Source organism: Petromyzon marinus, unplaced genomic scaffold (assembly GCF_048934315.1).
Source record: "Petromyzon marinus isolate PM22_M1 ecotype Great Lakes invasive population unplaced genomic scaffold, UKy_Petmar_22M1.pri1.0 PM_G_Scaffold_47, whole genome shotgun sequence".
NCBI lineage: Eukaryota > Metazoa > Chordata > Hyperoartia > Petromyzontiformes > Petromyzontidae > Petromyzon > Petromyzon marinus.
Window position 1 is genome coordinate 139,438 of NW_027422999.1, and position 144,179 is coordinate 283,616.

Below are 144,179 nucleotides of genomic sequence, written 5' to 3' on the forward strand. Positions count from 1 at the left end.
ACACGGCCACCACTGTGTCTACACAAAGCGTGGTGACTCTACCACACAGAGGCCTGGCGGTGTTGCTGAATGGCGGTGAGTAATGTCTACCGCTTACAACAACAACTACCACACCAGTTGTTGTTGTTGTGATACTCACAGGGTAGCAGTAGTGATAATAAGAGTAGTAATACTCACAAGGTAGCAGCAGTAGATATATAAGTAGTTGTTGTTGTGATACTCACAAGGTAGCAGTAGTGATAATAACAGTAATACTCACAAGGTAGCAGCAGTAGATATATAAGTAGTTGTTGTTGTGATACTCACAGGGTAGCAGCAGTGATAATAAGAGTAGTCATACTCACAAGGTAGCAGCAGTAGATATATAAGTTGTTGTTGTTGTGATACTCACAGGGTAGCAGTAGTGATAATAACAGTAGTAATACTCACAAGGTAGCAGCAGCAGATATATAAGTAGTTGTTGTGATACTCACAAGGTAGCAGCAGTGATAATAACAGTAGTAATACTCACAAGGTAGCAGCAGTAGATATATAAGTAGTTGCGGTTGTTGTGATACTCACAGGGTAGCAGTAGTGATAATAACAGTAGTAATACTCACAAGGTAGCAGCAGTAGATATATAAGTAGTATTAGTTGTGATTGTGATACTCACAGGGTAGCAGTAGTGATAATAACAGTAGTAATACTCACAAGGTAGCAGCAGTAGATATATAAGTAGTATTAGTTGTGATTGTGATACTCACAGGGTAGCAGTAGTGATAATAACAGTAGTAATACTCACAAGGTAGCAGCAGTAGATATATAAGTAGTAGTTGTTGTTGTTGTGGTGATACTCACAGGGTAGCAGTAGTGATAATAACAGTAGTAATACTCACAAGGTAGCAGCAGTAGATATATAAGTAGTATTAGTTGTGATTGTGATACTCACAGGGTAGCAGAAGTGATAATAACAGTAGTAATACTCACAAGGTAGCAGCAGTAGATATATAAGTAGTAGTTGTTGTTGCTTGACGATGTCCGAGCGTCTCTCAACACCACGGCGACCTCAGACGCCCCCTGCTGTCGCGAGGCGCTCCACCGATTGGCTGCCGGCGTTGCCGCGTCACCCCCCCCCCCAACCCCTCTTTTGATTGGTGGAATGAAAACCCATCACGGAAGATGGCTTCCCGTTACAGAAGGTGACTGCCCCGTGCCAGGCTAGGTGCACGAGGAGGTCACGTGGGCAGACCCAGTTGTCACGTGTTGACCTCCCTGTGCCAGGCTAGGTGCACGGGGGCTGACCTCCCCCTCCCCACTGTGTGTGTGACTGTGTGTGTGTGACTGTGTGTGTGACTGTGTGTGTGAGACTGTGTGTGTGTGACTGTGTGTGTGTGTGACTGCGGGGCCTTACCATCAGCCCCACCAAAACTAAGCACCTGCCTGGGTATTTTGTACCATCGGACACTCCGCCCCCACAACTCCCAATCGGTGATGGGGCAGTTGTGGAGAGAGTGGAGAGTTTCCCATACCTGGGCAGTGTGCTTATGACTGGCTCCAGTTTAACAGCAGAGGTCTCACTCCGAATCAGTCGAGCGGCAATATCTTTTCATCGGTTGCGTAACGCTGTGTGGAAGCTACCTGGTCTGTCGCTCCGCACTAAGCTTCAGGTCTTCTCGGCCACGGTCATTCCCTCCCTTCTCTACGCTTGCGAAACGTGGACCCCCCTAATGGAACATCTTCGCCGGTTAGAAACATTTAGGCTGACCTGCCTACGATCCATCCTGGGTTTAACCAGACTGGATTGTGTGAGGAGCTCACAAATCCTTGAAAGATCTGGACAGGGTCCCATCGGTGAGCTCCTCCGGCAGGCAAGGCTGCGATGGCTGGGTCATGTAGCCCGCATGCCCAGCCACCGCATGCCGAAACAGCTTTTGTTTGGCCGGATTGAGGGGGCTAAGCGGGCGCGGCACGGGCTAGAGAAGAGATGGAGTGATGTGGTACAGGAGGACGTGGAGCTGAGTGGACTTGCCGATGACTGGTACCAGCGGTGTCAAGATCGGCCTCTGTGGAGGAGGCTCGTGAAGGATGCTACTGGGCAGTTGGAGGCAGTCGCCCTCCAACAACAACGGAGGGCGGAGGAGCGACGCTCACAACAGCGAGCGGAGCGCCGGGTGGCTAAAGCACAGCAGGTTGGCACAGTAGGGGGCACAGGTGGTGCATCAGCCAGTCATCTCAGTCAGTCGACCCGTGGCACCTGGGTCTGCCCCGTGACCTCCTGCCAGCGGGCGTTCGACACTTCACGTGGCCTCAGGGTGCACATAGCCTGGCACAAGCGTCGTGGTGACGTCACCGCCACTTAGTGGCGAATGGCGGTTGTTGTTGTTGTTGTTGTTGTGTGACTGCGTGTGTGTGACTGTGTGTGTGTGACTGTGTGACTGTGTTTGTGACTGTGTGTGACTGTGTGTGTGTATGACTGTGTGTGTGAGACTGTGTGTGTGTGTGAAAGTGATTGACTGTGTGTGTGTGACTGTGTGTGTGACTGTGTGTGTGACTGTGTGTGTGTGTGACTGTGTGTGTGTGAAAGTGACTGACTGTGTGTGTGTGACTGTGTGTGTGTGACAGTGTGTGTGTATGTGTGTGACTGTGTGTGTGACTGTGTGTGTGACTGTGTGTGTGTGACTGTGTGTGTGTGACTGTGTGTGTGTGTGTGTGACTGTGTGTGTGTGACTGAGTGACTGTGTGTGTGTGACTGTGTGTGTGTGACTGTGTGTGACTGTGTGTGTGACTGTGTGTTTGTGAGAGACTGTGTGTGTGTGACTGTGTGTGTGTGACTGTGTGTGTGTGTGACTGTGTGTGTGTGTGAAAGTGATTGACTGTGTGTGTGTGTGTGTGACTGTGTGTGTGTGTGTGAAAGTGACTGACTGTGTGTGTGTGTGACTGTGTGTGACTGTGTGTTTGTGACTGTGTGTGTGTGACTGTGTGTGTGACTGTGTGTGTGTGACTGTGTGTGTGACTGTGTGTGTGTGACTGTGTGTGTGACTGTGTGTGACTGTGTGTGTGTGACTGTGTGTGTGTGACTGAGTGACTGTGTGTGTGTGACTGTGTGTGTGTGACTGTGTGTGACTGTGTGTGTGACTGTGTGTTTGTGAGAGACTGTGTGTGTGTGACTGTGTGTGTGTGTGTGTGACTGTGTGTGACTGTGTGTGTGACTGTGTGTGTGTGTGTGTGACTGTGTGTGTGTGACTGTGTGTGTGTGACTGTGTGTGTGACTGTGTGTGTGTGACTGTGTGTGTGACTGTGTGTGTGTGACTGTGTGTGACTGTGTGTGTGTGACTGTGTGTGTGACTGTGTGTGTGTGACTGTGTGTGTGACTGTGTGTGTGTGACTGTGTGTGTGACTGTGTGTGTGTGACTGTAATAGCTGCTCAGTCAGAGGAGGAGTTGGAGACGCTGCTGCTGAGACTGGAGCGTGCCACTAAGAGGTGGGGCCTTACCATCAGCCCCACCAAAACTAAGCACCTGCCTGGGTATTTTGTACCATCGGACACTCCACCCCCACAACTCCCAATCGGTGATGGGGCAGTTGTGGAGAGAGTGGAGAGTTTCCCATACCTGGGCAGTGTGCTTATGACTGGCTCCAGTTTAACAGCAGAGGTCTCACTCCGAATCAGTCGAGCGGCAATATCTTTTCATCGGTTGCGTAACGCTGTGTGGAAGCTACCTGGTCTGTCGCTCGGCACTAAGCTTCAGGTCTTCTCGGCCACGGTCATTCCCTCCCTTCTCTACGCTTGCGAAACGTGGACCCCCCTAATGGAACATCTTCGCCGGTTAGAAACATTTAGGCTGGCCTGCCTACGATCCATCCTGGGTTTAACCAGACTGGATTGTGTGAGGAGCTCACAAATCCTTGAAAGATCTGGGCAGGGTCCCATCGGTGAGCTCCTCCGGCAGGCAAGGCTGCGATGGCTGGGTCATGTAGCCCGCATGCCCAGCCACCGCATGCCGAAACAGCTTTTGTTTGGCCAGATTGAGGGGGCTAAACGGGCGCGGCACGGGCTAGAGAAGAGATGGAGTGATGTGGTACAGGAGGACGTGGAGCTGAGTGGACTTGCCGATGACTGGTACCAGCGGTGTCAAGATCGGCCTCTGTGGAGGAGGCTCGTGAAGGATGCTACTGGGCAGTTGGAGGCAGTCGCCCTCCAACAACAACGGAGGGCGGAGGAGCGACGCTCACAACAGCGAGCGGAGCCCCGGGTGGCTAAAGCACAGCAGGTTGGCACAGTAGGGGGCACAGGTGGTGCATCAGCCAGTCATCTCAGTCAGTCGACCCGTGGCACCTGGGTCTGCCCCGTGACCACCTGCCAGCGGGCGTACGACACTTCACGTGGCCTCAGGGTGCACATAGCCTGGCACAAGCGTCGTGGTGACGTCACCGCCACTTAGTGGCGAATGGCGGTTGTTGTTGTTGTTGTGTGACTGTGTGTGTGTGTGTGACTGTGTGTGTGTGTGACTGTGCGTGACTGTGTGTGTGTGACTGTGTGTGTATGTGTGAGACTGTGTGTGTGTGTGACTGTGTGTGTGTGTGTGACTGTGTGTGTGACTGTGTGTGTGACTGTGTGTGTGTGACTGTGTGTGTGACTGTGTGTGTGTGACTGTGTGTGACTGTGTGTGTGTGACTGTGTGTGTGACTGTGTGTGTGTGACTGTGTGTGTGACTGTGTGTGTGTGACTGTGTGTGTGACTGTGTGTGTGTGACTGTAATAGCTGCTCAGTCAGAGGAGGAGTTGGAGACGCTGCTGCTGAGACTGGAGCGTGCCACTAAGAGGTGGGGCCTTACCATCAGCCCCACCAAAACTAAGCACCTGCCTGGGTATTTTGTACCATCGGACACTCCACCCCCACAACTCCCAATCGGTGATGGGGCAGTTGTGGAGAGAGTGGAGAGTTTCCCATACCTGGGCAGTGTGCTTATGACTGGCTCCAGTTTAACAGCAGAGGTCTCACTCCGAATCAGTCGAGCGGCAATATCTTTTCATCGGTTGCGTAACGCTGTGTGGAAGCTACCTGGTCTGTCGCTCCGCACTAAGCTTCAGGTCTTCTCGGCCACGGTCATTCCCTCCCTTCTCTACGCTTGCGAAACGTGGACCCCCCTAATGGAACATCTTCGCCGGTTAGAAACATTTAGGCTGGCCTGCCTACGATCCATCCTGGGTTTAACCAGACTGGATTGTGTGAGGAGCTCACAAATCCTTGAAAGATCTGGGCAGGGTCCCATCGGTGAGCTCCTCCGGCAGGCAAGGCTGCGATGGCTGGGTCATGTAGCCCGCATGCCCAGCCACCGCATGCCGAAACAGCTTTTGTTTGGCCAGATTGAGGGGGCTAAACGGGCGCGGCACGGGCTAGAGAAGAGATGGAGTGATGTGGTACAGGAGGACGTGGAGCTGAGTGGACTTGCCGATGACTGGTACCAGCGGTGTCAAGATCGGCCTCTGTGGAGGAGGCTCGTGAAGGATGCTACTGGGCAGTTGGAGGCAGTCGCCCTCCAACAACAACGGAGGGCGGAGGAGCGACGCTCACAACAGCGAGCGGAGCCCCGGGTGGCTAAAGCACAGCAGGTTGGCACAGTAGGGGGCACAGGTGGTGCATCAGCCAGTCATCTCAGTCAGTCGACCCGTGGCACCTGGGTCTGCCCCGTGACCACCTGCCAGCGGGCGTACGACACTTCACGTGGCCTCAGGGTGCACATAGCCTGGCACAAGCGTCGTGGTGACGTCACCGCCACTTAGTGGCGAATGGCGGTTGTTGTTGTTGTTGTGTGTGTGTCACTGTGTGTGTGTCTCTGTGTGACTGTGTGTGTGTGACTGTGTGTGACTGTGTATGTGTATGACTGTGTGTGTGACTGTGTGTGTGTGACTGTGTGTGTGTGACTGTGTCTGTGTGTGACTGTGTGTGTGTGTGACTGTGTGTGTGTGACTGTGTGTGTGACTGTGTGTGTGTGACTGTGTGTGTGTGTGTGACTGTGTGTGACTGTGTGTGTGACTGTGTGTGTGACTGTGTGTGTGTGTTACTGTGTGTGTGAGACTGTGTGTGTGACTGTGTGTGAAAGTGACCGCCTGTGTGTGTGACTGTGTGTGTATGACTGTGTGTGTGTCACTGTGTGTGTGACTGTGTGTGTGTGACTGTGTGTGTGTGAGTGTGTGTGTGTGACTGTGTGTGACTGTGTGTGTGTGACTGTGTGTGTGACTGTGTGTGTGTGTGACTGTGTGTGACTGTGTGTGTGACTGTGTGTGTGACTGTGTGTGTGTTACTGTGTGTGTGTGTGACTGTGTGTGTGTGACTGTGTGTGTGACTGTGTGTGTGTATGACTGTGTGTGTGTCACTGTGTTTGTGACTGTGTGTGTGTGTGACTGTGTGTGTGACTGTGTGTGTGACTGTGTGTGTGTGTGACTGTGTGTGTGACTGTGTGTGTGACTGTGTGTGTGTGTGACTGTGTGTGTGACTGTGTGTGTGTCACTGTGTTTGTGACTGTGTGTGTGTGTGACTGTGTGTGTGACTGTGTGTGTGACTGTGTGTGTGTGACTGTGTGTGTGACTGTGTGTGTGACTGTGTGTGTGTGACTGTGTGTGTGAATGTGTGTGTGACTGTGTGTTTGTGACTGTGTGTGTGTGAAAGTGACTGACTGTGTGTGTGTGACTGTGTGTGTGTGTGCCTGTGTGTGTGACTGTGTGTGTGTGACTGTGTGTGTGACTGTGTGTGTGTGACTGTGTGTGTGTGACTGTGTGTGTGACTGTGTGTGTGTGTGTGTCACTGTGTGTGTGTCTCTGTGTGACTGTGTGTGTGTGACTGTGTGTGACTGTGTATGTGTATGACTGTGTGTGTTACTGTGTGTGTGTGACTGTGTGTGTGTGACTGTGTGTGTGACTGTGTCTGTGTGTGACTGTGTGTGTGTGACTGTGTGTGTGTGTGACTGTGTGTGTGACTGTGTGTGTGTGACTGTGTGTGTGACTGTGTGTGTGTGACTGTGTGTGTGTGTGACTGTGTGTGACTGTGTGTGTGACTGTGTGTGTGACTGTGTGTGTGTGTTACTGTGTGTGTGTGAGACTGTGTGTGTGACTGTGTGTGAAAGTGACCGCCTGTGTGTGTGACTGTGTGTGTATGACTGTGTGTGTGTCACTGTGTGTGTGACTGTGTGTGTGTGACTGTGTGTGTGTGACTGTGTGTGTGTGTGTGACTGTGTGTGTGTGTGAAAGTGACTGACTGTGTGTGTGTGTGACTGTGTGTGTGACTGTGTGTGTGTGACTGTGTGACTGTGTGTGTGACTGTGTGACTGTGTGTGTGTGTGTGCGTGTGAAAGTGACTGACTGTGTGTGTGACTGTGTGTGTGTGACTGTGTGTGTGTGACTGTGTGTGTGTGACTGTGTGTGTGACTGTTTATGTGTGTGTGACTGTGTGTGTGTGTGTGACTGTGTGTGTGACTGTGTGTGTGTGTGACTGTGTGTGTGTGGGGAGCGGTGGTGTAGCGGTTAGCGCGCTGCGCTATGAACCTGGCGACCCGGGTTCGATTCCCGCTCACGGCCAACACCAGTGACGATTATCTGAACCGGTCCCGGGCCTCCCCTAGGTCGACTCAGCCTCAAATGAGTACCTGGTGCGGTGTGTAAACATTGCCACTAGGGAGACAAAGGCGGTCGGGCGTGGTGCTGGCCACCCACCCCCTCGTGTACCGTTCCGGCCTTCATAGGTGCTCGCTAACAGCACTTGCCCCTACAGTCTGTTAAGGCTATATGGGGGATCTTTGTTTTGTCTTTGTGTGACTGTGTGTGTGACTGTGTGTGTGACTGTGTGTAACTGTGTGTGTGACTGTGTGTGTGACTGTGTGTGTGTTACTGTGTGTGTGTGTGACTGTGTGTGTGTGACTGTGTGTGTGACTGTGTGTGTGTGTGACTGTGTGTGTGTCACTGTGTTTGTGACTGTGTGTGTGTGTGACTGTGTGTGTGACTGTGTGTGTGTGTGACTGTGTGTGTGACTGTGTGTGTGACTGTGTGTGTGTGTGACTGTGTGTGTGACTGTGTGTGTGTCACTGTGTTTGTGACTGTGTGTGTGTGTGACTGTGTGTGTGACTGTGTGTGTGACTGTGTGTGTGACTGTGTGTGTGACTGTGTGTGTGTGTGACTGTGTGTGTGAATGTGTGTGTGTGACTGTGTGTGTGTGACTGTGTGTGTGTGAAAGTGACTGACTGTGTGTGTGTGACTGTGTGTGTGTGCCTGTGTGTGTGACTGTGTGTGTGTGTGACTGTGTGTGTGACTGTGTGTGTGTGACTGTGTGTGTGTGACTGTGTGTGTGTGTGTGTCACTGTGTGTGTGTCTCTGTGTGACTGTGTGTGTGTGACTGTGTGTGACTGTGTATGTGTATGACTGTGTGTGTTACTGTGTGTGTGTGACTGTGTGTGTGTGACTGTGTGTGTGTGACTGTGTCTGTGTGTGACTGTGTGTGTGTGTGACTGTGTGTGTGTGTGACTGTGTGTGTGACTGTGTGTGTGTGACTGTGTGTGTGTGACTGTGTGTGTGTGACTGTGTGTGTGTGTGACTGTGTGTGACTGTGTGTGTGACTGTGTGTGTGTGTTACTGTGTGTGTGTGAGACTGTGTGTGTGACTGTGTGTGAAAGTGACCGCCTGTGTGTGTGACTGTGTGTGTATTACTGTGTGTGTGTCACTGTGTGTGTGACTGTGTGTGTGTGACTGTGTGTGTGTGACTGTGTGTGTGTGAGTGTGTGTGTGTGACTGTGTGTGACTGTGTGTGTGTGACTGTGTGTGTGACTGTGTGTGTGTGACTGTGTGTGACTGTGTGTGTGACTGTGTGTGTGACTGTGTGTGTGTTACTGTGTGTGTGTGTGACTGTGTGTGTGTGACTGTGTGTGTGACTGTGTGTGTGTGTGACTGTGTGTGTGTCACTGTGTTTGTGACTGTGTGTGTGTGACTGTGTGTGTGACTGTGTGTGTGTGTGACTGTGTGTGTGACTGTGTGTGTGACTGTGTGTGTGTGTGACTGTGTGTGTGACTGTGTGTGTGTCACTGTGTTTGTGACTGTGTGTGTGTGTGACTGTGTGTGTGACTGTGTGTGTGACTGTGTGTGTGTGTGACTGTGTGTGTGACTGTGTGTGTGACTGTGTGTGTGTGACTGTGTGTGTGAATGTGTGTGTGTGACTGTGTGTGTGTGACTGTGTGTGTGTGTGTGAAAGTGACTGACTGTGTGTGTGTGACTGTGTGTGTGTGCCTGTGTGTGTGACTGTGTGTGTGTGTGACTGTGTGTGTGACTGTGTGTGTGTGTGTGTCACTGTGTGTGTGTCTCTGTGTGACTGTGTGTGTGTGACTGTGTGTGACTGTGTATGTGTATGACTGTGTGTGTTACTGTGTGTGTGTGACTGTGTGTGTGTGACTGTGTGTGTGTGACTGTGTCTGTGTGTGACTGTGTGTGTGTGTGACTGTGTGTGTGTGTGACTGTGTGTGTGACTGTGTGTGTGTGACTGTGTGTGTGACTGTGTGTGTGTGACTGTGTGTGTGTGTGACTGTGTGTGACTGTGTGTGTGACTGTGTGTGTGACTGTGTGTGTGTTACTGTGTGTGTGTGTGAGACTGTGTGTGTGACTGTGTGTGAAAGTGACCGCCTGTGTGTGTGACTGTGTGTGTATGACTGTGTGTGTGTCACTGTGTGTGTGACTGTGTGTGTGTGACTGTGTGTGTGTGACTGTGTGTGTGTGTGTGACTGTGTGTGTGTGTGAAAGTGACTGACTGTGTGTGTGACTGTGTGTGTGACTGTGTGTGTGTGACTGTGTGACTGTGTGTGTGACTGTGTGACTGTGTGTGTGTGCGTGTGAAAGTGACTGACTGTGTGTGTGACTGTGTGTGTGTGACTGTGTGTGTGTGACTGTGTGTGTGTGACTGTGTGTGTGACTGTTTATGTGTGTGTGACTGTGTGTGTGTGTGTGACTGTGTGTGTGACTGTGTGTGTGTGTGACTGTGTGTGTGAAAGTGACTGGCTGTGTGTGTGACTGTGTGTGAGTGTGACTGTGTGTGTGACTGTGTGTGTGTGACTGTGTGTGTGTGACTGTGTGTGTGTGAAAGTGACTGACTGTGTGTGTGTGACTGTGTGTGTGACTGTGTGTGTGTGTGACTGTGTGTGTGACTGTGTGTGTGTGTGACTGTGTGTGTTTGTGACTGTGTGTGTGTGACTGTGTGTGTTTGTGACTGTGTGTGTGACTGTGTGTGTGTGTGACTGTGTGTGTGTGTGACTGTGTGAGTGACTGTGTGTGTGTGTGACTGTGTGTGTGTGTGATAGTGACTGTGTGTGTGACTGTGTGTGTGACTGTGTGTGTGACTGTGTGACTGTGTGTGTGTGTGACTGTGTGTGTGTGACTGTGTGTGTTTGTGAAAGTGACTGTGTGGCTGGCTCACCACCCACTCACCACCCACTCACTCACTCACCACCCACTCACCAATCACTCACTCGCCACTCACCACCCACTCACTCACTCACCACCCACTCACCACTCACTCACCACCCACTCACCACTCACTCACCACCCACTCACTCACCACTCACTCACTCACCACCCACTCACCACCCACTCACCCACTCACCACCCACTCACTCACTCACCACCCACTCACCACCCACTGACCACTCCCTCGCCACTCACCACCCACTCACTCACCACCCACTCACCACCCACTCACCACTCACTCACCATCCACTCACCCACTCACCACCCACTCACCACCCACTCACTCACCACCCACTCACCACCCACTCACTCACTCACCACCCACTTACCACTCACTCACTAACCACTCACCACCCACTCACCACCCACTCACTCACTCACCACCCACTCACCACCCACTGACCACTCCCTCGCCACTCACCACCCACTCACTCACCACCCACTCACCACCCACTCACCACTCACTCACCATCCACTCACCCACTCACCACCCACTCACCACCCACTCACTCACCACCCACTCACCACCCACTCACTCACTCACCACCCACTTACCACTCACCACCCACTCACCACCCACTCACCACCCACTCACTCACTCACCACCCACTCACCACTCACTCACCACCCACTCACCACTCACTCACCACCCACTCACTCACCACTCACTCACCACTCACTCACTCGCCACCCACTCATTCACCACTCAATCACCACCCACTCACCACTCACCACCCACTCACCACTCACTCACCACCCACTCACCACCCACTCACTCACTCACCACCCACTCACCACTCACTCACCACCCACTCACCCACTCACCACCCACTCACCACTCACTCACCCCCCACTCACCACTCACTCACCACCCACTCACCACGCACGCACTCACTCACCACCCACTCACCACTCACTCACCACCCACTCACCACGCACTCACTCACCACCCACTCACCACTCACTCACTCACTCACCACCCACTCACCACCCACTCACTCACCACCCACTCACCACTCACTCACTCACGCACCACTCACTCACCACTCACTCACTCACTCACCACCCACTCACTCACCACCCACTCACCACTCACTCGCCACTCACCACGCACTCTCCCACTCACCACCCACTCACCACTCGCTCACCACCTACTCACCACTCACTCACCACCCACTCACCACCCACTCACTCACTCACCACCCACTCACCACTCACTCATTCACCACCCACTCACCCACTCACCCACTCACTCACCCACTCACCCACTCACCACCCACTCACTGTGTGTGTGTGTGACTGTGTGTGTGTGTGATAGTGACTGTGTGTGTGACTGTGTGTGTGACTGTGTGTGTTACTGTGTGACTGTGTGTGTGTGACTGTGTGTGTGTGTGACTGTGTGTGTGTGACTGTGTGTGTTTGTGAAAGTGACTGTGTGGCTGGCTCACCACCCACTCACCACCCACTCACTCACTCACCACCCACTCACCAATCACTCACTCGCCACTCACCACCCACTCACTCACTCACCACCCACTCATCACTCACTCACCACCCACTCACCACTCACTCACCACCCACTCACTCACTCACCACCCACTCACCACCCATTCACCCACTCACCACCCACTTACTCACCACCCACTCACCACCCACTGACCACTCCCTCGCCACTCACCACCCACTCACTCACCACCCACTCACCACCCACTCACCACTCACTCACCATCCATTCACCCACTCACCACCCACTCACTCACTCACCACCCACTCACCACCCACTCACTCACTCACCTCCCACTTACCACTCACTCACTCACCACTCACCACCCACTCACCACCCACTCACTCACTCACCACCCACTCACCACTCACTCACCACCCACTCACCACTCACTCACCACCCACTCACTCACTCACCACTCACTCACCACTCACTCACTCGCCACGCACTCACTCACCACCCACTCACCACCCACTCACCACCCACTCACCACTCACTCACCCCCCACTCACCACGCACTCACTCACCACCCACTCACCACTCACTCACTCACTCACCACCCACTCACCACCCACTCACTCACCACTCACTCACCACTCACTCACTCACGCACCACTCACTCACCACTCACTCACTCACTCACCACCCACTCACCACCCACTCACTCAACACCCACTCACTCAACACCCACTCACTCACCACCCACTCACCACTCACTCGCCACTCACCACCCACTCACCCACTCACCACCCACTCACCACTCACTCACCACCTACTCACCACTCACTCACCACCCACTCACCACCCACTCACTCACTCACCACCCACTCACCACTCACTCATTCACCACCCACTCACCCACTCACCCACTCACCACCCACTCACCACGCACTCACTCACGCACCACTCACTCACTCACCACTCACTCACTCACTCACCACCCACTCACCACTCACCCACTCACCCACTCACTCACCCACTCACCCACTCACCACCCACTCACTCACCACCCACTCACTCACCACCCACTCACCACTCACTCGCCACTCACCACCCACTCACCCACTCACCACCCACTCACCACTCCCTCACCACCTACTCACCACTCACTCACCACCCACTCACCACCCACTCACTCACCACCCACTCACCACCCACTCACTCAACACCCACTCACTCAACACCCACTCACTCACCACCCACTCACCACTCACTCGCCACTCACCACCCACTCACCCACTCACCACCCACTCACCACTCACTCACCACCTACTCACCACTCACTCACCACCCACTCACCACCCACTCACTCACTCACCACCCACTCACCACTCACTCATTCACCACCCACTCACCCACTCACCACCCACTCACCATGCACTCACTCACGCACCACTCACTCACTCACTCACCACTCACTCACTCACTCACCACCCACTCACCACTCACCCACTCACCCACTCACTCACCCACTCACCTACTCACCACCCACTCACTCACCACCCACTCACTCACCACCCACTCACCACTCACTCGCCACTCACCACCCACTCACCCACTCACCACCCACTCACCACTCCCTCACCACCTACTCACCACTCACTCATTCACCACTCACCACCCACTCACCACGCACTCACTCACGCACCACTCACTCACTCACTCACCACTCACTCACTCACTCACCACCCACTCACCACTCACCCACTCACCCACTCACTCACCCACTCACCTACTCACCACCCACTCACTCACCACCCACTCACTCACCACCCACTCACCACTCACTCGCCACTCACCACCCACTCACCCACTCACCACCCACTCACCACTCCCTCACCACCTACTCACCACTCACTCACCACCCACTCACCACCCACTCACTCACTCACCACCCACTCACCACTCACTCATTCACCACCCACTCACCACCCACTCACCACCCACTCACTCACCACCCACTCACCACTCACTCACTCACTCACCACCCACTCACCACTCACCACCTACTCACCCACTCACCACCCACTCACTCACTCACCACCCACTCACCACTCACTCATTCACCACCCACTCACTCACTCACCACCCACTCACTCACTCACTCACCACCTACTCACCACTCACTCACCACCCACTCACCACCCACTCACGCACTCACCACCCACTCACCACTCACTCATTCACTACCCACTCACCCACTCACCACCCACTCACCACCCACTCACTCACTCACCACCCACTCACCACTCACTCACCACTCACTCACCACCCACTCACCACTCACCACCCACTCACCACTCACTCACCACCTACTCACTACTCACTCACCACCCACTCACCACCCACTCACCCACTCACCACACACTCACCACCCGCTCACTCACTCACCACCCACTCACCACCCACTCACTCACCCACTCACCACCCACTCACCACTCACTCAACGTGACTTTTACCGAAAGAGCTAAGAATAAGATGGTTGATGGTGTTAACGATTTGCGATGATGATGATGATGCCGACGACGACGATGATGATCGTGGTCTTTAATGGGGACGCTTAATTGCAGGTCAGACATCATCATCGTGAGTTTTGTTTACCTCGGAGGCATTTCTGCGTCGTGTTAATCCCCAGTAGTCGAAGGTAAAACAACAACAACAACCATTTGCGGAAATTCGTTACGACCAGATCGTCCGGCAACATTCTGAGGATAATTATTTTATATTTATTGAAATAAATTGTTCAATTGTCTTGACACTCCCCTCCCCCCCCCCTTTAAGAGTTGTGCTCCTAATCTCAGCTCGTTACCTGTATAAAAGACACCTGCTGAGATTAGGAGCACTCCCTTTAAGAGTTGTGCTCCTAATCTCAGCTCGTTACCTGTATAAAAGACACCTGCTGAGATTAGGAGCACTCCCTTTAAGAGTTGTGCTCCTAATCTCAGCTCGTTACCAGGTGTCTTTTATACAGGTAACAAGCTGAGATTAGGAGCACTCCCTTTAAGAGTTGTGCTCCTAATCTCAGCTCGTTACCTGTATAAAAGACACCTGCTGAGGTTAGGAGCACTCCCTTGAGTTGTGCTCCTAATCTCAGCTCGTTACCTGTATAAAAGACACCTGGGAGCCAGAAATCTTTCTGATTGAGAGGGGGTCAAATACCTATTTCCCTCATTAAAATGCAAATCAATTTATAACATTTTTGACGTGCGTTTTTCTGGATTATTTTGCTGTTATTATGTCTCTCACTGTTCAAATAAACCTACCGTTAAAATTATAGACTGATAATTTCTTTGTCAGTGGGCAAACGTACAAAATCAGCAGGGGATCAAATACTTTTTTTCCCTCACTGTACGTAGAAATTTATCGGTTAATCTCGACATACCCGAAACAAAATTCCACTGACGTCGAGTTGGGGAGTTTTGCACAAATTTTACGGCAAAAAAAGCGTCGCTTTTCGATGACATTTCGTGGGCCTGTTGCCGTACAGGTTTTGATGCTAAGTCCGCCAATTGTTCAAGTAGTGGTACCACAAACTTTCGCAGCACATGCGTGTGCATGTGCACCCGCATGTTCACCCTCTCTACACCTTTCATCATGCTAAATCCGCCAATTAAATGCTAATTTTTTTATGCTGATTCCTTTGTTGAGGCACCTTATATCCCTCTCACGCAGCTTAAAGGTCCGCGGTCTGAGCGTGGCCGTGTTTCACTCCAGCGCTGTCCTCCAGACAGCCCGGGCCCTTCACCCGATGAAGGCCGCTTGTGTTGTGGCCGAAACGTCGTGATTTTTGTTGTTTATTTTTTTACCTACGTGGTGACTTTACCGAATAGAACCAATGCTAAATTCTATGCTAATTCCTTTGTCAAGGGGTGCCTCTGCGGATGTGTATACTTTAACTTAGCTATTTCAATGCTAAATTCTATGCTAATTCCTTTGTCAAGGGGTGCCTCTGCGGATGTGTATTCTTTAACTCAGCTATTTCAATGCTAAATTCTATGCTAATTCCTTTGTCAAGGGGTGCCTCTGCAGATGTGTATACTTTAACTCAGCTATTTGAATGCTAAATGCTATGCTAATTCCTTTGTCAAGGGGTGCCTCTGCGGATGTGTATACTTTAACTCAGCTATTTCAATGCTAAATTCTTTGCTAATTCCTTTGTCAAGGGGTGCCTCTGCGGATGTGTATGCTTTAACTTTTAACATAGCCATTTCTGTGACCAGTCACAAGCTAATAACTCAGCCATTTCAATGCTAAATTATATGCTAATTCCTTTGTCAAGGCGCTTTGTTTCCTCTCACACAGCTTAAAGGTCGTGATCTGAGCGTGGCTTTCTCACTCCAGCGCTGTCCTCCAGACAGTCTCGTCCCTTCACCTGATGAACGTCGTGATTTTTATAATCTTAGTTCTTTCGGTAAAGTCACGTTGAAGGGAAACAATAAAATATATATAAAACAATACAAAAATTCTCACGACCGTTTGTGTTGTGGTCGAAACGTCGTGAGAATTTTTATTGTTTTATATATATTTTATTATTTTATTGTTTCCCTTCAATGTGGTGACTTTAGCGAAAGAACTAACAATATGAATTACTGCAGTCACGAAAACTTTAAATCAAAAAGTTGTGATTTTTGTTGTTTTATTTTTTTACCTACGTGGTGACTTTACCGAACAAAGAGTGCAGGTTTTGATGGCTCGTGCTGCAAAGCAAGGAGCTTGCGTGCTTTTTTTGCGAAATTTTATCTACGTAAAAAAATATTTTTTAAGCGCATTTCTGAAATTTGACGCGGCATTCCCCCCCTCGTCTCTCCTCACCCTTTGAAGAAAAAAAATAAAAACGCAAAAAATTTTGCCGGTCTCGATTTCCCCATCGTCTGGAACATTCCAGAATTTTTGTCGAGCGCACAATGACCACGGAAAGGAAAATGTTCGATTCAAAGTGGAGTTGGCTCCGCCTCTGACCGATTCGCCATCTAGCTGTTTAATTTTGATGTGTTCCCACCACCACCACCCACTACCACCACCACAATCACCCCCACCACCGTCACCACCGTCACCACCACCCCCACCACCACCCACACCACCACCACCACTACCACCGTCACCACCATCACCACCACCACCACCCCCACCACCACCCCACCCCCCACCACCACCCCACCCCCCCCAACTCTCCTGTCCGCTCAATGCTTCCTGTGTGTGCTGCTTGCCAGCGAAAAGCTGCGGCTGCATTCAGCTGTCAGCAGCAGCAGCAGCCTGAACATCCATCGCAGGGAGTTTCCTCCTCCGAGTGGAAAACGCGGCCTGCCTCGATTTCACAGAAGGCTGCTGAGCACCGTTACACCGATGGCGAGCGAGTGCCTCGCAACACGAGCGTGGACTTCCTGCACGGCGGCGTGTTAATCGTGCTCCATCGTAACAACAACGGGAGGTGGTGGTGGAGGAGGAGGGGGGCCAATGTATCCAGCCGCTCGCATCGTTCCACTCCACCCCACCACGTCAGTAGCCCCCTACCCCCTCCCGCCGGGAGGCTCGTGAAGCTAAACCCACGAGGTGAATTCCGCGAGCCCCCCCACGACTCCAGGGGGGGGGAGTCTCGGGCCCTCAACCCGCGCGACGGATCAACGGGGGGCGCTCGCGTGACGTCGCTCGCGTGACGTCGCTCACCGAGCGACGTCGGCCACGACGTTCAAGGACGGAACCCTGGGGCGCGCCGAGTTCAACGGCGCGGCCGCAGCCGGCCACCGCACGGCCACCCTGCACAACTCCGCTGAATGTCGTTTGCGAAATTCGCGATCGCAACGCTCTCGGGCACGCACTTGTCAATATTTCGGCGAGCGATAGAATGTCTCACAGGGCTATACCAAATAAATGAACTATGAACTATGAACTCTCTCTGTGTCTCTGTGTTGTTGCTGTGTTTCTCTCTCTCTGTGTTTCTCTCTGTGTTGTTGCTGTGTCTCTCTCTCTTTGTGTCTGTCTCTGTGTTCTCTCTCTGTGTCTCTGTGTTGTCTCTCTCTCTGTCTGTCTGTGTGTCTATGTTGTGTGTCTCTGTGTGTCTCTGTGTTAGCAGTGGTGTAGGCAATTCCAACAAGACCTACATCTCTGCTTTATTGACCTGGTCAAGGCCTATGATACCATCAGTAAGCCTGGGCTCTGGGTTGTTCTTCGTGCTTTTGGAGTACCTGACCCTCTGCTCACGATCATTAAGGACCTTCATGATGGTGAGCGGACCCGGGTAAAACTACGTGGCTGGGAGTCAGAGCCATTCCCTGTACACCTTGGGGTGCGACAGGGATGTCCTCTGGCTCCCACATGATTTAACATCTATTTTGACCACGTAGTTCGTGAAACCTTCAGTAGCTGTACCAGAGGAATTTCCATCTGGTACAGATACAATCGGAGGCTGATCGATGCCCGGGTGCAGTCAAGGGATGGCTCCCTATTGGTCAACCACGTTATGTATGCCGACGACCTGGTAATTGGGGTTCACTCAGAGGAGGCGTTGGAGGTGCTGCTGCTGAAACTGGAGTGTGCCACTAAGAGGTGGGGCCTTACCATCAGCCCCACCAAAACTAAGCACCTGCCTGGGTATTTTGTACCATCGGCCACTCCACCCCCGAAACTCACAATCGGTGATGGGACAGTTGTGGAGAGAGTGGAGAGTTTCCCATACCTGGGCAGTGTGCTCATGGCCGGCTCCAGTTTAACAGCAGAGGTCTCACTCCGAATCAGTCGAGCGGCATTATCTTTTCATCGGTTGCGTAACGCTGTGTGGAAGCTACATGGTCTGTCGCTCCGCATCTCTACGCTTGCGAAACATGGACCCCCCTAATGGAATATCTTCGCCGGTTAAAAACATTTAGGCTGGCCTGCCTACGATCAATCCTGGGTTTAACCAGGCTGGATTGTGTGAGCAGCTCACAAATCCTCGAAAGATCTGGACAAAGTCCCATCGGTGAGCTCCTCCAGGCAGGCAAGGCTGCGTTAGCTGGGTCATGTAGCCCACATGCCCAGCCACCGCATGTCTAAACAGCTTTTGTTCGGACGGATTGAGGGGGCTAAACGGGCGCGGCACGGGCTGGAGAAGAGATGGAGTGATGTGGTACAGAAAGACGTGGAGCTGAGTGGACTTGCCGATGACCGGTACCAGCGGTGTCAAGATCGGCCTCTGTGGAGGAGGCTCGTGAAGGACGCTACTGGGCAGTTGGAGGTAGTCGCCCTCCAACAACAATGGAGGGCGGAGGAGCGATGCTCACAACAACGAGCGGAGCGCCGGGTGGCTAAAGCACAGCAGGTTGGCACAGTAGGGGGCACAGGTGGTGCATCAGCCAGTCATCTCAGTCAGTCAACCCGTGGCACCTGCTGGGTCTGCCCCGTGACCCCCTGCCAGCGGGCGTTCGACACTTCACGTGGCCTCAGGGTGCACATGGCCTGGCACAAGCGTCGTGGTGATGTCACCGCCACTTAGTGGCGAACGGCGGTTGTTGTTGTTGTTGTTGTCTCTGTGTTATCTCTCTGTGTCTGTGGCGAGGGGTGATGCAGCGGGCCGTGAGCGGTGTGCTCCCTCTCCACGCCCCCGCGCTACGTCCTGATGACACCCAAACGGGCAGAATCATTCTTCGTTACATTTTCGGAAAAGGCAAACAGCGATGCTGCTGCTGCTGATGATGATGCTGCTTGTTACTGCATGATGATGGGTGATGATGATGCTGCTGCTGCTGATGATGATGCTGCTTGTTACTGCATGATGATGGGTGATGATGGATGCTGCTGATGATGATGCTGCTTGTTACTGCATGATGATGGGTGATGATGGTGCTGCTGCTGCTGCTGATGATGATGCTGCTTGTTGCTGCGTGATGATGGGTGATGATGCTGCTGATGATGATGCTTGTTACTGAATGATGATGGGTGATGATGGATGCTGATGATGATGATGCTTGTTACTGAATGATGATGGGTGATGATGGATGCTGCTGATGATGATGATGCTGCTTGTTACTGCATGATGATGATGGATGCTGCTGCTGATGATGATGCTTGTTACTGCATGATGATGGGTGATGATGGATGCTGCTGCTGATGATGATGCTGCTTGTTACTGCATGATGATGATGAATAGGGGAGTGTATTGCCTAGAGCTCCTGCGTTATCTCCCGCAGCTGCAGCAGCAGCTGGAGCTGCAGCAGCAGCAGCTGGAATTCCAGCAGCAGCGGCTGGAGCTGCAGCAGCAGCAGCAGCTGAGGCGTCAGCAGGAGGAGCTGCTTTTCCAGCAGCTGGACGCGAGCCTGGAGCTGCACCTGGTGACGAGGCTTCAGCACCACGAGTGGCTGGAGCAGGCGGAGCTCCGGCAACAGCAGCAGGAGCAGCAGCAGCATCTGGAGCTGCGGCACCAGCAGGCGCTGGAGCAGCAGCAGCAGCAGGAGCTGGAGCTGCAGCAGCAGCTGCAGCAGCAGCCGCTGCAACTTCGGCAGCAGCAGCAGCAGCCGCTGGAGCTGCGGCACCAGCAGCAGCTGGCGCAGCAGCTGGAGCTGGAGCTGCAGCAGCAGCTGGAGCTGCTGTAGCAGCAGCATCAGCTGGAGCAGCAGCAGCAGCAGCAGCGGCTTGAGTTTGAGGAGCAGCAGCTGGACCCGCACCTGGAGCTGCACCTGGTGCTGAGGCACCGGCAGCATCAGCGGCCGCAGCAGCTGGAGCTCCGGGAGCAGCAGCGGCTGGAGCAGCTGGATCTTCGGGAGCAGCAGCGGCAGCAGCGGCTGGAGCATCCGGAGTGGCAACAAGCTGCAGCGGATGGAGCTTGACCTGGAGCATGCGGAGCGGCAAGCTGCCGCTGCCGCTGCTCCTCGGTGAGCATCCAAACGACGTCAATCAGCCGACGCTGACACCGAGAGTGGTGGTGCTGGGGGTAGCGGTGGTGGTGGTGTCAAGAAGCCGCTGTTTGCTTCTCTTGGACAGCCGCTCAGCGTGCAGCAGCACGATCACAGCCAGATGCTGAGTGAACTCTTGAGTCGAAAGTGATTGGGGGGGGGGGGCAATAAGCCAATTGCTTGACCGCATTAATTTTTTTATTTTTCCATCCCCATAGGAGATACTCTGCGGCGACACAAGCGCCGGTGCTTTTGCCGAGATTGTTGACAAAGCACGCTGGCCTTGAACCAGTTGATGCGTGCTGCTGTATGCCTCTTCGTGCTTACCTGCAGCGTGGAAAATAAAGACGATTTCTTGTCTTCTGTCTGGGCCACTTTATCACAGTTCGTTACACAACACTCGCCTGCTAGGCCCGTCGCTCGTTCGCTCCCTCACTCGCCTCGTCCTTATCCTATTACTACACTCCTTCACGATCCTATTACTACCCTCCTTCACGATCCTATTACTAAACTCCTTCCCGATCCTATTACTACACTCCTTCACGATCCTATTCACTACTCTCCTTCCCGATTCTATTACTACTCTCCTTCGCGATCCTATTACTACACTCCTTCCCGATCCTATTACTACCCTCCGTCACGATCCTATTCACTACTCTCCTTCCCGATCCTATTACTACTCTCCTTCCCGATCCTATTCACTACTCTCCTTCACGATCCTATTCACTACTCTCCTTCCCGATCCTATTCACTGCTCTCCTTCCCTACTCTCCCCGTTTCACCCCTCCCGGCTGCCGTGTCTCGCCGTGTCTCAGCAGCCCCCGGGGGGTCAAGCGTGCCGACGTACGGACCGCGCTTAACCCCCTAGCGGCCCTACCCTAGGCAGCTACGCAGGGCCACACAGGGCTACTCTCAGCCTGGCGAGCTTGGCCGGTCCGGCTTCTCTCGTCCTCTGTCTTCATCGACTCGACCCCTCCGGCTCGTCTTGCCTCCCTCTCTCTCGTGTGTCCCTCGCGACCCCTCCCTGGTCTCCCCGTCGATCCTCTCGTTTTGTTTATTTCCGTGTTTTTTTGCGTGCACCGGGATCATCCGTCCCGAGAGACAAAGTGCACGGCGGCTTGCGGCTCTTGGTTTTGATTGACGTGCCATTAAATGACCCCCATTGGGCGAGGCAGTCACGCCCCAAAACCCGTTGGTTGGCTTCCGCTACATTTGCTGTCCTTGGCCTGCAAGCAGACAGGCCGGAAATTAATACATCTGTAACTTTAGACGGTGGTGCACGTGGGGGCGCATTGTCAGAACTCCACAATTGTGCTGTAAATTTAAGTCGTTAATACCAGCTAACATCGTCAATACCAGCTAACATCGTCAATACCAGCTAACATCGTCAACACCAGCTAACATCATCAACACCAGCTAACATCGTCAATACCAGCTAACATCGTCAACACCAGCTAACATCGTCAATACCAGCTAACATCGTCAACACCAGCTAACATCGTCAACACCAGCTAACATCATCAATACCAGCTAACATCATCAATACCAGCTAACATCATCAATACCAGCTAACATCATCAATACCAGCTAACATCGTCAATACCAGCTAACATCGTCAATACCAGCTAACATCATCAATACCAGCTAACATCGTCAATACCAGCTAACATCGTCAACACCAGCTAACATCATCAATACCAGCTAACATCATCAATACCAGCTAACATCGTCAATACCAGCTAACATCATCAATACCAGCTAACATCGTCAATACCAGCTAACATCGTCAATACCAGCTAACATCATCAATACCAGCTAACATCATCAATACCAGCTAACATCAATACCAGCTAACATCATCAATACCAGCTAACATCATCACACGCCTCACCAAAGAGAAGCAGTTCCAGCCCATCGCATTAGGGGGCGAGTTAATTAAATGTTTGACCAAATATTAACGGGCAAATTTTTAAGTTGATGATTTTGTATGGCCCTGCGAATGATGATGTTATAAATATCCGAATGTCCCTTGGCAGAAAAAATGTTCCCCACCCCTGCTCTAAGACTTCCAGTGATTTCTTTTCAGCTGTCATTGCTTCAAGGAATGCAAGAGGGCAGCTTTACAGGAGGCACTTAGCACAACAAGCTGCAACCATAACCTGCTGTACCAGCTGGGTTGTGACGAGTGTTGTCGTGGTGTCGTTGTGCACGGTACGATACCAGTTCTCGCTATTAGGTACGACGATTGTCGCGATATATAAACGTTCCATCACGGGAGAGAAAACAGACTCGGTATTCATGTCCGTTATTAACGTTTTAATGTTCGGTTTTTCACGACTGCAACAGACGTAAAAAAAAAAGTTACCGTCAAAATAAACGAAATGTATAAACACTTGAACACGTGGTAGCAGTAGGAAGCTTTTGCGACCAATTTTATCCATGAGGGGGTTTTTTGGGGGGGGAGTTAGATCACTTAAATGTGTGTCGTGAAACCCGCCACCACCCGACAGCCAAACAGGGAGGTTTGTCACGTGAACAAGACGTGCCAATTCGTTACGAGTACAGCACGACACCGGCTGTGTGTTGGGGAGCCAAATCTGGCTGTCGCCTGATGATGCCGGCTGTAATCACTGGTGAAACGTCGTCCTCAAATAGTAAATGTTGTGGATTTACCCTCAAACACAGCGGTGTGCTGTACTAGTAAGGAATTGTCCACGTTCTATTTACACTCAAACACAGCGGTGTGCTGTACTAGTAAGGAATTGTCCACGTTCTATTTACCCTCACACACACCGCTGTGCTGTACTAGTAAGGAATTGTCCACGTTCTATTTACACTCAAACACAGCGGTGTACTGTACTAATAAGGAATTGTCCACGTTCTATTTACCCTCAAACACAGCGGTGTGCTGTACTAGTAAGGAATTGTCCACGTTCTATTTACACTCAAACACAGCGGTGTACTGTACTAGTAAGGAATTGTCCACGTTCAATTTACCCTCAAACACAGCGCTGTGCTGTACTAGTAAGGAATTGTCCACGTTCTATTTACCCTCAAACACAACGGTGTGCTGTACTAGTAAGGAATTGTCCACGTTCTATTTACCCTCACACACACCGCTGTGCTGTACTAGTAAGGAATTGTCCACGTTCTATTTACACTCAAAAACAGCGGTGTGCTGTACTAGTAAGGAATTGTCCACGTTCTATTTACCCTCAAACACAGTGGTGTGCTGTACTAGTAAGGAATTGTCCACGTTCTATTTACACTCAAACACAACGGTGTGCCGTACTAGTAAGGAATTGTCCACGTTCTATTTACACTCAAACACAGCGGTGTACTGTACTAGTAAGGAATTGTCCACGTTCTATTTACCCTCAAACACAGCGGTGTGCTGTACTAGTAAGGAATTCTCCACGTTCTATCTACCCTCAAACACAGCGGTGTGCTGTACTAGTAAGGAATTGTCCACGTTCTATTTACCCTCAAACACAGCGGTGTGCTGTACTAGTAAGGAATTGTCCACGTTCTATTTACACTCAAACACAGCGGTGTACTGTACTAGTAAGGAATTGTCCACGTTCTATTTACCCTCACACACACTGCTGTGCTGTACTAGTAAGGAATTGTCCACGTTCTATTTACCCTAGAACACAGCGGTGTGCTGTACTAGTAAGGAATTGTCCACGTTCTATCTACCCTCAAACACAGCGGTGTGCTGTACTAGTAAGGAATTGTCCACGTTCTATTTACCCTCAAACACAGCGGTGCGCTGTACTAGTAAGGAATTGTCCACGTTCTATTTACCCTCAAACACAGCGGTGTGCTGTACTAGTAAGGAATTGTCCACGTTCTATTTACCCTCAAACACAGCGGTGTGCTGTACTAGTAAGGAATTGTCCACGTTCTATTTACCCTCAAACACAGTGGTGTGCTGTACTAGTAAGGAATTGTCCACGTTCTATTTACCCTCAAACACAGCGGTGTGCTGTACTAGTAAGGAAATGTCCACGTTCTATTTACACTCAAACACAGCGGTGTGTTGTACTAGTAAGGAATTGTCCACGTTATATTTACCCTCACACACACCACTGTGCTGTACTAGTAAGGAATTGTCCACGTTCTATTTACACTCAAACACAGCGGTGTGCTGTACTAGTAAGGAATTGTCCACATTCTATTTACACTCAAACACAGCGGTGTGCTGTACTAGTACGGAATTGTCCACGTTCTGTTTACCCTCAAACACAGCGGTGCGCTGTACTAGTAAGGAATTCTCCACGTTCTATTTACCCTCAAACACAGCGGTGTGCTGTACTAGTAAGGAATTGTCCACGTTCTATTTACCCTCAAACACAGCGGCGTGCTGTACTAGTAAAGAATTGTCCAGGTTCTATTTACCCTCAAACACAGCGGTGTGCTGTACTAGTAAGGAATTGTCCACGTTCTATTTACACTCAAACACAGCGGTGTGCTGTACTAGTAAGGAATTGTCCACATTCTATTTACACTCAAACACAGCGGTGTGCTGTACTAGTAAGGAATTGTCCACGTTCTATTTACCCTCAAACACAGCGGTGTGCTGTACTAGTAAGGAATTGTCCACGTTCTATTTACCCTCAAACACAGCGGTGTGCTGTACTAGTAAGGAATTGTCCACGTTCTATTTACACTGAAACATACTGCTGTGCTGTACTAGTAAGGAATTGTCCACGTTCTATTTACCCTCAAACACAGCGGTGTGCTGTACTAGTAAGGAATTGTCCACGTTCTATTTACACTGAAACATACCGCTGTGCTGTACTAGTAAGGAATTGTCCACGTTCTATTTACGTGACACCATACCAATTGGTTGGCGGGTTTAACGGCACATTTGTATTGAAGTGATCTCACCCAGAAAATAAAACCGTATGGATATATAACTGTCTTGGTACGAAGCGTACCAAATGCCACTAGGTTTTTATTTAAATTCTAGTATGCATTATCTCCACTAGGGTGCACACACACACACATATACATTGTACCCAGGTTTAATGATATCTTATCGCAAAGAGGAAACATGCTCTTTGGTTCTTTCGGTAAAGTCACGTAGGTAATCAAATAAAATAAATGACATTTCGATTGTAACACAAGCGTCCATCATCATCATTGGGAAAACCACAGCAAGAATTGCGTGGACGCTCCCCTCCCCCTACCCCCCTCTCTTACCGACACTGTATAACCTACATTCTTAGTTTTTTCGGTAAAGTCACGTTGAAGAGAAACAACAAAATAATAAAATATATATAACAATAAAAAATTCTCACGACGTTTCGACCATAACTCAAACGGTCATCTTCAGGTGTTTATGCAAACCAACACACCTGAAGATGACCGTTTGAGTTATGGTCGAAACGTCGTGAGAATTTTTTTTATTGTTTTATATATATTTTATTATTTTGTTGTTTCTCTTCAACGTGACTTTACCGAAAAAACTAAGAATATGAATTACTGCAGTCATGAAAGCTTTAAATCAAAACTGTATAACCTCTTACCACAGCATCTCTCTCCCACTTCATCAAATAAATGTTCTTGCTGTGTCCTGACTGTAGTGAGTGTCAAGGCACGTGCATGCTGGGTGTGTGTTCACTGTCATCAGGAAACGTTTATTAAGAAGTCTGTTTACTCTTTAATTCAGCAGGACGTGTTTATTTAAAGTTGCGCATTTTGAGGTGACGTCACATTTCTCAAACACCCCCCCCCACCTCCTCACACATCGTCACAAATGTCTGACCTCTCCCCCACCCCCCCAGCTGGGTTACGTCATTTATGGACGGCCCCTTAACACATGTTTCAGCTATCATTTGTATTACCATACTCATCCTATCTACGAAATTCATTATATTACCTATCCAGACTAGGATTTAAAGTCTGAATCTTATCCTGGCTATCATTTGTATTGCCCGACTTATCACGTCTATGATAAGCACTAAACAGCCCCGCCGTGACTGAGAGAGACAATACGAATATCTTAGCACTGTGAGAATCACTGCAGAGCTTACGTTAACTAGAACCGATAACGCTCGCGATCATTCATCAATCAAGCGATACGTAAGGTCTAACTTACACACGTTACGACTAAGCAAAATGGGCCTCAATTCTGGCAGCCCAAACAAATGAACAATTTCAAACGCAGCAAAATCGTCAACAACTATTTAATACTTATTTAAAACAATTAACAAATAAGTGTACGCGCAGACACACACACAGACACACACACAGACACACACACAGACACACACACACAGACACACACACAGACGCACACACACAGACACACACACACACAGACACACACAGACACACACACAGACACACACACACACAGACACACACACAGACACACACAGACACACACACAGACACACACACAGACACACACAGCGATCAAACCCCTAACATCGATGCGCTAGCCATGCGGATCGTACGCCCAGAGAGAGACGAGACATCGCCCTGGAGAGAGACGCCGCCACCACCCATCATCGCCCTCCTCCGTGTTCGCGTGAATCACCTTCGCCACCTTCGCCAATTTCGCCACCTTCGCCACCTTCGCCACCGTCGTCGTCCACACCGCCGCCACGTCCGACTAAAGAGTTTCGTGGGGGGCTACGGCAACCGGGGGGGGGGGGAGGATTGGGGGGGGAGGAGGAGGGGGGACAGCCCCCCAGGACCTGGGCAGCTCTCCCTCACGCCAAAAACAAAACCTTCACTCGCGACGTCGTCGCCATCGCCGCCAACGACCGGGACGTGACGAGAGTGGCACGCGGACGAGGGGGACCCACTACCAGGGTCCCTCTACTGGGGTCCCCCTACCAGGGTCCCTCTACCAGGGTCACTCTACCAGGGTCCCACTACCAGGGTCCCTCTACCGGGGACCCTCTACCAGGGTCCCTCTACCAGGGTCCCTCTACCAGGGTCCCTCTACCGGGGTCCCCCTACCAGGGTCCCTCTACCAGGGTCCCTCTACCAGGGTCCCTCTACCGGGGTCCCACTACCGGGGTCCCTCTACTGGGGTCCCACTACCAGGGTCCCTCTACCGGGGTCCCTCTACCAGGGTCCCTCTACCAGGGTCCCTCTACCAGGGTCCCACTACCAGGGTCCCTCTACCAGGGTCCCTCTACCGGGGTCCCTCTACCAGGGTCCCTCTACCAGGGTCCCTCTACCAGGGTCCCACTACCAGGATCCCTCTACCAGGGTCCCTCTACCGGGGTCCCTCTACCGGGGTCCCTCTACTGGGGTCCCACTACCAGGGTCCCTCTACCAGGGTCCCTCTACTGGGGTCCCACTACCAGGGTCCCTCTACCAGGGTCCCTCTACCAGGGTCCCTCTACCGAGGTCCCTCTACCAGGGTCCCTCTACCAGGGTCCCTCTACCAGGGTCCCACTACCAGGGTCCCTCTACCAGGGTCCCTCTACCAGGGTCCCTCTACCAGGGTCCCTCTACCAGGGTCCCTCTACCAGGGTCCCTCTACCAGGGTCCCACTACCAGGGTCCCTCTACCAGGGTCCCTCTACCAGGGTCCCTCTACCAGGGTCCCTCTACCAGGGTCCCACTACCAGGGTCCCACTACCAGGCCTCTACCAGGATCCCTCTACCAGGGTCCCTCTACCGGGGTCCCTCTACCGGGGTCCTTCTACTGGGGTCCCACTACCAGGGTCCCTCTACCAGGGTCCCTCTACCAGGGTCCCTCTACCAGGGTCCCCCTACCAGGGTCCCACTACCATGGTCCCTCTACCAGGGTCCCTCTACCAGGGTCCCTCTACCAGGGTCCCTCTACCAGGGTCCCTCTACCGGGGTCCCTCTACCAGGGTCCCTCTACCAGGGTCCCACTACCAAGGTCCCTCTACCAGGGTCCCTCTACCAGGGACCCTCTACCAGGGTCCCTCTACCAGGGTCCCTCTACCGGGGTCCCTCTACCGGGGTCCCTCTACCAGGGTCCCACTACCAGGGTCCCTCTACCAGGGTCCCTCTACCAGGGTCCCTCTACCATGGTCCCTCTACCAGGGTCCCTCTACCGGGGTCCCTCTACCGGGGTCCCACTACCAGGGTCCCTCTACCGGAGTCCCTCTACCAGGGTCCTACTACCAGGGTCCCACTACCAGGGTCCCACTACCAGGGTCCCACTACCAGGCCTCTACCAGGGTCCCCCTACCAGGGTCCCTCTACCGGGGTCCCTCTACCGGGGTCCCTCTACCGGGGTCCCACTACCAGGGTCCCTCTACCAGGGTCCCTCTACCAGGGTCCCACTACTAGGGTCCCTCTACCAGGGTCCCTCTACCAGGGTCCCAGGGTCCATCTACCGGGGTCCCTCTACCAGGGTCCCCGCTAGTCTGAGGCGCTAGTCTGAGGCGCTAGTCTGAGGCGCAAGTCTGAGGCGCTAGTCTGAGGCGCTAGTCTGAGGTGCTAGTCTGAGGCACCAGTCTGAGGCGCTAGTCTGAGGCACTAGTCTGAGGCACTAGTCTGAGGCGCTAGTCCGAGGCGCTAGTCTGAGGCGCCAGTCTGAGGTGCTAGTCTGAGGCACCAGTCTGAGGTGCTAGTCTGAGGCGCTAGTCTGAGGCGCTAGTCTGAGGTGCTAGTCTGAGGCGCTAGTCTGAGGTACTAGTCTGCGGCGCTAGTCTGAGGTGCTAGTCTGAGGCGGTGCCCTCGTGAGGACCGCTCCTGCGGCTGCGCTTGCTGGGAATCTCCTCCTGGCTGCAGCCCTGGAAAGGGAGGGGGTGGGGAGTTACCCACACACAGAGACCCAAAGACTCACCACACATAGAGACCCATAGACTCACCACACACCGAGACCCATAGACTCACCACACACAGAGACCCATAGACTCACCACACACAGAGACCCATAGACTCACCACACACAGAGACCCATAGACTCATCACACAGAGACCCATAAACTCACCACACACAGAGACCCATAGACTCACCACACATAGAGACCCATATACTCACCACACACAGAGACCCATAGACTCACCACACACAGAGACCCATAGACTCACCACACACAGAGACCCATAAACTCACCACACACAGAGACCCACAGACTCACCACACACAGAGACCCATAGACTCACCACACACAGAGACCCATAGACTCACCACACATAGAGACCCATAGACTCACCACACAGAGACCCATAGACTCACCACACACAGAGACCCATAGACTCACCACACACAGAGACCCATAGACTCACCACATAGAGACCCATAGACTCACCACACACAGAGACCCATAGACTCACAACACACAGAGACCCATAGACTCACCACACACAGAGACCCATAGACTCACCATACACAGAGACCCACAGACTCACCACACACAGAGACCCATAGACTCACCACACACAGAGACCCATAGACTCACCACACACAGAGACCCATAGACTCACCACACACAGAGACCCACAGACTCACTACACAGAGACCCATAGACTCACCACACACAGAGACCCATAGACTCACCACACACAGAGACCCATAGACTCACCACACACAGAGACTCATAGACTCACCACACACAGAGACCCATAGACTCACCACACACAGAGACTCATAGACTCACCACACACAGAGACCCATAGACTCACCACACAGAGACCCACAGACTCACCACACACAGAGACCCATAGACTCACCACACACAGAGACCCACAGACTCACCACACAGAGACCCATAGACTCACCACACACAGAGACCCATAGACTCACCACACACAGAGACCCATAGACTCACCACACAGAGACCTATAGACTCACCACACACAGAGACCCATAGACTCACCACACACAGAGACCCATAGACTCACCACACACAGAGACCCACAAACTCATCACACACAGAGACCCATAGACTCACCACACACAGAGACCCATAGACTCACCACACACAGAGACCCATAGACTCACCACACACAGAGACTCATAGACTCACCACACACAGAGACCCATAGACTCACCACACACAGAGACCCATAGACTCACCACACACAGAGACCCATAGACTCACCACACACAGAGACCCACAGACTCATCACACACAGAGACCCATAGACTCACCACACACAGAGACCCATAGACTCACCACACACAGAGACCCATAGACTCACCACACACAGAGACCCATAGACTCACCACACACAGAGACCCATAGACTCACCACACACAGAGACCCATAGACTCACCACACACAGAGACTCATAGACTCACCACACACAGAGACCCATAGACTCACCACACACAGAGACCCATAGACTCACCACACACAGAGACTCATAGACTCACCACACACAGAGACCCATAGACTCACCACACACAGAGACCCATAGACTCACCACACACAGAGACCCATAGACTCACCACACACAGAGACCCACAGACTCACCACACACAGAGACCCATAGACTCACCACACACAGAGACCCATAGACTCATCACACAGAGACCCATAGACTCACCACACACAGAGACCCATAGACTCACCACACATAGAGACCCATATACTCACCACACACAGAGACCCATAGACTCATCACACACAGAGACCCATAGACTCACCACACACAGAGACCCATAGACTCACCACACAGAGACCCACAGACTCACCACACACAGAGACCCATAGACTCACCACACACAGAGACCCATAGACTCACCACACAGAGAACCATAGACTCACCACACACAGAGACCCATAGACTCACCACACACAGAGACCCATAGACTCACCACACACAGAGACCCATAGACTCACCACACACAGAGACCCATAGACTCACCACACACAGAGACCCATAGACTCACCACACACAGAGACCCATAGACTCACCACACACAGAGACCCATAGACTCATCACACACAGAGACCCATAGACTCACCACACACAGAGACCCATAGACTCACCACACACAGAGACCCATAGACTCACTCACACAGAGACCCATAGACTCACCACACACAGAGACCCATAGACTCACCACACACAGAGACCCATAGACTCATCACACACAGAGACCCATAGACTCACCACACACAGAGACCCAGAGACTCACCACACACAGAGACCCATAGACTCACAACACACAGAGACCCATAGACTCACCACACACAGAGACCCATAGACTCACCACACACAGAGACCCATAGACTCACTCACACAGAGACCCATAGACTCACCACACACAAAGACCCATAGACTCACCACACACAGAGTCACAGCATTACCGTCCGACACCAATGAGGTAGGGGATCGTTTCGCTGGACAGACAAACATACGCACACTTACACACAAACACACGTACACACACACGTACACATCCACACACACACACGTACACACAAACACACACACATACACACAAACACACATACACACAAACACATACACACACAAACACATATACACACACACACACGTACACACACAAACACGCACACATACACACAAACACACATAAACACATATACACACACACGTACACACACAAACACGCACACATACACACAAACACACACACGTACACACATACACACAAACACACGTACACACACGCACAAACACACGCACACACACGCACACGTACACACGTACACACACACAAACACGCACACATACACACAAACACACATACACACGCACACAAATACACATACACACAAACACACGTACACACGCACACACATACACACATACACATGTACACACACACACCACGCATCGTGACGGTGCCCTCACCAGGTCAGCCAGCAGTGGAGTGAACTTCCCACTGCTGCTGTTGCCGCTGCTGCTGTTGCTGTTGTTGTTGCTGCTGCTGCTGTTGTTGCTGGGTAGCTCCTCGGTGCCCGGCCCTCGTAGAACCTCGGTTCCACTCCTGGCCAGGGCTGACGCACGGACGGCGCCACCACCACCACCAGCGACCATTCCTCCTCCGCCGGCAACGAGCACGGCGCCGGCGGCGCCGTCGGCACCGAGCCGGGGCGCCGGCGACGCCGCCGACGGGCACAGCCGCGCCACCACGGCGCTCACGTTGTCGGCCTTGGTGCCGAGCCGGTGCCAGCGGGACAGCGCCTCCGCCACCAGCGCCTGCGCCAGCGTCAGGTCTACACCGCTGCTGCTGCTGCTGCTGGCACCACCGGCACAACAACTGGCACCACCAGCAGCACAACCACCGGCACCACCAGCAGCACAACCACCGGCACAACCACCGGCACCACCACCAGCACAACCACCGGCACCACCAACGACATCACCACCACCACCACCGCACCACCACCACCGCTGGCCTGCAGGATGAGACGTGTAAGTGCATGTAGACGTGTGTGTGTGTAGACGTGTGTGTGTGTATGTAGACGTGTGTGCATGTATGTAGACGTGTGTGTGTGTGTGTATGTATAGTGTGTGTGTAGACGTGTGTGTGTATGTAGACGTGTGTGTGTGTAGACGTGTGTATGTAGACGTGTGTGTGTATGTAGACGTGTGTGTGTGTGTGTGTATGTAGACGTGTGTGTGTGTAGATGTGTGTGTGTGGATGTAGACGTGTGTGTGTGTATGTAGACGTGTGTGTGTATGTAGACGTGTGTGCGTGTATGTAGACGTGTGTGTGTGTGTATGTATAGTGTGTGTGTGTAGACGTGTGTGTGTATGTAGACGTGTGTGTGTGTGTATGTAGACGTGTGTAAGTGTATAGTGTGTGTGTATGTAGACGTGTGTGTGTGTATGTAGACGTGTGTGTGTGTATGTAGGCGTGTGTGTGTGTAGACGTGTGTGTGTGTGTATGTAGACGTGTGTGTGTATGTAGACGTGTGTGTGTGCATGTAGACGTGTGTGTGTATGTAGACGTGTGTGTGTATGTAGACGTGTGTGTGTGTATGTAGACGTGTGTATATGTGTGTGTATGTAGACGTGTGTGTGTGTATGTAGACGTGTGTGTGTGTATGTAGACGTGTGTGTGTATGTAGACGTGTGTGCGTGTATGTAGACGTGTGTGAGTGTATGTAGACGTGTGTGCGTGTATGTAGACGTGTGTGTGTGTATGTATAGTGTGTGTGTGTAGACGTGTGTGTGTGTATGTAGACGTGTGTGTGTATGTAGACGTGTGTGTGTATGTAGACGTGTGTGTGTGTATATAGTGTGTGTGTATGTAGACGTGTGTGTGTATGTAGACGTGTGTGTATGTAGACGTGTGTGCGTATGTAGACGCGTGTGTGTGTATGTAGACGTGTGTGTGTGTAGACGTTTGTGTGTGTGTATATATAGTGTATGTGTGTATGTAGACGTGTGTGTGTGTGTAAACGTGTGTGTGTGTATGTAGACGTGTGTAAGTGTATAGTGTGTGTGTATGTAGACGTGTGTGTGTGTGTATGTAGACGTGTGTGTGTGTATGTAGGCGTGTGTGTGTGTGTAGACGTGTGTGTGTGTATGTAGACGTGTGTGTGTATGTAGACGTGTGTGCGTGTATGTAGACGTGTGTGATTGTATGTAGACGTGTGTGTATGTATGTAGACGTGTGTGTGTATGTAGACGTGTGTGAGTGTATGTAGACGTGTGTGTGTGTATGTAGACGTGTGTGTGTGTGTGTAGACGTGTGTGTGTATGTAGACGTGTGTGTGTGTATGTAGACGTGTGTGTGTATGTAGACGCGTGTGTGTGTATGTAGACGTGTGTGTGTGTAGACGTGTGTATGTAGACGTGTGTGTATGTAGACGTGTGTGTGTGTATGTAGACGTGTGTGTGTATGTAGACGTGTGTGTGTGTGTATGTAGACGTGTGTGTGTGTGCATGTAGACGTATGTGTGTATGTAGACGTGTGTGTGTATGTAGACGTGTGTGTGTGTATGTAGACGTGTGTGTATATGTGTGTGTGTATGTAGACGTGTGTGTGTGTGTGTATGTAGACGTGTGTGTGTATGTAGACGTGTGTGCGTGTATGTAGACGTGTGTGTGTGTATGTAGATGTGTGTGTGTATGTAGACGTGTGTAAGTGTATAGTGTGTGTGTATGTAGACGTGTGTGTGTGTGTATGTAGATGTGTGTGTATGTAGGCGTGTGTGTGTATGTAGACGTGTGTGTGTGTATGTAGACGTGTGTGTGTATGTAGACGTGTGTGTGTGTGTGCATGTAGACGTATGTGTGTATGTAGACGTGTGTGTGTATGTAGATGTGTGTGTGTATGTAGACGTGTGTGTATATGTAGACGTGTGTGCGTGTATGTAGACGTGTGTGTGTGTGTGTATAGTGTGTGTGTGTAGACGTGTGTGTGTATGTAGACGTGTGTGTGTGTAGACGTGTGTATGTAGACGTGTGTGTGTGTATGTAGACGTGTGTGTATGTAGACGTGTGTGCGTATGTAGACGCGTGTGTGTGTATGTAGACGTGTGTGCGTATGTAGACGCGTGTGTGTGTATGTAGACGTGTGTAAGTGTATAGTGTGTGTGTATGTAGACGTGTGTGTGTGTGTATGTAGATGTGTGTGTATGTAGGCGTGTGTGTGTATGTAGACGTGTGTGTGTGTGTGTATGTAGACGTGTGTGTGTATGTAGACGTGTGTGTGTGTGTGCATGTAGACGTATGTGTGTATGTAGACGTGTGTGTGTGTATGTAGACGTGTGTGTATATGTGTGTGTGTGTATGTAGACGTGTGTGTGTGTGTATGTAGACGTGTGTGCGTGTATGTAGACGTGTGTGAGTGTATGTAGACGTGTGTGTGTATGTAGACGTTTGTGTGTATGTAGACGTGTGTGTGTGTATGTAGACGTGTGTGTATATGTGTGTGTGTGTATGTAGACGTGTGTGTGTGTGTATGTAGACGTGTGTGTGTATGTAGACGTGTGTGCGTGTATGTAGACGTGTGTGTGTGTATGTAGATGTGTGTGTGTATGTAGACGTGTGTGTGTATGTAGACGTGTGTGTGTGTATGTAGACGTGTGTGTATGTAGACGTGTGTATATGTGTGTGCGTATGTAGATGCGTGTGTGTGTATGTAGACGTGTGTGTGTATGTAGACGTGTGTGTGTGTATGTAGACGTGTGTGTGTGTGTATGTAGACGTGTGTGTATGTAGGCGTGTGTGTGTATGTAGACGTGTGTGTGTGTGTGCATGTAGACGTATGTGTGTATGTAGACGTGTGTGTGTGTATGTAGACGTGTGTGTATATGTGTGTGTGTGTATGTAGACGTGTGTGAGTGTATGTAGACGTGTGTGTGTATGTATGTAGACGTGTGTGTGTGTATGTAGACGTTTGTGTGTATGTAGACGTGTGTGTGTGTGTATGTAGACGTGCCCGTGCTCGCTGCTGCTGCTGTGCGTCCGCACGATGACAGAGCGCCACGGCCTCTGTGGGCGTGAGGACATCCCAGACTCCGTCGGTGGCCAGCACCAGGTAGCGGTGGTGCCCTGGGTCCAGCCTGTAGGCGCTGACGTCCGGCTCGGGGGAGACCACAAACTGGGCGCTCGCAAAGTCGTAGCTCCAGAGGTCCCCTGTGGGATATCGCCAACACACACACACGTACACACACACACACACACGTACACACACACGTACACACACATACGTACACACACACACGTACCACACACACACACATACACACACACACGTACACACACACACACCCACACGTACACACACACGTACACACGTACACACACACACTCACACACGTACACACTCACACACGTACACACTCACACACACGTACACACACACACGTACACACACGCACACGTGCACACGTACACACACACACGTACACACACACACGTACACACTCACACACGTACACACGTACACACACACACGTACACACACACACGTACACACACACACGTACACACACACGTACACACACACACGTACACACACACGTACACACACACACACGTACACACACACACGTACACACACACACGTACACACACACACGTACACACACGAACACACACACTTACACACGTACACACACACACGTACACACACGTACACACACACACACGTACACACACACATGGACACGTACACACACGGACACACGTACACACACACGTACACACGCACACACGTACACACACACGCACACACGTACACACACACACACGTACACACACACGTACACACACGTACACACACACGTACACACACACACGTACACACACACACGTACACACACGTACACACACTCGTAAACACACACGTAAACACACCTATGCGTACACACACATATACATGAACACACGTTTCACAACAACCGCCATTCGCCATTAGGTGGCGATGACATAACCAGGGCGCCTGTGCCAGGCTACGTGCACTTTTAACGCCAGATGAAGTGTCGAATGCCCGCTGGCAGGAGGTCGCCAGGAGGTGCCACGGGTGTGTATAGGTGTGTGTGTGTAGGTGTGTGTGTAGGTGTGTGTAGGTGTGTGTGTAGGTGTGTGTGTGTGTAAGTGTGTGTGTGTAGGTGTGTGTGTGTAGGTGTGTGTGTAGGTGTGTCCGGCAAAACAACCCCCTACCTCCTCGCGGTGCCGGACGGGCAACTCTGTCGTGGACAGCGCTGTGGGGGGAGATCCAATTTTGATTGGCTCCTCCCCTCATGGCATATGTGTCCACCACAGGGGCAAAACGGGGGCTCTGGACGGGTGCGAGGGGCTGGTAACCCCTCCACCTTCAATTAATTACCACGAAACTACGAATTAAACTGAAATATGTAACAACTAAGCTTGTGCCGGAGGCCCCGGGGGGCCAGGCGTCTATGACGTCTCCTGGCCAAACCCCAATTGGCGCAGCCAGGAGATTGAATACCTACCCTCGGGGCTACTCCAGAAACAACGAAAAGCCACTACGGTTGGCCACGTGGAATGTTCGAACGCTCACTGCAGAGGAGAGGCTGCCACTCCTCTGTCGGGAGCTGGACCGGTACCGCCTGGATCTATGCGGCATTCAGGAGGTCCGGTGGACCGGCTCTGGCTCCTGCCACCATGAGGGGTGGACAGTCCTCTACTCGGGGCAGCAGACTGCCAAACAACAGGGTGTGGGTCTTCTTTTGAACAAAAGAATGAAGGGGGCGTGGGAGCGTGGCGGTGAGGTGTGGGAAGCTGTAAGCCCCAGGCTACTTTGGGCTCGCCTTCCCATCAACCGGAGGCGAGGAATGGTGGTCGTGGTTACTTATGCCCCCACCGAAGATGAACATCCGTGGAGGGATGCAGGCAAAGCCGATGAGTCAGATGCCTTCTATGACCTCCTGTCACAGGTGCTGGCTAAAGTGGCCCCTCAGGATAGAGTCATCATGTTGGGTGACTTCAATGCCCGAGTTGGTCATGATACTGGCACCTGGTCTGGAGTGATTGGAGGGCATGGGCCAGATCAGCTCAATAACAACGGTAGGAGGCTGCTAGATTTTTGTGCAGCGCATGGGCTTGTAATTACCAACACGCTGTTCCGGTATCGGCGCATCCACACAACATCATGGATGCATGCCGGGTCCAAGCAAGAACATCTGCTGGACTACATAGTGACGGACCAGCGAATGCGAGCCCATGTCCTTGACACCAGGACCTACCGTGGAGCTGATCTGCCCTCTGACCATCGACTAGTCATCTGTAAGATGCGCCTGCCATTCTTCCACTCCGGTGGTGGGTGTACACCCAGGACCCCATTCCAACCTAAAGTGGCCTGGTCTCAGTTATCTGATGAAAGTTGCAAGCGAGAATTTCATCATCGCTTGCGGCTGGGATTGGCATCGTCCCCGACTCCTCCTGATGTCGAGGGTAAATGGGCGAGGTTTAGGACTGTGAATCATGCAGCTGCAATGGCTGCTTTGGGTACGCGGTCCAGACCTCCCCAGACACCCTGGATGACAGAGGAGTTGTTCACGATGGTTGAGAAAAAGCGACAGGCCCACTGTCACCGGCTACAGAATCCCACGTCAGAGAATGAGGAGGCTTACCGCAGCCTTCGCTCGGAGGTTCGGAGAGCCGTGAGGCGCTGCAAGGATGGGTGGTGGTCGCGGGTTGCTGAGGAGATGGAGTCTGCCTCAGTGGCCCGTGATCACAAATCTCTATTTAACTCCATCAAAAAAGTAACCTGCAGCGCCACACCTATTACCATCATTAGGGGAAAAAACGGTGATCCGATTTCCGACCCCCAGGAACAGGTTCGCAGATTTGCTGAGCATTTCTGTGAGGTCCTGGGGGAGGGAAAATCCCTCAGCCAGGAAAACATCGTGGCACAAAGTGAGGATGACCCTGCTGAGGCTGCGGTGCCTCAAATATTGGATGAAGTCACCCCCTGTGAGTGGCTGGCTGAGGTGCCATCTGCTGAGGAAGTATTGAAGGCGATCCGGAGTCTGAGACCAGGAAAGGCAGCGGGCAGAGATGATCTCCCAAGCGAAATGCTGAGGGAGGGTGGCGTTTGTGCACAGACTGCCCTATATGACATCATAACAACAGTCTGGACCACTGGACGGGTTCCGCAGGATTGGAAGGATGCCCTGGTGGTCCCCCTTTGTAAGAAGGGGGACCGCACAGACTGTAACAACTACAGGGGCATCTCACTCCTCAGTGTGCCGGGAAAGGTCCTGGCAAGGATTATTCAGTATCGCCTTGCCAGGCACGCTGAGGAGAGGCTTGCGGAGCCCCAATGCGGTTTCAGGAAAGGGCGGTCCTGCTCAGATGCCATATTTTCTGTCCGTCTGCTACAGCAGAGGTGTAGGGAATTCCAACAAGACCTACATCTCTGCTTTATTGACCTGGTCAAGGCTTATGATACCATCAGTAGGCCTGGGCTCTGGGTCGTTCTTCGTGCTTTTGGAGTACCTGACCCTCTGCTCACGATCATTAAGGACCTTCATGATGGTGAGCGGGCCCGGGTAAAACTACGTGGCCGGGAGTCAGAGCCATTCCCTGTACACCTTGGGGTGCGACAGGGATGTCCTCTGGCTCCCACATTATTTAACATCTATTTTGACCACGTAGTTCGTGAAGCCTTCAATAGCTGTACCGGGGGAATCTCCATATGGTACAGATATAATGGGAGGCTAATCGATGCCCGGGTGCGGTCAAGGGATGGCTCCCTATTGCTCAACCACGTTATGTATGCTGATGACTTGGTAATAGCTGCTCAGTCAGAGGAGGAGTTGGAGACGCTGCTGCTGAGACTGGAGCGTGCCACTAAGAGGTGGGGACTTACCATCAGCCCCACCAAAACTAAGCACCTGCCTGGGTATTTTGTACCATCGGACACTCCACCCCCACAACTCCCAATCAGTGATGGGGCAGTTGTGGAGAGAGTGGAGAGTTTCCCATACCTGGGCAGTGTGCTTATGACTGGCTCCAGTTTAACAGCAGAGGTCTCACTCCGAATCAGTCGAGCGGCAATATCTTTTCATCGGTTGCGTAACGCTGTGTGGAAGCTACCTGGTCTGTCGCTCCGCACTAAGCTTCAGGTCTTCTCGGCCACGGTCATTCCCTCCCTTCTCTACGCTTGCGAAACGTGGACCCCCCTAATGGAACATCTTCGCCGGTTAGAAACATTTAGGCTGGCCTGCCTACGATCCATCCTGGGTTTAACCAGACTGGATTGTGTGAGGAGCTCACAAATCCTTGAAAGATCTGGGCAGGGTCCCATCGGTGAGCTCCTCCGGCAGGCAAGGCTGCGATGGCTGGGTCATGTAGCCCGCATGCCCAGCCACCGCATGCCGAAACAGCTTTTGTTTGGCCGGATTGAGGGGGCTAAGCGGGCGCGGCACGGGCTAGAGAAGAGATGGAGTGATGTGGTACAGGAGGACGTGGAGCTGAGTGGACTTGCCCATGACTGGTACCAGCGGTGTCAAGATCGGCCTCTGTGGAGGAGGCTCGTGAAGGATGCTACTGGGCAGTTGGAGGCAGTCGCCCTCCAACAACAACGGAGGGCGGAGGAGCGACGCTCACAACAGCGAGCGGAGCCCCGGGTGGCTAAAGCACAGCAGGTTGGCACAGTAGGGGGCACAGGTGGTGCATCAGCCAGTCATCTCAGTCAGTCGACCCGTGGCACCTGGGTCTGCCCCGTGACCTCCTGCCAGCGGGCGTTCGACACTTCACGTGGCCTCAGGGTGCACATAGCCTGGCACAAGCGTCGTGGTGACGTCACCGCCACTTAGTGGCGAATGGCGGTTGTTGTTGTTGTTGTAGGTGTGTGTAGGTGTGTGTGTAGGTGTGTGTGTAGGTGTGTGTAGGTGTGTGTAGGTGTGTGTATAGGTGTGTGTGTAGGTGTGTGTAGGTGTGTGTGTAGGTGTGTGTGCCGGACGGGCAACTCTGTCGTGGACAGTGCTGTGGGGGGAGATCCAATTTTGATTGGCTCCTCTACATACACACACAGGGGCTAAACGGGGGCTCTGGATGGATGCGAGGGGCTGGTAACCCCTCCACCTTCAATTAATTACCACTAAACCACGAATTAAGAATATATAACTAATAAGCTTGTGCCGGAGGCCCCGGGAGGCCAGGCGTCTATGATGTCTCCTGGCCAAACCCCAATTGGCGGAGCCAGGAGATTGAATATCTACCCTCGGGGCTCCTCCAGAAACAACGAAAAACCACTACGGGTGGCCACGTGGAATGTTCGAACACTCACTGCGGAGGAGAGGCTGCCACTCCTCTGTCGGGAGCTGGACCGGTACCGCCTGGATCTATGTGGCATTCAGGAGGTCCGGTGGACCGGCTCTGGCTCCTGCCACTATGAGGGGTGGACAGTCCTCTACTCGGGGCAGCAGACTGCCAAACAACAGGGTGTGGCTCTTCTTTTGAACAAAAGAATAAAGGGGCGTGGGAACATGGCGGTGAGGTGTGGGAAGCTGTAAGTCCCAGGCTACTTTGGGCTCGCCTTCCCATCAACCGTAGGCGAGGAATGGTGGTCGTGGTTACTTATGCCCCCACCGAAGATGAACATCCGTGGAGGGATGCAGGCAAAGCCGATGAGTCATATGACTTCTATGACCTCCTGTCACAGGTGCTGGCTAAAGTGGCCCCTCAGGATAGAGTCATCATGTTGGGTGACTTCAATGCCCGAGTTGGTCATGATACTGGCACCTGGTCTGGAGTGATTGGAGGGCATGGGCCAGATCAGCTCAATAACAACGGTAGGAGGCTGCTAGATTTTTGTGCAGCGCATGGGCTTGTAATTACCAACACGCTGTTCCGGTATCGGCGCATCCACACAACATCATGGATGCATGCCGGGTCCAAGCAAGAACATCTGCTGGACTACATAGTGACGGACCAGCGAATGCGAGCCCATGTCCTTGACACCAGGACCTACCGTGGAGCTGATCTGCCCTCTGACCATCGACTAGTCATCTGTAAGATGCGCCTGCCATTCTTCCACTCCGGTGGTGGGTGTACACCCAGGACCCCATTCCAACCTAAAGTGGCCTGGTCTCAGTTATCTGATGAAAGTTGCAAGCGAGAATTTCATCATCGCTTGCGGCTGGGATTGGCATCGTCCCCGACTCCTCCTGATGTCGAGGGTAAATGGGCGAGGTTTAGGACTGTGAATCATGCAGCTGCAATGGCTGCTTTGGGTACGCGGTCCAGACCTCCCCAGACACCCTGGATGACAGAGGAGTTGTTCACGATGGTTGAGAAAAAGCGACAGGCCCACTGTCACCGGCTACAGAATCCCACGTCAGAGAATGAGGAGGCTTACCGCAGCCTTCGCTCGGAGGTTCGGAGAGCCGTGAGGCGCTGCAAGGATGGGTGGTGGTCGCGGGTTGCTGAGGAGATGGAGTCTGCCTCAGTGGCCCGTGATCACAAATCTCTATTTAACTCCATCAAAAAAGTAACCTGCAGCGCCACACCTATTACCATCATTAGGGGAAAAAACGGTGATCCGATTTCCGACCCCCAGGAACAGGTTCGCAGATTTGCTGAGCATTTCTGTGAGGTCCTGGGGGAGGGAAAATCCCTCAGCCAGGAAAACATCGTGGCACAAAGTGAGGATGACCCTGCTGAGGCTGCGGTGCCTCAAATATTGGATGAAGTCACCCCCTGTGAGTGGCTGGCTGAGGTGCCATCTGCTGAGGAAGTATTGAAGGCGATCCGGAGTCTGAGACCAGGAAAGGCAGCGGGCAGAGATGATCTCCCAAGCGAAATGCTGAGGGAGGGTGGCGTTTGTGCACAGACTGCCCTATATGACATCATAACAACAGTCTGGACCACTGGACGGGTTCCGCAGGATTGGAAGGATGCCCTGGTGGTCCCCCTTTTTAAGAAGGGGGACCGCACAGACTGTAACAACTACAGGGGCATCTCACTCCTCAGTGTGCCGGGAAAGGTCCTGGCAAGGATTATTCAGTATCGCCTTGCCAGGCACGCTGAGGAGAGGCTTGCGGAGCCCCAATGCGGTTTCAGGAAAGGGCGGTCCTGCTCAGATGCCATATTTTCTGTCCGTCTGCTACAGCAGAGGTGTAGGGAATTCCAACAAGACCTACATCTCTGCTTTATTGACCTGGTCAAGGCCTATGATACCATCAGTAGGCCTGGGCTCTGGGTCGTTCTTCGTGCTTTTGGAGTACCTGACCCTCTGCTCACGATCATTAAGGACCTTCATGATGGTGAGCGGGCCCGGGTAAAACTACGTGGCCGGGAGTCAGAGCCATTCCCTGTACACCTTGGGGTGCGACAGGGATGTCCTCTGGCTCCCACATTATTTAACATCTATTTTGACCACGTAGTTCGTGAAGCCTTCAATAGCTGTACCGGGGGAATCTCCATATGGTACAGATATAATGGGAGGCTAATCGATGCCCGGGTGCGGTCAAGGGATGGCTCCCTATTGCTCAACCACGTTATGTATGCTGATGACTTGGTAATAGCTGCTCAGTCAGAGGAGGAGTTGGAGACGCTGCTGCTGAGACTGGAGCGTGCCACTAAGAGGTGGGGACTTACCATCAGCCCCACCAAAACTAAGCACCTGCCTGGGTATTTTGTACCATCGGACACTCCACCCCCACAACTCCCAATCGGTGATGGGGCAGTTGTGGAGAGAGTGGAGAGTTTCCCATACCTGGGCAGTGTGCTTATGACTGGCTCCAGTTTAACAGCAGAGGTCTCACTCCGAATCAGTCGAGCGGCAATATCTTTTCATCGGTTGCGTAACGCTGTGTGGAAGCTACCTGGTCTGTCGCTCCGCACTAAGCTTCAGGTCTTCTCGGCCACGGTCATTCCCTCCCTTCTCTACGCTTGCGAAACGTGGACCCCCCTAATGGAACATCTTCGCCGGTTAGAAACATTTAGGCTGGCCTGCCTACGATCCATCCTGGGTTTAACCAGACTGGATTGTGTGAGGAGCTCACAAATCCTTGAAAGATCTGGGCAGGGTCCCATCGGTGAGCTCCTCCGGCAGGCAAGGCTGCGATGGCTGGGTCATGTAGCCCGCATGCCCAGCCACCGCATGCCGAAACAGCTTTTGTTTGGCTGGATTGAGGGGGCTAAGCGGGCGCGGCACGGGCTAGAGAAGAGATGGAGTGATGTGGTACAGGAGGACGTGGAGCTGAGTGGACTTGCCCATGACTGGTACCAGCGGTGTCAAGATCGGCCTCTGTGGAGGAGGCTCGTGAAGGATGCTACTGGGCAGTTGGAGGCAGTCGCCCTCCAACAACAACGGAGGGCGGAGGAGCGACGCTCACAACAGCGAGCGGAGCGCCGGGTGGCTAAAGCACAGCAGGTTGGCACAGTAGGGGGCACAGGTGGTGCATCAGCCAGTCATCTCAGTCAGTCGACCCGTGGCACCTATGTCTGCCCCGTGACCTCCTGCCAGCGGGCGTTCGACACTTCACGTGGCCTCAGGGTGCACATAGCCTGGCACAAGCGTCGTGGTGACGTCACCGCCACTTAGTGGCGAATGGCGGTTGTTGTTGTTGTTGTAGGTGTGTGTAGGTGTGTGTGTAGGTGTGTGTGTAGGTGTGTGTAGGTGTGTGTAGGTGTGTGTATAGGTGTGTGTGTAGGTGTGTGTAGGTGTGTGTGTAGGTGTGTGTGCCGGACGGGCAACTCTGTCGTGGACAGTGCTGTGGGGGGAGATCCAATTTTGATTGGCTCCTCTACATACACACACAGGGGCTAAACGGGGGCTCTGGATGGATGCGAGGGGCTGGTAACCCCTCCACCTTCAATTAATTACCACTAAACCACGAATTAAGAATATATAACTAATAAGCTTGTGCCGGAGGCCCCGGGAGGCCAGGCGTCTATGACGTCTCCTGGCCAAACCCCAATTGGCGGAGCCAGGAGATTGAATATCTACCCTCGGGGCTCCTCCAGAAACAACGAAAAACCACTACGGGTGGCCACGTGGAATGTTCGAACACTCACTGCGGAGGAGAGGCTGCCACTCCTCTGTCGGGAGCTGGACCGGTACCGCCTGGATCTATGTGGCATTCAGGAGGTCCGGTGGACCGGCTCTGGCTCCTGCCACTATGAGGGGTGGACAGTCCTCTACTCGGGGCAGCAGACTGCCAAACAACAGGGTGTGGCTCTTCTTTTGAACAAAAGAATAAAGGGGCGTGGGAACATGGCGGTGAGGTGTGGGAAGCTGTAAGTCCCAGGCTACTTTGGGCTCGCCTTCCCATCAACTGGAGGCGAGGAATGGTGGTCGTGGTTACTTATGCCCCCACCGAAGATGAACATCCGTGGAGGGATGCAGGCAAAGCCGATGAGTCATATGACTTCTATGACCTCCTGTCACAGGTGCTGGCTAAAGTGGCCCCTCGGGATAGAGTCATCATGTTGGGTGACTTCAATGCCCGAGTTGGTCATGATACTGGCACCTGGTCTGGAGTGATTGGAGGGCATGGGCCAGATCAGCTCAATAACAACGGTAGAAGGCTGCTAGATTTTTGTGCAGCCCATGGGCTAGTAATTACCAACACGCTGTTCCGGCATCGGCGCATCCACACAACATCATGGATGCATGCCGGGTCCAAGCAAGAACATCTGCTGGACTAGATAGTGACGGACCAGCGGATGCGAGCCCATGTCCTTGACACCAGGACCTACCGTGGAGCTGATCTGCCTTCTGACCATCCGACTAGTCATCTGTAAGATGTGCCTGCTATTCTTCAACTCCGGTGGTGGGTGTACACCCAGGACCCCATTCCAACCTAAAGTGGCCTGGTCTCAGTTATCTGATGAAAGTTGCAAGCGAGAATTTCATCATTGCTTGCGGCTGGGATTGGCATCGTCCCTGACTCCTCCTGATGTCGAGGGTAAATGGGCGAGGTTTAGGACTGTGACTCATGCAGCTGCAATGGCTGCTTTGGGTACGCGGTCCAGACCTCCCCAGAGACCCTGGCTGACAGAGGAGGTGTTCAGGATGGTTGAGAAAAAACGACAGGCCCACTGTCATCAGTTACAGAATCCCATGTCAGAGAATGAGGAGGCTTACCGCAGCCTTCGCTCGGAGGTTCGGAGAGCCATGAGGTGCTGCAAGGATGGGTGGTGGTCGCGGGTTGCTGAGGAGATGGAGTCTGCCTCAGTGGCCCGTGATCACAAACCTCTATTTAACTCCATCAAAAAAGTAATCTGCAGCGCCACACCTATTACCATCATTAGGGGAAAAAACGGTGACCCAATCTTCGACCCCCAGGAACAGGTTTGCAGATTTGCTGAGCATTTCTGTGAGGTCCTGGGGGAGGGAAAATCCCTCAATCGGGAAAACATCGTGGCACAAAGTGAGGATGACCCTGCTGAGGCTGCGGTGCCTCAAATATTGGAAGAAGTCACCCCCTGTGAGTGGCTGGCTAAGGTGCCATCTGTTGAGGAAGTACTGAAGGCGATCCGGAGTCTGAGACCAGGAAAGGCAGCGGGCAGAGATGATCTCCCAAGCGAAATGCTGAGGGAGGGTGGCGTTTGTGCACAGACTGCCCTATATGACATCATAACAACAGTCTGGACCACTGGACGGGTTCCGCAGGATTGGAAGGATGCCCTGGTGGTCCCCCTTTTTAAGAAGTGGGACCGCACAGACTGTAACAACTACAGGGGCATCTCACTCCTCAGTGTGCCGGGAAAGGTCCTGGCAAGGATTATTCAACATCGCCTTGCCAGGCACGCTGAGGAGAGGCTTGCGGAGCCCCAATGCGGTTTCAGGAAAGGGCGGTCCTGCAAAGATGCCATATTTTCTGTCCGTCTGCTACAGCAGAGGTGTAGGGAATTCCAAAAAGACCTACATATCTGCTTTCTTGACCTGGTCAAGGCCTATGATACCATCAGTAGACCTGGGCTCTGGGTTGTTCTTCATGCTTTTGGAGTACCTGACCCTCTGCTCATGATCATTAAGGACCTTCATGATGGTGAGCGGGCCCGGGTAAAACTACGTGGCCGGGAGTCAGAGCCATTCCCTGTACACCTTGGGGTGCGACAGGGATGTCCTCTGGCTCCCACATTATTTAACATCTATTTTGACCATGTAGTTCGTTAAGCCTTCAATAGCTGTACCGGGGGAATCTCCATATGGTACATATATAATGGTAGGCTGATCGATGCCCGGGTGCGGTCAAGGGATGGCTCCTTATTGCTCAACCACGTCATGTATGCTGATGATTTGGTAATAGCTGCTCATTCAGAGGAGGAGTTGGAGACGCTGCTGCTGAGACTGGAGCGTGCCACTAAGAGGTGGGGCTTTACCATCAGCCCCACCAAAACTAAGCACCTGCCTGGGTATTTTGTACCAGCGGACACTCCACCCCCACAACTCCCAATCGGTGATGGGGCAGTTGTGGAGAGAGTGGAGAGTTTCCCATACCTGGGCAGTGTGCTTATGACGCTGTGTGGAAGCTACCTAGTCTGTCGCTCCGCACTAAGCGTCAAGTCTTCTCGGCCACGGTCATTCCCTCCCTTCTCTACGCTTGCGAAACGTGGACCCCCCTAATGGAACATCTTCGCTGGTGTGAAACATTTAGGCTGGCCTGCCTACGATCCATCCTGGGTTTAACCAGGCTGGATTGTGTGAGGAGCTCACAAATCCTTGAAAGATCTGGGCAAGGCACCATCGGTGAGCTCCTCCGGCGGGCAAGGCTGCGATGGCTGGGTCATGTAGCCCGCATGCCCAGCCACCGCATGCCGAAACAGCTTTTGTTCGGCCGGATTGAGGGGGCTAAACGAGCGCGGCACGGGCTAGAGAAGAGATGGAGTGATGTGGTACAGGAGGAGGTGGAGCTGAGTGGACTTGCCGATGACTGGTACCAGCGGTGTCAAGATCGGCCTCTGTGGAGGAGGCTAGTGAAGGATGCTACTGGGCAGTTGGAGGTAGTCGCCCTCCAACAACAATGGAGGGCGGAGGAGCGACGCTCAGAACAACGAGCGGAGCGCCGGGTGGCTAAAGCACAGCAGGTTGGCACAGTAGGGGGCACAGGTGGTGCATCAGCCAGTCATCTCAGTCAGTCGACCCGTGGCACCTGGGTCTGCCCCGTGACCTCCTGCCAGCGGGCGTTCGACACTTCACGTGGCCTCAGGGTGCACATAGCCTGGCACAAGCGTCGTGGTGACGTCACCGCCACTTAGTGGCGAATGGCGGTTGTTGTTGTGTAGGTGTGTGTGTAGGTGTGTGTGTAGCTGTGTGTGTGTGTAGGTGTGTGTGTGTGTGTAGGTGTGTGTGTGTAGGTGTGTGTGTGTGTAGGTGTGTGTAGGTGTGTGTGTGTGTAGGTGTGTGTGTGTGTAGGTGTGTGTGTAGGTGTATGTGTGTAGGTGTGTATAGGTGTGTGTGTAGGTGTGTGTGTAGGTGTGTGTGTGTGTACCGAGGGAGCGTGACACGGCCAGGAAGGGGATGTCCTCCGTGGCTGAGCTTTGCTGCCCAGGGCCGCAGTGAGCCACAAGGGGCCTCCTCCAGGCCACACGGCAAGGCCCCCCTGGCTTCCTCATCACCCTGGTGGGCAGACACACAAAGACAAAGATCCCCCGTGTAGCCTTAACAGACTGTACGGGCAAGTGCTGTTAGCGAGCACACACAAAGACAAAGATCCCCCGTGTAGCCTGTAACAGACTGTAGGGGCAAGTGCTGTTAGCGAGCACACACAAAGACAAAGATCCCCCGTGTAGCCTGTAACAGACTGTAGGGGCAAGTGCTGTTAGCGAGCAGCACCTACGGAGGCCGGAACGGTACACGAGGGGGTGGGTGCCCAGCACCACGCCCGGCCGCCTTTTTTTCCCTAGTGGCGATGTTTACACACCGTACCAGGTATTCATTTGAGGCTTAGTCGACCTAGGGGAGGCCCTGGACCGGTTCAGATAATCGTGACTGGTGTTGGCTGTGAGCGGGAATCGAACCCGGGTCATCAGGTTCGTAGCACAGCGCGCTAACCACTAAACTACTCCTCCCCATACACCCATACACACACACATACACACACACATACACCCACATATATACACACACACAACAACAACCGCCATTCGCCACTAAGTGGCGGTGACGTCACCACGACGCTTGTGCCAGGCTATGTGCACCCTGAGGCCACGTGAAGTGTCGAACGCCCGCGGGCAGGAGGTCACTGGGCAGACCCAGGTGCCACGGGTCGACTGATTGAGACGACTGGCTGATGCACCACCTGTGCCCCCTACTGTAGCAACCTGCTGTGCTTTAGCCACCCGGCGTTCCGCTCGTTGTTGTGAGCGTCGCTCCTCCGCCCTCCATTGTTGTTGGAGGGCGACTGCCTCCAACTGCCCAGAAGCGTCCTTCACAAGCCTCCTCCACAGAGGCCGATCTTGACACCGCTGGCACCAGTCATCGGCAAGTCCACTCAGCTCCACGTCCTCCTGTACCACATCACTCCATCTCTTCTCTAGCCCGTGCCGCGCTCGTTTAGCCCCCTCAATCCGGCCGAACAAAAGCTGTTTCGGCATGCGGTGGCTGGGCATGCGGGCTACATGACCCAGCCATCGCAGCCTTGCCTGCCGGAGGAGCTCACCGATGGTGCCTTGCCCAGATCTTTCAAGGATTTGTGAGCTCCTCACACAATCCAGCCTGGTTAAACCCAGGATGGATCGTAGGCAGGCCAGCCTAAATGTTTCACACCGGCGAAGATGTTCCATTAGGGGGGTCCACTTTTTGCAAGCGTAGAGAAGGGAGGGAATGACCGTGGCCGAGAAGACCTGAAGCTTAGTGTGGAGCGACAGACCAGGTAGCTTCCACACAGCATTACACAACCGATGAAAAGATATTGCCGCTCGACTGATTCGGAGTGAGACCTCTGCTGTTAAACTGGAGCCGGTCATAAGCACGCTGCCCAGGTATGGGAACCTCTCCACTCTCTCCACAACTGCCCCATCACCGATTGGGAGTTGTGGGGGTGGAGTGTCCGATGGTACAAAATACCCAGGCAGGTGCTTAGTTTTGGTGGGGCTGATGGTAAGGCCCCACCTCTTAGTGGCACGCTCCAGTCTCAGCAGCAGCGTTTCCAACTCCTCCTCTGAATGAGCAGCTATTACCAAATCAGCAGACATAACGTGGTTGAGCAATAGGGAGCCATCCCTTGACCGCACCCGGGCATCGATCAGCCTCCCATTATATCTGTACCATATGGAGATTCCCCCGGTACAGCTATTGAAGGCTTCACGAACTACGTGGTCAAAATAGATGTTAAATAATGTGGGAGCCAGAGGACATCCCTGTCGCACCCCAAGGTGTACAGGGAATGACTCTGACTCCCGGCCACATAGTTTTACCCGGGCCCGCTCACCATCATGAAGGTCCTTAATGATCTTGAGCAGAGGGTCAGGTACTCCAAAAGCACGAAGAACGACCCAGAGCCCAGGCCTACTGATGGTATCATAGGCCTTGACCAGGTCAAGAAAGCAGAAAAGTAGGTCTTTTTGGAATTCCCTACACCTCTGCTGTAGCAGACGGACAGAAAATATGGCATCTGTGCAGGACTGCCCTTTCCTGAAACCGCATTGGGGCTCCGCAAGCCACTCCTCAGCGTGCCTGGCAAGGCGATGTTGAATAATCCTTGCCAGGACCTTTCCCGGAACACTGAGGAGTGAGATGCCCCTGTAGTTGTTACAGTCTGTGCTGTCCCTCTTCTTAAAAAGGGGGACCACCAGGGCATCCTTCCAATCCTGCGGAACCCGTCCAGTGGTCCAGACTGTTGTTATGATGTCATATAGGGCAGTCTGTGCGCAAACGCCACCCTCCCTCAGCATTTCGCTTGGGAGATCATCTCTGCCCGCTGCCTTTCCTGGTCTCAGACTCTGGATCGCCTTCAGTACTTCCTCAACAGATGGCACCTCAGCCAGCCACTCACAGGGGGTGACTTCTTCCAATATTTGAGGCACCGCAGCCTCAGCAGGGTCATCCTCCCTTTGTGCCACGATGTTTTCCTGGCTGAGGGATTTTCCCTCCCCCAAGACCTCACAGAAATGCTCAGCAAATCTGTAAACCTGTTCCTGGGGGTCGGAGATTGGATCACCGTTTTTTCCCCTAATGATGGTAATAGGTGTGGCGCTACAGGTTACTTTTTTGATGGAGTTAAATAGAGATTTGTGATCACGGGCCACTGAGGCAGACTCCATCTCCTCAGCAACCCGCGACCACCACCCATCCTTGCAGCGCCTCACGGCTCTCCGAACTTCTTAGCGAAGGCTGCGGTAAGCCTCCTCATTCTCTGACGTGGGATTCTGTAGCCGATGACAGTGGGCCTGTCGCTTTTTCTCAACCATCCTGAACACCTCCTCTGTCAGCCAGGGTCTCTGGGGAGGTCTGGACCGCGTACCCAAAGCAGCCATTGCAGCTACATGAACCACAGTCCTAAACCTCGCCCATTTACCCTCGACATCAGGAGGAGTCGGGGATGATGCCAATCCCAGCCGCAAGCGATGATGAAATTCTCGCTTGCAACTTTCATCAGATAACTGAGACCAGGCCACTTTAGGTTGGAATGGGGTCCTGGGTGTACACCCACCACCGGAGTGGAAGAATGGCAGGCGCTTCTTACAGATGACTAGTCGATGGTCAGAGGGCAGATCAGCTCCATGGTAGGTCCTGGTGTCAAGGACATGGGCTCGCATCTGCTGGTCCGTCACTAGGTAGTCCAGCAGATGTTCTTGCTTGGACCCGGCATGCATCCATGATGTTGTGTGGATGCGCCGATGCCGGAACAGCGTGTTGGAAATTACAAGCCCATGGGCTGCACAAAAATCTAGTAGCCTCCTACCGTTGTTATTGAGCTGATCTGGCCCATGCTCTCCAATCACTCCAGACCAGGTGCCAGTATCATGACCAACTCGGGCATTGAAGTCACCCAACATCATGACTCTATCCCGAGGGCCCACTTTAGCCAGCACCTGTGACAGGTCCTAGAAGGCATCTGACTCATCGGCTTTGCCTGCATCCCTCCACGGATGTTCATCTTCGGTGGGGGCATAAGTAACCACGACCACCATTCCTCGCCTCCGGTTGATGGGAAGGCGAGCCCAAAGTAGCCTGGGGCTTACAGCTTCTCACACCTCACCGCCACGCTCCCACGCCCCCTTCATTATTTTGTTCAAAAGAAGAGCCACACCCTGTTGTTTGGCAGTCTGCTGCCCCGAGTATAGGACTGTCCACCCCTCATGGTGGCAGGAGCTAGAGCCGGTCCACCGGATCTCCTGAATGCCACATAGATCCAGGCAGTACCGGTCCAGCTCCCGACAGAGGAGTGGCAGCCTCTCCTCCGCAGTGAGCGTTCGAACATTCCACGTGGCCACCCGTAGTGGTTTTTCGTTGTTTCTGGAGGAGCCCCGAGGGTAGATATTCAATCTCCTGGCTCCACATACACACAACAACAACCGCCATTCGCCACTAAGTGGCGGTGACGTCATCACGATGCTTGTGCCAGGCTATGTGCACCCTGAGGCCACGTGAAGTGTCGAACGCCCGCTGGCAGGAGGTCACAGGGCAGACCCAGGTGCCACGGGTCAACTGACTGAGATGACTGGCTGATGCACCACCTGTGCCCCCTACTGTGCCAACCTGCTGTGCTTTAGCCACCCGGCGCTCCGCTCGTTGTTCTGAGCGTCGCTCCTCCGCCCTCCGTTGTTGTTGGAGGGCGACTGCCTCCAACTGCCCAGTAGCATCCTTCACGAGCCTCCTCCACAGAGGCCGATCTTGACACCGCTGGTACCAGTCATCGGCAAGTCCACTCAGCTCCACGTCCTCCTGTACCACATCACTCCATCTCTTCTCTAGCCCGTGCCGCGCCCGCTTAGCCCCCTCAATCCGGCCGAACAAAAGCTGTTTCGGCATGCGTTGGCTGGGCATGCGGGCTACATGACCCAGCCATCGCAGCCTTGCCCGCCGGAGGAGCTCACCGATGGGACCTTTCCCAGATCTTTCAAGGATTTGTGAGCTCCTCACACAATCCAGTCTGGTTAAACCCAGGATGGATCGTAGGCAGGCCAGCCTAAATGTTTCTAACCGGCGAATATGTTTCATTAGGGGGGTCCACGTTTCGCAAGCGTAGAGAAGGGAGGGAATGACCGTGGCCGAGAAGACCTGAAGCTTAGTGTGGAGCGACAGACCAGGTAGCTTCCACACAACGTTACGCAACCGATGAAAAGATATTGCCGCTCGACTGATTCGGAGTGAGACCTCTGCTGTTAAACTGGAGCCAGTCATAAGCACACTGCACAGGTATGGGAAACTCTCCACTCTCTCCACAACTGCCCCATCACCGATTGGGAGTTGTGGGGGTGGAGTGTCTGATGGTACAAAATACCCAGGCAGGTGCTTAGTTTTGGTGGGGCTGATGGTAAGGCCCCACCTCTTAGTGGCACGCTCCAGTCTCAGCAGCAGCGTCTCCAATTCCTCCTCTGAATGAGCAGCTATTACCAAATCATCAGCATACATAACGTGGTTGAGCAATAGGGAGCCATCCCTTGACCGCACCCGGGCATCGATCAGCCTCCCATTATATCTGTACCATATGGAGTTTCCCCCGGTACAGCTATTGAAGGCTTCACGAACTACGCGGTCAAAATAGATGTTAAATAATGTGGGAGCCAGAGGACATCCCTGTCGCACCCCAAGGTGTACAGGGAATGGCTCTGACTCCCGGCCACGTAGTTTTACCCGGGCCCGCTCACCATCATGAAGGTCCTTAATGATCGTGAGCAGAGGGTCAGGTACTCCAAAAGCACAAAGAACGACCCAGAGCCCAGGCCTACTGATGGTATCATCAACAACAACAACCGCCATTCGCCACTAAGTGGCGGTGACGTCACCACGACGCTTGTGCCAGGCTATGTGCACCCTGAGGCCACGTGAAGTGTCGAACGCCCGCTGGCAGGAGGTCACGGGGCAGACCCAGGTTCCACGGGTCGACTGACTGAGATGACTGGCTGATGGCAAAACAACCCCCTACCTCCTCGCGGTGCCGGACGGGCAACTCTGTCATGGACAGCGCTGTGGGGGGAGATCCAATTTTGATTGGCTCCTCCCCTCATGGCATATGTGTCCACCACAGGGGCTAAACGGGGGCTCTGGACGGGTGCGAGGGGCTGGTAACCCCTCCACCTTCAATTAATTACCACGAAACCACGAATTAAACTGATGGTATCATAGGCACACACACACATACACACGAATGTCTTACCGCCCGCCCAGCCTCTCGATGCGTTCCATCTCCACTGGATCCTCCGGTTTGTGGTCGCGCGTCAACGCCACGGCAAGTAGCGGCACCACCTCGTCCACCACCTCGTCCACCACCTCCTCCTCCACCTCGTCCACCTCCTCATCCACCACCTCGTCCACCTCCTCCACCACCTCGTCCACCTCCACCACCTTGTCCACCTCCTTGTCCACCACCACCTCCTTGTCCACCTCCTCCTCTTCCATCTCGTCCACCACCTCGTCCACCTCCTCCTCCACCTCGTCCACCACCTCCTCCTTGTCCACCTCCTGCCGGGGCGGTGGTGGTTGTGACAGTGGTGGCCATGGTGGTGGCGGTGGTTGTGACAGTGGTGGCCGTGGCGGTGGTTGTAGTGGTGGTGGTGGTGGTTGTGACAGTGGTGGTGGTGGCGGTGGTGATGGTGGTTGTGACAGTGGTGGTGGTGGTGGTTGTGACAGTGGTGGTGGTGGTTGTGACAGAGGTGGTGGCCGTGGTGGTGGTGGTGGTTGTGACAGTGGTGGTGGCCGTGGTGGTGATTGTGACAGTGGTGGTGGTGGTGGTTGTGACAGTGGTGGCCGTGGTGGTGGTTGTGACAGTGGTGGTGGTTGTGACAGTGGTGATGGTGGTTGTGACAGTGGTGGTTGTGACAGTGGTGGTGGCCGTGGTGGTGGTGGTTGTGACAGTGGTGGTGGTTGTGACAGTGGTGGTGGTGGTTGTGACAGTGGTGGTGGCCGTGGTGGTGATGGTTGTGACAGTGGTGGTGGTGGTTGTGACAGTGGTGGCCGTGGTGGTGGTGGTTGTGACAGTGGTGGTGGTTGTGACAGTGGTGGTGGTGGTTGTGACAGTGGTGGTGGTGGTTGTGACAGTGGTGGTGGTGGTTGTGGTGGTTGTGACAGTGGTGGTTGTGGTTGTAGTTGTGGTGGTTGTGACAGTGGCGGTGGTTGCGGTGTTGCCACGGCTTGGCCGATGGCCGCTATGAAGTCCGCCACGACTTGGCCATGCGTAGGTGGGGTTCCGTCCCAGGCTAGGTGGGCCTTCACAGAAGGGGGGCCCATGTCCGAAGGGGGGTCCGCTGAATAAATGGGGCGCAAGGAAGAAGGGGGGCCCGCTGAATAAATGGGTCGCAGTGAGGAAGGGGGGGCCAATGAATAGACGGGGTGCGTTGAAGGGGGGGGAGGTCCGTCTGCGGGGGTGCCCCCTCCCCGGGGGTGCCGCTGGGCGATGACGGCTCGCGAGTCTCCCACGTGGGCGACGTAGAGCTCGTCACCGCCCCTGATGAGGCAGCAGCAAGCCGTGGTGCCTGCCGTGCTGGGATGGCCCTGCGGTGTGCGCGGCCAGTTAACTGTGGGGGGGGGGGGGTTAGACAGAGGTGTGGGTGAGTGACTGAGTGGGTGGGTAGGTGGGTGATTGAGTGACTGTGTGAGTGGGTGGGTGAGTAATTGAGTGGGTGGGTGAGTGACTGAGTGGGTTAGTGACTGAGTGGGTGGGTGGGTGAGTGATTGAGTGGGTGGGTGGGTGGGTGAGTGACTGTGTGAGTGGGTGGGTGAGTGATTGAGTGGGTGGGTGAGTGACTGAGTGGGTTAGTGACTGTGTGGGTGGGTGGGTGGGTGAGTGATTGAGTGGGTGGGTGGATGAGTGAGTGAGTGACTGTGTGAGTGAGTGGGTGGGTGAGTGACTGAGTGGGTGAGTGACTGTGTAATTGGGTGGGTGGGTGAGTGACTGTGTGGGTGGGTGAGTGATTGAGTGGGTGAGTGACTGTGTGAGTGAGTGGGTGGGTGAGTGATTGAGTGGGTGGGTGAATTAGTGGGTGAGTGACTGTGTGAGTGGGTGGGTGGATGGGTGAGTGACTGAGTGGGTGGGTGAGTGACTGAGTGGGTTAGTGACTGTGTGGGTGGGTGGGTGAGTGATTGAGTGGGTGGGTGGGTGAGTGACTGAGTGGGTGAGTGACTGTGTGAGTGAGTGGGTGGGTGAGTGACTGAGTGGGTGAGTGACTGTGTAATTGGGTGGGTGGGTGAGTGACTGTGTGGGTGGGTGAGTGACTGAGTGGGTGAGTGACTGTGTGGGTGGGTGGGTGAGTGACTGAGTGGGTGAGTGACTGTGTGGGTGGGTGAGTGACTGAGTGGGTGAGTGACTGTGTGAGTGGGTGGGTGGGTGGGTGAGTGATTGAGTGGGTGGGTGAGTGACTGTGTGGGTGGATTAGTGACTGAGTGGGTGAGTGACTGTGTGGGTGGGTGAGTGACTGAGTGGGTGAGTGACTGTGTGAGTGGGTGGGTGAGTGACTGTGTGGGTGGGTTAGTGACTGAGTGGGTGAGTGACTGTGTGAGTGACTGAGTGGGTGAGTGACTGTGTGAGTGGGTGGGTGGGTCAGTGATTGAGTGGGTGGGTGGTGTGCCAAAAAAACCTCTGGAAGGTAAGATGGACAATTGTTGCTCGGAATTTTATGTTATTAAATTTGTTATAACAAAAATTAAATTGTAAAAGTTTTTTTTGTATTTTGAAACGTTTTACAATTTTCAATGTTATTGAACAAAAATATATCAAATATGAAAAATGTTGCGAGAATCTCTTACACATTAGCCATGGGTGAAATAAATGTATTGTGCAACATTCACTGCCATTAATGCAGTGCTACAGTGAAATGCAGCGAAGTGTTTGATGACATTATTTCTGTCAATATTCCCTGCCATTACATTGAGACAAAATAAAATTAGACTCTGATCAATTTATTGGTAACTCTACCACTTCTCTTTGCTCTTCGTTATTTCCTAAGTAACTTCAGACAGCATCAGCCACACTCACGTTTCTTCACTCTCCGCTATCAAGCAGCATCCATCGGAGAAGATCAAATTCATTATGAGACCTCATTTGCCAGTAACAAGATATAGTAATAGGTTTTACCCTTTTAACTGGCAGAAAAACTGACACCTTTATTCAAGGCATCATGTTTGCAATAACCACAACACAAGCAGTCAAAATGCAAACAAAAGAGACAACTCTGATAATAATATTGGCACCGTCCTTGAATTTTATTGGTCCACACCCGAGACGGCTTTTCTTAGAGCCTTCCCTGATCAACAAATTAAACCAATTTCAATGTTTATTTTGCCTCTATCAGCTACATTTGGCCCCAATCACGCGACAAAATGTTGCGCCTTTTGGCGTCATCATCACCTGGTCTAACACCGCAAGTGTGAGACGTCATCATCATCTGGTCTAACACCGCAAGTGTGAGACGTCATCATCACCTGGTCTAACACCGCAAGTGTGAGACATCATCATCATATGGTCTAACACCGTGTGTGTGACGTCATCATCACCTGGTCTAACACCGCAAGTGTGAGACGTCATCATCACCTGGTCTAACACCGCAAGTGTGAGACGTCATCATCATCATCTGGTCTAATACCGCAAGCGTGAGACGTCATCATTACCTGGTCTAACACCGCCTGTGTGAGACGTCATCATCACCTGGTCTAACACTGCGTGTGTGAGACGTCATCATCACCTGGTATAACACCGCAAGTGTGAGACATCATCATCATCTGGTCTAACACTGCGTGTGTGAGACGTTATCATTACCTGGTCTAACACCGCAAGTGTGAGACGTCATCATCACCTGGTCTAACACCGCAAGTGTGAGACGTCATCATCATCACCTGGACTAACGCTGCAAGTGTGAGACGTCATCATCATCTGGTCTAACATCAGAAGTGTGAGACGTCATCATCATCATCTGGTCTAACACCGCAAGTGTGAGACGTCATCATCATCGCCTGGTCTAACACCGCAAGTGTGAGACGTCATCATCATCTGGTCTAACACCGCAAGTGTGAGACGTCATCATCATCACCTGGTCTAACACCACAAGTGTGAGACGTCATCATCACCTGGTCTAACGCCGCGTGTGTGACGTCATCATCGTCTGGTCTAACACCGCAAGTGTGAGACGTCATCATCACCTGCTCTAACACCGCAAGTCTGAGACGTCATCATCACCTGGTCTAACACCGCAAGTGTGAGACGTCATCATCATCTAGTCTAACACCGCAAGTGTGAGACGTCATCATCACCTGGTCTAACACCGCAAGTGTGAGACGTCATCATCATCTGGTCTAACACCGCAAGTGTGAGACGTCATCATCATCACCTGGTCTAACACCGCGTGTGAGACGAGGCTCTAAGGGAAGCTGTCTCGGGTGTGGACTTATCAATTCCACCGCCAATACATTATCAGAGCTGCCTGTTTTTTGTTTGCATTCTGACCGCAGCTATTGTGCTCAATGCACAAACAATGACTCCTTGTACACGAAAAACATTGGTGTCAGTTTTGTTGCCAGATGAAAGGGTTAATTTTTTTTTATCATATTGTGCTACAGGCAAACGAGGTTCAAATGGTGGAACAAAACGTTAATTTAGTGTAGTGTATAGTGTAATGTAGTGTGTAGTGTAGTGTGTAGTGTAGTGTATAGTAGTGTATAGTGTAGTGTATAGTGTAGTGTATAGTAGTGTATAGTAGTGTAGCGTATAGTAGTGTATAGTGTAGTGTATAGTAGTGTATAGTGTAGTGTATAGTAGTGTATAGTAGTGTAGTGTATAGTGTAGTGTATAGTAATGTATAGTAGTGTAGTGTATAGTGTAGTATATAGTGTAGTGTATAGTAGTGTAGTGTATAGTGTAGTGTATAGTGTAGTGTATAGTAGTGTATAGTAGTGTAGTGTATCGTAGTGTAGTGTATAGTGTAGTGTATAGTGTAGTGTATAGTAGTGTGTAGTATATAGTGTAGTGTATAGTAGTGTATAGTGTAGTGTATAGTGTAGTGTATAGTAGTGTATAGTAGTGTATAGTGTAGTGTATAGTGTAGCGTATAGTGTAGTGTATAGTAGTGTAGTGTATAGTAGTGTAGTGTATAGTAGTGTATAGTAGTGTAGCGTATAGTAGTGTATAGTAGTGTATAGTGTGGTGTATAGTAGTTAGTGTATAGTAGTGTATAGTAGTGTATAGTGTAGTGTATAGTAGTGTAGTGTATAGTGTATAGTAATGTATAGTAGTGTATAGTGTAGTATATAGTGTAGTGTATAGTAGTGTAGTGTATAGTGTAGTGTATAGTGTAGTGTATAGTAGTGTATAGTAGTGTAGTGTATAGTGTAGTGTATAGTGTAGTGTATAGTAGTGTATAGTGTAGTGTATAGTGTAGTGTATAGTGTAGTGTATATAGTAGTGTATAGTAGTGTAGTGTATAGTATAGTAGTGTATAGTGTAGTGTATATAGTAGTGTATAGTAGTGTATAGTGTAGTATATAGTAAAGTAGTGTATAGTGTAGTGTATAGCGCAGCGCGCGTGAGACCCACCCAGCTCCTCCCACATGGCGCGCTGGCACGCCAGGAAGCCGTCACGGATGGCGTGGCAAACTCCCGCGGGGTCGGCGGCGCCCCACAGCCCGGGCTGGGCGCGGATCGAGGGCCAGAGGCAGCGGCGGGCGAATCGAGCGGCCTGGGGGCCGCCGTGGCCGTCGAACACGGCCAGGAAGATGGCATCCCCGTCGCCCTCGGTGGAGACCTGTGGGCACGGGGCGGCGAGGGGAACGTCACGTGACGCGAGCGGTGCATTGTGGGTCGGTCCTAGGCCTCGACCGGCGACCCGGCGGACAAAGAGGACAAAGATCCCCTGTGCAGCCTTAGCGGACCGTGGAGGCAAGTGCCGTTAGCGAGCGGCGCCCGCGATGGCCGCGAGGGCACACGAGGGGGTGGGTGGCCGGCACCACGCCCGGCCGCCTTTGTCTCCCCAGTGGCGATGTTCACGCACCGCACCAGGTACTCGTTTGAGGCCGAATCGACCTAGGGGGAGGCCCAGGACCGGTTGAGATAATCGTCACTGGGCGTTGGCCGTGAGCGGGAATCGAACCCGGGTCGCCAGGTTCATAGTGCAGCGCGCTAACCGCTACACTATCGCTCCCCACACACACAGAGACACACACAGAGACACACACAGAGACACAGAGACACACACACACAGACACACACAGAGACACACAGAGACACACACACAGAGACACACAGACACACACACAGACACACACAGAGACACACACAGACACAGACACACACAGAGACACACAGACACACACACAGACACACACAGAGACACACAGAGACACACACAGACACACACACAGAGACACACACACAGACACACACACACACAGACACACACACAGAGACACACACACAGAAACACACACAGAGACACACACACAGACACACACATACACACACAGAGACACACACACAGACACACACACAGACACACACACAGAGACACACACAGAGACACACACACACACAGAGACACACACACAGACACACACACACAGAGACAAACACAGAGACACACAGAGACACTCACAGACACACACACAGAGACACACACACACAGAGACAACAACAACAACCGCCATTCACCACTAAGTGGCGGTGACGTCACCACGATGCTTGTGCCAGGCTATGTGCACCGTGAGGCCACGTGAAGTGTCGAACGCCCGCTGGCAGGAGGTCACGGGGCAGACCCAGGTGCCACGGGTCGACTGACTGAGATGACTGGCTGATGCACCACCTGTGCCCCCTACTGTGCCAACCTGCTGTGCTTTAGCCACCCGGAGCTCCGCTCGTTGTTCTGAGCGTCGCTCCTCCGCCCTCCGTTGTTGTTGGAGGGCGACTGCCTCCAACTGCCCAGTAGCATCCTTCACGAGCCTCCTCCACAGAGGCCGATCTTGACACCGCTGGTACCAGTCATCGGCAAGTCCACTCAGCTCCACGTCCTCCTGTACCACATCACTCCATCTCTTCTCTAGCCCGTGCCGCGCCCGCTTAGACCCCTCAATCCGGCCAAACAAAAGCTGTTTCAGCATGCGGTGGCTGGGCATGCGGGCTACATGACCCAGCCATCGCAGCCTTGCCTGCCGGAGGAGCTCACCGATGGGATCCTGAACAGATCTTTCAAGGATTTGTGAGCTCCTCACACAATACAGTCTGGTTAAACCCAGGATGGATCGTAGGCAGGCCAGCCTAAATGTTTCTAACCGGCGAAGATGTTCCATTAGGGGGGTCCACGTTTCGCAAGCGTAGAGAAGGGAGGGAATGACCGTGGACGAGAAGACCTGAAGCTTAGTGCGGAGCGACAGACCAGGTAGCTTCCACACAGCGTTACGCAACCGATGAAAATATATTGCCGCTCGACTGATTCGGAGTGAGACCTCTGCTGTTAAACTGCAGCCAGTCATAAGCACACTGCCCAGGTATGGGAAACTCTCCACTCTCTCCACAACTGCCCCATCACCGATTGGGAGTTCTGGGGGTGGAGTGTCCGATGGTACGCAATACCCAGGCAGGTGCTTAGTTTTGGTGGGGCTAATGGTAAGGCCCCACCTCTTAGTGGCACGCTCCAGTCTCAGCAGCAGCAGCGTCTCCAACTCCTCCTCTGACTGAGCAGCTATTACCAAATCATCAGCATACATAACGTGGTTGAGCAATAGGGAGCCATCCCTTGACCGCACCCGGGCATCGATTAGCCTCCCATTATATCTGTACCATATGAAGATTCCCCCGGTACAGCTATTGAAGGCTTCACGAACTACGTGGTCAAAATAGATGTTAAATAATGTGGGAGCCAGAGGACATCCCTGTCACACCCCAAGGTGTACAGGGAATGGCTCTGACTCCCGGCCACGTAGTTTTACCCGGGCCCGCTCACCATCATGAAGGTCCTTAATGATCGTGAGCAGAGGGTCAGGTACTCCAAAAGCACGAAGAACGACCCAGAGCCCAGGCCTACTGATGGTATCATAGGCCTTGACCAGGTCAATAAAGCAGAGATGTAGGTCTTGTTGGAATTCCCTACACCTCTGCTGTAGCAGACGGACAGAAAATATGGCATCTGTGCAGGACCGCCCTTTCCTGAAACCGGATTGGGGCTCCGCAAGCCTCTCCTCAGCGTGCCTGGCAAGGCGATGCTGAATAATCCTTGCCAGGACCTTTCCAGGCACACTGAGGAGTGAGATGCCCCTGTAGTTGTTACAGTCTGTGCGGTCCCCCTTCTTAAAAAGGGGGACCACCAGGGCATCCTTCCAATCCTGCGGAACCCGTCCAGTGGTCCAGACTGTTGTTATGATGTCATATAGGGCAGTCTGTGCACAAACGCCACCCTCCCTCAGCATTTCGCTTGGGAGATCATCTCTGCCCGCTGCCTTTCCTGGTCTCAGACTCCGGATCGCCTTCAATACTTCCTCAGCAGATGGCACCTCAGCCAGCCACTCACAGGGGGTGACTTCTTCCAATATTTGAGGCACCGCAGCCTCAGCAGGGTCATCCTCACTTTGTGCCACGATGTTTTCCTGGCTGAGGGATTTTCCCTCCCCCAGGACCTCACAGAAATGCTCAGCAAATCTGCAAACCTGTTCCTGGGGGTCGGAGATTGGATCACCGTTTTTTCCCCTAATGATGGTAATAGGTGTGGCGCTGCAGGTTACTTTTTTGATGGAGTTAAATAGAGATTTGTGATCACGGGCCACTGAGGCAGACTCCATCTCCTCAGCAACCCGCGACCACCACCCATCCTTGCAGCGCCTCACGGCTCTCCGAACCTCCGAGCGAAGGCTGCGGTAAGCCTCATTCTCTGACGTGGGATTCTGTAGCCGATTACAGTGGGCCTGTCGCTTTTTCTCAACCATCCTGAACACCTCCTCTGTCAGCCAGGGTCTCTGGGGAGGTCTGGACCGCGTACCCAAAGCAGCCATTGAAGCTGCATGAGTCACAGTCCTAAACCTCGCCCATTTACCCTCGACATCAGGAGTCGGGGACGATGCCAATCCCAGCCGCAAGCGATGATGAAATTCTCGCTTGCAACTTTCATCAGATAACTGAGACCAGGCCACTTTATGTTGGAATGGGGTCCTGGGTGTACACCCACCACCGGAGTGGAAGAATGGCAGGCGCATCTTACAGATGACTAGTCGATGGTCAGAGGGCAGATCAGCTCCATGGTAGGTCCTGGTGTCAAGGACATGGGCTCGCATTCGCTGGTCTGTCACTATGTAGTCCAGTAGATGTTCTTGCTTGGACCCGGCATGCATCCATGATGTTGTGTGGATGCGCCGATGCCGGAACTGCGTGTTGGTAATTACAAGCCCATGGGCTTTACAAAAATCTAGCAGCCTCCTACCGTTGCTATTGAGCTGATCTGGCCCATGCCCTCCAATCACTCCAGACCAGGTGCCAGTATCATGACCAACTCGGGCATTGAAGTCACCCAACATGATGACTCTATCCCGAGGGGCCACTTTAGCCAGCACCTGTGACAGGAGGTCATAGAAGGCATCTGACTCATCGGCTTTGCCTGCATCACTCCACGGATGTTCATCTTCGGTGCGGGCATAAGTAACCACGACCACCATTCCTCGCCTCCGGTTGATGGGAAGGCGAGCCCAAAGTAGCCTGGGGCTTACAGCTTCCCAGACCTCACCGCTACACTCCCACGCCCCCTTCATTCTTTTGTTCAAAAGAAGACCCACACCCTGTTGTTTGGCAGTCTGCTGCCCCGAGTAGAGGACTGTCCACCCCTCATGGTGGCAGGAGCCAGAGCCGGTCCACCGAACCTCCTGAATGCCATATAGATCCAGGCGTTACCGGTCCAGCTCCCGACAGAGGAGTGGCAGCCTCTCCTCTGCAGTGAGCGTTCGAACATTCCACGTGGCCACCCGTAGTGGCTTTTAGTTGTTTCTGGAGTAGCCCCGAGGGTAGGTATTCAATCTTCTGGCTCTGCCAATTGGGGTTTGGCCAGGAGACGTCATAGACGCCTGGCCCCCCGGGGCCTCCGGCACAAGCTTATTAGTTACATATTTCAGTTTAATTCGTGGTAATTAATTGAAGGTGGAGGGGTTACCAGCCCCTCGCACCCATCCAGAGCCCCCGTTTAGCCCCTGTGGTGGACACATATGCCATGAGGGGAGGAGCCAATCAAAATTGGATCTCCCCCCACAGCACTGTCCACGACAGAGTTGCCTGTCCGGCACACAGAGACACACACACAGACACACACACAGAGACACACACAGACACACACAGAGACACACAGATACACACACACACAGACACACAGAGACTCCGCCCACCTCTGTGATGTCCTCCATGTAGCGCTGCCCCCCACGGTTGGAATCGGCGCTCACGATCAGCTTCAATGGGCTCGACATGGTGCAACCTTAACACACACACAGAGACAGACACATACAGACACACAGAGACACACACACATACACACACACAGACACACACACACAGAGACACACACACACAGACACACACACAGACACACACACACAGACACACACACAGATACACAAACACAGACATACACACACAACAACCTGTGTCTCTATGTGTGTGTGTGTCTGTGTGTGTCTTTGGTGCAACCTTACCCCACACATACACACACAATAACCTGTGTGTGTCTGTGTGTGTGTCTGTGTGTGTGTGTCTCTGTGTGTCTGTGTGTGTCTGTGTGTGTGTCTGTGTGTGTGTCTGTGTGTGTGTCTCTGGTGCAACCTCACCCCACACACACACACACAACAACCTCTATGTGTCTGTGTGTGTGTCTCTCTGTGTGGCTGTGTGTGTGTCTGTGTGTGTGTCTGTGTGTGTGTGTCTCTGGTGCAACCTCACCCCACACACACAACCACCTCTGTGTGTCTGTGTGTGTCTCTGTGTGTGTCTGTGTGTGTGTGTCTCTTGTGCAACCTCACCCCACACACACGACCTGTGTGTCTGTGTGTGTCTCTGTGTGTCTGTGTGTGTCTCTTGTGCAACCTCACCCCACACACACACAGACACACAACCTGTGTGTGTGTATGTCTGTGTGTGTGTGTAGTCGTGCTCTCACTGCGGGCTACTCACAACACTGATGACAAATGTCGCCGTGACTACCACGTTTTTGCCGTCGTAAAATGACAGATTAATAATAAACAAAAATTAGGTTAATAATGAAAAATGACAGATTAATAATACACACAAATTAGGTTAATAATGAAAAATGACATATTAATGACAGACTCATAATCAACAATGACAGATTAATAATGAAAACCACAGACTAATCATGGAAAATGACAGATTAATAATAAACAGAAAAGCCTTAAAGCCCTAAGCGTGTTGTGGTGGCAGCAGCAGCAGCGACGAGGCACACCACGTGACGTTGCTGGGGCAAGCCAGGGCAAGCCAGGGCAACACACGCCTCACACCACACACACAGCCTCACACTACACACACAGCCTCACAGTACACACACAGCCTCACACTACACACACAGCCTCTCATTTACACACCGACCCCCCTGGTTCCATCTGTGGGGGGCTAATGCCCCCCTCCACACTCCCCATTAGGTGGGGGGGGACTGATCTCCCCCTCCCCACTCCACACTAGGTGGGGGGGGGTCTGATCTTCCCCTCCCCCCTCCCCCGCGAGCGGTTGGGGTGTGACGTCAGCACCCCTCCACCCCCCCCACTCGCCGCTGGCGGCTGCTCAGAGTTAATTATTTATTTATACTAAGCCGTTGTGTCAACAGCCAACGGGCGCTGGACGGCCCTCCCCCACCCACGTGACCCCCCCACCCACGCGCGCGACCACCCACGCGCGTGGGTGCGGGCAGCCGTAGTAGGGTAGTTTAATATGCACGCGCTGGGTAAGCAATTAATTAATTAATCTCTGCGCGCGCTGGGTAAGCAATTAATTAATTAATCTCTGCGCGCGCTCGGTAAGCAATTAATTAATTAATCTCTGCGCGCTCGCTTGCGGTGAAAGTCAAACGTCCCTCTGTTTAATTATTTATTTACGGGTGCCTATGCTGATTAAAGCCACCCACACACACGCACAGCGTGGTACGCCGATCGCTGTCCCACCGCTCTTCACAAAGATCCCCCATATAACCTTAACAGACTGTAGGGGAAGTGCTGTTAGCGAGCAGCACCTATGAAGGCCGTAACCGCTCTTCACACATGCACACACACACGCACACACGTACACACATGCGTCACAAAGTCAGTAGTCTGCGCTAAGATTTTTTTCCCGTGTATGTCCCCCTCCAGCCAGCAGCAGCCCTTCCTCCTCTCTCACCTACCCGTCTCAGAGTGCGTCCACCGCCTGAGCCCGAGCCGACCGAACTGACCTCCTTTGTCCGTGTCCGCCGCTCCCCTCTGCGGCCGCTGCCGCCGCTGCCCGACGGGGCCGAGGGAGATGTTTCTCTCTCTCTCTCGCCTTGGGGGACTTTGTGTCGTCGATCGCTCTCAGCTCCACCCTGCGGGCGTCCCGAGCGCGGACCCTGAGGACGGCTAGCTTGTCTCCCGCCGCCGCCGCCGCTCCAGAAGGACTCTGCCACAAATTCTCCCTCCTGCACCACCCTTATATATGTCCCAAGCCCCTTAACTCCGCCCCCCACCCCCCCGGGTCATATGATGTCATCCTGTGCATCTAATCGAATCCCCCCCACCCCCTCCCCCGGGTCATGTGACGTCATCCTGCGCATCCAATCGAATCCTCTTTGCGGCCGTTAGGAGCGCTCTGGCCGTTGGGGATGGGGGGAGGGGGTGGTCACGTCATCCACCCCCCTCCCCATTGTCTCTCTCTCTGTGTGTCTACTTATTATCGGCCTGTTGCTTTAACCCTCCCAGCCCGCTGTTTACTCTGACGCTGGGTGCTGGATGAAGTTCCCACCACCCCCCACGTGTTGTGTATGCTTCATCGCGGCCGGCCTGTAAAGCTCTAAGCTCTATGCCCCCCTTTTTTGTGAGGGGAGGGCGCCACATAATCCTGTCTGGGGGGGCTCGGAAAATTTCCTGGTCCGGGGAAGCCGTGGAACGTCCCCGCTAGTGGGGTCCTCGGATGAAAACCCATCGTACCACGTGATCCCTGCTAGTGGGGTCTTCGGGTGAAAACCCATCGTACCACGTGATCCCTACTAGTGGAGTCCTCGGGTGAAAACCCATCATACCACGTGATCCCTGCTAGTGGGGTCCTCGGGTGAAAGCCCATCGTACCACATGATCCCTGCTAGCGGGGTCCTCGGGTGAAAACCCATCGTACCACGTGATCCCTGCTAGCGGAGTCCTCGGGTGAAAACCCATCGTACCACGTGATCCCTGCTAGTGGGGTCTTCGGGTGAAAACCCATCGTACCAAGTGATCCCTCCTCGAGACCCTAGGGGGGTGCATGCGAGTGTTTAGTGGGGGCGTGCGTGCGTTCGTGGGGGGGGGAGGCCGAGCTGCCCCGCTCCGGTGGCACCACACATCACATCTTCCAATGCCAAACGAATCTTGTTCAGGGGCCTATAGCTTGGCCCCTGATCTAAGAGAGAATTAGACTGCTACGCGCTGAACTAGATCACGCGGACGAGACACTCTGGAAATCGCACTTAACAATGACGGGGGGGAAATAAAATGTCTACGTCTGATTGGGAACGTGTAGATAACGTGTCAGCTGAATGTAAAGATAACCTGATTTCCAAGTTCAACCTCCTTTCCAAGAAGAAGTCAGATCAACACATTAAAAAGTTTGACGTTGACGAGGTTGTTATTAATCTTGAGTAATAGCCCTATTTGCAACGGTCTGAAGCCGGCTTTGGCTAACGGTTAAACTTTGTAGTCACCACAAACACAAACCAGCGGATGATATCGTTGCCCAGGTCCATGTCGCTCGTAAGGGTTTGGGGACACGTGGCTGCAGACGCGACAAGATCTGAGATCGCTGCAACCCTCAAGAGCGCTAAGATGCCAGCCAGCAACGTCAGTAAGGATGAGCGTTTTGAATCAGAAAGGGTTTTATTCGCCATGTAAGTTCACACCGACACGGAATTTACTTTGGCAGGATGGTGCATACATTCAACATATAGGAATCTAAAATCTTAAATAAGTTTTAAACAAGTCTTACTATAATAAGGGTTAAAAGTCTAACACCAAGGGGCTGAAGTATATAAAATTAATTTAAAAATACAAATAGGGTAACATAGTTAATATCGGTAAGGCGTCGTTCTGTAGATCAAATGTTAAAAACAGTGTTAGCCCTTGGCCTTGTTTAACAGGCCAGCAGCAGATGGGAAGAAACTGTTTTTATGGCGTGAGGTTTTGGTCCTGATGGACCGAAGCCTTCTGCCGGAGGGGAGTAGCTGAAACAGAGAGTGTCCAGGGTGGGAGAAATCGGCCATAATCTTCCTCGCTCGCCTCATGGACCTTGTCGTGTGCAGGTCCTCGAGGGTTGGTAGATTGCAGGCAATTACCTTCTCAGCAGTGTGGATGATACGCTGCAGTCTGCTCTTGTCCTTGGCAGTGGCAGCAGCATACCAGACGGTTATGGAGGAGGTGAGGATGGATTCAATGATCGCTGTATAGAATTGCACCATCATTGTCTTTGGCAGGTTGAATTTCTTCAGCTGCCGTAGAAAGTACATCCTCTGTTGAGCTTTCTTGGTGAGGGAGCTGATGTTCAATTCCCACTTAAGGTCCCGGGAGAGAATAGTGCCCAGGAAGCGGAAGGACTCTACAATTTTGACTGGAGAGTTTAACAGGGTGATGGGGGTGAGTGGTGCTGTATTCTTCCTGAAGTCCACAACCATCTCAACTGTCTTTAGAGCATTTAGCTCTAAGTTGTTCTGGCTACACCAGGTCACCAGATTGTCAGCTTCCCACCTATAGTCAGACTCATCCCCACCAGAGATCAGCCCAATGAGGGTGGTGTCATCCGCAAACTTCAATAGTTTGACGGACAAATGATTGGAGGTGCAGCTGTTGGTATACAGGGAGAAGAGCAGAGGGGAAAGGACGCAGCCCTGAGGAGTTCCGGTGCTGATGGACCTGGAGTCAGAGACTTGTGTTCCCAGCTTAACGCACTGCTTCCTGTCAGACAGGAAGTCTGTGATCCATTTACAGGTGGTGTATGGCACGTTCAGCTGGAAGAGCTTGTCCTGAAGCAGGGCAGGGATGATGGTGTTGAAGGCAGAGCTGAAGTCCACAAACAGGATCCTGGCGTAGGATGCTGGGGCGTCCAGATGCTGTAGGGTGAAGTGGAGGGCCATGATAACTGTATCGTCCACAGACCTGTTGGCTCTGTAGGCAAACTGAAGGGGGTCCAGGAGAGGGTCTGTGATGGCTTTGAGGTGTGCCAGGACCAGGCGCTCAAAAGACTTCATTACCACAGATGTAAGGGCGACCGGTCTGTAATCATTTAGTCCTGTTGGCCTTAGCTTTTTGGGCACAGGGATGATGGTGGAGGACTTGAGACAGGCTGGTACATGGCATGTCTCCAGGGAGGTGTTAAAGATGTTGGTGAACACCGGAGACAGCTGGTCAGCGCAGTGCCTGAGGGTGGCTGGAGAGACAGAGTCTGGCCCGGCTGCTTTGCGTGGATTCTGCCTCTTGAAAAGTCTATTAACTTCTCCCTCCTGAAGGGAGATAGTCGTCTCTGTAGTATTGGTGGGGGATGGGGCCTCTTGGGTCGGAAGGGGTGGTTCAGGACAGTCCAATTGTCTTTCAAATCTACAGTAGAACTCGTTCAGGTCGTTGGCTAGGCGGGAGTCGTTAGTGGTGTGGGGGGCTCTGGGTTTGTAGTTGGTGATCTGCCTGAGCCCTCTCCAGACAGAAGCAGCGTCTTTTGTAGAGAACTGGTGTTTTAGTCTCTCTGAGTACAGTCGTTTAGCCTCTCTCACCGCTTTGCTAAACCTGTTCTTCGACTCCTTGAATCTGTCTCTATCTCCACTCCTAAATGCTTCCTCCTTCTCCAACCTCAACCTTCTGAGCTTTGCTGAGAACCAGGGCTTATTGTTGTTAAAGTTCACCCTGGTACGTGTTGGGATACAGCAGTCCTCACAGAAGCTGATGTAGGACGTCACAGCCTCTGTGAGTTCATCCAGACTATTGGTAGCAGTCGTGAACATATCCCAGTCAGTACAATCTAAGCACGCCCACAAATCTTCCACAGCCTCACTGGTCCACTGTTTAGATGTCCTCACAGCAGGTTTACAGAGTTTTAGTTTCTGCCTGTATGCAGGAATCAGGTGGACCATGGCATGGTCAGAGTGTCCTAGTGCTGCTCGGGGGATGGCGTGGTAGGCTCTACTGACTGTAGTGTAGCAGTGATCCAGAGTGTTCCCTTCTCTGGTTGGGCATTTAATGAATTGTATGTATTTGGGGAGTTCGTGGCTGAGATTACCTTTGTTAAAGTCGCCAAGTACGATAACCAACGAATCTGGATTTGCTCGCTCCACACTCAGAATCTGATCGGCGAGCATGCGTTGGGCCTCTTTAACCTGAGGACAAGGCGGCAAATAAACTCCGACCAAAATGAGCGACGCGAACTCGCGAGGCGAGTAAAACGGTTTACAGGTTATAAAAATTGATTCAAGGAGTGGAGAACAATGTTGCAGAATCACTGTGACATCTACACACCAGCCACTGTTAATGTAAAAACAAATACCACCGCCTTTCGTCTTGCCGGAGAGTGCTATGTCACGATCCGATCTTACAAGATGGAATCCTGCTAGTTGTAGCGAAGTGTCCGGAATCAAATCACACAGCCATGTTTCCGTGAAGCACAATGCAGAAGCTGAAAGAAAGTCTTTGTTTTTTACCATCAGTAGCTGAAGTTCATCCATTTTGTTGTACAGTGAACGTACATTGGAGAGGAAAAAGCTCGGCAGCACTGTTCGGATTCCGCGTCTGCGTAGCCGTACTAGAGCCCCCGACCGTTTACCCCTTGGGTGGCGTTTCGTTGCTTGAGCAAAGCCTAGCGCGGCATTGACTAGAATGCCTACTAATTCTGCCGCTGGAAGCAGAAAAGTAGGAATTAAATCCACAGGAGTTGTTTCCCTGATATTTAAAAGTTCGTCTCTTGTTAGAGAACTCCGAAAATCTTGGCAAAACACTGAATTGACAGACAAAACAAGACAAAACAGGGTGCACCGACCGGCTGAGGCTACCATCATCAGCGCCATCTTCGCACCAGCACGGGTGTGCTGAACAGCACGCCCCTCTCACCAGCACGGGTGTGATGAATAGTAGGCCTCTCTCACCAGCACGGGTGTGTTGAACAGCAGGCCCCTCTCACCAGCACGGGTGTGTTGAACAGCAGGCCCCTCTCACCAGCACGGGTGTGTTGAACAGCAGGCCCCTCTCACCAGCACGGGTGTGTTGAACAGCAGGCCCCTCTCACCAGCACGGGTGTGTTGACCAGCAGGCCCCTCTCACCAGCACGGGTGTGCTGAACAGTAGGCCCCTCTCACCAGCACGGGTGTGTTGAACAGCAGGCCCCTCTCACCAGCACGGGTGTGCTGAACAGTAGGCCCCTCAACACGGGTGTGCTGAACAGCAGGCCTCTCTCACCAGCACGGGTGTGCTGAACAGCAGGCCTCTCGCCAACACGGGTGTGCTGAACAGTAGGCCCCTCAACAGCAGGCCCCTCTCACCAGCACGGGTGTGCTGAACAGCAGGCCCCTCAACACGGGTGTGCTGAACAGCAGGCCTCTCTCACCAGCACGGGTGTGCTGAACAGCAGGCCTCTCTCACCAACACGGGTGTGCTGAACAGTAGGCCCCTCAACAGTAGGCCTCTCTCACCAGCACGGGTGTGCTGAACAGCAGGCCTCTCTCACCAACACGGGTGTGCTGAAAAGCAGGCCCCTCAACACGGGTGTGCTGAACAGCAGGCCTCTCTCACCAGCACGGTTGTGCTGAACAGCAGGCCCCTCTCACCAACACGGATGTGATGAATAGCAGGCCCCTCTCACCAGCACGGGTGTGCTGAACAGCAGGCCCCTCAACACGGGTGTGTTGAACAGCAGGCCCCTCTCACCAGCACGGGTGTGCTGAAAAGCAGGCCCCTCAACAGCAGGCCTCTCTCACCAGCGCAGGTGTGCTGAACAGCAGGCCTCTCAACAGCAAGCCTCTCTCACCAGCAAGGGTGTGCTGAACAGCAGGCCCCTCAACACGGGTGTACTGAACAGCAGGCCTCTCTCACCAGCACGGGTGTGATGAACAGCAGGCCTCTCTCATCAGCACGAGTGTGTTGAACAGCAAGCCCCTCTCAAGACAAAACTGGACAAAACAGGGCGCACCAACCGGCCGAGGCTGCCATCATCGGCGCCATCTTGGCAGTAAATAAATACATGTATAATCTCAATTGAAAAAGAGAGATGATATCGTGATCCTCTCAGCCGATAAGGGCAATGCCACGGTCATCATGGACAAAATCACATAGAACAATAACAATTCAGGAGCTACTTAATGATGGTAGCTACACAAAAAATTTAAAGAGATCCCACCAACAGCCTCGTTACAAAAACGAACAGCATCATCACTGATTCAGCTTCATTAATTGAACAGACCAAAACGGTTTTCCTTAAAACCTTCTGCTGCTAGACCACCCAGATTATATGGCTTACCAAAAATCCATAAAGAAGGTACACCACTCCGTCCCATCGTCTCCACCATTGGCTCACCCACCTACGAACTGGCCCGATATCTGAGACCTTCAGCCATTCACTGGTAAGACCACCTCTTCTGTACTTAACTCAGCTCACCTGGTATCGTCAATGAAAGACATCTCACTGTTCCCAGGTGACTTACTCGTCAGTTTCGATGTAGTTTCTTTGTTCACCAAAGTTCCTGTGCCCGATACCCATTGCAATCATTGAGGATTTGGTCCAACGAGGATTGAATGCCGATGTACCGGTCCTGGCGAGACACTGCCTCACCAATACTCACCCGGAATGGAACATTCGACAAACAAGTTGAAGGCACCCCTATGGGTTCTCCCTTATTACCGGTTGTGGCCAATGTTTTCATGGAAAATTTTTGAGACGGACGCCATCCAGGCATCCGTCCTTGTGGAAGAGCTATGTGGATGACATGTTTGTCATCTGGCCACATGGCCGACCGGCTCAAAATAAAATTCCTCAACCACATCAATTCCATAAACCCAGCCATCAAATTCACCACGGAGGTAGAAACGGATGGCATGCTACCTTTCTTGTATGTCTCAATCAAAGAGAGACCAGATGGCTCAATGAGCCATTCTGTCTACAGGAGAGTAACCCAGACTGACGGCTACCTAAAACCCGAATCCCAGCACCATCCATCCCGGAAGAATTTCCTCGTCAAAACGCTACACCACAGAGCTCAGTGCATCTCCGGCCACGAACGCCTGACCAGTGAACTCAAAACACGTACACCAAGCCCTCAAGGCGAATGGATTGTCTGACTACACAATCCGCAAAGTAGTGGTACCCCAAACTTTCGCAGTTCTTAAAAATTCTCTTTTCACACCATCAATATGTAAACTCCCCCCCCCCCCCCCGCGCCAACCGGCATGTGCACCCGCATGTACACCATTCATCATGCTAAGTCGGCCAATCAAATGCTATTTTTTTACGCTAATTCCTTTGTCAAGGCACCTTGTTTCCTCGCACACAGCTTAAAGGTCGCGGTCTGAGCGTGGCTGTGTTTCACTCCAGCTCTGTCCTCGAGACAGCCCGGTCCCTTCAACTGATGAAGGCCGCTTGTGTTGTGGCCGAAACGTCGTGATTTTTGTTGTTTTATTTTTTTTACCTACGTGACTTTACCGAATAGAACCAAAGAGTACGTGAGGAAGGAGCCATCTGAGGATCCAATAAAAACCATCACCCTGCCATACATAGCAGGGGTAACCAAAAGTATTTCCAAAATCATGAACAAACACAAGATCCAGGTACGATTTAACACAGTACATAAAATTCGCGATCTGATCCCATCTGTGAAAGACAAGATTCCTGACATGCAATATCCCGGCGTCTACAAACTAAGCTGTGTCTGCAGTTACATTGGGGAAACTAAGCGACGTGTCTCGGACCGTGTTCGTGAGCAGAAGGCAGATTTGGTAACACGGTAGGACCAACGCTTCTACCGTGGCTGATGATTATTTTAATACTACGGCTGGCTCACACTAAGTTGATTTCTCTAAGACGATGGCCATCAACAAAGATTCGTTCATGAAGCCATCCATATACACAGCAGACACAATTTCAACCTGTGTATAGTGTAGAGTATGGTGTAGTGTATAGTGTAGTGTATAGTGTAGTGTATAGTGTAGTGTATAGTAGTGTATAGTGTAGTGTGTAGTGTACAGTGTATTGTATAGTGTAGAGTATAGTGTAGTGTATAGTGTAATGTATAGTGTAGTGTATAGTGTAGTGTATAGTATAGTGTAGTATATATAGTGTAGTGTATAGTGTAATGCATAGTGTAGTGTGTAGTGTAGTACACTAGCACATCACACTGGTGGGTTAGCGAGCCAAGCAACAACATTTGCACTCTGGATACCGTGACATTTCGCCAGCAATCACAACAACCAGCTTCATCGGGCAACAGCCACATTTGTGCATTTATTCATTCACACAATCTAACCCGGACGATATCGGCTCGCCGAAAACCAACAGCGTCAAACTACGAAAGTACCGCGGCATCGCGGGAGCGGCCGATGAAACTGGCCGGGCTCGGGGAGAAATAAAAAAACCGGGACGCTGACGTGGCGCAGGAAGGCTCACGGCGTTGTACGCGCCATCGTGATGCCGCCTGTCGCCCCGGTAAAACAATAATATAAACACGCGGAACTCCCTCACGGTGCCGGACGTCGTGACGGACCGTGCCGATGTCGCCGCTCGTTGACCCCCGGCCACGCGAGGGCGAATTTAAATTCTCCCCCCACCCCACCGCACCCCCCTATCCCTGGCTCCCTGGCACGACGCCCAGTCGCCTCCCGTCCAGCAGCACAACGCCGGGGGAAAGCGCTGGGAGGTGAGAGACCGTCGCGAAGACTAAAATAAAATAACAAAAACACTGCGTCCGGTTAACGGAGAGCTGTTTCGTAAAACAAAATTCCCACCCCCACCCCACCCAAAAAAAAAAGTGAAAAGCCAAACTCGGGGCACCGATTGTAACCGGCACGAGGCAAATATCCCCCAATGCTGAAAAACATCGCTCAGTTGGGATCAAACAACAACAACAAATCGTCTTGGTTCTTTCGGGGGGGGGGGGGGGGGTTCACCCGCTCGCGAAGCGACAAGCCCGGGCGTTTCCGCCGGCAACCACGTCAAGGTGGAGCGCGGCAAGGCGGAGCGCGGCAAGGTGGAGCACTCCAAGGTGGAGCACGGCAAGGCGGAGCACGGCAAGGTGGAGCACGGCAAGGTGGAGCACTCCAAGGTGGAGCACGGCAAGGTGGCGCACTCTCGCTCCTCCCCCCCCCCCACCCCGAGCCGCTTCTCAAAAATCTTCCTCCCTCGCCTCGTCGTCATCTTTGTCTGTGAAAACCTGCGGGGGTCGGAATAAATTAGAGAGACGGTGACCGACCCCACCCACCCCCCCCCCCCCTGGGGTGGCCAGAAGCGGATCACTCACTCAGCCTAAGCAGGAGCATCGGTGATGTGGGCGGACACTCGCTCACCGCTCGCTCGCTCACCGCTCACCGCTCGCTCGCTCACCGCTCACTCACCACCCAGTTCAACCGGCGTGCAACAGACGGCGGTGGTGGCAACTACATCTGTAGAACGTGAAGAACCAGTGGCATTTACATCTGTAGAACGTGAAGAACCAGTGGCATCTACATCTGCAGAGCGTGAAGAACCAGTGGCATCTACATCTGTAGAACGTGAAGAACCAGTGGCATCTACATCTCCAGAAGGTGAAGAACCAGTGGCATCTACATCTCCAAAAGGTGAAGAACCAGTGGCATCTACATCTGCAAAACGAGAAGAACCAGTGACATTAATATCAACAGAATACGAAAAAACAGTGACATGTACATCTGTATCACGTAAAGAACCAGTGGCATCTACATCTGCTGAACGTGAAGAACCAGTGGCATCTACATCTGCAGAGCGTGAAGAACCAGTGGCATCTACATCTGCAGAGCGTGAAGAACCAGTGGCATCTACATCTGCAGAACGTGAAGAGAACGTCAATAACCAGTGGCATCTCCATCTGCAGAACGTGAAGAACCAGTGGCATCTACATCTGCAGAACGTGAAGAACCAGTGGCATCTACATCTGCAGAGCGTGAAGAACCAGTGGGATCTACATCTGCAGAACGTGAAGAACCAGTGGCATCTACATCTGCAGAACGTGAAGAACCATTGGCATCTACATCTGCAGAGCGTGAAGAACCAGTGTCATCTACATCTGCAGAACGTGAAGAATCAGCGGCATCTACATCTGCAGAGCGTGAAGAACCAGCGGCATCTACATCTGTAGAACGTGAAGAACCAGTGGCATCTACATCTGCAGAGCGTGAAGAACCAGTGGCATCTACATCTGCAGAACGTGAAGAACCAGTGGCATCTACATCTGCAGAGCGTGAAGAACCAGTGGCATCTACATCTGCAGAAGATAATGAGCTTTGGGTCTCCATGTGAGTCTATGGGTCTCTGTGTGAGTAGTCTATGGGTCTCGGTGTGATGAGTCTATAGGTCTCTGTGTGAGTCTATGGGTCTCTGTGTGAGTAGTCTATGGGTGGCTGTGTGATGAGTCTATGGGTCTCTGTGTGAGTCTATGGGTCTCTCTGTGAGTAGTCTATGGGTCTCTGTGTGAGTAGTCTATGGGTGTCTGTGTGAGTAGTCTATGGGTGTCTGTGTGATGAGTCTATGGGTCTCTGTGTGAGTCTATGGGTCTCTGTGTGAGTAGTCTATGGGTCTCTGTGTGAGTCTATGGGTGTCTGTGTGAGTCTATGGGTCTCTGTGTGAGTAGTCTATGGGTCTCTGTGTCAGTCTATGGGTGTCTGTGTGATGAGTCTATGGGTGTCTGTGTGAGTAGTCTATGGGTCTCTGTGTGAGTAGTCTATGGGTGTCTGTGTGGTGAGTCTATGGGTCTCTGTGTGAGTAGTCTATGGGTCTCTATGTGAGTAGTCTATGGGTCTCGGTGTGATGAGTCTATGGGTCTCTGTGTGAGTCTATGGCTCTCTGTGTGAGTAGTCTATGGGTGTCTGTGTGATGAGTCTATGGGTCTCTGTGTGAGTAGTCTATGGGTCTCTGTGTGATGAGTCTATGGGTCTCTGTGTGAGTAGTCTATGGGTCTCTGTGTGAGTAGTCTATGGGTGTCTGTGTAAGTAGTCTATGGGTGTCTGTGTGAGTAGTCTATGGGTCTCTGTGTAAGTAGTCTATGGGTCTCTGTGTGAGTAGTCTATGGGTGTCTGTGTGAGTAGTCTATGGGTGTCTGTGTGAGTAGTCTATGGGTCTCTGTGTAAGTAGTCTATGGGTCTCTGTGTGATGAGTCTATGGGTCTCTGTGTGAGTAGTCTATGGGTCTCTGTGTGATGAGTCTATGGGTCTCTGTGTGAGTAGTCTATGGGTGTCTGTGTGATGAGTCTATGGGTCTCTGTGTGAGTAGTCTATGGGTGTCTGTGTGATGAGTCTATGGGTCTCTGTGTGAGTAGTCTATGGGTCTCTGAGTGAGTAGTCTATGGTGTCTGTGTGATGAGTCCATGGGTCTCTGTGTGAGTAGTCTATGGGTGTCTGTGTGAGTAGTCTATGGGTCTCAGTGTGAGTCTATGGGTCTCTGTGTGATGAGTCTATGGGTGTCTGTGTGAGTCTATGGGTCTCTGTGTGAGTAGACTATGGGTCTCTGTGTGAGTCTATGGGTCTCTGTGTGAGTCTATGGGTCTCTGTGTGATGAGTCTATGGGTCTCTGTGTGAGTAGTCTATGGGTGTCTGTGTGATGAGTCTATGGGTCTCTGTGTGAGTAGTCTATGGGTGTCTGTGTGAGTAGTCTATGGGTGTCTGTGTGAGTAGTCTATGGGTCTCAGTGTGAGTCTATGGGTCTCTGTGTGAGTAGTCTATGGGTGTCTGTGTGATGAGTCTATGGGTCTCTGTGTGAGTAGTCTATGGGTGACTGTGTGAGTAGTCTATGGGTGTCTGTGTGAGTAGTCTATGGGTCTCAGTGTGAGTCTATGGGTCTCTGTGTGATGAGTCTATGGGTCTCTGTGTGAGTACTCTATGGGTGTCTGTGTGATGAGTCTATGCGTCTCTGTGTGAGTAATCTATGGGTCTCTGTGTGAGTAGTCTATGAGTGTCTGTGTGAGTAGTCTATGGGTCTCTGTGTAAGTAGTCTATGGGTCTCTTTGTGAGTAGTCTATGGGTGTCTGTGTGAGTAGTCTATGGGTCTCTGTGTAAATATTTTATGGGTGTCTGTGTGAGTAGTCCATGGGTTTCTGTGTGAGTAGTCTATGGGTCTCTGTGTGATGAGTCTATGGGTCTCTGTGTGAGTATTCTATGGGTCTCTGTGTGAGTAGTCTATGGGTCTCTGTGTGAGTCTATGGGTCTCTGAGTGAGTAGTCTATGGGTGTCTGTGTGAGTAGTCTATGGGTCTCTGTGTGAGTCTATGGGTCTCTGTGTGAGTAGTCTATGGGTCTCTGTGTGAGTAGTCTATGGGTCTCTGTGTGAGTAGTCTATGGGTGTCTGTGTGAGTAGTCTATGGGTCTCTGTGTGATGAGTCTATGGGTCTCTGTGTGAGTAGTCTATGGGTCTCTGTGTGAGTAGTCTATGGGTCTCTGTGTGAATAGTCTATGGGTGTCTGTGTGAGTAGTCTATGGGTGTCTGTGTGAGTAGTCTATGGGTCTCTGTGTAAGTAGTCTATGGGTCTCTGTGTGAGTAGTCTATGGGTGTCTGTGTGAGTAGTCTATGGGTGTCTGTGTGAGTAGTCTATGGGTCTCTGTGTGAGTAGTCTATGGGTGTCTGTGTGAGTAGTCTATGGGTGTCTGTGTGAGTAGTCTATGGGTCTCTGTGTGAGTAGTCTATGGGTGTCTGTGTGAGTAGTCTATGGGTCTCTGTGTGATGAGTCTATGGGTCTCTGTGTGAGTAGTCTATGGGTCTCTGTGTGAGTAGTCTATGGGTCTCTGTGTGAGTAGTCTATGGGTGTCTGTGTGAGTAGTCTATGGGTGTCTGTGTGAGTAGTCTATGGGTCTCTGTGTGAGTAGTCTATGGGTGTCTGTGTGAGTAGTCTATGGGTGTCTGTGTGAGTAGTCTATGGGTCTCTGTGTAAGTAGTATATGGGTCTCTGTGTGATGAGTCTATGGGTCTCTGTGTGAGTAGTCTATGGGTGTCTGTGTGATGAGTCTATGGGTCTCTGTGTGAGTAGTCTATGGGTGTCTGTGTGATGAGTCTATGGGTCTCTGTGTGAGTAGTCTATGGGTCTCTGAGTGAGTAGTCTATGGTGTCTGTGTGATGAGTCCATGGGTCTCTGTGTGAGTAGTATATGGGTGTCTGTGTGAGTCTATGGGTCTCTGTGTGAGTAGACTATGGGTCTCTGTGTGAGTCTATGGGTCTCTGTGTGAGTCTATGGGTCTCTGTGTGATGAGTCTATGGGTCTCTGTGTGAGTAGTCTATGGGTGTCTGTGTGATGAGTCTATGGGTCTCTGTGTGAGTAGTCTATGGGTGTCTGTGTGAGTAGACTATGGGTGTCTGTGTGAGCAGTCTATGGGTGTCTGTGTGAGTAGTCTATGGGTGTGTGTGTGAGTAGTCTATGGGTCTCTGTGTAAATAATCTATGGGTGTCTGTGTGAGTAGTCCATGGGTCTCTGTGTGAGTAGTCTATGGGTCTCTGTGTGATGAGTCTATGGGTCTCTGTGTGAGTATTCTATGGGTCTCTGTGTGAGTAGTCTATGGGTCTCTGTGTGAGTCTATGGGTCTGTGAGTGAGTAGTCTATGGGTGTCTGTGTGAGTAGTCTATGGGTGTCTGTGTGAGTAGTCTATGGGTCTCTGTGTGAGTCTATGGGTCTCTGTGTGAGTAGTCTATGGGTCTCTGTGTGAGTAGTCTATGGGTGTCTCTGTGAGTAGTCTATGGGTGTCTGTGTGAGTAGTCTATGGGTCTCTGTGTGAGTAGTCTATGGGTGTCTGTGTGAGTAGTCTATGGGTCTCTGTGTAAGTAGTATATGGGTCTCTGTGTGATGAGTCTATGGGTCTCTGTGTGAGTAGTCTATGGGTGTCTGTGTGATGAGTCTATGGGTCTCTGTGTGAGTAGTCTATGGGTGTCTGTGTGATGAGTCTATGGGTCTCTGTGTGAGTAGTCTATGGGTCTCTGAGTGAGTAGTCTATGGTGTCTGTGTGATGAGTCCATGGGTCTCTGTGTGAGTAGTATATGGGTGTCTGTGTGAGTCTATGGGTCTCTGTGTGAGTAGACTATGGGTCTCTGTGTGAGTCTATGGGTCTCTGTGTGAGTCTATGGGTCTCTGTGTGATGAGTCTATGGGTCTCTGTGTGAGTAGTCTATGGGTGTCTGTGTGATGAGTCTATGGGTCTCTGTGTGAGTAGTCTATGGGTGTCTGTGTGAGTAGACTATGGGTGTCTGTGTGAGCAGTCTATGGGTGTCTGTGTGAGTAGTCTATGGGTGTGTGTGTGAGTAGTCTATGGGTCTCTGTGTAAATATTCTATGGGTGTCTGTGTGAGTAGTCCATGGGTCTCTGTGTGAGTAGTCTATGGGTCTCTGTGTGATGAGTCTATGGGTCTCTGTGTGAGTATTCTATGGGTCTCTGTGTGAGTAGTCTATGGGTCTCTGTGTGAGTCTATGGGTCTGTGAGTGAGTAGTCTATGGGTGTCTGTGTGAGTAGTCTATGGGTGTCTGTGTGAGTAGTCTATGGGTCTCTGTGTGAGTCTATGGGTCTCTGTGTGAGTAGTCTATGGGTCTCTGTGTGAGTAGTCTATGGGTGTCTCTGTGAGTAGTCTATGGGTTTCTGTGTGAGTAGTCTATGGGTCTCTGTGTGAGTAGTCTATGGGTGTCTGTGTGAGTAGTCTATGGGTCTCTGTGTAAGTAGTCTATGGGTCTCTGTGTGAGTAGTCTATGGGTGTCTGTGTGAGTAGTCTATGGGTGTCTGTGTGAGTAGTCTATGGGTCTCTGTGTGAGTAGTCTATGGGTCTCTGTGTGATGAGTCTATGGGTCTCTGTGTGAGTATTCTATGGGTCTCTGTGTGAGTAGTCTATGGGTCTCTGTGTGAGTCTATGGGTCTCTGAGTGAGTAGTCTATGGGTGTCTGTGTGAGTAGTCTATGGGTCTCTGTGTGAGTCTATGGGTCTCTGTGTGAGTAGTCTATGGGTCTCTGTGTGAGTAGTCTATGGGTCTCTGTGTGAGTAGTCTATGGGTGTCTATGTGAGTAGTCTATGGGTCTCTGTGTGATGAGTCTATGGGTCTCTGTGTGAGTAGTCTATGGGTCTCTGTGTGAGTAGTCTATGGGTCTCTGTGTGAGTAGTCTATGGGTGTCTGTGTGAGTAGTCTATGGGTGTCTGTGTGAGTAGTCTATGGGTGTCTGTGTGAGTAGTCTATGGGTCTCTGTGTAAGTAGTCTATGGGTCTCTGTGTGAGTAGTCTATGGGTCTCTGTGTGAGTAGTCTATGGGTCTCTGTGTGAGTAGTCTATGGGTGTCTGTGTGAGTAGTCTATGGGTGTCTGTGTGAGTAGTCTATGGGTCTCTGTGTAAGTAGTCTATGGGTCTCTGTGTGAGTAGTCTATGGGTGTCTGTGTGAGTAGTCTATGGGTGTCTGTGTGAGTAGTCTATGGGTCTCTGTGTGAGTAGTCTATGGGTGTCTGTGTGAGTAGTCTATGGGTCTCTGTGTGAGTAGTCTATGGGTGTCTGTGTGAGTAGTCTATGGGTCTCTGTGTGAGTAGTCTATGGGTGTCTGTGTGAGTAGTCTATGGGTCTCTGTGTGATGAGTCTATGGGTCTCTGTGTGAGTAGTCTATGGGTCTCTGTGTGAGTAGTCTATGGGTCTCTGTATGAGTAGTCTATGAGTCTCTGTGTGAGTCTATGGGTCTCTGTGTGAGTAGTCTATGGGTCTCTGTGTGAGTAGTCTATGGGTCTCTGCGTGAGTAGTCTATGGGTCTCTGCATGATGAGTCTATGGGTCTCTGCGTGGGGCAGTGTCAATCCTCACCGATGACAGAGAGGTTGACCCTCCCCTCGAAGTTGTCGTGGGGGAAGGTGGCCACGTGGCAGAGGAAGAGGCCCCCGTCGCCAGCCCGCACGTCCAGCAGCTCCAGCGAGACGTCGCCGGGAGGCCCCCCAACGCGGAACCGCAGTCGGCCCGCGAGGGACGAGTTGGAGTACGCCGTGCCGTGCAGCGGGCTGAGTGCGGCCAAATTGGCCCCCGCCCAGACGTTGCCACTGGAGGCCTTCAGCCAGTTGGCCTGCACCACCACCACGGCCGCACCCCACAGGACGCAGCGCAGCAGCGCCACCTTCTGGCCGACCACCGCCGTGACCTGGCCGTCCGTGTCGACACCCACACGAGGGGCTGGGTGGGAAGACAACACAGAGACCCATAGACTACTCATAGAGACCCATAGACTACTCATAGAGACCCATAGACTACTCATAGAGACCCATAAACTACTCACACAGACACCCATAGACTACTCACAGAGACCCATAGACTACTCATAGAGACCCATAGACTACTCACGCAGAGTTCCATAGACGACTCAGAGACCCACAAGACTACTCACGCAGAGATCCATAGAGTACTCATAGAGACCCATAGACTATCTTCTTTGGTAATTTCGATATAGTCACGTAGAATGAGAATAAAATAATAAATTGATAAAATAACACAATAATATTCTTACGACGTATCGGCCACAACACAAGCGGCCATCATCAGGTGAAGGGACGAGACTGTCTGGAGGACAGCGCTGGTCTGAGCGTGGCTGTGTTCGCTCCAGCGCTGTCCTCGTGTTCGCTCCAGCGCTGTCCTCCAGACAGTCTCGTCCCTTCACCTGATGAAGGCCGCTTGTGTTGTGGCCGAAACGTCGTGAGAATATTATTGTGTTATTTTATTTTATCAATTTATTTTATTCTCATTCTACGTGGTGACTTTACCGAAAGAACCAAAGATGAATCCTTGCAGTCACGAAAGCTTTAGATCGAAATCCGTAGACTACTCATAGAAACTCATAGACTACTCACGCAGAGTTCCATAGACCACTCAGAGACCCACAAGACTACTCACACAGAGACCCATAGAACACTCATAGAGATCCACAAGACTACTCACACAGAGACCCACTTCACACGCACAAAAATACCTCTCACTCATTCACCCAGCCACCCACTCACCCACGGTGCTGTGTGGTGGAGGGACGGAGACACACGACAGTGGAGACCACTCCCCTGCCTTCCACCGTGGCAAGTCGGCTACCATTCTCACGCGGACGCAGTACTCATCCTCGCGTCCCGGCAGAAGCATCATTCGGTGTTGGTACCGGCATCCGATGAAGCGCTCCTGGCAGTAAGCATCATCATCATCAGTAGTAGCAGCAGTAGTAGTAGCAGCAACAGCATCATCATCAGTAGTAGTAGCATCATCAGTAGTAGTGTCATTGGTAGTATCATCATCATCAGTAGCAGCATCGCCACCCACCCACTCAACCACGCACATCTCCCGCCACAACCTCCCGACCCCCGTCACAACTCCCGCAATCTCTCACCGTGAGTTGAACGCCGCCTCTTGTCGAAATGTCAACCTGATGGTGGAACTTCACGTCGTGCGACACCAGCGCCCTCCACCCCCGCCCGACGGAGACCAACAACGACAGCTTCCGCACCTCCGGCTCTCCGTCGACCACCGCCTCCAACTCCCCAGCCACCCCAGGACCACCGTCATCACGGCGGTCATCGTCACCGCCGTCACGGTCATCGTCATCGCCGTCGTCGTTGTCGCTGTAGCCATCATCGTCGTTGTCTTCATCGTCACCCACAACACCGCACTCCTCATCCTCATCCTCACCACCATCGCCCTCCTCCTCCCCCCGCGTCAGTTTGTCGAGCCTCAGGGTGAACGACGGAGCGCTGAGCACAGCTGAGACACGGGAGAGGGGGGGTCATGGCGAGGGATGTTTGTGTGATCTCTCCCTGTCCTACAGAGTGAGTGAGTGAGTGGAGTTTGTGTGATCTCCCCCTGTCCTACAGAGTGTGTGAGTGGAGTTTGTGTGATCTCCCCCTGTCCTACAGAGTGTGTGAGTGGAGTTTGTGTGATCTCCCCCTGTTCTACAGAGTGAGTGGAGTTTGTGTGATCTCCCCCTGTCCTACAGAGTGTGTGAGTGGAGTTTGTGTGATCTCCCCCTGTCCTACAGAGTGTGTGGAGTTTGTGTGATCTCCCCCTGTTCTACAGAGTGTGTGAGTGGAGTTTGTGTGATCTCCCCCTGTCCTACAGAGTGTGTGGAGTTTGTGTGATCTCCCCCTGTCCTACAGAGCGAGTGGAGTTTGTGTGATCTCCCCCTGTCCTACAGAGTGAGTGGAGTTTGTGTGATCTCCCCCTGTCCTACAGAGTGAGTGGAGTTTGTGTGATCTCCCCCTGTTCTACAGTGTGAGTGGAGTTTGTGTGATCTCCCCCTGTTCTACAGAGTGAGCGAATGGAGTTTGTGTGATCTCTCCCTGCCCTACAGAGTGTGTGGAGTTTGTGTGATCTCCCCCTGTCCTACAGAGCGAGTGGAGTTTGTGTGATCTCCTCCTGTCCTACAGAGTGAGTGGAGTTTGTGTGATCTCCCCTGTCCTACAGAGTGAGTGGAGTTTGTATGATCTCCCCCTGTTCTACAGAGTGAGTGGAGTTTGTGTGATCTCCCCCTGTTCTACAGAGTGAGTGAGTGGAGTTTGTGTGATCTCCCCCTGTCCTACAGAGTGAGTGAGTGGAGTTTGTGTGATCTCCCCCTGTTCTACAGAGTGTGTGAGTGGAGTTTGTGTGATCTCTCCCTTTCTTACAGAGTGAGTGAGTGGACTTTGTGTGATCTCCCCCTGTCCTACAGAGTGAGTGGAGTTTGTGTGATCTCCCCTTGTACTACAGAGTGAGTGGAGTTTGTATGATCACCCCCTGTTCTACAGAGTAAGTGGAGTTTGTGTGATCTCCCCCTGTTCTACAGAGTGTGTGAGTGGAGTTTGTGTGATCTTCCCCTGTCCTACAGAGTGAGTGAGTGGAGTTTGTATGATCACCCCCTGTCCTACAGAGTGAGTGAATGGACTTCGTGTGATCTCCCCCTGTTTTATAGAGTGAGTGGAGTTTGTGTGATCTCCCCCTGTCCTACAGAGTGAGTGGAGTTTATGTGATCTCCCCCTGTCCTACAGAGTGAGTGAGTGGAGTTTGTGTGATCTCTCCCTGTTCTACAGTGTGTGAGTGGAGTTTGTGTGATCTCCCCCTGTCCTACAGAGTGTGTGGAGTTTGTGTGATCTCCCCCTGTTCTACAGTGTGAGTGGAGTTTGTGTGATCTCCCCCTGTCCTACAGAGTGTGTGGAGTTTGTGTGATCTCCCTCTGTCCTACAGAGTGAGTGGAGTTTGTGCGATCTCCCCCTGTTCTACAGAGTGTGTGAGTGGAGTTTGTGTGATCTCCCCCTGTCCTATAGAGTGTGTGAGTGGAGTTTGTGTGATCTCCCCCTGTCCTACAGAGCGAGTGGAGTTTGTGTGATCTCCCCCTGTCCTACAGAGTGAGTGGAGTTTGTGTGATCTCCCCCTGTCCTACAGAGTGAGTGAGTGGAGTTTGTGTGATCTCCCCCTGTCCTACAGAGTGAGTGTGTGGAGTTTGTGTGATCTCCCCCTGTTCTACAGAGTGAGTGGAGTTTGTGTGATCTCCCCCTGTCCTACAGAGTGAGTGGAGTTTGTGTGATCTCCCCCTGTCCTACAGAGTGAGTGAGTGGAGTTTGTGTGATCTCCCCCTGTCCTACAGAGTGAGTGAGTGGAGTTTGTGTGATCTCCCCCTGTCCTACAGAGTGTGTGAGTGGAGTTTGTGTGATCTCCCCCTGTCCAACAGAGTGAGTGAGTGGAGTTTGTGTGATCTTCCCCTGTCCTACAGAGTGAGTGGAGTTTGTATGATCTCCCCCTGTTCTACAGAGTGAGTGGAGTTTGTGTGATCTCCCCCTGTCCTACAGAGTGAGTGGAGTTTGTGTGATCTCCCCCTGTTCTATAGAGTGAGTTAGTGGAGTTCGTGTGATCTCCCCCTGTCCTACAGAGTGAGTGAGTGGAGTTTGTGTGATCTCCCCCTGTCCTACAGAGTGAGTGGAGTTTGTGTGATCTCCCCCTGTCCTACAGAGTGAGTGGAGTTTGTGTGATCTCCCCCTGTCCCACAGAGTGAGTGAGTGGAGTTTGTGTGATCTCTCCCTGTCCTACAGAGTGAGTGAGTGGAGTTTGTGTGATCTCCCCTGTCCTACAGAGTGAGTGGAGTTTGTGTGATCTCCCCCTGTCCTACAGAGTGAGTGGAGTTTGTGTGATCTCCCCCTCTCCTACAGAGTGAGTGGAGTTTGTGTGATCTCTCCCTGTCCTACAGTGAGTGAATGAGTGAGTGGAGTTTGTATGATCTCCCCCTGTCCTACAGAGTGAGTGAGTGGAGTTTGTGTGATCTCCCCCTGTGCTACAGAGTGAGTGAGTGGAGTTTGTGTGATCTCCCCCTGTCCTACAGAGTGAGTGGAGTTTGTGTGATCTCCCCCTGTCCTACAGAGTGAGTGAGTGGAGTTTGTGTGATCTCCCCCTGTGCTACAGAGTGAGTGAGTGGAGTTTGTGTGATCTCCCCCTGTCCTACAGAGTGAGTGAGTGGAGTTTGTGTGATCTCCCCCTGTGCTACAGAGTGAGTGAGTGGAGTTTGTGTGATCCCCCCCTGTCCTACAGAGTGAGTGAGTGGAGTTTGTGTGATCTCCCCTTGTGAGCCGAAGACACACACACAGGCAGAAAGAGTCACAGACATACACAGCGACACACACAGACAAAGATGACAAAGATCCTCCGTGTAGCCTGAAAAAGACCGTTGGGGCAAGTGCTGTTAGTGAGCACCAGACAGACACGGACAAAGGGAGACACAGAGAGAGAGACACAGAGAGACACACACACACAGAGACACAGAGAGAGAGACACAGAGAGACACACACACAGAGACACAGAGAGAGACACACACACAGAGACACAGAGAGAGACACACACACACAGAGACACAGGCATATGTACAATCTCGTGCCACTCACTTTCCATCAAGGGCAGGACCACAACCGCGACCCAGGGTGAGGATCGTGACGGCGAGGATGAGCAGGAGAATCTCACACGGAGGAGGTAGCGGTCACCGGGATCGTCCAGCGCCGAGGAGACGTCGCACCGTGTCTCCGTTGTTGCAGCGCAGACGGTCTGCCAGCGGGCTCGTCTGAAGCTGCGCAGACAGAGACACAGGGAGGAGTGGTGAGGGTGGTGAGGAGCCAGTGGGTGAGAGAGACGTGTGTGTGTGTGAGTGAGTGGGTTGGTGGATGAGTGGGTTGGTGAGTGAGTGGGTGAGTGGGTTGGTGAGTGGGTGAATGGGTTGGTGAGTGAGTGGGTGAATGGGTGAGTGGGTGATTGAGTGGGTGAGTGAGTGGGTTGGTGAGTGAGTGGGTTGGTGAGTGGGTTGGTGAGTGAGTGGGTGGGTGAGTGGGTTGGTGAGTGAGTGGGTGAGTGGGTAAGTTGGTTGGTGAGTGAGTGGGTGAGTGGGTTGGTGAGTGAGTGGGTGAGTGAGTGGGTTGGTGAGTGAGTGGCTGAGTGAGTGAGTTGGTGAGTGAGTGAGTGGGTTGGTGAGTGGGTTGGTGAGTGAGTGGGTAAGTGAGTGGGTAAGTGAGTGGGTTAGTGAGTGGGTGAGTGAGTGGGTTGGTGAGTGAGTGGCTGAGTGAGTGAGCATCTCACAGTTTGCTCTGAACTCTGTATGTAACATTCAGGTACGTTGAGTTGGTCGTGGTGGTCGAGTTGATAGTTAAAGGATCAACAAGTGGGGGTCTATCCCCTCCATCCCCACTGGGAGCCGCTTCAACGGGGTCCCAGCAAAGGGTCGCCAGGAGGTCTCGAGACTCCAAACGAACATTCAGTGGGAACAGCGGAGCTGGGCAGATGGGGAAAAAACACTCAAGAGTGCGCTAACCACTGCACCACCACTCCTCACACACACACAGTGCGCTATCCACTGCACCACCACTCCCCACACACACACAGTGCGCTAACCACTGCACCACCACTCCACACTCACACAGTGCGCTAACCACTGCACCACCACTCCCCACTCACACTCACACAGTGCGATAACCACTGCACCACCACTCCCCCCACAATCACAACCTGGCACCCGATTTATCGACCATCTCGGGCTCTGCTCACCGTGGCTGCTGCACGTGACGAGGTGGTGGAGGAGGAGGAGAGGCAGGATGAAGGGGAAGAGTAGGCCAAGTTTGTAGAGTTTCGACATCGCCATTAACCCCACACGCAGCCACGCGCCCGCCTCACCCAAGTCACGTGCTGAGGAAATCGATTCAAGGTTAAATAAAAAAATCGGATCGATTCCTATGGGGATAACAAATGCGAATCGATAGTGGTCAAAAATGTAGCCGATGGCATCGATCCCTATTGGGACTGCATTGGAATTGACGTTGGTCGTGAGTGTAAAATGGAATCGAATACATTTTCGATAACATGGGAATTGATTATGGCGATTTGTTCTAATAACATAGGAATCGATCTAGCTAGTGATTTAAAGCGCATAGAATCGAATCCCATTGGGATACCTACCATGAGAATCGATTGTGTTAGAAAAGGAGAGCGTTTAGAATCGATTCCTATTGAGATAACATTGTAGTCTATGAATCAGAATCAGAAAGGGTTTTATTCGCCATGAAAGTTCACACCAATACGGAATTTACTTTGGCAGGATGGTGCATACATTCAACATATAGGAATCTAAAATCTTAAATAAGTTTTAAACAAGTCTTACTATAATAAGGGTTAAAAGTCTAACTAACACCAAGGGGCTGAAGTATATAAAATTGAATAAATATCGAATATAAAATAGCTTTAAGATATAATTTAAAAATACAAATAGGTTAACATAGTTAATATCGGCAAGGTGTCATTATGTTGATAAAATGTTAAAATCAGTGTAAGCCCTTGGCCTTGTTTAACAGGCCAGCAGCAGATGGGAAGAAACTGTTTTTATGGCGTGAGGTTTTGGTCCTGATGGACCGAAGCCTTCTGCCGGAGGGGAGTAGCTGAAACAGAGAGTGTCCAGGGTGGGAGGAATCGGCCATAATCTTCCTCGCTCGCCTCATGGTCCTTGTCGTGTGCAGGTCCTCGAGGGTTGGTAGATTGCAGTGTTGTATATATAGGTGTTATGAAAATTGATGAAAATAATGAAAATTAAATGAAATTTGAGATTTGCATAATTTATCCGAAATTATGTTAATTAGTGTAATTATGTGCATAAATTATGCTGATTCGAGAGATAATCGTATTAATTTATGCGAGTGGGCGTGGTTATGATAACGCAGGTCGTTATGGATTATCAGGTCGAGCCTCGGTGACGAGGATTGTGTTATGAATTGGAATAACGCAATTAATCGTATGCAGTGACGCAGGCGTTGTGAGCGTGAATGAGAGAGAGACGATTCGACTCTGCTCTTCAATTCCGTATTATCGATAAGGATACGATTACTCTCGATTGAACATTACGGATTATGTGTGTTATGGATCATGTGGTGATAGTGTGCTTATGATAGGTCCCCAGGATTCGGATCTCATACGCAGAACAATATTATGCAGAATTTCAGGAAGAATCACACACAAACCTTCTGCTTTAATCAATTTTATTTCTAGCTAACTTTAATTTTTGGATAATATGAAAACTCAATCTCGGGATTTTGGAATTTCAACACAGCGTTAACATGATACCATCACGATTGCGTTGTTTCACCTCGATAGCGGCACCTGTGGTTAATTCCCGACGCGTAACGCAATCGATCGGTTGTAGAGAGAGAGATTAAAAACATGCGAACTATTCTACCAAACCTTAACTTTATAATATGCAAACTCGTATGCTTGAATTGTTACACAACACAGCACTTGGTCTTTGATTCGTATCCAATCCTTAATACATTCTGGTATGCGAAGTTATTATGCTTGAAATCGTCAGCACAGTACCACGCTGATGTTCGTTCATTGATTCATAACGATTATGAATTTAAAGCGTTCGACTGTAATACTTCTAATTGCCTTATCAACACCACTCGATGGCCACAATGCTTCGTTACTTGAATTGTCACACAACACAGCATTCGGTCATTGATCATGCGCGGCCCTTAATGCAATTATTGTCACGTTGTTCACAATAGGATGACTGATTATTATGCAACGCTACTCGTTGACAGGGCACTACAACCAGTATTATTCTTGGAGGCACAACTATGCGTTTCAATTCGTTATTTCATTCGTGGATACCAGCAAGATTATGCAGAAAGACAAATATTAACGAACGACTCAAGTATTCCTAATCAACTTCTCAACGCGACTCAATGGGTGGCGATGTTTCCCTTTGAGATCCTTATCTCGGGCCAATCTTTTAATTGATTGTGGCCAGACCCCTGACAGGGAACCGGTTGAACAAGCTCTCTATCCCCGCGAGCGGCGCTCCGTGGTGAGGAGCCAAGAATTAATCCTTGTTAATGGGTCAGTTGGTAATTTATGCGGTTAGAAGTACAGCCCCAGCACAATATTACAGAGAAAAATCATGAACACTCTTAAAAACGATGGATTATTCACTCGGTCGTTGCGATGTTTCCACAATCACGGATGGTTCAATGGCTTGAGGTTTTTAGGCTTGTTAATGACCCGTGTGTGTGTGTTGAATGGTGTGAGTGGTGTAAGAGTAGGCCAATGTTCAGAATCGATTCTTTGCGTCAAGCAGACGTCTGGTTTGTGTGTAGTGGGGGGCAGTGTATCATACGTATCAGTTGATTCTTCTTTCAGTAGTTGGTTCGGACTCGACGGACGTTGGTGAACGAGTAGATGCGTTGTTGTAGCTGAGATGACCGTCTGGTAGACGGCGTTAGAAGCACGCCCGCAGCGGCGCGCTGGTGCTCCGTCGTCGGCGGTTGTAGATTGCAGGCTCACGATTCGCTCGTGGTGGCGCTGGCCGCTAACAGCGGCAGCGGGTCGCCAATTGGCGACACTCGCCAATTCGGCGAGTTGTAGAGACGTTTCCGGCGTCGGTGATGGCTGCTCTCCTGCTGAGATGAGTTGAGCGGGTCTTCTGCTGAGATGAGTAGAGATGAGTCTTCTTCTGTTGAGCTGAGTTGAGATGAGTCTTCTTCTGTTGAGCTGCCCCCGAGGGCTGATGAGTTGGCCCCGAGGGCTGATGAGCTGATTTCAATGCTGAAACGGCTCCTTTTATGCCAAAAATCTCTCCCCTTCTCGGCTCCCCCTCACGAGGTGGAGCTATCTTTGATCTGATCGTATGTCGGTGGGGGGGTTCGTGTGTCGGTGGTGGGGGGGGTTCGTGTGTCAGTGTGTATGTTTGTGTGTGTGTCATTTATGACATGGCTCTGTTGGGGTCTTTCCTCAAGCCATAAACATCAAGACAACAGACACCTCGATTCATCTTGGTGGCGTCTGGTTGTCTAATCCCTCCACCCAGAGAGAGGGGCGGGTTCCCCCCCCCTTTTCCGTACGCGTTCCGACGCACAAAGAAATGGTTAAGATTTTTTTTAAGTTTAACATTTCACATCACAGTTGGTATCTTATCATACACAGTTATGATCCTGCTTGTGATTCATAGTATTTGATTTATTTCCAAGTGAAGATGCTCTTCCGAGCGTATGCATTTTATCACGTTCTGCAGGGAAAGACAAAGGTGGCCGGGAGCACCTCTTTATACTTTTGACTTATATTGCTCAAATACCATTTGGTCCCATGTTCGCCAAGACTCGTGTTTGTAACTGCGTCCTCCCGACACCTCTCGGTTTTACCGAGGTTCGAATTGTTATGATGGAATTATTAAAAAGAAAAATAATTATCATCCTGAGTTTAAGAGGTCCGTTTCTTGATTGTTGGAATCCATATCCCTTGGTTCTGTAAGGTTCTATAATGGAATATCGTGTAAGGTTAACACGTTGTTATTATTAATATTATTTTGCAATTTTCTTTAAAACTTTCTTTGCCTGGTTGCCGTGTGTGGGGTGGGTGTGTCTCCTCATCAAACCCGGCTGGCTTTTCCAGATGGCCCCTTGTGATAAGGTGCAATTCCTGCTTCTCCCCGCTGTGAGAGAGACAAATGTGGTCGGGGTTGCTTGGAATATTGTTTAAACTCTTTCGCAAGTTTGCCCGTTGTCTCATTCCTTCTCGATAACCTTTGATGTGACTCGGTATTCTTGCTCCAAGCTTTGTTTTAACAGTAAAAGTATTAAAGGTGAAAATCATTTGATAGCGAATTAATCATTGGATAATAATTCACTGTTGTGTCTGGTGGCCTGTTCTTAATTGGAGTGAGCGTTAGGATCGCTAATTTTATCTTATTCTTGTTGTTGCCTTTTAATTTTTTTGTTGTTTTACTGGAAAATAAGGAAAAGAATATGTATACGATTTACCCTGTTGGCGTCTGGTGTCTGCTCTCTTGGTGTTCTGACCTCGGAGGGACCTTTCCTAAGGGGCCCATCAAACTCTTGTTCATCTGGAGATTTTCGCCGATAGCTGTTACATCCTCGCCTTGAGAGTTTTATTATTTCTTCATTCTTTAATGGTCTGTTTATGACCGACATCTGGTTTTTCGTGTTTCTGGCTTACTGGTTTGATTCATTAAAAAAATATATATATTGTTTGTCACGAAAGAAAGAAAAAAGAAATCTAGGTGTATGCATCCGTAAATATTCTTATGGATATTAATTGTGGAAAAAGGGCCGTATACAACAGCAGGCAATCACCTTCTCAGCAGTCTGCTCTTGTCCTTGGCAGTGGCAGCAGCGTACCAGACGGTTATGGAGGAGGTGAGGATGGATTCAATGATCGCTGTATAGAATTGCACCATCATTGTCTTTGGCAGGTTGAATTTCTGTGCAGTCTGCTTAACAGCGGATGTCAAACAAGCCACTGTGTCACTCACAACGCACATTGCATGTTGGTGTCACGGTCAAAATTGTGGCAATTCCAGTAACACTATCCAGAAACTCCACAAGGGAGATGACACGTCAATGATCGCCCCCTACCGACAGACTCATGCCACGTGCAGGCCGGTGCAGGGCCACCTTGTGCCACACAGGGGCAGCTGCCACTAGGGGGCGCCCTTCGATTGTTTGAGATGAGATTCGATACGAAACACCGAGTTGCTGAGGCAATTAGGCAAGCGACTTATGAGTGCCAATATGTTGTTTATAACGTAGTGAATGCTTGGGAGCTTAATTGTCTCTCGCTCCTGCTCACAGATTTACCCAGCCCACAGCTCCACAGATACCAGCCGCTCCTCCTGGGCAGGTGAGGTTACGTACGGTGCGAAATAAGTTCCAGATACACACAGAGACTCACACAGAGACCAATAGATTATCACGGTTGGCTAGGTATGGTGCGAAAGAAGTTATGTACACACACACAGAGACCCATGGATTAACACGGTTGGCTACGTACGGTGCGAAAGTTACAGATAAACAAGTTTGAGTCGTGGGCCGTGGAAGTTGACCGGGCGCGTGTTGCTACTGTCGTTGAATACGGTTGGATAGACGCTGATAGAGAGACACACACAGACAAGACAGGCGGACAGACACAGACAAGAACACAGAGACGACAGAGAGACACAGGCAGAAAGAAACACAGAGGCAAACAGATGACACAGACGGACAGAGACAGAGAGATGTTGAATCGAACACACTGAACTTGCTCCATTGAAAGAGATTCCTCGATCTTCGCAATGCCCGGAAGTCATTCTTATTTTTATTGATTTAATTGCGTGTGGTGTGTACGTGCAGGCAATGTGGGATATCGATGTACACAGATATGAACAAGATCAGCAGACAAGACGTCTTTAATTTAATCGGTCTCTCCACAAAACAAAGGAATGTTGAACACGAAATATAAATCCCACGGCCTTCGTGCGAGTCCATAATTACTGCAGCATTGCTTCAGTGCAAGCCAACTGTGGACCGGTTTTGGTGGGCAATGTCTCAACAGCAGTGGGGCTTGCTTCAAGCCATGGTTGTGAACATCCAGACGTTAATCAGCAAGGAGCACTTCTAGTCCGAGCTCGACAAAATGTACGGCAACACGTAAGACAAAATTATAATTCGTGTTGTAGAGAATGTATCTCCTCTACGTGTAACTTTAAGGTGGTATGCCTTGTAACTGATGAATGATCCGAGTGTGCTTCCTATGTCAAAGACAATGAGTTGCTCCAGATGCTTCCTGAAACACAAAAATAGCCTTTGACCTGTATCACAAGAACAACGGGTCTCACCTGAGTTATCTATACAGGTTACTTCCAAACACACACACACTTTGTCCTAACATCACTTATTCAATGTTTGACCCTTATAAAAAATAAAGTGATGCATGTACACACAATATCAGACAAGTGTTCATTCTAAATTATTGACAGGAATTTTAACAAAATTTAATTACTGCAGTGAAATATACTGCATCAGATAACATCTGATTAAGAAACTATTTAAAAAAAAATATGCAGCGTCTGCTTAACAGTGGATGTAAAACATACTATTGTAGTGTCATTCAAAACGAGTAGGCCATTGCATGCTGGCGAATTCTAAACATTAGCGACAAATTACAAGACTGAGATGAAACATCAATCATCGCCCCCTACTGACAGCCTCTTGTTCACATAATCTTTGGTTCTTTCAGTAAAGTCACATAGGTAGAAAAAATAATAGATCACGACGTTTCGATCGTAACACAAGCGGTCGTCCTCAGGCGGAAAAAATAATAAATGCAGGCCGGTGCAGGGCCACTACCCTGTGCCACACAGGGGCAGCTGCTACTTGGGGATGCTCTTCGAGTGTTTCAGACGAGATCCGAAACTCCGAGTTGCCGAGGCAATTAAGCAAGCACCGAATGAATGCAATTATTATGACAACATAGTGAATGCTTGGGGGATTCTTGGCTCTCGCTCCTGGTCAGAGATCTCCCCAACCCACGGGCCCACAAAGACTGGCCGCTCGCTCTTACTCTGCAGGTTGAACCTAGGAATTGAGTGTTCAACTTCACATTCTTTTCATTAAAGGCCTGTGACAAAGGTGCATCTATTGTAGCGACCGTCTCAAGCTTACACATCTACCGGGTCTCCATTTGACTTTGTATTGTCTAGGAGCAAGTCCACCCACACCTCCACTTCCATGAATTGCTGGGAGTTGCCTCGCTCTGCCTCAGTCAGAATTCACCTCTGGCTTCACGTTGCCTCCATCAATGTGAAGGTCCGACTTTGGAGTTGAATCATCTTCACATTTCACCATCACCTCTTCCCTCTTCACCATCACCTCTTCATATTTCACCTTGATACCTTTAAAAGTGTCCAAGCTGGGATTTTCTTCCGGTTCGTGTTTCATGAGGGATGGGCTTATTGTGGCACTTTGACTTTCACAAGCTGATTTCAGACTCCACTCCTTGCAGATCTTCTGATGCTTCTGTGTTCTCTGGTGTACTTGAAGATTTTATGAATGTGCAAACGCCTTCCTGCAGAGTGGACCTCAAGGGTTTCTCTCCTGTGTGTATTCTCTGGTGTGTTACAAGAGATGACTGTGCAAACGCCTTCCCACACACACTGCACTTGAAGGGTTTCTCTCCCGTGTGTGTTCTCTGGTGGACTTTAACATGTGGTGACTGTGAAAACGCCTTCCCGCACAGAGTGCACTTGAAGGGTTTCTCTCCCGTGTGTGTTCTCTCGTGTGCTTGAAGATGTGATGACTGTGCAAACATCATCCCGCACAAAAAGCACCTGAAGGGTTTCTCTCCCGTGTGTTCTCTTGTGTTTTTTAAGAATAGATGACAGTGAAAATGCCTTCCCACACACAGTGCACTTGAATGGTTTCTCTCCTGTGTGTGTTCTCTGATGTTTTTAAAGAACAGTTGACTGTGAAAATGCCTTCCCACACACAGTGCACCTGAAGGGTTTCTCTCCCGTGTGTGTACTCTGGTGTCTTTGCAGACTTAATGAATGTGCAAACGCCTTCCCACACACAGTGCACCTGAAGGGTTTCTCTCCCGTGTGTTCTCTGGTGTCTTTGCAGACTTAATGAATGTGCAAACACCTTCCCACACACACTGCACTTGAAGGGTTTCTCTCCCGTGTGTGTTCTCTGGTGCTCTTTAAGATGTGGGGACTGTGCAAACGCCATCCCACACACACTGCACTTGAAGGGTTTCTCTCCCGTGTGTGTTCTCTGGTACTTTTTAACAACAGATGACTGTGAAAATGCCTTCCCACACACACTGCACTTGAAGGGTTTCTCTCCCGTGTGTGTTCTCCGGTGTCTTTGCAGATTTGATGACTGTGAAAATGCCTTCCCACACACAGTGCACTTGAAGGGTTTCTCTCCTGTGTGAGTTCTCTGGTGCTGTGTCAAATTTCCAGTCCGATTCGTGCTGTATGCACGCTGGTCGCATTGTTGACTTGTAGTACCGAGCTGTGCTGAGTGCATTTGCTCCATCAGATCAATTCTGCGGAGGAAGCGTCAGAGGAAGCGTCAGCTGCAGACAGAAAAAAATAATATCCACACCATCTACACGTCAGTATCGAGGCACAGAGGAATGCATATATAGTCACATGTGACTTACACGTCTATATTAATATATTTATGATGTAGTAAAAACGTTTCCCAAATTAATCACAGGGCTGTTATGGCACACAATGAGAGGGCAAATGGTTATAAACATGCCTGGAAGCCCTCGTATCTTCAAAATGAATGTTAATCCAAACTCCGAGTACACAATTTCAGCTGTCTGGCTGCAAAAGGAATATTTACGAACGCTAAATTCAGCTGACATAGCAAAGGGTGTTGAAAACAATACTATTTGTGTTATGCAGAAATGCATAAATGAAAATTTTCACCTACGTGACTTTACCCAATAGAACCAAAGAGTATGGATCCTAGCAGTCACGAAAGCTTTAAATCTAGAATTGATAACCTCTATGGGGAGGGCTTTCACCTATCTGTTAGAGCTTTTAACAGACAACGGGACAAGAAGTCACAGCTCATCGAGACGCTGACCTTCCTCAAAAGATGCCGCGATCACAAGGTAATACCCATCGCTTTCACACTCACTTCTGCTGCTGTATCTTCTCTGAATTCTAAACAGATTCTGCTTAAGGCCAGCCTATCTTTAATCTCAGAGAGGATAAGGCTACTCCGATTTGAACTTGATACTTTAGACAGGACTCTCCTACAAGCTCATTTAATGTTAACACAAAAAATGTCACCTTCTGATTGGAATCACGTAGACAACATGACTGCTTCTTCTGCTGAGTCACTGTCAGTCAAATGTAAAGCTAACCTGATTTCTAAATTCAACCACCTATCAAAGAAGAACCCAGTTCCACATATAACAAAACTAGATGTTAACAAAATCGTCATTAATCAGAGTAGCACCCCGATTTCGGACAATCTGAAAACAGTACTGGCTAGGGGACCAAATTTTGATGTCACCCCAAAACACATACCAATAGATGATATCATCTCTCACGTCGATGTAGCCCTCAAAGGCGTAGGACACATCCAAGCAGACATTGCGAGAGCTGAAATAGCCACTATTCTTAAGAATGCTAAGAAACCCATTAGTAACATCAGCAAAAATGAACGCTCTGAACTCGCGAATTTAAAAAACAGAAGTGATAGTCATCCTCTCAGCCGATAAAGGCAACGCTACTGTTATTATGGATAAAGATTCATACAACAAAATCCAGAATCTGCTCAACGATGGAAGTTACTCAAAAATAAAAAATGACCCTACTAATAGCCTAGCGATAAAAACCAACAAGATCATCACAAGTTCGACCTCCCTAATCGACCCAACTAAACGTCCCTCCCTAAAACCTTCTGCTGCAAGACCCCCTAGATTCTATGGTCTTCCCAAGATTCATAAAGACACCCCACTTCGACCCATCGTATCCACGATCAACTCCCCTACCTATAGACTAGCCCGTTTTCGGTCAGATACCTTGTTGCCTTTCACTGGCAAGACCGCCTCAGCAGTACTTAACTCAGCCCAATTGGTCTCTATGGTCAAAGACGTTGTACTGTCCCCTGACGATATCCTTGTCAGCTTCGATGTGGTCTCTTTGTTCACCAAGGTCCCAGTACCTGATACCATTGAAATAATTGAAAATTTGGTCCATGGACTAGACCCCGACACACCTGCAATGGTTAGGCACTGCCTCAACAATACCTACTTTACTTGGAATGGCTCCTTCTACAAACAAAATGAGGGTACCCCCATGGGATCCCCCTTATCACCAGTGATAGCCAATATTTTCATGGAGAAATTTGAATCAGACGCCATCCAGACTTCCACCCTCAGACCTTCCCTGTGGAAGAGATATGTGGGTGACACTTTCGTCATTTGGCCACATGGCCTCCCAGCTCTGAACCATTTCCTACACCACATAAATTCCAGACATCCCGCCATCAAATTCACCATGGAAGTGGAGAAAGATGGCAAGCTACCATTCTTAGATGTTCTGTTTGAGAGGAGACCTGATGGCTCATTGGGGCATTGTCTACAGGAAACCCACCCACACAGATTCCTACTTGAAACCTGATTCCCACCACCACCCAGCCCAAAAGAATTCTCATCAAAACTTTATACCATAGGGCTCATTGCATTTCGGACCAACACCACCTGACCAGTGAATTCAAACATGTACACCTGGCCCTCAAAAGGAATGGTTACTCTGACCGTACCATCCGCCAAGCTGTTTCTCCCTCCATACAGAAACAACCACTTGATACTCCGGTCAAAACCATCACACTTCCATATATAGCAGGCGTTACTAAAAAGATTTCCAAAATTCTAAACAAACACAAGATCCAGGTCCGGTTCAATACAGTACACAAAATTCGTGATCTGATCCCATCCGTGAAGGATGTCATTCCTGACTTACAGTACCCCGGGGTTTACAAATTGAGTTGTCCCTGCGGTGATTGCTATATCGGGGAGACAATGCGACATGTCTCTGACCGAATTCGCAAGCACAAATCAGATTTGAAACACGGCAAAACGAATTCTTCTGCCGTTGCTGATCACTGTTACAACGCTGTGGGGGATCACGATATAATTTTCTCCGATACCAAGGTTCTTTGCAAACCCACGGGCTTTTATCAGAGATTTGTTCATGAAGCAATTCAGATCTACAAACACAGACACAATTTCAACCGAGAAGATGGTTTCAAATTAAGCAACCATTGGAAAAATGTTCTAAATCGAACTAAACATTAAACTAATTTCAATGGTACGGTATATTTTTTCAAGTAGTGGTACCCGAAACTTTCGCAGCTCTTATAAATTCCCTTTTCACACCATCAATAGGTAAACTGCCCCTCCCCCCCTCCCCCCCGCGCCAAACGGCAAGTCCACCGGCACGTATACCACCTCTTTCCTAAAATCGGCCAATCAAATGCTAATTTTTATGCAAATTTCTTTGTCAGAACACCTTGTTTGCTCGCACACAGTTTAAAGGTCCGCTGTCTGAGCGTGGTTGTGTTTCGCTAAATTCTCCTGTTTGATTGGTACTAGGTGCCTCGGTGAATGTATATGCTCTGACTTTAACATAGCTATTTCTGTGACCAGTTACAAGCTAATCACTCAGCTATTTCAATTCTATGCTAATTCCTTTGTCAAGGGGTACCTCTGCGGATGTGTATGCTTTAACTTAGCTAGTTCAATGAGTCATTTCAATGCTAAATTATATGCTAATTCCTTTGTCAAGGCACTTTGTTTTCTTCTCACACAGCTTAAAGGTCGTGATCTAAGCGTGGCTTCTCTCACTCCAGCGCTGTCCTCCGGACAGTCTCGTCCCTTCACCTGATGAAGGCCGCTTGTGTTGTGGCCGAAACGTCGTGATTTTTTGTTATTTTATTTTCACCTACGTGACTTAACCCAATAGAACCAAAGAGTATGCATAAATTAACGTTCAATGCAACTTAGAGGTGTGAATCCAGGCTCAGATGTCCTTAAATGCTGGGATGAACAGTTCCGACTTCAGCTGCATGTGTGTGCTGTGTTCACCTCCTGTTTCCATTCTTATAAAGAGTTCCAGAGGAAAACAAAAGTAAACTACTGTTATGATATAACCTCCGTGTTCAACAGAGTTAATAGACGTTACTGCAAACACAAACTGTACACTGTCACTGGGTAAACAGGCGGTGGCGTGTCTAGAATCACGCCTGGCCACCTTCATCTGCTTGGCATGAATGCTTCCTCACTCCACCAAGTAATTGAGGATCAACGAACATAGCCGAGGCTAACTGGAGTTTGCGTCTATCTCCGTGGTGAGAGGTTAACTACCTCACCTGGTGTACAGGAAGTCGTGGGTTCGATCCCGACCCTGACGCCTGCTGTATATTTGGAGTTTGCGCGTCTCTCCGTCTATCGTCTTTGACCGATAGACATTGATACACGTATTCTTGTTTCTTTCGGTAAAGTTACGTAGATAGAAAATAACAATAACAGATAATACAATTACATTAAATAAAGACCACTTGTGTTGCGATCAAAACGTGAGTTTTTTTGCTTTATTTACATTTATTTATTTTATTGTTATTTTCATTATGTTATTTTTATTAAATTTTCTATCTACGTGACTTTACCGAAAGAACCAAGAATATTAATTCCTGCAGACACCAAAGTTTTAAGTCAAAACATTCACACACGTTGACAAAGCCTCACTTTGTGTTGTTGTGGGCAGGTCGCTTCTGATAACAAGAGCGGTATAGCAGGTCAAGCGGGCTTGGCCTGGTGAAAAAGAAAATAAAAACTGCGTGAATATTTACAATAAAACAAAGTTACAAAGTGGCGAGCCGGGTGAAGACAAATTAAACTTAAGCGAGATAATTAAAGTAAACGCAATCAGGCGAGGGCAGGAGGCAAGGCCCCACGTGGCTAGGCCCCGCGTTGTAAAGTTCCAACCTGGACATCGACTCCCATGCTCGCTGCTACTCAAGTGACATCCCTAAGAGAGAGAGAGGCTCTACCTTGGTAAATAACAACAACCACCACCACAACAACCACGACCACCAACACGATGATAATTTTTCACCTCGAATTTCAGTGCAAGAGCGAAGCGATCGCTTCCTGTTACCTCGTGACGTCACGCGGCAGCAGCAGGTGACATGATATCACGTCCGGGGTACAAGACACTCCCCTCCCACGAGCGGCTCCGTAACTGAATAAATTATGTTAATGAGCCCGGGCCATATGTCGAGGAATGGGGGCGTGGGTGCTGACCCCAATAAACTCGCGACGGCTTTAAAGGATACATTATGTTAATGAGCCACCAGTCACTGGGCGTAGCTTTGCCCAAATAAGGATAAGGAACAGATATCGGCAGTGACCAGAGGTGACGTCACGCTCAAGGACGCGGTGGACGAGGGTGGGGTGAATTCCTTGGTGACATGACGTCACTAGCGAGGCACACCTCCCCCTGGCGTTTCACAGCGATGAGGTAATTTTCCATTGCTCCATCTCTTGAACAGAGACCCCTTGGGTGCGTGAGCTCAGCAACTACAACGTGGACATTACTGTGTGTACACACTGTTTCTGTGTGTACACACTATGTGTATATACACTGTGTGTGTACACTGTATACACACACTGTGTGTATACAGCTACGTTAAAGTCAGAGCATACACATTCACCGAGGCACTTAGTACACAACAGGAGAATTTAGCATTGAAATAACTAGGCGAATTTAGCATTGAAATAACTGAGTGTTTAGCTAGTGACTGGTAACAGAAATGACTATGTAGAAGTCAAGGCCTACACATCTGAGCTATTCACAGTACTATATAGTGAACCAATAAAAAACTAAAATATAAATTACCTTAATGTTATCAATAAACTCTATATTCTCCAATCAGCTAAGCTACCAACAATAAGTCGTTATATATCACAATGCTATATGGCGAAAAAATGGGTGGATTCTTACCCTCAACTTTAGCAACACGGATAGCTACGGGCCCCGTTCAGACGGACGGGTTCATCCATGGTCGGAACAGAGGAGGGGGAGAGAGACAGCTGCGAGGCGCTGTTATATTCCATGTTGTAAACCATACCATTAACCGTGGTGTGAGAGGTATTAAGAGTCAATGCTGGTGAAAGAGCTGCGGTCTGAAGGTCATCGTAAAATACAATTAATTAAGAACAGAAATGATTTAAAACATCTTTCCAATGGTTACTAAGCCAGAATCCATGTTCTCGGTTGAAATTGTCTCTGTGCTTGTATATGTGAATGGCCTCATGAACGAATCTCTCATGGTAGCCGGTTGGTTTGCAAAGAACCTCCGTCTTGGAGAAGTCAATGTCATGTGAGCCCACTGAATTATAACAGTGATCTGCCACGGCAGAGGAGTTCGTCCTACCGTGTTTCAAGTCTGCTTTATGTTCGCGGATGCGGTCCGAGATATGTCGTTTGGTTTCTCCAATGTAGCTACTACCATAGAGGCACTTTAGTTTGTAAACGCACGGGTACTGTATGTCTGGAACAGCATACAGATGGAACTAAATCACGGATTTTATGTACTGTGTTGAATCGGACCTGGATCTTGTGTTTATTCAGGATTTTGGAGATCTTTTTAGTGACCCCTGCAATGTAGGGTAAGGTGATGGTTTTGAGTGGCTCCACAAGAGGATCCTTCTTCATGACTGGAGTGATGGCTTTGCGGATTGTGTAGTCGGAGTAACCATTAGCCCTGAGAGCTAAATTCTATGCTAATTCCTTTGTCGAGGGGTGCCTCTGCGAATGTGTATGCTTTAACTTAGCTATTTCAATGCTAAATTCTATGCTAATTCCTTTGTCAAGGGGTGCCTCTGCGGATGTGAATGCATTAACTTTTAACATAGCTATTTCTGTGACCAGTCACAAGCTAATCACTCAGCCATTTCAATGCTAAATTATATGCTAATTCCTTTGTCAAGGCGCTGTTTCCTCTCACACAGCTTAAAGGTCGTGATCTGAACGTGGCTCTTTCACTCCAGCGCTGTCCTACCAGACAGTCTCGTCCCTTCACCTGATGAAGGCCGCTTGTGTTGTGGCCGAAACGTCGTGAGAATATTATTGTGTTATTTTATTTTATCAATTTATTATTTTATTCTCATTCTACGTGACTTTACCGAAAGAACCAAAGAAGAGCAATTATTATGATAACATAGTGAATGCTTGGGAGCTTATTGGCTCTTGCTCCTGGTTAGAGATCTACCCAACCCACAGGCCCACAAAGTGTTCAACTTCACATTCTTGACATTAAAGGCCTGTGACAAAGGTGCATTTATTGTAGCGACATCGTCTCTGGCTTACACATCTACCGGGTCTCCACTTGACTTTGTATTGTCTAGGAGCAAGTCCACCCACACTTCCACTTGCACAAACTGCTGGGAGTTGCCTCACTCTGACTCAGAGTCAGAATTCTCCTCCTGCTTCACGATGTGAAGGTCCCATTTTGGAGTTGAATCTTCATCTTCACATTTTACCTTCACTTCTTCGCTCATCACCTCTTCACATTTCACCATCACCTCTTCATATTCCACCTTTATACCTTTAAAAGTGTCCAAGCTGGGATTTTCGTCCGGTTCTTGTTTCATGAGGGATGGGCTCATTGCGGCACTTTGACTTTCACAAGCTGATTTCAGACTCCGCTCCTTGTGATGCTTCTGTGTTCTCTGGTGTCTTCGAAGATTTGATGAATCTGCAAACGGCTTCCCGCACAGAGTACACTTGAAGGGTTTCTCTCCTGTGTGTGTTCTCTGGTGTTTTACAAGATCAGATGACTGTGCAAATGCCTTCACGCACACACTGCACTTGAAAGGTTTCTCTCCCGTGTGTGTTCTCTGGTGTGTTACAAGATGCCATGAATCTGAAAACGCCTTGCCGCACAGAGTACACTTGAAGGGTTCCTCTCCTGTGTGAGTTCTCTGGTGTGTTTTACAAGACCAGATGACCATAAAAATGTCTTCCCACAAACACTGCACTTGAAGGGTTTCTCTCCCGTGTGTGTTCTCCGGTGTATTACAAGATTATATGACTGTGTAAACGCCTTCCCACACACAGTGCACTTGAAGGGTTTCTCTCCCGTGTGTTCTCTGGTGTTTTTTATTAGATGAATCTGGAAATGCCTTCCCACACACACTGCACTTGAAGGGTTTCTCTCCCGTGTGTGTTCTCTGGTGTGTTTTAAGTGCAAATGAATCTGAAAATGTCTTCACACACACACTGCACTTGAAGGGTTTCTCTCCCGTGTGAGTTCTCTGGTGTGTTTTAAGAGTCGATGAATCTGAAAATGCCTTGTCACACACAGTGCACTTGAAGGGTTTCTCTCCTGTGCGAGTTCTCTGGTGCTGTGTCAAATTTCCAGTCCGATCCGTGCTGTATGCACGCTGGTCGCATTGTTGAATTGTCGTACCGCGCTGGTGTGCTGAGGGCCTTTGCTCCATCAGACCAGCCTCAGCTACAGACAGAAAACAAGAATATCCACACCATCGACACGTCAGTATCGAGCCATGGAGGAATGAATATATACAGTCACACGTGACTTACACGTCTATATTCATTCATGTATTCACGACTAGCTGTACTACCCGGCTTCGCCCGGGACTTGGATCCACCACGTCCGGCCGCCTTTGTCTCCCCAGTGGCGATGTTTACACCACAACAGTTACTCGTTTAAGGCTGAGTCGACCTAGGGGAGGCCCAGAAGCGGTTGAATTAATCATCACCGGTGGTGGCCGTGAGCGGGAATCAAACTCGGGTTGCCGGGTTCGTAGCGTAGCGCTAACCGCTACACTACAATGCGTTACGCTTCCACATACACACAGACACATACAGACACACACACACACAGACACACACACACAGACACACACACACACACAGACACACACACAGACACACACACACAGATACACACACACAAACACACACACAGACACACAGACAACGCTAACCGCTACACTACAATGCGTTACGCTTCCACGTGCGCGGGTCACGTGACAGATTTGACGTCACAGCTCACTTGCCGTGCAAAAAATCTATACATTATTGAGCTCCCCCCCCCAACAAAAAAACAAAAGTGTATTTGTATAATGTTTGCACGGTGTACAGTCTGGAAAGTACCCACATGGCAAATTTCCAGTTTGTTGCATGTCGGGAAGTACGCTAAACATTTTGAACAGACGCACACAATCACAACTTTGCCTTTTATATATATTTGGAGATGCAGTGAAAAACTTTCCCAAAATTCATCACGCGGTTTCAGTTTTTTTTATTTTCAGTTTGATTTATTTTGGTGATAGTCCCGTGAGCCATTCGGCTCTTGAATCGGGTGCAACCACAACAAGCAACAAAACAACAACACGACCAAGAGAAACATCTTACAGTGACTATGTGTGACTGTGCAAACAGCACTGTCATGGCACGCAATGAGAGGGCAAATGTCATAAATATTCCTGTAAGCCCTCGCATCTTCAACATTAATGTTGCCATAGAAACGTTGTGGGGTTTTTTGCTTCATTGTAAAAAAAGAAAAATTATTATCTGTTATTTTAATTTTATTTTCTATCTACGTGACTTTACCGAAAGAACCAAGAATATTAATTCCTGCAGTCACCAAAGTTTTAAGTCAAAACATTCACACACGTTGACAAAGCCTCACCTTGTGTTGTTGTGGGCAGGTCGCTTCTGATAACAAGAGCGGTATAGCAGCTCAAGCGGGCTTGGCCTGGTGAAAAAAATAAAAATTGAGTGAATATTTACAATAAAACAAAGTTACAAAGTGGCGAGCCGGGTGAAGACAAATTAAACTTAAGCGAGATAATTAAAGTAAACGCAATCAGGCGAGGGCAGGAGGCAAGGCCCCGCGTGGCTAGGCCCCGCGTTGTAAAGTTCCAACCTGGACATCGATTCCCATGCTCGCTGCTACTCAACTGACATCCCTATGAGAGAGAGAGAGGCTCTACCTTGGTAAACAACAACAACCACCACCACAACAACCACAATCGCAATGAGAATTTCTCACCTCGGATTTCAGTGCAGGAAGCGATAGCTTCCTGTTACCTCGTGACGTCACGCGACAGCAGGTGACGTGACGTCACTTCCGTGGCACGAGACATACTCCTCCCACAATGAGCTGCTCCGTAAATAAATAAATTAGAGGATGGATAAATTATGCTAATGTAATACCGTCCCATATGTCGTGAGTGCTGAACCCGTCGCAATAAACTCGCGACGGCTTTAACGGACACATTACGTTAATGAACCGCCACTGGGCGTAGCTTTGCCCAAATAAGGATTGGCAATGGAACGATATCGGCAGTGACCCAAGTGGAGGTGACGTCATGTTCAAGAGCGCGATGGACGGGGGAGGGATGAATACCTTGGTTACATGACGTCACTAGCGAGGGACACCTTCCCCCGGCGTTTCTTGCCGATGAAGTAATGCTGAGTAGTGACGTAACAGAGCGTGATTGGAGTTTAAGTTAATTTAGATTCATTTTCCATTGCTCCCTCCCTTGAACTCAGCAACAACAACAACAACAACGTGGACATTGCATCCCACTGGGATTTTTAGCACACAGCGTTGGTGTACAGTGCTTTTTTCAGGAACATTTTGATGTTTTTTTCATGGATTTTCTGTTTGCAGAGTCACACAAAGTAGTCACTTTAAGATGTGTTTCTTGTTCGTGTTTGTTGTGGTTGCACTTGATTCAAGAGCCGAATGGCTCACAGGGGTATACCAAAATAAACTGAAACTATTGTGTACACACACTGTGTGTACACAATGTGTGTATGTACACACTGTGTGTGTGTGCACTGTGTGTGTGTACACTGTGTGTGTACACGTACACACTTTGTGTGTACACTGTGTGTGTACACTATGTGTGTACACTGTGTGTGCACAGTGTGTGTACACACTGTGTGTGTGTACACTGTGTGTGTGTACACTGTGTATGTACACTGTGTGTATGTACACTGTGTGTGTATACACTGTGTGTGTACACTGTGTGTGTACACTGTGTGTGTGTGTACACTGTGTGTGTGTGTGTACACTGTGTGTGTATACACTGTGTCTGTGTGTACACTGTGTGTGTGTGTACACACTGTATGTACACTATGTGTTTACATTGTGTGTGTTTACACTGTGTTTACACTGTGTGTGTGTACACTGTGTGTGTGTACAATGTGTGTGTACACACTCTGTGTGTACGTACACACTGTGTGTGTACGTACACACTGTGTGTGTGTGTTTACACTGTCTCTGTGTGTGTACACACACACAGACACAGTGTACAGTGTGTGTGTACACTGTGTGTGTGTACAGTGTGTGTGTGTGTGTACACTGTGTGTGTGTACACAGACAGACACAGGCCACCACCTGGCAGTCCCGGGGAGTCCCCCCCCCACCACTCTTCACCACCACCCCCATCACCCTGGTAGTGGTGGTTGTTGTTTTGATGTTCTGACACCAGTCAGATCAACACCTTCACAGCCACTGCTGCTGCTCCTGTTTGTTTATAGGCAGAAGGTGTTCACGCCACGTCCCTTTCTCTGTGTGTGTACACTCTGTGTGTGTGTACACTGAGTGTGTGTAGGTGTTCACGCCACGTCCCTTTCTCTGTGTGTGTACACTCTGTGTGTGTACACTGAGTGTGTGTAGGTGTTCACGCCACGTCCCTTTCTCTCTGTGTGTACACTCTGTGTGTGTGTACACTGAGTGTGTGTAGGTGTTCGCGCCACGTCCCTTTCTCTTTGTGTGTACACTCTTTGTGTGTGTACACTGAGTGTGTGTAGGTGTTCACGCCACGTCCCTTTCTCTGTCACCATTTTAATTCTGGGCCAAAGAGGTCCCACAAACGTAAACATTTTCTGTTTAAAATGTAACACGAACATAATAAACAATGAATTATATTCTTGGTTCTTTCGGTAAAGTCACGTTGAAGGGAAACAATAAAATAAATAAAAAATATATAAAACAATAAAATTCTCACGACGTTTCGACTGTAACACAAGCAGTCATCATCAGGTGTGAAAACCAACGGCAAGAAACATTTGAAAGAAGTGGCGGTTTGTATTTATTTATTTGTTTATTTTTTGACGTTAGCACCACGGACAATGATTTGGCAGTTTATTTAGAAGGACGAGTCCATCTATTTTTCGATTTAAAGCTTTCGTGACTGCAATGATTCATCTTCTTTGGTTCTTTCGGTAAAGTCACGTAGAATGAGAATAAAATAATAAATTGATAAAATAAAATAACACAATAATATTCTCACGACGTTTCGGCCACAACACAAGCGGCCTTCATCAGGTGAAGGGACGAGACTGTCTGGTAGGACAGCGCTGGAGTGAGAGAGCCACGTTCAGATCACGGCTTTTAAGCTGTGTGAGAGGAACAAAGAGCCTTGACAAAGGAATTAGCATAAAATTTAGCATTGAAATGGCTGAATGATTAGCTTGTGACTGGTCACAGAAATAGCTATGTTAAAAGTTAAAGCATACACATCTGCAGAGGCACCTATTGTTAAAAGGAATTAGCATAGAATTTAGCATTGAAATAGCTAAGTTAAGGCATACACATCCGCAGAGGCACCCCTTGACAATGGGATTAGCCTAGAATTTAGCATTGAAATGGCTGAGTGATTCGCTTGTAACTGCTACAGAAATAGTTACGTTGAAGTCAGAGCATACACATTCACCGAGGCACTTAGTACAAGTCAAACAGGAGAATTTAGCATTGAAATAACTAGGCGAATTTAGCATTGAAATAACTGGGTGATTTGCTAGTGACTGGTCACAGAAATGACTACACATCTGAGCTATTCACAGTACTATATAGTGAACCAATAAAAACTAAAATATAAATGACCTTCATGTTATCAATAAACTCTATATTCTCCAATCAGCTAAGCTACCAACCATAAGTCGTTATATATCACAATGCTATATGGCGAAAAAATGGGTGGATTCTTACCCTCAAATTTCCGTACCACGGATAGCTACGGGCCCCGTTCAGACGGACAAGTTCGTCCATGGTCGGAACAGAGGAGGGGGAGAGAGACAGCTGCGAAGCCCTAGTATACTCCATGTTGTAAATCATACCATTAACCGTGGTGTGAGAGGTATTAAGAGGCAATGCTGGCGAAAGAGCTGCGGTCTGAAGGTCATCGTAAAATTACAATTCATTAAGAACAGAAATGATTTAACACATCTTTCCAGTGGTTACTAAGCCTGAATCCATCTTCTCGGTTGAAATTGTCTCTGTGCTTGTATATGTGAATGGCCTCATGAACGAATCTCTCATGGTAGCCAGTTGGTTTGCAAAGAACCTCCGTCTTGGAGAAGTCAATGTCATGTGAGCCCACTGAATTGTAACAGTGATCTGCCACGGCAGAGGAGTTCGTCTTACCGTGTTTCAAGTCTGCTTTATGTTCGCGGATGCGGTCCGAGATATGTCTTTTGGTTTCTCCAATGTAGCTACTACCACAGAGGCACTTTAGTTTGTAAACGCCCGGGTACTGTATGTCTGGAAGAGCATCTTTTACAGATGGAACTAAATCATGGATTTTGTGTACTGTGTTGAATCGGACCTGGATCTTGTGTTTATTCAGGATTTTGGAGATCTTTTTAGTGACCCCTGCAATGTAGGGTAAGGTGATGGTTTTGAGTGGCTCCACAAGAGGATCCTTCTTCATGACTGGAGTGATGGCTTTGCGGATTGTGTAGTCGGAGTAGCCATTAGCCCTGAGAGCCTGGTGTACGTGCTTGAGTTCACTGGTAATGTGTTCCTGGTCGGAAATGCATTGGGCTCTATGGTATAGAGTCTTGATGAGGCAGTTCTTCTGGGATGGATGGTGGTGGGAATCCGGTTTCAAGTAAGCATCTGTATGGGTAGCTTTCCTGTAGACAGAGTACTGTGAATAGCTCAGATGTGTAGTCATTTCTGTGACCAGTCACTAGCAAATCACCCAGTTATTTCAATGCTAAATTCGCCTAGTTATTTCAATGCTAAATTCTCCTGTTTGATTTGTACTAAGTGCCTCGGTGAATGTGTATGCTCTGACTTCAACGTAACTATTTCTGTAGCAGTTACAAGCGAATCACTCAGCCATTTCAATGCTAAATTCTAGGCTAATCCCATTGTCAAGGGGTGCCTCTGCGGATGTGTATGCCTTAACTTAGCTATTTCAATGCTAAATTCTATGCTAATTCCTTTTAACAATGGGTGCCTCTGCGGATGTGTATGCTTTAACTTTTAACATAGCTATTTCTGCGACCAGTCACAAGCTAATCATTCAGCCATTTCAATGCTAAATTTTATGCTAATTCCTTTGTCAAGGCTCTTTGTTCCTCTCACACAGCTTAAAAGCCGTGATCTGAACGTGGCTCTCTCACTCCAGCGCTGTCCTACCAGACAGTCTCGCCCCCTTCACCTGATGAAGGCCGCTTGTGTTGTGGCCGAAACGTCGTGAGAATATTATTGTGTTATTTTATTTTATCAATTTATTATTTTATTCTCATTCTACGTGACTTTACCGAAAGAACCAAAGAAGATGAGTCCATCTATGTTTTGAAAAGAGGGGGGAGACTAAAAATTCATGTATGCTGTCTGAAAGCCACGGTAAGCGTGAACAATCAATTAAGACCCAAAATGGTTTATCAAATCCTTCCAATGATTGCTAAGCCAGAATTCCTTCCTCTCGGTTGAAATTGTCTCTGTGCTTGTATATGTGGATAGCCTCATGAACGAATCTCTCATGGTAGCCAGATGGCTTGCAAAGAACCTCTGTCTTGGAGAAGTCAATGTCATGTGAGCCTACTGAATTATAACAGTGATCTGCCACGGCCGAGGTGTTGGTCCTACCGTGTTTAAGGTCTGCTTTGTGTTCACGAATGCGGTCCGAGACATGGCGTTTGGTTTCTCCAATGTAACTACTACCACAGAGGCAACTTAGATTGTAGACACCAGGGTACTGTATGTCTGGAATCACATCTTTTACAGACGGAACCAGATCACGGATTTTATGTAATGTGTTGAAACGGACCTGGATCTTGTGTTTATTCGAGATTTTGGAGATCTTTTTTGTGATCCCCGCAATGTAGGGTAAAGTGATGGTTTTGAAAGGCTCCTCAAGAGGGTCCTTCTTCATGTTTGGAGTGATAGCTTTGCGTATTGTAGTCGGAGTAACCATTAGCCTTAAGAGCTTGGTGTACATGCTTGAGTTCACTGGCTATGTGTTCCTGGTCGGATATGCATTGGGCTCTATGGTGCAGAGTCTTTATGAGGGAATTCTTCTGGGATGGATGGTGGTGGGAATCCGGTTTCAGGTAAGCATCCGTATGGGTAGCTTTCCCGTAGACAGAGTGGCTCATTGAACCATCATTTTTTTTTACCAATTCCACTTTACAATAAAATTGTAGACACGGCACAATATATATTTCTTAATCTTTATTTTTACCAACATTTAAAAAAAAAAATATCCGTTAAGGCAAAAATTCTGAAATATTGGATTTTTTACAAAGCCTTGTGAATTCACCTTGTATCTGAACAAGTTCAATTTGTGCAAACATATGTTTTCAAACATATAAATAAAAAAGACATTGCTTACAAATATTAGCTCTATGTTTTCAAGTCAATACATTTTGGGTAGTGAATAAATTATAGTCTAAATAAGCTACACATGACGAATTGTAGGCAATTATAGTTATAATCAAAGACATTTTTAAACAATCACGTGGTCCCTGTAGTCGCCGTTAGAGACACAAAATCTGCTTGAAAACAGTTTATCAACATATATGAATACATTGATTCGAATAAGCAGAGTTAATTTCCTATTTATGGCATGCCAGTTATATGTCAGTTTTCGATATCAACATCACCTTATAAAAGAATAACATTTAAAATATAAGCGCACAACTTTAACCGTGATGAACGCTGCCCTTTCCGTCGTTTTCACGCAGGGGGCGCTGTAAACCTACACGCGCCCCCTGCATGCGAACGACGGACGGGCACACCTGGCTACCCCAGTAACATTCACCACAATATGCGCAGTCTGCTAAACGGCAGATGGAAAACATAACGTCGCGTCATTCACAACGCATGTTGGTGTCACGGTCAAAATTGGGGTAATTCCAAACATTATCCAGCACCCCCTGTACCAACGACGGAGGCGCAGGGACAGACGCTTGATTACGTTGGAATCGTTCTGCAGACGGCCAGCCGCTCCGTGTCGCCTCATCTCGATCCCGCGATCCCCTACCAGGTGAAAGTCCGCATCGAACCGAAACCCCGGCAAGGCCATCGTCTACTTAACGACGAGAGAAAATTCACGCGAAATGTCCTTTTCAACGAAGCCTTCCAGATGTAAAATGAAATAAGCTTTTAATTAAGAAATAACAATCATCTAATTCAAAACAGAGAGAAAGAGCGAGGCTCTACCTTGGTAAATAACAACAACCACCACAACAACCACCACCACAACCACCACCACAATCGCAATGATAATTTCTCACCTCGGAATTCAGTGCAGGAAGCGACAGATTTCTGTTACCTCGTGACGTCACGCGGCAGCAGGAGGTGACGTCACTTGAGTGGTACAAGACACTCCCCTCCCGGAACGAGCGGGTCCTAATTTAAATAAATTATGTTAATGAGCCCGGCCCATACGTGGAGGGATGGGGCGTGGGTGCTGAAACCCGTCGCAATAAACTCGCGACGGTCTTCACGAATACATTATGTTAATGAGCCGCCGGTCACCGGGCGTAGCTTTGCCCAAATAAGGATTGTACCGGAACAGATATCGGGAGTGACCAAGCAGAGGTGACGTCACGCTCAAGGGCGCGGTGGACGGGGTGGGGTGAATACCTTGGTGACATGACGTCACTAGCGAGGCACCCCTCCCCCTGGCGTTTCACAGTGATGAGGTCATGCTGAGTGGTGACGTCACAGAGCGGGAATGGAGTTTAAGTTGATTTAGATTCATTTTCCATTGCTCCATCTCTTGAACAGAGACCCTTTGCGTGCGTGAGCTCAGCAACTACGTGGACATTACTGTGTGTACACAGTTTCTGTGTGTACACACTGTGTGTGTACACTGTGTATACACTGTCTACACTGTGTGTGTGTACACTGTGTGTGTACACTATGTGTGTGTGTACACACTGTGTGTGTGCCTGTATCTCTGTTTGTGCCTGTCTCTGTGTGTGTGCCTGTGTGTGACACCTGATGATGATTGTTTGTGTTGCAGTCGAAACGTCGTGAGAATTTAATTGTTTTATATTTTTGTTATCGTTTCCCTTCTACGTGACTTTACCGAAAGAACCAAGAATAATATCAGCTCTATGTTTTCAAGTAAATAAATTTTGGGTAGTGAATACATTAGAGTCTAAATGAGCTACACATGACGAATTGTAGGCAATTATAGTTATAATCAAAGACATTTTTAAACAATCACGTGGTCCCTGTAGTCGCCGTTAGAGACACAAAACCTGCTTGAAAACAGTTCATCAACATATATGAATACATTGATTCGAATAAGCAGAGTTAATTTCCTATTTATGGCATGCCAGCTATGTGTCAGTTTTCGATATCAACATCACCTTATAAAAGAATAACATTTAAAATATAAGCGCACAACTTTTTCCGTGATGAATGCTGCACTTTGTCGTTTTCACGCAGGGGGCGCTGTAAACCTACACGCACCCCCTGCATGCGAACGACGGACAGGCACACCTGGCTACCCCAGTAACATTCACCACAATATGCGCAGTCTGCTAAACGGCAGATGTAAAACATAACGTTGCGTCATTCACAACGCATGTTGGTGTCACGGTCAAAATTGGGGTAATTCCAATCATTATCGAGCACCCCCTGTACCAACGACGGAGGCGCAGGGACAGACGTTCGATTACGTTGGAATCGATCTGCAGACGGCCAGCAGCTCCGTGTCGCCTTATCTCGATCCCGCAATCCCAAACAGGTGAAAGTCCGCATCGAACCGAACCCCCGGCAAGGCCGCCTACTTAACGACGAGAGAAAATTCACGCGAAATATCCTTCTCAATGAAGCCTTCTGGATGTAATATGAAATAAGCTTTTAATGAAGAAATAACAATCATCTAATTCAAAACACAACACGATTCAAAGATGTTTCATTTTAAAACTTGAAAACGGAGCATGGGCCGCTTGCGTGAATGCGTCCTTCGTGTGCCGTAAATGTTGTGACTTTCCTGGCCGAAGGCCCTAAAATGCTTGGACCCTCATTGGTGCACAGCGTCTCAACAACAGAAGTGGGGCTTGCTTCAACCAATAGATACGAACATCCAGACGCGAATCAGCAAGGTGCATTTCTAGTCCCAGTTAGACAAAATCTACGTCAACACGTAACACAAAACTATAATTCGTGTTGTAGAGAATGTACCTCCTCCTATACGTGTAACTTTTAAGTGGTATGCCTTGTAACTGATGAATGATCCGAGGGTGCTCCCTATTTCAAAGACGATGAGTTGCTCCAGATGCTTCGTGAAACACAAAAGTACCCTTTGACCTGTATCACATGGAACGTGTCTCACCTGAGATATCTATACAGGTTACTTCCAAACACACACACTTTGTCCTAACATCACTTAATCAATCTAGATTTGAACACTTAATCAATGTTTGACCCTCATAGACAAAATGTTACATGTACACGCACAATCAGACAAGTATTCATTCTTAATTATTGACAGGCATATTAACAAAATTGATTTACTGCAGTGAAATATCCTGCATCAGGTTACATCGTATTAACAAGAAGCTATTTTAAAAATACGCACGGTCTGCTTAACAGTGGATGTAAAACATACTATTGTGTCATTCAAAACTTGTAGGCCATTGCATGCTGGCGAATTCTAAACATTAGCGACAAATTACAAAACTGAGATGAAACATCAATCATCGCCCCCTACTGACAGCCTCTTGTTCACATACTCTTTGGTTCTTTTAGTAAAGTCACGTAGGTAGACAAAATAATAATAGATCACGACGTTTCGATCGTAACACAAGCGGTCGTCCTCAGGCGGAAATAATAATAAATGCAGGCCGGTGCAGGGCCACCACCCTGTGCCACACAGGGCCGCTGCTACTTGGGGATGCTCTTCGAGTGTTTCAGACGAGATACGAAACTCCGAGTTGCTGAGGCGATTAAGTGAGCACCGTGTAAAAGCAATTATTGTAACATAGTGAATGCTTGGGGGCTTCTTGGCTCTCGCTCCTGGTCAGAGATCTCCCCAATCCACAGGTCCACAAAGACTGGCCGCTCGCTCTTACTCTGCAGGTTGAACCTAGGAGCTGAGTGTTCAACTTCACATTCTTGTCATTAAAGGCCTGTGACAAAGGTGGATCTATTGTAGCGACATCGTCTCTGGCTTACACATCTACCGGGTCTCCACTTGACTTTGTATTGTCTAGGAGCAAGTCCACCCACACCTCCACTTCCACAAACTGCTGGGAGTTTCCTCACTCTGATTCACAGTCAGAATTCTCCTCCTGCTTTACGATGTGAAGGTCCCATTTTGGAGTTGAATCGTCATCTTCACATTTTACCTTCACTTCTTCGCTCATCACTTCTTCATATTTCACCTTCACCTCTTCATATTTCACCTTTATACCTTTAAAAGTGTCCAAGCTGGGATTTTCGTCCGGTTCTTGTTTCATGATGGGCTCATTGCGGCACTTTGACTTTCACAAGCTGATTTCAGACGCCGACTCCGCTCCTTGTGATGCTTTTGTGTTCTCTGGTGTCTTCGAAGATTTGATGAATCTGCAAACGGCTTCCTGCACAGAGCACACTTGAAGGGTTTCTCTCCTGTGTGTGTTCTCTGGTGTTTTACAAGATCAGATGACTGTGCAAATGCCTTCACGCACACACTGCACTTGAAAGGTTTCTCTCCCGTGTGTGTTCTCTGGTGTTTTTTAAGAGCAAATGACTGTGAAAATGTCTTCCGACACACACTGCACCTGAAGGGTTTCTCTTCTGTGTGTGTTCTCTGGTGTCTTTTAAGAGTAGATGAATCTGAAAATGTCTTCCCACACACACTGCACTTGAAGGGTTTCTCTCCTGTGTGTGTTCTCTGGTGTGTTTTAAGAGCGGATGACCATGAAAATGTCTTCCCACACACACTGCACCTGAAGGGTTTCTCTCCCGTGTGTGTTCTCTGGTGTGTTCTAAGAGTAGATGAATCTGAAAATGTCTTCCCACACACACTGCACCTGAAGGGTTTCTCTCCCGTGTGTGTTCTCTGGTGTGTTTTAAGAGCAAATGAACCTGAAAATTTCTTCCCACACACAGTGCACTTGAAGGGTTTCTCTCCCGTGTGTGTTCTCTGGTGTGTTCTAAGAGTAGATGAATCTGAAAATGTCTTCCCACACACACTGCACCTGAAGGGTTTCTCTCCCGTGTGTGTTCTCTGGTGTGTTTTAAGAGCAATGAACCTGAAAATTTCTTCCCACACACAGTGCACTTGAAGGGTTTCTCTCCCGTGTGTGTTCTCTGGTGTGTTTTAAGAGTAGATGAATCTGAAAATGTCTTCCCACACACACTGCACTTGAAGGGTTTCTCTCCTGTGTGACTTCTCTGGTGCTGTGTCAAATTTCCAGTCCGATCCGTGCTGTATGCACGCTGGTCACATTGTTGACTTGTCGTACCGAGATGCTGTGCTGAGGGCCTTTGCTCCATCAGACCAGCGTCAGCTGCAGACAGAAAATAAGAATATCCACACCATCTACACGTCAGTATCAAGCCATGGAGGAATTAATATATACAGTCACACGTGACTTACACGTCTATATTCATTCATGTATTCATCACTAGCTGTACTACCCGGCTTCGCCCGGGACTTGGATCTACCACGTCCGGCCGCCTTTATCTCCCCAGTGGCGATGTTCACACCACAACAGTTACTCGTTTGAGGCTGAGTCGACCTAGGGGAGGCCCAGAAGCGGTTCAAATAATCATCACCGGTGGTGGCCGTGAGCGGGAATCGAACTCGGGTCGCCGGGTTCGTTGCGCAGCGTAGCGCTAACCGCTACACTACAATGAGTTACTTTTCCACACACACACACAGATACACACACAGACACACACACACAGACACACATACACACACAGATACAGACACACACACACACAGACACACACAGACACACACACACAGACACACACAGACACACACAGACACACAGACACACACACACAGATACACACACACAGACACACATACACACACGCAAACACACAGACAACGCTAACCGCTACACTACAATGCGTAACTCTTCCACATGCGAGGGTCACGTGACAGATTTGACGTCACAGCTCACTTGCCGTCCAAAAAATCTATACATTATTGAGCTCCCTTCCCCCCATGAAAACACAAAAGTGTATTTGTATAATGTTTGCACGGTATACAGTCTGGAAAGTACCCACAGGGCAAATTTCCAGTTTGTTGCATGTCGGGAAGTACGCTAAACATCTTGAACAGACAACACACACAATCACAACTTTGCCTTTTACATATATTTGGAGATGCAGTGAAAAACTTTCCCAAAATTCATCACGCGGTTTCAGTTTTTTTGATTTTCAGTTTGATTTATTTTGGTTATAGTCCCGTGAGCCATTCGGCTCTTGAATCGGGTGCAACCACAACAAGCAAAAATACAAAACACGACCGAGAAAAACATCTTACAGTGACTATGTGTGACTGTGCAAACAGCACTGTCATGGCACGCAATGAGAGGGCAAATGTCATAAATATTCCTGTAAGCCCTCGCATCTTCAACATTAATGTTGCCATAGAAACGTTGTGGGGTTTTTTGCTTCATTGTAAAAAAGAAAAATTATTAGCTGTTATTTTAATTTTATTTTCTATCTACGTGACTTTACCGAAAGAACCAAGACTATTAATTCCTGCAGTCACCAAAGTTTTAAGTCAAAACATTCACACACGTTGACAAAGCCTCACCTTGTGTTGTTGTGGGCAGGTCGCTTCTGATAACAAGCGTGGTATAGCAGCTCAAGCGGGCTTGGCCTGCTAACAAAAGAAAATAAAAACTGCGTGAATATTTACAATAAATCAAAGTTACAAAGTGGCGAGCCGGGTGAAGACAAATTAAACTTAAAGAGAGATAATTAAAGTGAACGCAATCAGGCGAGGGCAGGAGGCAAGGCCCCGCGTGGCTAGGCCCCGCGTTGTAAAGTTCCAACCTGGACATCGATTCCCATGCTCGCTGCTACTCAACTGACATCCCTACGAGAGAGAGAGGCTCTACCTTGGTAAACAACAACAACGACCGCCACCACAACAACCACCACCACCACAACGATGAGAATTTCTCACCTCGGATTTCAGTGCAAGCGCGCACACGGCAGCTTCCTGTTGCCTCGCGACAGCAGGAAGTAGTATGACGTCATTGCCATTACACAAGCGGCTCTCTAACTGAATAAATTATATTTTGATTTAAAGCTTTCGTGACTGCAGTAATTCATATTCTTAGTTTTTTCGGTAAAGTCACGTTGAAGAGAAACAACAAAATAACAAAATATATATAAAACAATAAAAAATTCTCACGACGTTTCGACCATAACTCAAACGGTCATCATCAGGTGTGTCGGTTTGCATAAATTTATTTTTAAACGGCACATTTATTTATTTATAAAAAAACGTTGGCGTCACGCGCAGCGATTGGCAGTTTGCCCAGGACTAGTCCATCTATTTTTTTTCTTGAAAAGAGGAGGGGGGAGACGAAATTTTTTATAATGTATGCTGTCTGAAAGCCACTGTAAGCGTGAACAATCAATCAAGAACTGAAATGATTTATCAAATCTTTCCAATGATTGCTAAGATAGAATCCATCTTCTCGGTTGAAATTGTCTCTGTGCTTGTATATGTGGATAGCCTCATGAACGAATCTCTCATGGAAGCCAGATGGCTTACAAAGAACCTCCGTCTTGGAAAAGTCAATGGCATGTGAGCCTACTGAATTAGAACAATGATCTGCTACGGCCGAGGTGTTGGTCCTACCGTGTTTAAGGTCTGCTTTATGTTCACGAATGCGGTCCGAGACATGGCGTTTGGTTTCTCCAATGTAACTACTACCACAGAGGCAACTTAGTTTGTAGACACCAGGGTATTGTATGTCCGGAATCACATCTTTTACAGACGGAACCAGATCACGGATTTTATGTAATGTGTTGAAACGGACCTGGATCTTGTGTTTATTCAAGATTTTGGAGATCTTTTTTGTGATCCCAGCAATGTAGGGTAAAGTGATGGTTTTGAAAGGCTCCTCAAGAGGGTTCTTCTTCATGGTTTGAGTGATAGCTTTGCGGATTGTATAGTCGGAGTAACCATTAGCCCTAAGAGCTTGGTGTACGTGCTTGAGTTCACTGCTTATGTGTTCCTGGTCGGATATGCATTGGGCTCTATGATACAGAGTCTTGATGAGAGAATTCTTCTGTGATGGATGGTGGTGGGAATCCGGTTTCAGATAAGCATCCGTATGGGTAGCTTTCCTGTAGACAGAGTGGCTCATTGAACCATCAGGTCTCTTTTTAATTAGGACATCCAAAAAAGGTATCTTGCCATCTATTTCGACTTCCATGGTAAATCTGATGGCTGGGTGTATGGAATTGATGTGGTCGAAGAATTGGTCTAGAGCAGGCCGGCCATGTGGCCAGATGACAAAAGTGTCATCCACGTACCTCTTCCATAAGGTTGGGCGCAGAGTGGCAGTCTGGATGGCGTCAGTTTCAAATTTCTCCATGAAAATGTTAGCTATAACTGGAGAAAGGGGGGAGCCCATTGGGGTGCCCTCAGTTTGTTTGTAGAAAGTTCCATTCCAAGTGAAGTATGTTTTGGTTAAACAGTGTCTCACCAGGGGGGGTACCTCAGTGTTTAGTCCTTGATGAACCAAGTCTTCAATGATTGCAATGGTGTCAGGTACAGGAACCTTGGTGAATAAGGAAACTACATCAAAACTGACAAGCAGGTCGTCTGGGGACAGGGAAATACCCTTGATTGTTGATACCAGGTGAGTAGAATTTTGTACCGCAGAGGTGGTCTTTCCAGTGAAAGGACGCAGGATTTCAGACAAAAAACGAGCTAGTTTGTAGGTGGGGGAGCTGATAGTAGAGACTATGGGACGAAGAGGTGTATCAACTTTATGTATTTTTGGTAAGCCGTATAATCTTGGTGGCCTGGCAGCAGAAGGTTTCAACGAAAACTGTTTAGATTGATCAATTAATGCGGTTGAATCAGAAATTATTTTGTTGGTTTGTGTGACGAGGCTGTTGGTGGGATCTCTTTTTATTTTTGTATAACTACCATCGTCGAGTAATTCTTTAATTTTGTTGTTGTATTCTATTTTATCCATGATGACAGTAGCATTGCCTTTGTCAGCTGAGAGAACTACAATATCATTCCTCTTTTTTAATTTATATAATTCAAAACGCTCATCTTTGCTGAGGTTGCTAGCTGGCATCTTAGCGTTTTTGAGGGTTGCAGCGATTTCAGATCTTGCAACGTCTGCAGCGATGTGACCCAGGCCCCTGAGAGCAACGTCTACTTGGGCAATTATATCATTAACTGGTATGTGTTTAGGTGTGACTGCAAAGTTTAGACCTTTAGCTAAAACGGATTTCAGACCATCGGAAATAGAACTGTTACTGCGATTAATTACGACTTTATTAACGTCTAACTTTTTGGTGTGTGGGTCCGGTCTTTTGTTGAAGAGGAGGTTAAATTTGGAAATCAGGTTTTCCTTACATTTGGTCGACATAGTAGCAGCTGAAGAGGCAGTCATATTGTCTACATGTTCCCAATCCGATGTGGACATTATTGCCGTCAATGATAAGTGTGATTTGTAGAGTGTCTTGTCTAACTGATCTAGTTCTGTGCGTATAAGTCTGATTTTTTCTGAGATAAGAGGTAAGCTAGTTTTGAAAAGAATTCGTTTCGCATTAGAAGAAGTTACAGCAGCAGAGGTCAGTGTAAATGCGATTGGTATTACCCCAGAGTCGCGGCATCTCTTCAGGAAGGTGAGAGACTCGATCAGCTGAGTTTTCTTATCCCGGAGTTTGTTGAAGGATCTTAAAGTTATGTGAAAACCCTCCCCGTAGAGGCGATTAAATTTTGATTTAAAGCTTTCGTGACTGCAGTAATTCATATTCTTAGTTTTTTTAGTAAAGTCACGTTGAAGAGAAACAACAAAATATATATAAAACAATAAAAAATTCTCACGACGTTTCGACCATAACTCAAACGGTCATCATCAGGTGTGTCGGTTTGCATAAATTTATTTTTAAACGGCACATTTATTTATTTATAAAAAACGTTGGCGTCACGCGCAGCGATTGGCAGTTTGCCCAGGACTAGTCCATTTTTTTTCTTGAAAAAAAGTTAGACGTTAATAAAGTCGTAATTAATCGCAGTAACAGTTCTATTTCCGATGGTCTGAAATCCGTTTTAGCTAAAGGTCTAAACTTTGCAGTCACACCTAAACACATACCAGTTAATGATATAATTGCCCAAGTAGACGTTGCTCTCAGGGGCCTGGGTCACATCGCTGCAGACGTAGCAAGATCTGAAATCACTGCAACCCTCAAAAACGCTAAGATGCCAGCTAGCAACCTCAGCAAAGATGAGCGTTTTGAATTATATAAATTAAAAAAGAGGAATGATATTGTAGTTCTCTCAGCTGACAAAGGCAATGCTACTGTCATCATGGATAAAATAGAATACAACAACAAAATTAAAGAATTACTCGACGATGGTAGTTATACAAAAATAAAAAGAGATCCCACCAACAGCCTCGTCACACAAACCAACAAAATAATTTCTGATTCAACCGCATTAATTGATCAATCTAAACAGTTTTCGTTGAAACCTTCTGCTGCCAGGCCACCAAGATTATACGGCTTACCAAAAATACATAAAGTTGATACACCTCTTCGTCCCATAGTCTCTACTATCAGCTCCCCCACCTACAAACTAGCTCGTTTTTTGTCTGAAATCCTGCGTCCTTTCACTGGAAAGACCACCTCTGCGGTACAAAATTCTACTCACCTGGTATCAACAATCAAGGGTATTTCCCTGTCCCCAGACGACCTGCTTGTCAGTTTTGATGTAGTTTCCTTATTCACCAAGGTTCCTGTACCTGACACCATTGCAATCATTGAAGACTTGGTTCATCAAGGACTAAACACTGAGGTACCCCCCCTGGTGAGACACTGTTTAACCAATACATACTTCACTTGGAATGGAACTTTCTACAAACAAACTGAGGGCACCCCAATGGGCTCCCCCCTTTCTCCAGTTATAGCTAACATTTTCATGGAGAAATTTGAAACTGACGCCATCCAGACTGCCACTCTGCGCCCAACCTTATGGAAGAGGTACGTGGATGACACTTTTGTCATCTGGCCACATGGCCGGCCTGCTCTAGACCAATTCTTCGACCACATCAATTCCATACACCCAGCCATCAGATTTACCATGGAAGTCGAAATAGATGGCAAGATACCTTTTTTGGATGTCCTAATTAAAAAGAGACCTGATGGTTCAATGAGCCACTCTGTCTACAGGAAAGCTACCCATACGGATGCTTATCTGAAACCGGATTCCCACCACCATCCATCACAGAAGAATTCTCTCATCAAGACTCTGTATCATAGAGCCCAATGCATATCCGACCAGGAACACATAAGCAGTGAACTCAAGCACGTACACCAAGCTCTTAGGGCTAATGGTTACTCCGACTATACAATCCGCAAAGCTATCACTCAAACCATGAAGAAGAACCCTCTTGAGGAGCCTTTCTAAACCATCACTTTACCCTACATTGCTGGGATCACAAAAAAGATCTCCAAAATCTTGAATAAACACAAGATCCAGGTCCGTTTCAACACATTACATAAAATCCGTGATCTGGTTCCGTCTGTAAAAGATGTGATTCCGGACATACAATACCCTGGTGTCTACAAACTAAGTTGCCTCTGTGGTAGTAGTTACATTGGAGAAACCAAACGCCATGTCTCGGACCGCATTCGTGAACATAAAGCAGACCTTAAACACGGTAGGACCAACACCTCGGCCGTAGCAGATCATTGTTCTAATTCAGTAGGCTCACATGCCATTGACTTTTCCAAGACGGAGGTTCTTTGTAAGCCATCTGGCTTCCATGAGAGATTCGTTCATGAGGCTATCCACATATACAAGCACAGAGACAATTTCAACCGAGAAGATGGATTCTATCTTAGCAATCATTGGAAAGATTTGATAAATCATTTCAGTTCTTAATTGATTGTTCACGCTTACAGTGGCTTTCAGACAGCATACATTATAAAAAATTTCGTCTCCCCCCTCCTCTTTTCAAGAAAAAAAATAGATGGACTAGTCCTGGGCAAACTGCCAATCGCTGCGCGTGACGCCAACGTTTTTTTATAAATAAATAAATGTGCCGTTTAAAAATAAATTTATGCAAACCGACACACCTGATGATGACCGTTTGAGTTATGGTCGAAACGTCGTGAGAATTTTTTATTGTTTTATATATATTTTGTTATTTTGTTGTTTCTCTTCAACGTGACTTTACCGAAAAAACTAAGAATATGAATAAATTATGTTAATGAGGCCGGCCCATATGTCGAGGGGTGGGGGCGTGGGCGCTGAAGCCGTCGCAATAAACTCGCGACGGCTTTAACGGACACATTATGTTAATGAGCCGCCAGTCACTGGGCGTAGCTTTGCCCAAATAAGGATTGCCACTGGAACGATATCGGCAGTGACCCAAGCAGAGGTGACGTTACGCTCAAGAGCGCGGAGTACGGGGGCGGGTTGAATACCTTGGTGACATGACGTCCCTAGCGAGGTACACCTCCCACTGGCGATTCACGCTGAGGTAATGCAGAGTGGTGACGTCACAGAGTTGAAGTTTAAGTTGATTTAGATTCATTTTCCATTGCTCCCTCCCTTGGGTGAGCTCAGCAACAACGTGGACATTATTGTGTATACACTGTGTGTGTGTACACTGTGTGTGTACACTATGTGTCACTGTGTGTGTCACTGTGTGTCACTGTGTGTCGTTGTCACTGAGTACCTGCTGTGGTGTAAACATCGCCACTAGGGAGACAAAGGCGGTCGGGCGTGGTGCTGGCCACCCACCCCCTTGTGTACCGTTCCGGCCTTCATAGGTGCTCGCTAACAGCACTTGCCCCTACAGTCTGTTAAGGCTATATGGGGGATCTTTGTCTTTGTGTGTCACTGTGCCTGGCACAAGCGTCGTGGTGACGTCACCGCCACTTAGTGCGAATGGCGGTTGTTGTTGTGTCACTGTGTGTGTACACTGTGTGTGTACATTGTGTGTGTACACTATGTGTATACATTGTGTGTGTGTGTACACTGTGTACACTGTGTGTACATTGTGTGTGTACACTGTGTATAAACTGTGTGTGTACACTGTGTGTGTACAGTGTGTGTACAATGTGTGTGTACATTGTGTGTGCACTGTGTGTATACTGTGTGTACACTGTGTGTACAGTGTGTACACTCTCTGTGTGCACACTGTGTGCACACACAGAGTGTACACTGTGTGTGCACTGTGTGTACGCTGTGTGTGTACATTGTGTGTGTACACTGTGTGTGTACACTGTGTGTGTACACTGTTTGTGTCCGAACCCCCGGCAAGGCCATCTACTTAATGACGAGAGAAAATTCACACGAAATGTCCTTTTCAATGGAGTCATCCAGATGTAAATTGATACAAGCTTTTAATGAAGAAATAAAATCATCTAATTCAAAACACAACACAATTCAAAGATGTTTCATTTTAAAACTTCAAAACGGAGCATGGGGTACTTGCGTGAATGCGTCCTTCGTGTGCAAATGTTGTGACTTTCCTGGCCTGAAGGCCATCAATGTGTTGAACTCTTATTGGTGCACAGCGTCTCAACAACAGCAGTGGGGTTTGCTTCAACCGATGATTACGAACATCCAGACGTGAATCAGCAAGGAGCATTTCTAGTCCCAGTTAGACAAAATCTACGTCAACACGTAAGACAAAACTACAATTCGTGTTGTAGAGAATGTACCTCCTCCTATACGTGTAACTTTTAAGTGGTATGCCTTGTAACTGATGAATGATCCGAGCGTGCTCCCTATTTCAAAGACAATGAGTTGCTCCAGAGGCAGACGCTTCGTGAAACACAAAAGTACCCTTTGACCTGTATCACAAGAACAACGGGTCTCACCTGAGTTCTCTTTACAGGTTACTTCCAAAACACACACACACTTTGTCCTAACATCACTTATTCAATGTGTGACCCTCAGACAAAATGTTACATGCACAATCAGACAAGTATTCATTCTAAATCATTGACAGGCATATTAGCAACATTGAATTACTGCAGCGAAATTGACTGCATCACGTTACATCGTATTAACAAGAAGTTATTTTACAAATACGCACCGTCTGCCTAACAGTGTATGTACACCGTACTATTGTTGCATCATTCAAAACGAGTAGGCCGTTGCATGCTGGCGTCTGGGTCAAAATGTAGCAAATTCTAAACATTACGCTACAAATAATAGATCACGGCGTTTCGATGGCAACACAAGCAATCGTCATCAGGTGGGACAAGCACAGCAGCAATAAGAGGAAATTGCTGGAGTAGGCGCCTACTACTTCAGCAGTTTCTCTTGCTGTGGTTGTCCCACCTGATGACGATTGTTCGTGTTGTGATCTAAACGTCGTGATCTGTTATGTTTCTACCCACGTGGTGACTTTACCGAAAGAACTCAAGTGTGTGGATTCCTGCAGTCACGAAAGCTATGAATCAAGATTACCTACAAACTACACAACTGTGATGACGCATCAATCATCGCCCCCTACTGACAGGCTCTTGTCCACATACAGGCCGGTGCAGGGCTACCAGCTTGTGCCACACAGGGGCAGCTGCTACTTGGGGATGCTCTTCGAGTGTTTCAGACGAGGTACGACACAAAACTCCGAGTTTCTGAGGCGGTTAAGCAAGCACCGTGTAAATGCATTATGATAACATAGTGAATGCTTGGGAGCTTATTGTCTCTCGCTCCTGGTTAAAGATCTACCCAACCCACGGGCCCACAAAGACTGGCCGCCCTACTCTGCAGGTTGAACTAGGAATTGAGTGTTCAACTTCACGTTCTTGTCATTAAAGGCCTGTGACAAAGGTGCATCTATTGGATCGACATTATATCAAGCTTACAGATCTACCGGGTCTCCACTTGACTTTGTATTGTCTAGGAGGAAGTCCACCCACACCTCCACTTCCACAAACTGCTGGGAGTTGCCTCGCTCTGCCTCACAGTCAGAATTCTCCTGCTTCACGATGTGAAGGTCCCATTTTGGAGTTGAATCTTCATCTTCACATTTTACCTTCACTTCTTCCCTCTTCACCTTCACTTCTTCATATTTCACCTCGATACCTTTAAAAGTGTCCAAGCTGGGATTTTCTTCCGGTTCGTGTTTCATGAGGGATGGGCTCATTGCGGCACTTTGACTTTCACAAGCTGATTTCAGACTCCACTACTTGTGGATCTTCTGATGCTTCTGTGTTCTCTGGTGTACTTGAAGATTTGATGAATCTGAAAATGCCTTCCCACACACACTGCACCTGAAGGGTTTCTCTCCCGTGTGTACTCTGGTGTGTTTTAAGAGTAGATGACTGTGAAAATGCCTTCCCACACACACTGCACTTGAAGGGTTTCTCTCCCGTGTGTGTTCTCTGGTGTGACTTAAGACCAGATGACCGTGAAAATGCCTTCCCACACACACTGCACTTGAAGGGTTTCTCTCCCGTGTGTGTTCTCTGGTGTGTTACAAGATTACATGACTGTGTAAACGCCATCCCGCACATCGTGCACCTGAAGGGTTTCTCTCCCGTGTGTGTTCTCTGGTGGTTCTGAAAAACTGATGGCCATGCAAATGCCTTGTTACACACAGTACATTTGAAGGGTTTCTCTCCTGTGTGACTTCTCTGGTGCCGTGTCAGATTTCCAGTCCGGTCCGTGCTGTATGCACGCTGGTCGCATTGTTGACTTGTCGTACCGAGCTGCGCTGAGTGCCTTTGCTCCATCAGAACAATTCTGCAGAGGAAGCATCAGCTGAAGGCAGAAAAAAAGAATATCCACACCATCTACACGTCAGGTACAGAGGAATGCACACGTGACTTACACGTCTAAACTTATTAATATATTCATGATGTAGTGAAAAAGTTTCCCAAATTCATCAGATTTGATGAATCTGCAAACGCCTTCACGCACAGAGTGCACCTGAAGGGTTTCTCTCCACGGACTGTTATGGCACACAATGAGAGGGGAAATGTCATTAATATGCCTGGAAGCCCTCATATCTTCCAGATGAATGTTAACTCAAAACTCTAAGCACACAATTTCGGCTGTCTGACTACAAAAGGAATATTTATGAAAGCTAAATTCAGCTGACATAGCAAAGGGTGTTGAAAACAATACTATTTGTGTTTTGCAGAAATGCATTAATTAATGTTCAATCGCAACTTAGAGGTGTGAATCCAGGCTCAGATGTCCTTGAATGCTGGGATGAACAGTTCCGACTTCAGCTGCATGTGTGTGGTGTGTTCACCTCCTGTTTCCATTCTTATAAAGAGTTCCAGAGGTAAACAAAAGTAAACTATTGTTTTGAAATAACCTCCGTGTGCAATAGAGTTAATAGACTTTACTTCAAACACAAACTTGACACTGTCACACACTGCCATGAGTAAACAGGTGGCAGTGTGACCAGAATCATGCCTGGCCACCTTCATCTGCTCAGCATTAATTCTTCTTCACTCCACCAAGTAATGAATCGAGGATCATCAACATAGCCGAGGCTATAGGAATAGGTTTTACCCTTTTAACTGGCACAAAAACTGACACCTTTATTCAAGGCATCATGTTTGCAATAACCACAACACAAGCAGTCAAAATGCAAACAAAAAAGACAACTCTGATAATAATATGCACTGTCCTTGAATTTGATTGGTCCACATCCGAGACAGCTTTTCTTAGGGCCTAGTCTCCATTGGTGTTGGACCAGAAGACGCCAAAAGGCGTACAACTCAAAAACAGCGCACTATCAGAGTATTGAGGGCTCGGGGTGAGCATTTACATTATGAGACCTCCTTTGCTATCCGTGTCTCTGTCTCTCTCTCACCGTAGTGAAGGTGTTCCCCTCCACACATTCAGAGTTAACAGCGGCACGCGCTTAGCGTCTTTGACCGATAGACATTGACGCACGTATTGTTGGTTCTTTCAGTAAAGTCACGTAGATAGAAAATAAAAATAACAGATTAAATTCAATAAGATAAAGACCACTTGTGTTGCGATCGAAACGTCGTGGGTTTATTGCTTTATTTTAAAAATTTTATTTTTCATTTATTTTTATTACTTTATTTTCTATCTACGTGACTTTATCGAATAAACCATGAATATTAATTCCTGCAGTCACGACAGTTTTAAGTCAAAACATTCACACACGTTGACAAAGCCTCACCTTGTGTTGTTGTGGGCAGGTCGCTTCTGATAACAAGAGCGGTATAACAGCTCAAGCGGGCTTGGCCTGGTAACAAAAGAACGAAAATAAAAACTGCGCGAATATTTACAATAAAACAAAGTTACAAAGTGGCGAGCCGGGTGAAGACAAATTAAACTTAAGCGAGATCATTAAAGTGAATGCAATCAGGCGAGGGCAGGAGGCAAGGCCACGCGTGGCTAGGCCCCGCGTTGTAAAGTTCCAACCTGGACATCGATTCCCATGCTCGCTGCTACTCAACTGACATCCCTACGAGAGAGAGGCTCTACCTTGGTAAACAACAACAACAACAACCACCACCACCATGAGAATTTCTCACCTCGGATTTCAGTGCAAGCTTGGAACGGCAGCCTCCTGTTACCTTGCGACATCACGCGGGTAAGCAGGTAACATGACGTCACTTCCGGGGTAAGAGACACGCCCCTCCCATAAGGAGCGGCTCTGTAACTGAATAAATTATGTTAATATTAACTGGCCAACGTCGAGGGATGGGGCGTGGCTGCTGAACCCAACGGCTTCAACGAATTTATTATGTTAATGAACCTCAGTCACTGGGCGTAGCTTTGCCCAAACAAGGATTGCCACTGGATATCGGCAGTGACCCAAGCGGAGGTGACGTCACGCTCAAGAGCGCTTTGGACGGGGTTGGGGGAGTGTGAATACCTTGGTGACATGACGTCACTAGCGAGGTACACCTCCCGCTGGCACTTCATGCCGATGAGGTCATGCTGAGTGGTGACGTCACAGAGCGGGGATGGAGTTTAAGTTGATTTAGCTTCATTTTCCATTGCCCCCTCCCTTGGGTGTGTGAACTCAGCAACTACAACGTGGACATTATTGTGTGTACGTACATACTGTGTGTGTATACACACTGTATGTGTGTGTACGCACACACACATACAGTGTGTACGTATACACTGTGTATGTACGTACACACTGTGTACGTACAGCCACTGTGTGTGTGTGTGTACGTACACACTGTGTGTGTGTGTAGTGGGGGGCAAAGGCGGTGCATTGGCCAGTCATCTGAGTCAGTCGACCCATGGCATCTTATCATCAATTAATTTTTTTAAATGTATTATTTTTATTTATTTGTATTACATTTTTTCATTTTTTAATCTTTTATTTTGTTTATTTTTTGTTTTCTATCTACGTTAATCTTTACCGAAAGAACCAGGAATATGGTAGCGCATTCTATATTTGTTGCAGAGGTTCAAAGTTCAAATCCGGCAGGCACACCTGGCTACTCCAGTAACAGTCACCACATTATGTGCTGTTCTGCTTCACGGCGGATGTCAAACAGAGTATTGTGTCACTCACAATGCGCAGGTCATTGCATGTTGGTGTCACGGTCAAAATTGTGGTAATTCCAAACATTTTCCGGAAACTCCACAACGTAGATGACGCGTCAATGATCGCCCCCTACCGACAGACTCATGCCAGGTGCAGGCCGGTGGAGGGCCACCTTGTGCCACACAGGGGCAGCTGCCACTTAGGGGCGCCCTTCGATTGTTTGAGATGAGATTCGATACGAAACATCGAGTTGCTGAGGCAATTAGGCAAGCGACTTATGAGTGCAAATGTTTATAATAGTGAATGCTTGGGAGCTTAATTGTCTCTCGCTCCTGCTCACAGATTTACCCAGCCCACAGATCTTACATATGAAAAGCTAATGGTCAGTGAGGTCAGCAGCACTGTAGGTTCTGGTGTCAAGGACATGGGCTTGCATTTGCTGGTCCACTGCTCTATAGTCCAGCGGATGTTCTTGCTTGGACCCGGCGTCAATCCATGATGTTGTCTGGATGCACAGATGCCAGAACAGCATGTTGGCAATGACAAGCCCATAGGCTGCGCAGAAGTCTAACAGCCTCCTACCGTTGTTATTGAGTTGATCTGGCCCATGCCTTCCAAATGCTCCAGACAAGGTGCCAGCATCATCACCAACTCGGGCATTGAAGTCACCCAACAGGATGACTCTATCCCGAGGGGCCACTTTTAGCTAACACCTGTGACAGGAGGTCATAGAAGGAATCTGAATCCACGGGCTTGCCTGCATCCCTCCACTGATGTTCGTCTTCGGTGGGGGCGTAAGCAGCCACCACCACCACCATTCTCTGCCTCCTGTTGATGGGGAGGCGAGCCCAAAGTAGCCTGGGGCTTACAGCTTCCCACACCGCGCCACCACCTTCCCACGCCGCCTTCATTCTTTTTTTCAGAATAAGAGCAACTCCTTGTTTTTTGGCAGTCTCCTGCCCCGAGTGGAGGACTCTGCACCCCTCATGATGATTGGAGTCAGAGCCGGTCCACTGGATCTCCTGAATGCCACAGAGATCAAGGTGGTACCGGTCCAGCTCTGTACAGAGTAGCAGCCTCTCCTCCACGTGGCCACTCTCAGTGGCTTTTTGCCATTTCTAGAGGAACCCCAAGGGTAAGGATTCAGGCATTGCTCCTCACAATGTTATCGTCTGGTATCACAACCACCAACAACACACCTGTATTTGAATTGCAAGTAACTTTAATGAACACAACGCAACCCAAACAACCGTTCGTTTGAAAAACATATCCTAAAGAATCGTCACTGGGTGTTGGCTGTGAGCGGGAATCAAACTCGGGTCGTCATGTTTGTAGAGCAGCGCACTAACCGCTAGACTACCGCCACACACGTTACACACACACAGTACACACACACAGTATACACACACACAGTGTACACACACACGGTACACACACACACAATACACACACACAGTACACACACAGTACACACACACACAGTACACACGCACGCACAGTACACACACACAGTACACACACACGCACAGTACACACACACACAGTAGACACACACGCACAGTACACACACACGGTACACACACAGTACACACACGTACGCACGGCACGCCCACACTCCTTCAGTCACGTGACTAAGGTTGACGCGACGCTCCGTCTCCCGAGGTGACCTCTTGGCTCTCTCGTCTCTCCTCGACACGTAGATTAATTTCTTACTCTTACCTAGAAACGTCATTGTCTGTCTGTCTCTGTGGACGCAACTTGCGAGGAATTGTACTCACACACTGTGGGGTTTACGTTTCAAATAAAGTGCCCAGATACCACGCGATAAGCCCCGTGGTGAGCCAGTGCTATTCCTATTTCCAATCCGTCAACTTGAAAGTAGTTAAATTAACAATTTATTACTAATCTCCATATATACCAAAGGCAAAGTTGTGAATGTGTGCGTCTGTTCAAAATGTTTAGCGTACTTCCCGACACGCACCAAGCTTGAAATTTGCCATGTGGGTAATTTCCAGACTGTACACCGTGCAAACATTATAAAAATAGACTTTTGTATATTTTTTTGGGGGGGGAGGGCGCGCAATAATGTATAAGCATGAAAACACCACGATACATAGGACTTACTTTGATTAGAATCTTGGAATTGATTGTGTACATGTTGAAATTGTTAAATGAGCATTTTGAGCACACTGCTCTTTTAATAAATGTTCCTGATTCTGAGAATATAAGTGTAATTCTGAGCATCATAATGACCATATTGGAATTGTCATCATGAATGGGGGTACAATGATTTTTTATAATAGGAATGCAGTTTTGAGCATGACTATTCATATTTCAGACTCATTCATGACAATAGATTCACGATTAAATTGCGATTTTGTTTTGCTCATCAGGATACTGTTAATGATGCGCATGCCCATAAATTGTTGAAATGACTAGAAATGCAAGTTGTGTATACTCTCCAACCCCATTCCTCTACCTACCCATTCCCTTGACGGGCTCCGTGCCCACTTAAACCCATGACGATGGCGGTGATGATTCCACCTCTCGCTGTAACAATCAAAGCACCTCCAACTTCTGAATGCAAAGGTGCTGGTTGGTGCAACGCCAAAACACATCGTCAACGCCGCTCCCAAGCCCGCCCTACGTTAGTTACATCATTAGGATCAACAAAATAAAAAGTTCCACAGAGGAAACTAAAACGACATTACGCAATCCCCAAAGTCGCACGCGGTCGGCTACACGACTCGGAGAACAACGTCAGACTTCAAGACTTGCATCGCCATCATCATTCTTCCTCTCCACAAGTCATCGCACGTCAATATTCAACAAGCTGCACACACGTGCAAGTCACCTCTCGACCCGCCACCTGCACAGTTAACGTGATCAGACCCGGGGGTCAAATTAAAATTGTGTCGTCTTTGGTGACGTATTGCAATCGGTGTAATTTTAATGATGTACGTACAGCAACTGCTGTACAGCAACTGCTGTACGTACATCGAATTATATCATTGACAACGGGGTCCGCTTTTGCGACATCTGCGTGCGGTCTTTTAATTATATAGATACGTAGTCAGTTCATTAGTATGGGGTTCCTCTATAAGAAATTGTAAAATGTATTACTTAATAATACGCTTCCAGGCCGCACTTAGCTTGTAGCAGTCAGAGCAGTTAAAATGACTGCACATGTGTAGGTATGAAATAAAATACATTTAATTTAAATAAAATACATTTTATTTATTAAAACATTTCATTTAATTTAACGTAGGTATAAAATAAATGCAAATTAAATAAAATAAATTTAAATTATTACAAAAAAAATAAAATAAAATAAATTTCATTTATTAAAAAAATAATTTAACGTAGGTATAAAATAAAATTAATTTAAATAAAGTAATGTAATATATTTTAAAAATTAAATTAAATGTAGGTATTAAATAAAATAAATGTAATTTAAATAAAATATATTTAATTTATTAAAAATTTCAATTTAATTTTACGTAGGTATGAAATAAAATAAATTGAAAATTGAATTTATTACAAAATTAAATTGAATTTAACGTAGGTATAACATAAAATTTATTTAATTTAAATTATAAAAATATTCATTTATAAAAAAAAATACGTAGGTATAAAATAAGTTTCAATTAACTTAATTAAAATTTTAAATTAAATTTAACGTAGGTATAAAATAAAATGTAATTAAATTAAATAATAAAAAAAATTGCTTTCTACCTCCGTGACTTTACCGAAAGAAACAAAGAGTGTGGACCCAGGTGACATCAAGGCTGTCCTAGTCTAGGCAATGCCTCAGGGTGTACCGGGCCTTTCACAACAACAGCCGCAGCAGCAGCAACAACGGTTCTCTTGAGAAAATGCTTTAAAAAAAGTCAACGTAGCTTACCTTGACACTCGCGAACTTTAATGATTAAAATAATTAAAACAAAACTAAACACTCACACGCACATGGGCGCGCGGCGTTCAGCGTGCAGGGCATTAAAAATGGTAGCGTCCTCCCGCGATCTGGGGAGGGGGGGAGGGCCAGCGATCCGATTGGTCGAGAGGCAAACCTGGGAGCGTCTCCGGCGATGGTGCGCAGCGATTGGTCAACGGTTGTCCTATGCTAATTTTGGTACGCTAATTAATTTTAATGTAGTTTATTTATCCATACTAATTAAGTTTAATGTTTATCCTAAATTAGTTAAAAATGTATGCTCGTTTAGTTAACCTTCTATGATAGTATCGTTATATTTTTTATGCTATGATAACAGCAGTGCATATTGCTGTGGTGGTACCTGCTATGATTACAGCAGTTCATACTGACTAGTGGTACCTGACACCTCTCCTTCTTTCCACAGAGCTACAAGACAATCAGAGTCTAGTTGTCCTACACATCGTCAGCAAGACGGATGAGGTGAGCTACGTCTGGCTGTGTGTGGCGCCGAGCGTGAAGATTTTCTTCTCTTCTGCAGCGTGCGTCCACGTCAACTTTCACCATCAAGCGCGCCCAGACTCCTCCACGGCTCCGCTGTCTCTCCTGCCCTCGTCCTCCTGCTTCCGCTCCGTCCGATCGCCCCCCTCTCCTCCCGCCCCTTGCCGTCTCTCTTCACACGCGCACTACGACCTCCCTCGCCTTCCACGTCAGGAGGTACGCCCGAGATCATTCATCCTGCCCGCACCAGCGGCTCACCCATCGTCTGACCGCGTCTCCGTTCATGCAGGTAAGGGCACCATCACGGCGTAGCGGTTAGCGGCGCTGCGCCATTCTCGCTCACGGCCAATACCAGCGACAATTAGGGGCCGTCCGTGAATGACGTCACGCACCTAGAGGGGGGGGGGGGGGGGCGGGGTCAGACATTTGTGACGATGTGTGACAGGGGGGGGGGGGGGGTTTGAGAAAAGTGACGTCACATCAAATTGCGCAACTTTAAATAAATATAAACACGTTCTACTTAGACTTTGTAATAAATGTTTTCTACCTACAGCATCAGTATGCAGCGCCACATTAACAACACACTACAATGACAACAATAGTTTAAAGTGATTTGAAAAATGTTTTATTTTTGGGGGGGGGTGGGGGGGGGGAGAGCTTTGTGACGTCATATTTGAGGGAGGGGTCTGACTTTGTGACGTCGTGTGACCATGGGGGCGGGGGTCAAAAATCCTCTAAAATCACGTGACGTCATTTAAGGTCGGCCCCTTACCTGAAGCAGTCCTGAGCGTCACTTAGGTGGACTCAGCCATAATTAAGGTGGTGAGGTGGGTAGGGGTGCTAACATCAGAATTTGAGAGACGAGCGGCCAGCCGTGGTTCTGTCCACACCAGCCCCTGGTGTTGTTCCATCGCGACCCTCACCGGTGCTCGCTAACAGCGCACACCCAGTGGGAGTCGATGAGTCCGTGGGTTTCTGTGCGAGTCCGTGGGTCCACGTGTGGGTCTGTGGATGCGTCAGTCTACATTGGGGAGCATTTGTCTTTGCAGTTTGAGGACTAGTGCAGCACTAGTGTGTAGTAGTGTATGTAGTGTATAGTAGTGTAGTGTGTAGTAGTGTAGTGTATAGTGTAGTGTATAGTAGTGTATAGCTTAGTGTATAGTGTAGTGTATAGTAGTGTAGTGTATAGTGTAGTGTATAGTAGTGTGTAGTGTATAGTGTAGTGTATAGTAGTGCATATTGTAGTCTTTATTGTAGTGTATAAGTGTATAGTGTAGTGTATAATAGTGTATTGTATAGTAGTGTATAATAGTGTATATTGTAGTGTATAAGTGTATAGTGTAGTGTATAATAGTGTAGTGTATAGTAGTGTATAGTGTAGTGTAAAGTAGTGCATATTGTAGTGTATAAGTGTATAGTGTATAATAGTGTATTGTATAGTAGTGTATATTATAGTGTATAGTGTAGTGTATAATAGTGTTTAGTATAGTGTAGTGTATAGTAGTGTAGTGTATAGTGTAGTGTATAGTTTAGTATACTAGTTATCACGTGACTAGTGTAGCTAGCCAGGTGGTGACAACACCCGTGCGTGCATCTCCACTCGTCCGTGTCTGCACGTAAGCGCTCGTGTGTGTATGTGCACCCGCGTGTTTGTTCGTGTCTGTATGTACGCACACTGTTGCACATGGTTCGCTCGTGTGGGTGTGTAGTGGAACGCACTGCTCATGAAAACATTGCCTCGTTACGCGGTAAATGCTGCGGGACAACAGGAGGGAACTGCAGGGATGAGGCTCTCCGCTCTTGGTGCTGTGAATTAAAACAGCGCCAGGGTGGAGAGTCCCGTTCCTACTCGTAGCTGTGACGGAGTGAGAGTAATCAGCGGACAGCCACCATGGTTGCCAGGTAAGGGGAGGCTTCACCCGGAACTCTCCTCCACACGTGTTTCCCTTGAACATTGTCGCAATAAACGTATGATCAGGAATCTTTAAAATATCAGATCTTTGTTGTTCCGCAAGAATATTAACGCTAAAACTCGTATCGAACTCTTCATGAATTCACTTGGTCAAACAGTTCAGGTACTCGGCAAAGCATTTCACAACCCGGTATGCAACAGTTAAACAATCTACTCCAAATCAACACCGAAATGTCAAATCATCATCCACCATTGACTTCCACATCGATGGAAGCCATTTGCCACGACGTCCAAGCCATTAAACACCGGAACAACGAATGTGCCATTCAAGTACATATTGAAACCCATTATCTGAAGTAGTTTGTATTAAACAATAACTAAATAATAGAAACACGTTTACAATATTGAGCGAAGTTATAGTCACGGACATTTTCCAACTTTAGCTCAACAGGACCACAAAAGCTCAGATATGTGGTGCATAATAAATAAATAAATCTGATTGAAATCATCAACTGGCCAAACACTTTTCGATTTCAATATCACCTTATAAAAGAATAACATTTTACATATAAGCGCACAACTTTATCTGTGATGAGCACTGCACTTTCCGTTGTTTTCATGCAGGGGGCGCTGCAAACCTACGCACCCCCTGCATGGACGATGGGAGGCGCAGGGACAGACGTTCGATTACGTTGGAATCGATCTGCAGACGGCGGTCTTCTCGCACGGCCAGCTCCGTGTCGCCTTATCTTGATCCCGCAATCCCAAACAGGTGAAAGTCCGCATCGAACCGAACTCCCGGCAAGGCCATCTACTTAACGACGAGAGAAAATTCACTCGAAATGTCCTTTTTAATGAAGTCTTCCAGATGTAAATTGATACAAGCTTTTAATGAAGAAATAAAATCATCTAATTCAAAACACAACACAATTCAAAGACGCTTCATTTTAAAACGGAGCATGGGGTACTTGCGTGAATGCGTCCTTCGTGTGCAAATGTTGTGACTTTCCTGGCCTGAAGGCCGTCAATGTGTTGGACCATTAATTGGTGCACAGTGTCTCAACAACAGCAGTGGGGCTGGCTTCAACCGATGGTTACGAACATCCAGACGTCAATCAGCAAGGCACATTTCTAGTCCTAGTTAGACAAAATCTACGTCAACACGTAAGACAAAACTACAATTCGTGTTGTAGAGAATGTACCTCCTCCTATACGTGTAACTTTCAAGTGGTATGCCTTGTAACTGATGAATGATCAGAGCGTGCTCCCTATTTCAAAGACAATGAGTTGCTCCAGAGGCAGACGCTTCGTGAAACACAAAAGTACCCTTTGACCTGTATCACAAGAACAACGGGTCTCACCTGAGTTCTCTGTACAGGTTACTTCCAAAACACACACACACACACACTTTGTCCTAACATCACTTAGTCAATGTTTGACCCTTATAGATCAAATGTACAAGAATGCACAAAACCAGACAAGTATACATTCTAAATTATTGACAGGCATATTAACAAAATTGGATTAATGCAGTGAAATATACTGCATCACGTTACATCGTATTAACAAGAAGCTTTTAAAAAAAGTTGCACAGTCCGCTTCACAGTGTATGTAAAACATACTGTGTCATTCAAAACGAGTAGGCCATTGCATGCTGGTGTCTGAGTGAAAATGTAGCAAATTCTAAACATTACCTACAAACTACACAATTGAGATGACACATCAATCATCGCCCCCTACTCACAGGCTCTTGTCCACATGCAGGCCGGTGCAGGGCCACCACCTTGTGCCACACAAGGGCAGCTGCTACTTGGGAATGCTCTTCGAGCGTTTGAGATGAGGTACAAAACTCCAAGTTGCTGAGGCGATTAACCAAGCACCATGTAAAAGCAATTATTATAACATAGTGAATGCTTGGGAGCTTATTGGCTCTTGCTCCTGGTTAGAGATCTACCCAACCCACGGGCCCACAAAGTGTTCAACTTCACATTCCTGTCATTAAAGGCCTGTGACAAAGGTGCATCTATTGTAGCGACATCGTCTCTGGCTTACACATCTACCGGGTCTCCACTTGACTTTGTATTGTCTCAGAGGAAGTCCACCCACACCTCCACTTCCACAAACTGCTGGGAGTTGCCTCACAGTCAGAATTCTCCTCCTGCTTCACGTTGCCTCCATCGATGTGAAGGTACCATTTTGGAGTTGAATCTTCATCTTCACATTTCACCTTCACTTCTTCCCTCTTCACCATCACTTCTTCCCTCTTCACCATCACCTCTTCATATTTCACCTCGAAACCTTTAAAAGTGTCCAAGCTGGGATTTTTGTCCGGTTCTTGTTTCATGAGGGATGGGCTTATTGTGGCACTTTGACTTTCACAAGCTGATTTCAGATTCCACTCCTTGCAGATCTTCTGATGCTTTTGTTTTCTCTGGTGTACTTGAAGATTTTATGAATGTGCAAACGCCTTCCCGCAGTGCACTTGAAGGGTTTCTCTCCCGTGTGTGTTCTCTGGTGTCTTTTAAGAGCAGATGACCGTGAAAATGCCTTCCCACACACACTGCACTTGAAGGGTTTCTCTCCCGTGTGTGTTCTCTGGTGTCTTTGAAGATTAGATGAATCTGGAAATGCCTTCCCACACACACTGCACTTGAAGGGTTTCTCTCCCGTGTGTGTTCTCTGGTGTTTTTTAAGAGCAGATGACTGTGAAAATGCCTTCCCACACGCACTGCACTTGAAGGGTTTCTCTCCTGTGTGTGTTCTCTGGTGGGTCTCAAGAACTGATGGCCATGCAAATGCCTTGTCACACACAGTGCACTTGAAGGATTTCTCTCCTGTGCGAGTTATCTGGTGCTGTGTCAAATTTCCAGTCCGATCCGTGCTGTATGCACGCTGGTCGCAATGTTGACTTGTCGTACCGAGCTGCGCTGACTGCCTTTGCTCCATCAGACCAGCGTCAGCTGCAGACAGAAAATAAGAATATCCACACCATCTTCACGTCAATATCGAGGCACAGAGGAATGCATATATAGTCACATGTGACTTTGACGTCTATACTTATTCATGTATTCATGATGCAGTGAAAAAGTTTCCCAAATTCCTCACACGGGCTGTTATGGCACACAATGAGAGGGCAAATATCATTAATATGCCTGGAAGTCCTCGTCTCTTCAAAATGAATGTTAACTCAAAACTCCGAGTACACAATTTCGGCAAAGGGTGTTGAAAACAATATTATTTGTGTTTTGCAGAAATGCATGAATTAATGTTCAATCGCAACTTAGAGGTGTGAATCCAGGCTCAGATGTCCTTAAATGCTGGGATGAACAGATCCGACTTCAGCTGAATGTGTGTGCTGTGTTCACCTCCTGTTTCCATTCTTACAAAGAGTTCCAGAGGAAAACAAAAATAAACTATTGTTTTGATATAACTTCCGTGTTCAACAGAGTTAATAGATCTTCTTTGGTTCTTTCGGTAAAGTCACGTAGAATGAGAATAAAATAATAAAATAAAACAATAAAATTCTCACGACGTTTCGGCCACAACACAAGTGGCCTTCTTCAGGTGAAAGGAACAAACCTGTCAGGACGACAGAGCTACAATGAACGCTGCTAAGATTCGCAGCGTCTTTTAAGCTGGTTGAGAGAAGTGAGGCACCTTGACAAAGGGGTTTACATAACAGGATAATTTAGCATAGACTTTACTGCAAACACAAACTTGACACTGTCACACACTGGCACGGGTCAAGAGGCGGTGGCATGTCCAGAACCATGCCTGGCCACCTTCATCTGCTCAGCATTAATGCTTCCTCACTCCACCAAGTAATTAATTGAGGATCAACGAACATAGCCGAGGCTAACTGGAGTTTGCGTATCTCTCTCCGTGGTGAGATGTTAACTACCTCACCTGGTATACAGGAAGTCGTGGGTTCGATCCCGACCCTGACGCCTGCTGTATATTTGGAGTTTGCGCGTCTGTCCGTCTATCGTCTTTGACCGATAGACATTGACACACGTATTCTTGTTTCTTTCAGTAAAGTTACATAGACAGAAAATAACAATAACAGATAATACAATTACATTAAATAAAGACCACTTGTGTTGCAATCAAAACGTGTTTTTTTTGCTTTATTTACTATTTTTATTATGTTATTTCAATTTCTATCTACGTGACTTTACCGAAAGAACCAAGAATATTAATTCCTGCAGTCACCAAAGTTTTAAGTCAAAACATTCACACACGTTGACAAAGCCTCACCTTGTGTTGTTGTGGGCAGGTCGCTTCTCATAACAAGAGCGGTATAGCAGCTCAAGCGGGATTGGCCTGCTGAAAAAAATAAAAACTGCGTGAATATTTACAATAAAACAAAGTTACAAAGTGGCGAGCCGGGTGAAGACAAATTCAACTTAAGCGAGATAATTAAAGTAAACGCAATCAGGCGAGGGCAGGAGGCAAGGCCCCGCGTGGCTAGGCCCCGCGTTGTAAAGTTCCAACCTGGACATCGATTCCCATGCTCGCTGCTACTCAACTGACATCCCTACGAGAGAGAGCGATGCTCTACCTTGGTAAACAACAACAACCACCACAACCACCACAACAACCACAATCGCAATGAGAATTTCTCACCTCGGATTTCAGTGCAGGAAGCGATAGCTTCCTGTTAGCTTCCTGTTACCTCGTGACGTCACGCAGCAGCAGGTGACATTACGTCACTTTCCGGGAAACGAGACACGCTCCTCCCACAATGAGCTGCTCCGTAGATAAATAAATTAGAGAATGATTATATTATGTTAATGTCACATAGCCCATAGCTCTATTAATTTGGTATATTCAACATATTCAACTTAAGCGAGATAATTAAAGTAAACGCAATCAGGCGAGGGCAGGAGGCAAGGCCCCGCGTGGCTAGGCCCCGCGTTGTAAAGTTCCAACCTGGACATCGATTCCCATGCTCGCTGCTACTCAACTGACATCCCTACGAGAGAGAGCGATGCTCTACCTTGGTAAACAACAACAACCACCACAACCACCACAACAACCACAATCGCAATGAGAATTTCTCACCTCGGATTTCAGTGCAGGAAGCGATAGCTTCCTGTTAGCTTCCTGTTACCTCGTGACGTCACGCAGCAGCAGGTGACATTACGTCACTTTCCGGGAAACGAGACACGCTCCTCCCACAATGAGCTGCTCCGTAGATAAATAAATTAGAGAATGATTATATTATGTTAATGTCACATAGCCCATAGCTCTATTAATTTGGTATAGCCCTGTGAGCCATTCGGCTCTTGAATCGGGTGCAACCGCAACAAACAAAAAACATGAACAAGAAAACATCTTAAAGTGATCATGTGACTGTCCAAACAGAAAATCCAGGAGAAAAAAACATCAAAATATTCCTGAGATAGCACCGTACACCAACGCTGTGTGCAAAAATCCCAGTGGGATGCAAGTCAAACAACAACAACCACAAGAAAACTAAGATTAAGGCCATCAGTCTAACTCCGTACTACAATAAACAAAAACATGGCCATCTTCATTAGCAGCGGCATTGACATTGCCACCATCAGTTGTTGCGGTGTCATCAGCGGCATTGACATCATCCGATATATCGTAGGTGCTGAACTCGTCGCAATAAACTCGCGACGGCTTTAACGGATACATAATGTTAATGAGCCGCCAGTCACTGGGCGTAGCTTTGCCCAAATAAGGATTGGCACTGGAACGATATCGGCAGTGACCCCAGCGGAGGTGACGTCACGCTCAAGAACGCGGTGGAATACCGTGGTGACATGACGTCACTAGCGAGGTACACCTCCCCCTGGCGTTTCACGCCGATGAAGTAAGGCTGAGTGGTGACGTCACAGAGCGGGATTGGAGTTTAAGTTGATTTAGATTCATTTTACATTGCTCCCTCCCTTGGGTGCGTGGGCTCAGCTACAACAACAACGTGGACATTATTGTGTATACACTGTGTGTGTGTACACTGTGTGTGTACACTGTGTGTGTGTACACTGTGTATGTGTTTGTATACACTGTGTGTGTGTACACTGTGTGTGTGTACACTGTGTGTGTGTACACACTGTGTCTGTGTACACTGTGTGTGTGTACACTGTGTGTGCACTCTGTGTGTGTGTACTGTTTGTACACTGTGTCTGTGTGTACACTGTGTGTGTACTCTGTGTGTATACACTGTGTGTACACTGTGTGTGTGTACTCTGTGTGTGTACACTGTGTGTATACACTGTGTGTGTGTACTCTGTGTGTGTACACTGTGTGTGTGTACACCGTGTGTGTGTACACTGTGTGTGTGTACTCTGTGTGTGTGTACACTGTGTGTGTGTGTACACTGTGTGTACTCTGTGTGTGTACACTGTGTGTGTGTGTACACCGTGTGTGTGTACACTGTGTGTGTGTACTCTGTGTGTGTACACAGTGTGTGTGTACACCGTGTGTGTGTACACTGTGTGTATACACTGTGTGTGTACACTCTGTGTGTGTGTACACTGTGTGTACACAATGTGTGTACACTGTGTCTGTGTACACTGTGTGTGTACACTGTGTGTACTGTGTGTGTAAGGTGTTTGTACACTGTGTATACAGTGTGTGTGTGTACAGTGTGTACAGTGTGTGTGTACACTGTGTGTACGTATATACACTATGTATGTACATACACACTGTGTGTACACTGTGTGTGTACAATGTGTGTGTGTACACTGTGTGTGTGTACACTGTGTGTGTACACTGTGTGTGTGTAGTGGGGGGCACAGGTGGTGCATTGGCCAGTCATCTCAGTCAGTCGACCCATGGCATCTTTTCATCAATTTATTTTCAATTTATTATTTTTATTTATTATTAAAATGTTAATTTATTATTTTTATAATTTATTTTTCTATCTACGTGACTTTACCGAAAGAACCAGGAATATGGTAGCGCTTTCTCTATTTATTGCCGAGGTTCAAGATTCAAATCCGATAGGCATATCTGGCTACCCCAGTAACATTCACAACAACATGCGCAGTCTGCTTAACAGCGGATGTCAAACAAACCACTGTGTCACTCACAACGCACATTGCATGTTGGTATCACGGTCAAAATTGTGGCAATTCCAGACACTATCCAGAAACTCCACAGGGAGATGACGCGTCAATGATCGCCCCCTACCGACAGACTCATGTCCACGTGCAGGCCGGTGCAGGGCCACCTTGTGCCACACAGGGGCAGCTGCCACGAGGGGGCGCCCTTCGATTGTTTGAGATAAGGTTCGATACGAAACACCGAGTTGCTGAGGCAATTAGGCAAGCGACTTATGAGTGCAAATATGTTGTTTATAACGTAGTGAATGCTTGGGAGCTTAATTGTCTCTCGCTCCTGCTCACAGATTTACCCAGCCCACAGCTC

The 144,179-nt window shown here is 49.1% G+C and overlaps 2 protein-coding genes across 2 annotated transcripts; both read right to left on the bottom strand.

Moving 5' to 3' along the window:
- Nucleotides 1-28,686: 28,686 nt before the first annotated feature.
- LOC142917347 (uncharacterized) lies at nt 28,687-65,712 on the bottom strand. Its single transcript, XM_076061982.1, has 8 exons — nt 65,432-65,712; nt 64,654-64,739; nt 59,840-60,047; nt 54,476-55,832; nt 48,644-48,771; nt 36,102-36,362; nt 32,622-33,169; nt 28,687-29,581 (listed from the first exon to the last, which is right to left on the bottom strand). The coding sequence occupies exons 2-8, from the start codon at nt 64,729-64,731 to the stop codon at nt 29,507-29,509; spliced, it is 2,655 nt and encodes an 884-aa protein (XP_075918097.1). The 5' UTR covers nt 64,732-64,739; nt 65,432-65,712; the 3' UTR covers nt 28,687-29,506.
- A 9,195-nt stretch (nt 65,713-74,907) lies between these two features.
- LOC142917359 (uncharacterized) lies at nt 74,908-88,807 on the bottom strand. Its single transcript, XM_076061994.1, has 7 exons — nt 88,662-88,807; nt 88,197-88,389; nt 87,515-87,693; nt 84,004-84,374; nt 83,633-83,798; nt 82,452-82,811; nt 74,908-76,284 (listed from the first exon to the last, which is right to left on the bottom strand). Exons 1-7 carry the CDS (start codon nt 88,753-88,755, stop codon nt 76,031-76,033), a joined length of 1,617 nt encoding a protein of 538 aa, XP_075918109.1. The 5' UTR covers nt 88,756-88,807; the 3' UTR covers nt 74,908-76,030.
- Nucleotides 88,808-144,179: the final 55,372 nt, after the last annotated feature.

Coding starts and splice junctions, on each gene's coding strand:
- LOC142917347 (XM_076061982.1), bottom strand. CDS start 64,731: ATGTCGAGCCCATTGAAGCTGATCGTGAGCGCCGATTCCAACCGTGGG. Junction 60,048..64,653: donor ACATGGAGGACATCACAGAG/GTGGGCGGAGTC, acceptor CCGTGCCCACAG/GTCTCCACCGAGGGCGACGG. Junction 48,772..54,475: donor ATCGAGAGGCTGGGCGGGCG/GTAAGACATTCG, acceptor TCTGCCCACCAG/GGTGATGAGGAAGCCAGGGG.
- LOC142917359 (XM_076061994.1), bottom strand. CDS start 88,755: ATGGCGATGTCGAAACTCTACAAACTTGGCCTACTCTTCCCCTTCATC. Junction 88,390..88,661: donor CGTCACGTGCAGCAGCCACG/GTGAGCAGAGCC, acceptor CCATCTGCCCAG/CTCCGCTGTTCCCACTGAAT. Junction 76,285..82,451: donor GGTCAACCTCTCTGTCATCG/GTGAGGATTGAC, acceptor CTCGTTTTGCAG/ATGTAGATGCCACTGGTTCT.